The 144,179-nt window shown below is 42.0% G+C and overlaps 3 protein-coding genes across 5 annotated transcripts; all 3 read right to left on the bottom strand.

Annotated features, from left to right (window-relative positions):
- Nucleotides 1–38,646: 38,646 nt before the first annotated feature.
- On the bottom strand, nucleotides 38,647–50,244 carry LOC128979110 (mitochondrial amidoxime reducing component 2-like). Its single transcript, XM_054397207.1, has 7 exons — nucleotides 49,982–50,244; nucleotides 49,570–49,743; nucleotides 45,024–45,186; nucleotides 42,307–42,447; nucleotides 41,745–41,806; nucleotides 41,532–41,603; nucleotides 38,647–40,707 (listed from the first exon to the last, which is right to left on the bottom strand). Exons 1-7 carry the CDS (start codon nucleotides 50,242–50,244, stop codon nucleotides 40,581–40,583), a joined length of 1,002 nt encoding a protein of 333 aa, XP_054253182.1. The 3' UTR covers nucleotides 38,647–40,580.
- A 14,061-nt stretch (nucleotides 50,245–64,305) lies between these two features.
- Nucleotides 64,306–67,679, bottom strand: C2H1orf115 (chromosome 2 C1orf115 homolog). Its single transcript, XM_054399113.1, has 2 exons — nucleotides 67,395–67,679; nucleotides 64,306–65,165 (listed from the first exon to the last, which is right to left on the bottom strand). Exons 1-2 carry the CDS (start codon nucleotides 67,677–67,679, stop codon nucleotides 65,046–65,048), a joined length of 405 nt encoding a protein of 134 aa, XP_054255088.1. The 3' UTR covers nucleotides 64,306–65,045.
- Nucleotides 67,680–72,727: 5,048 nt separating this feature from the next.
- MARK1 (microtubule affinity regulating kinase 1) lies at nucleotides 72,728–132,331 on the bottom strand. Of its 3 annotated transcripts, none has more exons than XM_054399250.1 (18): nucleotides 132,281–132,331; nucleotides 109,582–109,785; nucleotides 108,831–108,884; nucleotides 100,605–100,653; nucleotides 99,393–99,458; nucleotides 98,351–98,421; nucleotides 96,640–96,696; nucleotides 92,668–92,904; nucleotides 92,459–92,578; nucleotides 87,791–87,890; nucleotides 87,073–87,185; nucleotides 85,681–85,855; nucleotides 84,394–84,587; nucleotides 81,296–81,396; nucleotides 79,034–79,195; nucleotides 78,004–78,258; nucleotides 75,197–75,241; nucleotides 72,728–73,094 (listed from the first exon to the last, which is right to left on the bottom strand). In XM_054399250.1, exons 1-18 carry the CDS (start codon nucleotides 132,329–132,331, stop codon nucleotides 72,740–72,742), a joined length of 2,409 nt encoding a protein of 802 aa, XP_054255225.1. In that variant the 3' UTR covers nucleotides 72,728–72,739. The 3 variants fall into 3 exon arrangements, with proteins under 3 accessions (XP_054255225.1, XP_054255227.1, XP_054255226.1); XM_054399252.1 differs by having other exon boundaries at nucleotides 85,702–85,855; XM_054399251.1 differs by lacking the exon at nucleotides 132,281–132,331 and adding an exon at nucleotides 118,469–118,542 and having other exon boundaries at nucleotides 85,702–85,855; nucleotides 109,582–109,798.
- Nucleotides 132,332–144,179: the final 11,848 nt, after the last annotated feature.

The following is a 144,179-nucleotide window of genomic DNA, read 5'->3' as shown; positions in this document are numbered from 1 at the left end:
ATTTCCTTTCTATCATTCCATGTATTACTTAGTCAAATACGTGTGTCAGTAAGTAACAACTAATGTTACGTCATTTGCTGGGAGCCAGTGGAAGGTGCCTGAAAACAGGCAGGATCTGGGTTTCCATGTGATGGGACAGGATTTCAAGCCTCCCATGGGAGCATCTGCACTAGCATTTGAGGCTGGGTCAGGGTGTGCTTTTGGAAGGAATCACCCATTCCTGATGACTTGTGGGTTTGCAGCATGGAGAGGTCTCGGGACGCATAAGCAAGTATTCTTGATGGGAATTGAGCCCACAGGGCATGCTAAAATTACTCTGAAGCAAAATCCGTCTGAAATGTCTATATTGCGGTTATCTGTAAACTGCATGGGTTTCTCTGCATGTGAGCAGTCTTGGCAATTGTCTGTGGGTTAGGGCAGAATAGGTCTCACTGGACAGGTCTCTGTGTTAGAGCGGATCAAATCCTGCGGCTCCCAGCTTGAGAGACAACATAAGCCACTGAACAGGAGACTTCTCACACTTGAACGATTTGTACTGTGTCTTTCTCTCAACTGCTTGTCTGATGGAATACATTGTATCATGTGAAGCTGCTGGGTTTCGAGCAGAGACTGAAAAGTCTCCCAAATGTTGTGTAGCCCTGTAAGGACCTGAAAACACTAATTCGCCTTTGTCTCTGAGTGCCTGCTCAGATATCCAGGATGTGGGAGGATATTACACCTTTCCACCTCTGTGCTTGCAGATTAAGGAATGACTCCTCTCCTCTCCTCTCCTCTCCTCTCCTCTCCTCTCCTCTCCTCTCCTCTCCTCTCCTCTCCTCTCCTCTCCTCTCCTCTCCTCTCCTCTCCTCTCCTCTCCTCTCCTCTCCTCTCCTCTCCTCTCCTCTCCTCTCCTCTCCTCTCCTCTCCTCTCCTCTCCTCTCCTCTCCTCTCCTCTCCTCTCCTCTCCTCTCCTCTCCTCTCCTCTCCTCTCCTCTCCTCTCCTCTCCTCTCCTCTCCTCTCCTCTCCTCTCCTCTCCTCTCCTCTCCTCTCCTCCCCTCCCCCTCCCCCTCACCTTTTCCCTTTCCCTTTCCCTTTCCCTTTCCCTTTCCCTTTCCCTTTCCCTTTCCCCTTCTCACATATTTTCTTTTTATTTCTTCCCCCCTCTCTTTTTTCTCCTTTTTTTAATTTTCTTTGTTTATTCCTGAAAACCTGCATATACATACATTTTAACATGTAAACAATTGGAAAGAAGCATCTCTCCACAGCCCTGGGAAAGGAGTCTGCGTTAAGAGGATCAACAGGGTTGGGATGGTCTCCTCATTGGGGTTTCCTAAGGGTTAGAGCAGGCAGGTCCTGCTCACTGTGCTGGCTTTCCCAAAGCCCATTTTTAGGCATCTGATGCTGTGCCAGGAGACAGGCACTGAGAGCCCACAATGCTATTAGGGTTTAAGCTGCTCAAAGCTGAAGTACCAGTCTCCCACACTCACTCCATTCCTGTCTGCCTGTTCTTACCCCTAGGGATGTCAGACTGTAGAAAATTAGCTCTGCCAGTAAGAAAAGTATTTTTGCTCTCATCCTCCCCCAAACTAACTTTTTTGTGTGGCTAGCCAGGGTGAGAGAGCTGGGGTAAACATGCGTTTGTAGAGGGTGTGTGGCAGGACCACTGCAACTCTAGAATCAATCACAGAATCATTTTGGTTGGAAAAAATACTTTAAGATCATCAAATCCAGCCATTATCTGACTCTACCAAGTCTGGTGTTGAACCATGACCCTCAGCATCACATCTCTGCACCTTTTAAATGCCTCCAGGAACAGGGATTCAACCACTTCCCTTTCCTGGGGAGTCTATTCCAGTGTTTGAGAGCCCTTTCAGTGAAGTTTCTTCTAATATCCAACCTAACCTTCGTAAGTGCAACCCAAGAGCGTTTCCTTTCATTCTATCATTTGTTACTAAGGTAAAGAGACTGACCCTCTTCCAGTCTGCTCCAGCTTCTCATTAGGTCACCTGTTAACTTAAGTACTGCCTCTTGGAGTTGCCTCCTGCAGTCTAAAATAGTCTTCATGGAATCATAGAATCAACCAGGTTGGAAGAGACCTCCAAGATCATCCAGTCCAACCGATCATCCAGCCCTAAGCAATCAACTAGACCATGGCACTAAGTGCCTCATCCAGTTTTCTCTTGAACGTCTCCAGTGATGGTGACTCCACCACCTCCCTGGGCAGTCCATTCCAATGGGCAATCACCTTCTCTGTGAAGAACTTCCTCGTAATACCCAGCCTATACCTCCCCTGGCACAACTTGAGACTGTGTCCTCTTGTTCTGCTGCTGGTTGCCTGGGAGAAGAGACCAACCCCCACCTGGCTACAACCTCCCCTCAGGTAGTTGTAGACAGCAATGAGGTCACCCCTGAGCCTCCTCTTCTCCAGGCTAAACACCCCCAGCTCCTTCAGCCTCTCCTCATAGGTTTGTGTTCCAGGCCCCTCATCAGCTTTGTTGCCCTTCTCTGGGCACATTCCAGTACCTCAACATCTCTCTTGAATTGACGAGCCCAGAACTGGACACAGGACTCAAGGTGTGGCCTGACCAGTGCTGAGTACAGGGGAAGAATAACCTCCCTTGTCCTGCTGGCCACACTCTTCCTGATCCAGGCCAGGATGCCACTGGCTTTCCTGGCTGCCTGGGCACACTGCTGGCTCATGTTCAGGAAGGAAAGACCCTGAGTTTACTTTCATTCCCACCAGCATTGCTGATTTTATCAGTTACTCCACCTTCACACTGTGGTCAGACTATAATCTGCTGGCAGAGGGAGTTATCACAGGCTAACTGCAGACCACCAAAAGAGAAGTCTGCAGAGAGATGGTCAGTAATTAGCACCCCTCTGATTAGCTGATTAAAGGTGCAGCTGCCAGTGAGACAAGCTTTCGCATGCACACAGTAGATTTAGTTTGCAGAGTGCCTATAAACAGAAAAAATAAAAAAGGCACCACTGCATCAAATGAAGGCAATTTGACTTTCAGAGCAGAAGGATCATCCCTGGGTATTTCCTAAAACTGACAGGAGGGCATAATTAGCCCTGTTTTCAGCTGAGACCCAGAAGTGCAGCTCCTTAACTGAGGCAAGCTGCAGCTGCTGAGGACGGGCTGAGGATGTCTTAGTTTATTGCATATGTAGGTGCAGGTGGAAACCAAACAGAGGATTTTTTATTCCCATCACGTGCCATCACCCTTATGATTTTGTCAGAACAATTCCATCTGTTTCCACAAACCTAAGCTGATGCTTTAGGCTCGCTGCTCCTCCAACAGCAGTACATTAAAGGCATTGTTCAGAAAAGCCATTCGATACTGAAGAAGGAAATACTAATAACTGCCTAATAAAAGTTTTAGTAAGAAGTAGTTTCCTCCTTCTTGCCAGCAGCGGTCAGAAATGTGGGGAAGTTGGAAATAAGGCTATCAGAATGCAGTCACATAAAAGGCAAAATCAGCCCCTGAAGTAAGTCAAGTTTCTAGAAGAAAATTATTCTGTAAAACTCATCTGGATTTGAGAACAGTTATTGTTTTTCTTCCAACCCTCCTTTCATGTTCTAATTGGATTTAAATGTGGAAGGTACACGTCAGTTGAACTTTAAATCCAACTCTTTCCTTGCTATTAGCATATATAAAATCCCAGCAGAATAATGTCATCAGAGCCCTTAAAAAAATCCCATTTTAATTTTTTTTTTCCCCCAAGGGAGGTGCTTTCTGCTAGATGCCAAGTAGAAGTGCCAGCCAGGGAAGTTTCATGGTCCCATAAACAAGCACACCAGATTATACAGTGTGTACATTGCACCCTCCAGACCTGATTTCTTCACTGGAAACAAATCTGTCCTAAATAAAGTCCAGTCATGACTTCTCAGCTCCACAGGCAGCTCATGTGCCAGGCTCCACCAGGTCTTTCTGCTGTGAAAGTTTGGGGAGGTCATAGAATCTTCTTCTCTGCAGACTTTCAAAACTCACCTGGATGTGTTACTGTGCACCTGATCATTGAGAACCTGCATTAGCAGGTGGGATTGGACTGAATGATCTCCAGAGGTCCCTTCCAACATCTACCATGCTATGATTATGTGAAACACCTGGGAGGGTGGGAAGATGCCTTTGGACCTGAGCATAAACTCTCCCCCTCCCAGTTGTGGGTCTGGAATGCTGCTTGCAGCAACAGCCATTGGCAAATGGAGACAAAAACAGAGGCAGTGCAGTCAGTGAAGGAACACAGCACACGGGGAGTAATTTTCTACTGATACCTCTAACACATCATTTTATATCTTGATGGCTGGGATCTGGTTACCTTTATCTTAGCCAAAAGACCGTAGTGGTCAGAAAATATATTTTGCTTTTATTTGTCCTAGAAAACTTTATCATGAGATTTTTATTATCTGTCCCTCAACAGTGAGTTCCAAATGTTCATTCTCTCTCATGTCTGCCTTAACTGTCCCGTCCTTGTTTTTGTTTTTGTTTTTTTCCCCTAATTTTTCAGCTTCTCAAGGCATCCATTCATCCTGGAATTGTGAAGAGAAAAACAGGCAAGGCTGACCATTTTTTTCTTTCATTTGTCACCATGTCTGAGTCAAATGTTCACCCTTGTCCCCCAGATCTATAAACTCTTTTCCAAGCCAAGACATTCTCTTTTTTTTTTTTTTCCCAGCTAAGCGATCTGCTTCATTCTGAGGCCATGCTGAATGGTAACACAAATCTCAACGTGTTTCAAGTCTCAGCCTAACTTTGGAAGGAATGAAGACACCGGAGAGCGTTTCACAGTTGCAAACTCTCTCAAACACTAACGAAGTAGCACCCTCTAGTGCAAGCTGACAACAAAATCCTCAATAGTAACAACCCTCCTGGTCACGTTCAGCTGTGCTCCATCTCCAATGGAACTACTGGGGATGAGCTCAGCCACATGCCTTTTTCCCTTCTGCACTCCAATCCTTTCCCAGATTTCCTCCCTAGGACTCCCCTGGATGCTTTGGGCAACCAGCAGATGCTGGGCAATGCCTAGGTCACTGGCAGGCCGTTGTCCACAGGCAGGTGGCATGGACTCACCATTGTGCCAATTCTGCTTTCATTTCCAATGGATGCTGCTGCATGAGAGAGCGTGGAGGTAACATTAATTGCCAGCTATCTGCCTCAAGTCTCCTGTCATGAGATGTGTGAGAGGGATCCTTTGTGGTTTGAAAGGACCAGGCCTCCTTTTAAGGAGGACAAAAAAGAAGTTGGATGATGTAGGGAGTGGGTTGAGCCTAGGAAGCAGAGCTGGGTTGGGGACGTCCACATGGAGAAAGGTGCTGGTCTCTGGGAGAGCTTGGGACTGATTGGGTGTGAAAGTTAACGGCAGTGTGGTGGTGTATTACTTCTGGTGCACTTTTCTTTCATTATGAGTAATTTCCATAGGTTTCATCAGTTTTATTGCTGTTAGGGGGAAGGAGACCAAGAAAATGACACCATTTTGGCAGACCAGAGCAGAGGGTGACTTGTGAGGTGAGCAACATGGAGCAATGTCATTCCTGGATGACACCAACCACAACAAGGAGGCAAGTTAACCTTCTTGTATCCCACACAAAATCCCATCATTCACATCTAGGGATTTTATAAACACACAGAACTCCCCTCTCATGCTCTCAAAATAACGGCAAGTGAGTGTCTACTCAAGAATTTGTAAAAATAAAGTTAAAAAAAAAAAACCAACAACAAATATACCTGCTTAACCAGAGGCGGAAGTTTTGTCTAATGTTTCAAGGCTGAACCTTCCTTTCATTAAAAGCTAGAAAGGAGCTGCAGCACTGAAGCTGGGAAGACAAACAAATCCCTCAGTGTCAGACCACGATGATACTGATGTTCAGCATCCAGTGTGCACCCATCCAAATATGGGAGTGAGAGCTTTCCTTGGGCTTGGTAAATACCAAAGCCAGAGTCCTGGGGAAAGCAGGTGAGGCTAATGAGCAGCTGATGAGCTAGGGAGGGTTTCACCCCTTCTTCTCTTTAATGGACCAGGTGGCACATTGTTAGTCTGGACATGGCTTCATTGTTAAAGGGAAATGTAGGGAGTGATGCTGTTGCTCAAGACATGATAAATTATGGCCGGGGCTGTGATTTGGTTTTGGGTGCGTTATTGGGAAGTGTTATTGTGCCAGAGGAGGTTTAGATTGGATACTGGGAAAAAATTATTTACTGCAAGAGTGGTCAGGCATTGGAATAGGTTGCTCATGGAGATGGTGGAATCACCGTCTCTGGAGGTGTTCAAGAAATGTATGGACATGGCACTTCAGGACATTCAGTGGCCTTAGTTTGGTGGTTGGACTTGATGAAACAGGTTGCCCAGGGAGGTGGTAGAAGCCCCATCCCTGGAGGTTTTTAAGGCCAGGTTGGATGTGGCTCTGAGCAACCTGATCTAGTATGAGGTATCCCTGCGCATAGCAGGGGGGTTGGAACTGATGATCCTTGAGGTCCCTTCCAATCCTAACAATTCTATGATTCTATCTTAGAGGTCTTTTCCAACTGAAACAGTTCTATGGTTCTTAGGTCAAAGAAACCGAGTTCCACGGTGAGGCTGAACCATGCAGGCAGGAAGGTGGAGGTAGCCTGAAGCCATCTTGTTGCTCTCCAAATGTTAAGACTGGGCTGGGAAGGAAGCAGAGTTAGGTGGTGTGAGGCTGAACCTCTTCCCCCACCCAGTGCAGGCAGCTGCAGGGGGCCTGTGGGAAAGAGAGCAGCAGCACTTTACCCAATGGCCCAAAGCGATGCTCCGATTTTCTGGAGCAGCAGCCCTTCACCCCTATCTCCATCCTCTACCACCTCTTGGGACCTCTACAGCACAACTGGATACAGCCCTGCTGGGCTGAGCAGGGAATATCTTACCACAGACATGAAAACCCACAGCATTGGTGAGAAGAAATGGCTCTTTGCTTTCTCCATCTCCACACTGTATTTTACTATTCTCTTCAAATGAAGCAAACATCATTATTTCCCCTTAGGTGTTCCTGCAGTTCATTGAAAAATGGTTTTTTAATGCTAATGGGAATTCTGCTCCTCGTGTGATTTATATTAATAAGGCATGTGGAGTTCCTTAGTACATTCAGATCCAGATGGGAAACAGGATTTTTTTTTTTTTTTTTTTTTTTTGGTCCTTCCACACAGCATCTGATGAAGTGCTCCAAGCATACAATTTTAAAAGCTATTCTCCTCTGGCCTTACAGATGAAAAATAGTCCGTTGTGTCAACTCCTCAGATGCCTATTTTTACACCTTCTGTTTGTTCTTAGTTTGACGTTGTTAATCACGGTCCCACCACAGCCCCATTGTTCAGCTCTTCAAGAAGAATGTTGTTATATTGACTGTTTGTGCGTCAGCCCAGCTCTCTCTGGAGCTGCACTTGGATGAAATTAGATAATTTCCATTAGGAGAACAGGCATTATTAGTCCCCAATGCCAAATTGAAAAGAGAGCCAAGATTACTATTTCTGGCTGTGTTCACCTCAGGAAGGAACCTTCTCAGCTTTAATGGGATTTTGCTATTGTTGGTTGCCTTCTGTTTGACACTGAGCCAGCAGGGTTGAAAATTGTTTAGAAAGCTGCATGAAATATAATAGAGCCCAAGCCATTTGCTGCAGCACATTCCAGCGTGATGTTTATTTTGAAAAAAGAAAAAAAAAAAGGGGGGGGGGAAGAAGGAAAAAAATTATTGTCCTTGGCAGAAAAAAAATCATCCCACTAACTTGACTCTCAGAACATATGCTTCTCATTGCTGTTGTGCTTTCAAATCGTGCTGCCAGGACTGGTGCATTACATACAGAAGTGATAAATCCAATAACATTTGTAATGATCTTCGGGACTTGTAGAAGCAGATTACAGGCACAGGTGGTGACTTTATGACAAGAAAACAATGTGAGGGATGATACCAGGTGAGGCCCAAAGGAGAAAGCCAAGTCCCACATTTGTCAGTAAAATGTGTATCTTCATGCTCTGTGTCTCAGCTATGCCATCTGTAAAACGGGGTCAAGAATACACCTCTTCCACCTGATGAAATTAGGAGACATGCTTCCCAGACTTGTCTTTCATGGGTGCTGAGGATCCTCTGAGCCAGACACACTCACGGACCCAGGTACACAGCCCTGTCTGGCCCACCATCAGCCTTCCCCCAGGGGTGTCTGGGCTCTGCTGTCACTGTTATCATTTAGAGGGCAGCTCTTTTTTCTTCCATCTGTTGTGTCCCTCACCATCACCTCACCTAAATACCTCAGCTGCATCTCAGTGACACTAATCCTCCACAGCCAGTGTGAAAGTGTGGATGGTGGGCTGGACTCTTGCTTGGCCCCAGATTCCCCACAGATCTCTTTCTATTCCATGTAGTACTGTTTTGTTCTCTGAATGCCACCTTCAAATAATTATTAATGAAAGCTGAGTTGACTTTGGAGCAGAAGTTTCTGGTTCTGTGGCATTTCCAGTTTGTGAGGTATCTAAGGGTATTGAAATGTGGGGTGGGTTTTTTTGGATGAGATCAGAATCCAAAACCCATGTTCCCTCCAGGTTCCTTTGGAGCCATACCCACGTTTATCATACTTCACCCCCTGTCTACTCAAGCCAGTAAGAAGTTGAGCAAATAGAACAAAGTTACTCATCTTCAGAAAAATAAATAGAACAAGCCATCTTCAAAGCCTTCAGCCGAGGATCCACACAACAATGCCGGAGTTATCCCTGGGCAATAAACCAGAGCCCTCCTTTGTTTATATTAACTTAGTGTTTACTTCTGTTTTAACCAACAAACATTGATGGATTGCACAGCCTTGGCTTGAAACCATCCACCAAATAATTAAAAATACAATTAGACTAAAAGGAAAAAACCCACAGCAGATGCCAGTCGAGATGTTTCCTCCACACAAAGCTACCACCCGCCTGCATGGAGGTGTTCCTTCCCAGCCAAAGCAAACTAGTGATTGTCCCTCCAGCAAAACACTCACACCACTACCTAGAACTGGAGCATCATCTGGGAGTCTGTTCCTGCAGAAGGTTTTGTGGAACTGAGATGGTGGGTATGGTTCAAATCTGGCAGGTCCTGAGGGGGGATGACCCCTTACTGTGCTTGTTTATCTCCCAGATCAGCTATCCAGCAGCACTGGCATTTTTAGGAGAGGTCAAGTCTGAAGCTGACCCCAGGTTGTTCCTGCTCAGAGCACCCTTTGGCACCCACTTGAGGGAGAGGCTTTGGACAGGCTATGGGACAAGGCAGCACCCCTTCACCACAAGATTTGGCATCTGGGCTCCCCCAGTAGATTTCCTTGCTCTCTTTCCCACCCCAAGCCACAGGAAAGTGCTGTGCCACCAAGCAGATCACCCACTGTTTTCACAGCTCAGTAGGAAGCTAACTGGTCCCCGTGTGACCTGTCATGGACAGTCACCGTAGCAGCTGGTAGAGGCATGCATGTATCCCCACAGCCTATCCTAACTGCCATCCAAGGCAGTTGCAGGCATTGAGGCCCTTGGTAGTCAAACATGTCAGGGTGAGGTTTACAGGTCCCATGTGAAAGCGTCCAGATGATGCTCAGGTCACTGTTTTCTCCTCTCAGCAATCTCTGAAGCAGAGTCAATGAGTGAATGTGGCAGTTTAGGCTGGGTGCCCCCTGCCACTGCCGCATGAGATACACCTCTGGTGTCCTGGGTGCCCACCCACAGGGGAGGACACAGGAAACGGCGTATTTCTACCCATAAATCCTGAGCCCTATAAGGCCATCTGCAAAGTCATTCTCTTCCTCTTTCTTCCCTCTCTGCTCCCCTGGGAGATGTCCTCTCTTATCGGGTAATGCCGGGGGAGTATCCTCAAGGCCTCTTAGGCCTGTCTAGGCCTAATGCCAGGAGGAGAATGGAGGGGGGGGCAGTCTCAGACCTGGCCAGCCTGAGACTTGCCTAGCAGCGGGAGGGGGAAGAAAGAGCCCTGGGGGTTTGGGTTTACCCTCAGGTGGGAAGAAGGGAAGGATTGGGAAGCCTTTGGGAATTCTGTGAGGGGTTCTGTACGCTTTGGGATACTCTTTGCCACTATGCTTTGTAGTTTGTAGTTCTCTGTAGCTTCACCAATTGCTTTTCCATTTAAACTTTCCATCACTCTCCAATCCGTTTGTGTGAGTCTCATTCTTTTGTCCCTTTCGGGGCAAGAGAGGATCTGTCTGGCCCCAAACCAGCACAGTGAAACATTCAGAAACCATAGGTTAGACAGAAAACAATCCATATTTACAAGGCTGGGGGAACTCATCTGCACTGAGGATGCTTCTTTATATAGAGCATTTGTCTTCTCATTGACCTTTTTATTCTTTTCCTCTTCATGCTGTGAAATGTTGATTGTCTCCTGCTAAGGAAAGTTTGATAAGGATCTTGCTGAGAGTGGCTTTTAGGAAAACCCATTGCTCTGAAAAGGAACCAACCATTGTAGAGCTAGGACTTCAAAGCTGTAGCAGTATCTTGTTTTTTTGTACCAAATAAATAAATAAAATGAAGATGAACAATGTGTTTCCATTTAAGGGGGAGTGTGGGAAAATCCAGGTCTCATCAGACTGGGAAGCTAAGTGGTATATGCTGACTAAGAGACTGGAAATAGCCTGGCTGTCAGTTGAAGGAATTCAGGGTTGAATAATCATGTCAAGCAGTCAACGTCAGAGGAGAGCCATGGCCCCAAACCTGTTCATTTGAACCCATCAGGATTCACAGGAGAAAACACACGTTGGCTCCATGTCTCACTTGTGCTTTCAGGGTTAACTCAGGGCCAGGCCATCCCTGTTGCTGAGCACCATGATTGTACACCCACCCAGACACCCACCACGGAGCTACAGTTCTAGCATGGGAAGTCACACAGGTTGTATGTGTTGCCTTATGTTGCAGCTGCCAAAGCTGATGCCAGTCCTTGCAAAAGCTTTCTCCTTGGCTTCAGATAGCTCTGTGTGGGAGCTCACTGCCTTGCTGTTCAACTTAATTGTCCCCTTGGTGCTTTTGTTTGTATTTGAGACCAAAGTCCTGGATCACACAGGGATTGTAGGTCACCTATGTGACAGAAAAATGTCATGAAGGCATTTTCCACTCTTCACCTGGCATCATTCAACGTGCACCCAGCCTCAGTTGAAAGCTTCAGGTCTAAGAAAAATGCACATTGTGTCCAGAATGACTCATTGTCAGGGTGGTGGTGATGAGGGGACACTAATCCTTGACTGTCCTCTCTTCTCACACTTTCAGCTATAAGCAATGGGGACATATATCATGGCCCCATCCTGTGCTGCCCTCGGTTCAGTCCAGCCACCAGGGATGGTCCATGTGTCCTTTAATGTTTTCTTTTATGGATAATTAGCCTATTTGTATTCTTTTTTTCTTATTTGTTGAGCAAGCAGGAGAGATCCCATCCTTTGGTGCTGTGGGACTTGGTGCTGTTTTAATAACAACAAAATATCGAAAAGAAAAAAAAAACACGCCAAAAGATTGCAGTGTATCAGCATGTTTTAAAGGTTGGTGGGAAAAAAAAGACCTTCTAATCCCAGTGGTATCAGCAAGGAAAATGTCCACTGGATTCTAGTTCTTAAAAAAAAATCTGAGTCATGCAGAAAGTGCTCAGCCTGGGTAATGTGTGGTTACTGGAGAGCTGGGTGAGGGGGAAGGGAAACAAGCACCCAGCCCAAAGCCTTGTCATGGTGTTATGAAAATTAACATGCTGGTGAAGATGGGTTCTCTAAGGAGGAGGGTGCTGCTTGCCCAGGGGGAGAGGGAAGAAGAGTGGGAGGAGAGAGAAGGATGTTTCACCTCCATCTCATTCCGAACTTGGTAAATCCAGCCCTTCTTTTGCTGAAGAACTAGAAATCACACTGCACCTGGCAAGACAATTTTCCCCCTTGTCCACAAAGGCTGGAAAGTGGGTGTCTGTGCTGCAGGAATTTTTCTGAATAGGTGATGACAGTTACAATTTTATTTCTTTTTCCATCGTGTTATGGAGATTTGAGTCCTGCAATCTGTACCCACAAGAAAGCCGACTTTCCAAAGGCAGGGTCAGGCAGAGACTTTCCACAACTGCAGGGAGAGGCTGCTAAGTGCATGGATGTTCACATAAACACATCCATGTGTGAGCAAAGGGCAGGGCTGCACCAGAGAGCCCAGAGCATCACATAGACACTTTGATTGCAAGATACAGCCAGGTGATGAAAGGGGAGGAATGGATTCAGATATTTCACTCTTTTTTTTTTTTTTTTTTTTTTTTTTTTTTTTTTTTTTTTTTGCAGAAAGAAACTTCTATGAAGGTAGGGAATAACACAGGGGGAAACAGCAGGAAAGGATCTGTCTGCATTACTGGTTCAGCTGGATTCTAGTAGATTCCCATTGTAGACTGCATGCTGCTCTCTTGTAGTACTGATGTGGCAAGTTCTGTTCTCTCCCACCTGGGGCTGAAATGACATTAATGGCAGGACCAATCTCTCCTCTTGGAGATGCTCTGGAAAAGCCACATATTGCCTGGCTTCAGAGACCTGGGAAACATGAGTTGCAAGGAAAAGATGAGAGGTAACAGCCTTAAGCTGGAAGGGGGTAGATTTAGATTGGATATTAGGAAGTAGTTACAGTGGAGGTGAACAAGTTGTTTAGGGAAGTTGAGGATGGCTGCTCCCTGGAAGTGTTCAAAGACAGACTGGATGGGGCTTTGAGCAACCTGGTCTAGGGGGAGGTGTCCCTGCATATATCAGGGGGGTTGGAACCACATGATCTTTAAGGTCCTTTCCAACCCACTGCCAGACTCCCTGCCCTGAGCCCAGGGCAGCCCACCAGGTCCTTCCAGACTTTCCAGCCAGCGTTCATTTTTTTCCCAGGGCATGTTCCTATGATTTAGGCCCAATGTGGTGGTTTTAAGACCATGTCTTTAATTTTCCTCTCACAGAGTTCGAGCAGGAAGGTAAAAGGATGTAAATAAATCACAATTGGGTGTAAGAAAGGAAAATAATGACTATTCTAAACACCTCCATTGGAGAAATAGAAATGTTTAAGAGTCAGTACTCAAAACAAAGTCCGGGCAGTCTCTCTCAGTCTGTCTGTTCTGCAGTTCTCTTCTGCAGATAACACACTGGCATACTGACCTTGAAAAGCTAAGTCTAACAAATCTCTCTGCTTCTTGTCTTCCTTCCTTCTGCCAGGGAGGGTCTGGGGAAGGTGGGGGGAAAAGAAGCAGGGCCCCTCTGGGTCCAGGGGGCTTTGTTGTGTTTTTCTGTTGATTGTACATATTTGTAAATGTTGTGAATAGTGTATATTTGTACATATTCATTGCATTTCGTTATAGATTGTAGTTTTGCCCGTAAATACAGCTTCATTTGCTTCCAAACTGAGTTAGCCTGGTTATTGTTAATGTGGGAGGGGGATTCCAGCTCCCCACACCACAACTCCCAACCATATTGTTGCTTTTGGTTTGATGGTTAAATGAAAGTCCAGATTCCCCTTGCAGTTATATGGTTTAGGAGCTCATTCTTCAGGTTCAGGCTTCCTGCTGGTCTCTTAATCCACCCCCAGCTACAACTGGGCAGGGACTTCTCTTGCTTCTTCACCACTTTCCAGCTTTTCAGTAAAACTGGAATGTGCCCATGGTAAATGTTATTGAAAGAAAAACCTTTAATTTTTATCAACTATTCCCAAGGACAGGCATTTGTAATAAAAACGTATATTTTTATATATTTTATAATTAGTATTTCCTGGTGGTGGCGTCTTCAAACACCACTGTAACTTATTTACAAAATGTATTCACAGGTTCAGTTATTCAGTTGTGGGTTTTACACTGCACATATAAAGACAGGTAAACGATTCGAGCACAGATCTAACATTTCCAATACAACAATTCAAATTGGAAACATCACAAGTGATGTGATCTGTGGGTTTCCCACAAATAGGATTCCATGGCAGATTGTCCGGGGACTCAGGACTTTCTCCTCTGTCTGGTATCTTCCCAGGAGCTGTGGCTATGATTTGGGCTGTCCTTGGCTCGGAGAGGGCTAAGAGCCTCTCTCTTGTTGTGCCCAGTCCACAGTCTGGAGCTTGCCCTTGGCTCAGAGAGGGCTGGGGGTGGTCCCTCTCTTGTGTGCTCCCCGCTGGGCTGCAGCCTCTTCTGGGATTCAGTTCCCTGGGAGCTTTTCCCTTTCTGCCTTGGTCCAGGTGCAAGGTCTGAGCGAAGTTTTTGTTCTGCTAGGGCAGATTCTTCAGCTGCTACTCTGGCAGCACTTGGCTCTTGTTGCCATCTAGGTGAGAACAAGGCAAGCTGCCTGACTTCTTGGCTGGTTGAAATACTGTCCCAAGACAATGCCCTTTGGTAACACAGGACCCTGATAACTGGACCTATGGGATGGGGCATGTCCAAACATGGCCAGAAGCACACACAGTTCTCTGCTGTGTTACAAAGTTTATCACACATGGTACATGTTTATCTGGACCCCAGGAAGTGTCCAGGTTAGCACATTCACAGGTACTTAGCCCCTTGTCTGGGCTAGGGCATGTTTGGGGGTTTGAACCTTCAGGACAGCATTTTCTCAACAGCTCTGTGAAGAGGGTATGTGAGTGAGAAAGACATGGAGTTTCATCATTGTCCCTCAGCTAGGTCAGGTGGAAGGAAGAGGGCATTTTCCATGGCTTCAATTGAGGTCTCTTTTCCAACAGAAATTGGTGACAGTGACTGCTAGAGAAACAACATTAACTAAAGACAATGCAATGGGATCCACCATTAAAGGACTGGGTCCTCAAAATTTTTGAAACATCAGGCCATCAGAGTGTGACAAAATAAATAACCCAAAAAAAGGGAACCAGCCAGATGCACAGTCCCTTTACAAAGAAATGTATGGATGAGCTGTTGCATATCACCCGTATGCAGACCTAGAAAGGAGACCCCCAAGGTACAGCTCCAGCTCTACAACCCCTAAAATGAACATGACCATAATTTCACTTGGAACCAAACACACTGCAAATCCCCTCATGAGAACTACTTTATAGTCCTTCTGTCCATGATCTTCCCTCCACACTTAAATACACATTTAAAAAATAAATAGGGCATGGGTAATGTGAGGAACAGCTTGCTGCTTCTCCTTTTTTTCCCTCAAAAAAAAAAAAATCCATAAAACAGTCTTAAAGAGGCCCCCTGAAATGAGTTCTGTTCATTTATTTTTCTTGGAAACTTCCACTCTCTTTAACTCCTTTTAGACACATAAGAAGTGAATGATTAAGTTGAAACTATTATCTTTGCAAAGAACATCTCTGCTGGCTGCCAGCCAAATGGAGAGGAAAAGTGAAATGAAATAAACACGCTGGAGCTATTGTGTCCCCAGTCAGTCCCTGGGGTGAGGTGCTGGGAAGCCTGGTGAAGTTGAAAGGAGGTCCCTGGGTGGGGACTGCTAACAAGGCAGGGCACCCTTGGGAAGAATATTTTTCTGGCCAGAAATAAGAGGGTATGAATAACTTCACGTGAGACAAAGTCAGCCTTTGCATATAAACAGGTGCCACTCAGAGCTGGTGGCCACTTCTGCCAGTTGTGGTTGCCACCCTCTTGCCCCAGGCAAGCCATCCACCTCCTGTCCTCTCCCACTCCTCCAGAACACAAAAGTGAACCCTTTGGCAACAAAGGTCATGAAATAAATTCAGAGCACCCTACTCTGTAAGAGTATAATGTTCTCTACTCTTTTGAACATCACTGCACTGCTGCACAGCAGTCACAGGCTGTGGACAGGGAAAGTGACCTCACAGTGCCAAGCACCAAGCAGCATCAGGGTGAGCAGCAGCTGTGCTCTTTCCCTGGGAAATGAGACCCACCACAAGAGAAGGGTCTGGAGAATAAGGCTTAGGAGGAGCAGCTGATGGAACTGGGATTGTCTGGAGAAGAGGAGGCTGAAGGAAGACCTTGTCACACTCCCCACCTACCTAAAAGGAGGTTGTAGTGAGGTGAGTGTCAGTCTCTTCTCTCTACTATCAGGTGGTAGAACAAGAGGAAATGGCCTGAAATTGTGCCAGGGGAGGTGTAGATTGGATATCAGGGAAAATTTCTTTACCAAAAGAGAGGTATTGAAATAGGCTGCCCAGGGAGGTGGTGTTCAAAAAACGTGTGGACATGGCGCTTCAGGACGTGGTTTAATGGCCATGGTGGTCTTAGGTTGACAGCTGGACTCAATGACCTTAGAGGTCTTGTCCAACAGAAACAACTCCATGGTTCAAAGATGTGCACCCACCTGGCTCTGCTGACGGCTGATGGTGTGCAGCACCAGTGTCCATTTTCCAGCTAACACATGAGCTGTGGCCAAATGAGTTTTTGATGAATTTGTGCATAAAGAGATGAACATCCTCAGGGCATGATTCCTGGGGCACCAACAGTTGTGGTTACCGCTCTCCCGAGCCTCCAAAGCTGGCATGTAGCTTGAGGGCAGCACCAAGACACTGTTGTGTTGGTGTTGAGGAAGCTCAGGGACACATCCAGCTTTTGGTGCAGGAAGACACAAGCTCTGGGCCTGCAGCTGCCTGAAGGGACTGTTTACAGTCCTGGGGTGACCCACCAACACCAGACCACTAGGGGAAGGGGCTGTGCCAAGGCAACAGTAGTCAGCCAGACTGCCAGCCTCAACACAGGCAAAGAGGGAGAGCAAATGTGACAACTGACTAGGCTTATCCTTACAAAACACCCAGGCAAGTGAGCACCTAGAAAGGTTGCAAACACTTACTCTGTTATAGCTGCATCTGACTGAGCAGAAGTTACATGATGTCCTGAAAATGTGGGGCTATAAAAGACCTACATAGCTTACTCCAGCTTTATTTTCAGACTTTGGACCATAGAATTAACTTTTCTTGAAGAGATACAAAATACTGACTGATTTATGACTCTGAAGGAATTACAAGCAACACTTGAGTATCATGCTCAGGACAGAGGCAACCTAGGTCAGCAGACTGAGGGGTGGGATTCATGCAGGCATTCATGTAGGGATTCACGTAGGGATTCACACAGGGATTCATGCAGGGATTCATGCAGGACACAGTTGTTGAAGCTACTCTGAAAATTCATGTTACTTGCTTATTTAATTTGAAAAAGTGACTTGTAAGGTATTGCAAATTGTCCTCAGACCTGAGTGAGTCGAGAAAAAGCTTGAAATGACCACCATAGATGCTGGAAGTGTTTAAGACCAGACTGCATGAGGCTTTGAGCAACCTGGCCTAGTGGGAGCTGCCCCTGCCCATGGCAGGGGGTTGGAACTAGAAGGGAACTGTTGAAGCAGGTCCAGAGGAGGGACATGAATATGATCAGAGGGCTGGAGGCCCTCCTCTATGGGCACAAGCTATGAGAGGTGGGGCTGTTCAGCCTGGAGAAGAGAAGGCTCTGGGGACACTTGATAGAAGCCTTCCAGTACTAGGCCTACAAGGAAGCCTTTTTACAAGGGCTTGTAGTGATAGGACAAGGGGAATGAATTGAAGCTTGAGGAGGGTAGATTTAGGCTGAATACTAGAAAAAAATTCTTCACAGTGAGGGGTGGTGAGGCACTGGAAGAGGTTTCCCAAGGAGGTCATGGATGCCTGCTCCCTGGAGGTGTTCAGGGCTGGGTTGGATGAGGTCTTGAGCAACCTGGTCTAGTGGAAGGTGTCCCTGTCCATGGAGAAAGGGTTGGAAGGAGACAATCTTTAAGGTTCCTTCCTTAACCCAAACCATTCTATGAGTCTTTGGAGTCTCTTCCATCTCAACCCATTCTATGATTCTGTGTCTCATGTGCCATTTGACTGTTGCTCTGGAATCACTTCGCTGGATTACTTTACAAAAAGAAAAGGAAAAAAAAAAAGAAAAGAAAAGGGGCCAGAAGTAACATTTACGTCACAAGTCACATCTGCTCCTGTAATTATTTTCCTGTCATCTGTTTTCAGTGGAGAAGGAAACTCAACAGAAGTAGTGTCCAACAATGGATTACAATTCAGCTCCTTGAGATCTCCAGTTTTTCTGAAGGGGGAAAAGCGGTGGCACACAGCTGATCCTCAGTGTGTTGCCGTGAGGACAACAGAAAAATCAAATGCTTGGCTTTGGCAGCCTGTTTACACATCACTCACCAGGAAAGGAAAGCTTAGAAAACCTCCCCCATGAACTTCCTACCTACGTACATGGCCCCACGTGGCACAACAATGCCAAAGTCACCTGCCAGGCTGAGCTGCTGCAGGAGAGGAAACCTCAAGCGAACCCAACGGTGCCGGCTCATTGAGGCTCAACCTTCAAGCCACACATAATCAAAAGACAAACAGTCCAGCAGCAATAGCAGCGATACCACATGTGTGCAGAACAATAGCAAGGCAGCCAGGACAAGCTGCTGAAGTGTGGGGTCACTTAGAAAATTGCAGAAAACCTAGCAGGCTACAGAAAAAGAGAGAATCCAGATTCGGTGTAGGGCGAATCATTTCCAAAGAAAACACACAACGTGCACAATTTCTCTGCTAGAGGAGAAAAGGTGGCCTTTCTGCAGGAGTGAAAATGGAGGGTGAGGCCAAGATCCTTTGTACAAAATGCCTCAGCTTGGCTCAGCTAATAGATCACTTCCTTTGCCTTCTCCAGAGTTGGAGGAACAAGGGGCAGCATCTGTTTGCTGCCTCACAAGAGCCAGAATTTTCTTTGTTTGGATTTGAGGCCATGATAGGTAAAGCTTGAAGCACCTCAGTGCTAAGGCACAGAAAATCCTTACAACATTCCTGCAGCTGTGTATCCTGGTGATAGTATCATCCTTCCATCCTGGATGCCCTCCTCGTTCTGCAGGAGCATGTTTGGACACCAGGTGCTCTGCAGAGATGTCCTGAGCAGGGCTGAGCTCACACTGGGATTGCTCAGCCCCTTGCCTCACTGCTGCCACAGCAGTGATACAGCTCTGCACGCATGACAAAGGTTTCTTTTTCTTCCTTGCACAGTGGGCACCACCCAAGTTTTATGTTTTTAATATTCTTTGATGGTATTTGTCCCAGTAGTGGTGGGCACTCACAGCCCTTGCTGGCTCAGCCTGCCAGGACAACACTTTGGCTGCATCTCTGCATCAGCTGTTGGCAGATAGCAGAGGTGACTTTCCCAAGCAGATGGAAAAATAATCTGCCAGGAATACTGGGTCCAGACATTCAGTGTACCTTTTAGCACCAAGTCTATGGGGACTGGTTTCTGTGCTATACTTGTCAAGCTTAGAGCACCAGCCCCATTTCATCCATCTTCATTTTCTTCCTTTTCTTAATAGAAAACCTCAAAATTATTCCAAAGCTATTGTTTTAGCAGACATCCTATAAATCAAGATGCTGTGAGGGGAGGACGCTGCTGTTCCCTGAGCCAAACACATTCCCCTATTTCCTGTCCAAGGATGGTGACCATCAGGACAAGCATTACGTTTCAGCTTTGCTTCGGCCTGAAGTCAGCAGCTGGTGAGACCATCTCCATCTGGAGTCATTTTATAGCACTAGAACAGTTCTCTTCCAGCAGCAGCCACTGCTTGCTAATATAAAAATACTTGGGAGAAAAGGCAATACATTTTATTAGGTTGGTAGGAGAGGGGTAAAAAAAAGCTCTATTCAAGACTTCCATTAACTTTTATGAATATCTCCAAAGAGATTTATTTTTATAACAACATTGAAGCAAAGGAATAAACCCCAAGTTTCTTGACACTTGCAACTACAATTTCTCATCAGAGGCAAGTCTACAGTATCTGTGGCCAAGCCATGCTCACATGAAGAGCACCTCTGAAAGCCAGAACCTGGCTGTGAGAGGAAGGGTGGTCTCATGGCTGGTGCTCTGGGAACCTGTGCTCATATCCTGATTCTGTTGCAGGCTCCCTGTATGACCCTCTCCACATCAGTGATTTGCCCCAGCAATGTTCAGATCTGCTCCTGGAGTCCCATGAAGGGTAATCCATCCCACTTCAGATTCTGGCCTGTGAAAAATCAGCTTAATATTTCTACCCAATTGATACCATCCTCTCCTGACTTTTTAAAGTCTCAGCACTCACACTGCCCATCCAAATGTCAGTCCTTTTTAAAACCAGCTCCTATCTCCTGCAGCAAGGAGCAACTCAGCCTGGGCACAAGTGATATAGAAATACTCCCTCTGATCTGTTTTGAATTTGCCACCTTCTAATTTCACTGAAAGCCTCTTTGTTCCAGTGTTACATGACACAATCCCACCGATCTATTTTCTATAGACTATTTATTATTTCCCTTCCCCTCTTAAAACCTAAAGCAACACTACAGAAGGGGGGAAAAAGGGGGGAAAAAAAGCTCCCCAGGAAATTGTTCTAATAAAAAAAATATATATACTTCATGGTATGGCCTTGCTGCTTTCTACAGCTGTTGCAAACAAAAGTGGTGCAGCATTGAGCTATCAGGACTGAGGCACGACTCATGAGAAGCTCATGCATGATCCAGGCAGCCCAGAGGTGCTGGCACCTGGAGGGCAGGCAGCAGGGTGCTGAGAAATGGATGCACTGGCCAAGGCTGTGTGCATGAGCACCAGCTGCATCCCCAGCACTGAGATGGGAATTTATTTGTTTGGGTTTGAGGCTGTGATAGGTAAACCCTGAGGCATTTCAGTGTTGCCATTGCCAGAGGGGAGAAGGTCCCTCCGCTGCTCAAGCACGTTCAGATGCTTGCTGGCTGTGCACTCACCATCCCAGTAGGAACTATCACAAAAATATCCCTCTGATGACTAAAAGCCCCTCAGATGGAAGCACTTTCTTAATGAGATTTCCAACACCATCTGGGAAGCAGCTGGCCAGCCAGGGTGTTTGCAAGGCTGTTGTGGTACTGTCCTGTGCACCTCTGGGGATGTGCTCTACACTGCAGCCACTGCAAGATGTGAAACAGAAGATCCCCTGGCGCTCTCTCCACAGGCAGCTCCATCCCACACCGTTTATGTTTTCAGGTGCATTTTTAAAGCATGCCTGATTCCTCTGTTGATATGCTGCCCAGTGACAGTGCAGCTCCTCCTGGAATTGCCTCGGAAGCCTGCAGACGCTGGGTGAGTTGGTCCAGCACGCACAGGAGCGCTAGGATCAGACTCAATATTGGTGCAAGCAGGGTGACATTCCTGGTTCCTGCTGGGCTCAGTACCTGCTCAGCCTTAGCAGCAGACACTTGTCCCTGGTAACCCAGTCCATCAGCCACCTTGTGGACAACAACATGGCCATGAAAAACCAAAATGCTTGAAGTAAGAATACCCCTTTCAGCAGTAAGTCAAGGTGCAGCGCTGACATTTTTTTAATAGCCCTGAGACAAATGGCTTCTCACCTCTAGTTTCAGGCTGGCAGCAGACTCCAAGTTTGGACAACACACTGATTTATACCGGGATCTTTGTGTTCTTCCCCGCCACAAAAGCCCAGTTGCCTTTCATCCTTGGCCTTCCTTTATACAAGTGGAACAATAAAAGCTCAAATGCAGCTTCTGCAGCCATTTCATAAGTGATCCCTTTCCAGCAATTCAAGCAGCTGCATCCTCCCATCATCCAGAAGAGGCTCTCAAATAAATGAGCAGGAAGAAGACCTTGTACCACAGGGGCTTGGCATCCCTTGAGAAGCAGTCCAGGCTTTCTTGGAGCAGCAACTTCCACAGCCCTTGGAAACAGAATCACAGAATTACCAGGGTTGGAAGGGACTTCAAGGATCATCTAGTTCCAAGTGCCCTGTCATAGGCAGGGACACTTTCCACTAGATCAGGTTGGCCAGAGCCACATCCAGCACGGCCTTAAAAATTCCAGGTCTATGGTTGTGTACTGCTGGTGCAATGCAAACATCACAGCCCTTCTGCCTGTTTCACTCAGCAGAAGCAGAATCACAGAATGGTGAGGGTTGGAAAGGACTTCTGGAGATCATCTAGTCCAATCCATCTGATAAACAAGGTTCACCTAGAACAGGCTGTACAGGACACATCCAGGTGGGTTTCAAATACCTTCAGAGAAGGAGACTCTATAAGCCCTCTGGGAAGCCTGTTCCAGCCTGCTCTAGCAAAGGAAAGAAGTTTTTTCCCTTTCTCAAAGGAAAGAAGTTTTTCCTTATTTTCAGATGGAACTTCCTGTGCTCCATTTGGTGCCTCTCTCTAGTAGTTCCTTGTCTCTTCTGAGCTGGGCAGCTCAGAGCTGGACACAATATTCCAGATGTGGCCTTACCAGGGCAGAGCAGAAGGGGAGGAGAACTTTGTTTAACCTGTTGGCCACACTCTTAATGCACCTCAGGATACCACAGGTCTTCTTGGCCATTGCGGGCTCATGGTGAACTTGTTAGGCACCAGGGCTCCCAGGTCCTTCTCTGCAGAGTTGCTTTTCAGCAGGTCATCCCCTAACCTATACTGGTGCATGGGGTTACTCTTCCCTAAGTGCAGGACCCTATACTTGTTTTTGTTGAACTTCATTAGGTTCTTCTCTGCCCAATTCTCTGTCCTGTCCAGGTCTAGCTGAATGGCAGCACCGCCTTCTGGCATACCAACCACTCCTCCTAGCAAAGAATGAGGAGCAGGGCTGGTTCTTCAGGGCTCAATCCAGACACCTCAGCTCACCCTCCCCTCCCTAGGGTCCAGCCTTGGCCCTTCATCCAGATTGACACGGTTTATACTTTCCAAAGGTCCTAAGCAAGCTTGAAGGGCTCAGAGCAAAGCAAGCAGTGAACATGCATGGTGCAAACAGACTGTTCAGGTACTTGTAAGATAGAAGAAAAAAAACTCTCCAACAGTTTCAGAACATTGTCCCTTAAAATGGAGACAAAGCTCCCTTCCCTGGGACGGCAGGCACATTTCTTTTCTGGGGAAAGAGGATCTGCCTCCTTGCTCTGCTTCCAGCAGCCGAGGTCCCAGAGGGCAGGACGTGCTGCACAAGAGAACAGCGCACGTTCTGCTCAGCACAGCATGCTGGGGCTGTCCTTTCACTGCAGCATGGAAAACAACTCAAGGCAGTTCCATTTTAATCTCAGGAAGATTCACATTTAAGGCAGGACAATTTTTTCAACCGGTTGTTCCATGTCTCTGCAGTTCCTGCTCCCAGGGCAAAGGAGAAGATCTGTGTACCGAAAGCAACTTGTCCAACTCCAGAGGAATATCAGAGGTCAGGTGGAATGAATCAGTCTCTCATGTCTCTCCAACCAAGTGGGGGTTTACTTGGGGCTGGGGGTAACCGCCCACCCCCAGGGCAGGGCAGGGCAGGGCAGGGCAGGAGGCTCAGCCTGCAGCACGGCTCCAAGCAGCTCTGCTGTATCCGACTGCCCTCTACCCGGCAGCGTGGGATGTACAGCGTCTGCCTCGCTGTGCGAGTCAGACCAAGCCCACCCCTTGCAAAGCAAAGCTGCCGGTTATCAAAACCAAGAAATACCTCCAGCCCCTAGGGCATACCCTCTTTAGTTTCTCAAGACTCGTGCCACAATGCCCCGAGTAAGGAAAATGTGCCATTGCAGATGTTTATAACATCTGATTTAATGCTAGGCAGCTTCTCCCAGCCATAAACCAGAACAAATACTCCCAAGATTTATTACATCCTTCCCTCCAGGGTCTTAAGCAATTGTGCTTGATTAATTCAACAGCTAAACAGCACCAAGCAGAACCATGATAATTTTGCATCCAGAATTCCACAGATGCATACTGTTTTCCACAAGGATTTAGATCTAAAACCAGAAAGATGAGTCTCTAAATATGCTCTTATTCATTTGCATGGGATAACAACACACACTGGATGTTTTCTCCTTGCAGACAGATGCTAAGTTTCTCCTTGATCCCTGACACTGAACTCCTCATCACTTTTTGTAGCAGTAAATACCTGTTTCTCAGCTTACACTTTGGATATAAAAAGTGTTCTCAAGCTTGCCTTCCTGCAGTGTCATTTTAAGTGAGAAAAATATTTATACAGTACCATTGTTCACAGGTTGTTAACTGGTTGCCAAGGGAATTAGTGGATTCCACTACACTGGGCAGTTGAAGACTCAGCTTGAGAGGGTGCTGGGGCCATCTCTCTTAAACTACACTGTTGCCTAGAAAGGTTGGACCAGATGATCCTTGAGATCCCTTCCAACCTGGCATTCTCTGACTCTGGTGCATTTTTCCTGTAAATGTGTCTTTGTTGAGCTCAACATCTGCTGCAAGCAGAGCAAAGAAACTTCCCTTTGCCCCAACCACATGCACGAACACTTAGACCTGCCTCAAGTTTGCTTCTTTGCAAATCCATGAGAGAAGTTTGAAAGTTCCTTGTTTCCTTTCTCTGCATTAATTCTTTACAGCAAAGTCCATGAGGCAATTCCTCCCCAGAGAGGCACCTGAAAAACAGACCAAGAGTTTCTGACACATTTCCTCAGGATCTCTCAGAGCAGGTCTGTCCACATGACAAGAGCCCTTCAAATGCTAGCTAGAAAACGTAAATAGGAGCAGGATGAAAGCAGGTAGCCTTTCTGCTTCATAGCTTCTTCTAGTGTCTCATTCTGATTCTGCTCCCTGAGAGACCTGTGTGCCCAAGGAAGGGTTCAACCTGAGGAAGAAAGCCAACTTGCCTTATGCACATAGCTAATGCAGAACCAGAAAGGAGCACTTGTGGACAATGTGTTGGCTTTGAAGCGCTAGAGCAACTGAGAAGAGCGAGCCTACTTCACATCATCACTGCAGTGAGCAGGGGGTGCTGAACAGGGTGTACTTTGGTTAACTATTACAGCACAGAATTTATTGCAAATTAAACTGTTTACTGCACAAGGCGATTTGCAAGCACTCTCGTGCTCACCAGGCTTTTTATTGTCGATTTTTCAAGTATTAAAAAACCATCAAAGCAATATTAATTGAACGCTCCCTGTGCCCTCCCATACCCTCAAAGGCATTTACACATCTTGGAGAAGAACGACCTAGATTGTTTGCATCTGATGGGTCATTACTGTTCTGCAGCACCCCCTGGTAAACGCCTGTTAGCAGTGCTTTGACAATAATGGATTTGAAGCTACACAAAAACCCGAGGAGTGTATAGACTAGGACTTCAATCGATTTGAAATATGGTCGTAGCATTTGTCTTGGCTGCATTACCAAGGTCTGTTTTACCAATACATTTATATTTATGATGACTAAGGGCAGATTATAGTTGTTAAAATTTGTCCTCCTGACATGAAAACACTACTTTGTCATTAATACATTTTGTAGCATAAACTATGATGTCAGGTCAATGTAAAGGGTAAAAACTTTCCTAAAGTATGCACACATCTTCTTTTTTTCTTTTTTTTTTTTTTTTTTTTTTTAAAGCTATTGAGCCTAATGGAATAACAAAGGTCATAATAACAAACCATTACAGCTTTGGTCTTGGCAACTTTGTCTGCAGAAGAATCCTCCAAGAAACAATCATCATTTCTCCAATGTTATGGCATTAGGACGACAGGAATGGTTCACAAATGAGTCATGTGAGCCCAGAAACGCAGTAGCTATGTGAAAGCTGAGCAATCAATTATTCATTTGTTTACCCAGAGCTTTCTCAGCTGACATTAACCAGAACTTCTTAAAAAGAATAACTTTACAGCTGTCCTTGGCTGTCCCAGGAGGCTGTGCTCAGAGGCTGAAAAGATTGCTTAATTTCTCTGTCAGTAATCTGGTATTTTTATTGAAATAAACAACAACATATGGACTAATCAACTGGACTCAACCTGAGAGCTGGCAGGTGTCAATATAGCAGATCCCCACGGCTGGGGTGATGGTAAGATGGGAGACTGGGGAAGGGAAAAGAACATTCAAGCAACCAAAACCCAGCTCTTGCCCAAAAAGCAGGACACAAAATCCTAACTAATCTTTCCATTACATAGTGTATTGAGGATACACACAGACACACACATACACACACACATATTTTTGGTTACATTAATACACATAATTAATCTGCTCTGATGAAATGACTTTTTTCTCATTTTGCAGTGATTGTTTACCCTAGACCCTAACAAAGTTGCTACACTAAAATCTTTTTCAACTGCAAATGAGTAAGGTTTAAAGAGGTTTAAATATCACACCTTCAGCTCTCTTTTGATTGATGTTCTTTTTGCCTTTTTTGGTTTGAAAGTCCCACCCAAACCAGGGAAAATTGCCACACAAAAGGAATTGAGAAAATCTGCACATAAACACAGTGCAATCAATTGCAAAGCAAGCACATAAAAAGAGCTGATCTGATCTGAGCAAAAAGTTTTTCTTCTAAACAGTTTCCCTCTACATGCTAAAGCTGATGAGGAACACTAAAGCTTAGGATAAACGCAGGCAGCAGAAAGATGTTTACATATGAGACTCCACCAAATTACATCTGAACTCCATGAATACTTCTAGGTGAAACAACAGTTGAGGAAAACTTGAAATAGGGAAATCATTCATGGTGATGTTCCCATTATGTTCAGGCTAGATTCTCAAGAGTCATAGAATCATAGGATCATAGAATGGTTTGGGTTGGAAGGGACCTCCAAAGGTCATCTAGTCCAACCCCCTCTGCAGTCAGCAGGGACATCCTCAACTAGATCAGGCTGCCTAAAGCCCTGTCGAGCCTCACCCTGAGTACCTCCAGGGATGGGGACTAACCACCTCCATGGGCAACCTGTTCCAGTGTTCCACCACTCTCGTAGTAAAGAACCTGTTCCTAACATCCAATCTAAATCTGCTCTTCTCCAGTTTGAAACCATCACCTCTCATCACCACAGGTCTTTGTAAACAGTCTCTCTCTATACTTCTTGTAGGCCTCCTTCAGGTACTGGAAGGTCACTATTAGGTCTCCCTGGAGCCTTCTTTTCTCCAGGCTGAATAAACCCAGCTCCTTCAGCTCATTTTCCATCTGTGATATCAAAAAAAAAGAAAAAAAAAAGATTATGGAGTTGGAGATTTTGGTTTTCCAGAACTGCTAGCAAATCAAACCCCCTACCTTAATCTTTTTATATTTATCCTTATCAATTGCCCTCAGTTTAATTTTGTGTTCCTTTTCAGACTAAATTAAAAAAAAAAAAAAAAGTATGCATACTTCAGGAAACATTTCACCCTTTACACTGACCTGCATCTACTTATAGAAATAAGGGCAGTAAAAACTACTTGTAAGAGCATACCTTACAGTTGGATTTGATGACCTTAAAGGTCTTTTCCTGTCTAAATGATCCTATGATTTTTTTAAAAAGCCTGTTCTTTCTCCATGGTTTGTAATAAGAATTCAGATTCTGGCAAGAATCATGATCAGAGGGCTGGAGCACCTCCTCTATGGGCACAAGCTGTGGGGCTGTTCAGCCTGGAGAAGAGAAGGCTCTGGGGAGACCTTATAGTAGCCTTGCAGTACCTGAAGGGGGTCTACAGGAAAGCCAGAAAGGGACTTTTTACAAGGGCTTGTAGTGATAAGACAATGGGGAAGGGATTGAAGTTTGAGGAGGGCAGATTAAGACTGGATATTAGGAAGAAATTCTTCACAGTGAGGGTGGTGAGACACTGGAACAGGTTGCCCAGAGAGGTCATGGATGCCCCCTCCCTGGAGGTGTTCAAGGGCAGGTTGGATGAGGCTCTGAGCAACCTATTCTAGTGGAAGGTGTCCCTGCCCATGGAGAGAGAGTTGGAACTAGATGATCTTTAAGATCCCTTCCAACCCAAACCATTCTATGAATCTATGAAGAAGTATCCAAGAGGATTTGACAGGTGGTGGGGCACTGCTGTGAAATTCACTTGAAAAAAAAAAAAAAAGAGAAAAAAGAAAAAAAGAATCTCAGCTTCCTATGCTTTTTTAGCACTTCTAAAGAGTCTTTACCTACCCATCCTACACATCTTTCTTGAACCCACTGTCTCTCCTCTACTGTTTATAAAAACGACTGAATAACCCCAGCAAACCCCAGCATTTACTGGAAGAGCAGCTGGGACTGCTGGACTGCCTTGTTAGCCAGGGAAAGGCTTGGAGGGAACCCAGGAATCCTACTTTTACTTCTTCCCCTGATTACACTTAATGATAGTGACACTTCAGACTGTTTATTACTAAGCACAGCTCCATCCTCCTACTTTATGAGAAAAGCAACTATTAATCCACCCATGTCAGAGATAAAATACAGGAGGCTCTGAAAGGCTGTGCAGGGTCACTTTAGGCAGAGCTAGGAACGGAATCCCTGTCTAAACAAAAGTCTCATCCATTTCACTTCACTACTCTCCTCTAAATGATTATGCCAACCTTGTGAGCTATAGGCTGCCTGTAGGTAAAATCCCACCTGTCTACTTTCACTAACAGGCAGATGGGGAGATAACCATTAACAAACCAAAAAGTAAACAGGAGTATTGGCTTTTCTGCATTAGCCACTGCAAAGAGGAAATTCAGCTACAGCTAAAACCCAGATGGATAAAATATGCATCACCTCCCTTTCAATACATTTATCTCTTTTACTATGGGCTACTTATCCTGATATTTACCCATATAATAGAAAAGTCTGTGCAGAGGTTGCTTTTGATAGCAATCTAAAGGTAATGACCTCTTCCTTCAAGTGTGTGACTGACACCTCAGAATCACGGTTTTGGTTTTGTTGTGGTGGATTTTTTTTGTTGTTGGGTTGGTTTATGTTTTTTTGGCTGTTGGTTGGTTGATTTTGTTTAATTTGGCTTGTTTGGGTTTTTTGACTGTTGTTTTTGTTTGGTTGGTTCGGTTTTGGGGGGTTATTGTTTGTTTTATTGAGGGAGGGGCAGTAATTGTGGTGCATACATTAGTTTAGGGATGGAGGTGTACCAAACACATATGACATGAAGTCCAGGAGCTGATCAAAATGAAAACACATATCAGAATTCTTGTATACCTAAACTCCATTCATAATCAAAACAAAAAAAACAAACAAAAAAGCCCCTAAACACCAAAAAAAAAAAAACAAAACCCAAACCAACTCGCCCCTCAGAAAGAAGAAAAAACAACAAACCCACAAAAACCTACAGCCCCACTAAAATCTGACTTAAACAACCATTTTTGTATATCATTTTGAGCCCTTGTGCCTGAAATGCAATGTAAATACACACATTTATTTGAAACACTGCTCCTCTGTACAAGGTCTGATCTGCTTACTCAGATCAAAGAATGAAGCAATCATAAGCAAAAAGGGAGAGCTATCACTCACAAAAGGTTAAAGTTTCACAAGGTGACCTATCCTCAAAAGTTTCCACCTTTTGGGTGTCTGAGTTACAGACTTATCTTTATGCAGCTAGCTGGAAAATTGATCCCCTAATTTAACTTTCAGTGGTAATAATGACTGGACAATATTATTTCTATATAATTCTAAAAAGTTACAGAATCACAGAATGGTATGGGGTTGGAAGGAACATCTGGAGATCATGAAGTCCAGCCTCCCTGGCAAAGCAGGTTCACCTAGAGAAGGAAGTTAATGGAAACAAATGCAGCTACACTAATGCAGTTACAGTAGCAGGAAGGTAAAATTGCTGCCTTCACTTCCTTTGCCCAAAACCACTAACTGGGAGTAATGTAATTGAAACCCTCATCTTCTGGTTTCTTTCATATTCCCATGCCCATTTCTGTCACAGATGATTAAACCTCCCCTAGTACTCTGACTGGTCTTTTCCAGCAGTCCAGTTTGAGAAAGGCTTGACTCCATGTGGAATATGAACAATACAGTGGTGGAAAGTTGCTGTTCCAACATATTCTTCATTTGGAAACCAGCACTGACACCTGCTCCAACTACTCCACTGCGTGCTGGGTCCTGACTCTGGGAGATGCTGAATCTGTAGCCTCAGCAAGAAGCCTAACTTTGACTTTCCTTCTTAGAAGAGTTTCCAGCCATTTTTTTGATAAAATAGCTGTAGCAGAATGAATAGATTCTAAATTACTCACAAAACCTTGCCTTCTTAAATATTCTGCTGCTAAATCATGCTGCCTCTCCGTTCCTTTCTCATTCACACAATCACACTCACAGACAGAGCCACCTTTGCTTCTCTAGGGTTCTACAAACAGGCAGTGACAGGCAGTGACAGGCAGGCTGCAGGACAGCACATCTCCTCGTGGCACTTACACAGAGGTGCAGTAAGGTCCAGCTCACTGCTGGTCAGGTCCTACCTGAGGATCTGCTCAGCACCACTGTGGGGGCTGCACAGTCCCCGGCACTGTGGCACTTCTGTCACCTTAGCACTGGCTGGAGTATCTTGCCTTAAGGAAAAAAAAAATCATCTTGTTGAAGTCATTGTGAGCCTGAGAAGGGCTTATCCACTACAAGGTACACAGCTCATGGATGTTACTGGGAAAGAGAACAAGGAAACAACGATGTCAGCACCAGCGAGCAAAGATGAAGCAAAGCCACAAGGATGGATTAGCATAGGGAGAGCAGAGAGGTGATGAGAAAAGCAGATGAATTGCAATACAGATAATGATGCTCAGGACTAAGTGACTTGCCACAGCCATTTTACAGCATTCTTTCTGCTTGAGAATAATTTTTCAGGGGATTGTCCGAGTTACAATCACACTGAAAAGAAAGAAAACCCACCTCATCTAATCTGTGTTCTACTTACATTGGTCTGTTAGGAGAAGTACAATAAACAAGAACTGCCTTCATTGTCATATTCCTTCTGGTTCATTGCCCTGCCAACCAGATGAAATACATGGTCTAAGACATAATTCATATTCAGTTCAGGACTGTTGTTCCATTAGAAGGAGTAAGTTCATGCTGTAAAGAAAAACTGAAGATTGAATATCAATATATCACCTGGTGACATGAGGGGAAAGAATAAAGTCTGGTATGTCATAAGATCTATATATGGATAATATTTTTCTAGAGGTCTATTGATGCAAAGCCCAAATCAGAAGGGAATATGGTAGTTACTTTAGAAATATGGGCTCAGAAAAAAACATTTTCAGATAGATGAAGGAGAAAATGTATTCACTTGCTCAGTTTGTAAGTGAAAGCTTGGATTCTTCCTACCCAACTCCATGTATGAGATTGTCTTTGCTTTCTTCATAGTCAGGGGAAAGACAGAGGCATCTCTTAAGAGTGGTTTGCCCCTTGTAGCTCCAGATTCTTCTGCTGAAACTTGAAGCTACATGTCAAGTTTTCTGGAAGACATCTCCACACTGAAATGCATCTCCAAGCAGCTGATACTTTAATAAAGACCCTCACTGGAAGTGAAAGCAGGACCCTCACTGGAAGTTTGTTAAGACAACTCAGAGAAGGACCATTTTAGTTGTGCCCAAGTACCAGCAAAAGTTAAACTCCCCATCAGAAAAGCAGAAACATTTTTCCTAAAGCAAAGTTTTTAGCTGGTGCTTTTCCTCCCCAAGCAACAAAAGAGGGCAAAATATATTTCAGTATAATGTGTTTGCAATGCCTGGTTGTAGATCTGCAAAGCTTTGCTTCCTCTCTCAGTTTATCGTTAGAAACGACTTACTTGGTGCCAAAAGAGCTGAGTGGATTTACAAGGAGCAGAGAAATGTATCTGTAAGGCTAGAGGTTGCCTAGGACAGGTGGCCTCTTTTACCAGTTTTATCATACCTTTTTTCCTAGGGTTCAATGAGGGAATTGAAATGCTCTAAAAATATGGGAAGCACATAAAATCTTGAACTGTTGAAGGCCAGGTCCTCTGTACATTAAAAACAACAACAAATCTTCCTCTGATAGACAGGGCAGGCAATGCAACAGTAAAACAGTGGTGTGTTTATGGACACACCATGAGCAGCACATGGCAGAGGGAGATCTTTCCCAGGATCCCAGCTGAAAGAGATGAATTTCCAGTAATGCCAAACCCCCTAAAGAGTAAGAGGAGCTCCCTGACACATCCAGACAAGGGTGATTTGAGCTCCAGTAACCACAGTAGAGTCCTGACAGGTGAGCAACAGCAACTCTATTCAAATGTGGTTTTAGAGTGTATTTATCCTTTATCAGTGATTTAAGATCTTAACTTTTTTATTTATTTAAAAAGCAGCAGCACTGTCAAACAGCTGACAGTAAGAGTAAAATGCAGCTTTAGTTCTTGAACATCTGGAAAAGGATAGAGGTAGGAAAACAGTTTGCTGACAACTATAGAGTTAGCACAGATTTAGGACCCAGTGTTGCCAAATGCAAAGCCTCTCCAGGCAAGAGTGAAGGATCCTCAGCTGGATCTGTCCTCTGGGATGCACCGAAGGACAGCAGTCCCTAAAATTAATGATTCTCCTTCCTGGAAACCTACACTTTGTTATATTTAGGAGAGCTTAAAGTTCATGTGCAGTCTTAGGACAGGCTAGAGAGTTCACGCTGAATTCTTTCATCTGGGAGAAGTTTATGAGTTTTGTACTATGCTCAAAAATGGGCAGAGTTCAGTTTATTTTCATTGAAGTCCTTTACAGACACAGCTCTCACCCACACAAACATCCTAGTGAGTAGGTACACAGCAGCAGATCACAAAGGAACTTCCTGGATGTGAACTTCAGCTGGAACAGGTCTCGTAGCAAAAGTTCTACAGTTCCAGTGCTGCGTTTTTGCATATAAATAACACAGTAACAAAACCAGAGACACTCCTGTGTGGAAAGTTCATCAGGCTAAAGAGCTCACATGAAAGAACAGGGCTGCGAAGAAAAAGCAACACAAATTCCTGTAGTAGTGTTCTGCGAAAACACAAACCAAAAAGACAAAGATCATCTGTAGCACACTGAGATCTCAAGTCAAATCCTACTCACCTTATTTAGATGAAATAATTCTTCAGGACTCACTCTTGGAGATGCTGGATGGCTTCTTGGGGTTTGCAAATCCTTAACAGTTTAAAGAAGATAACTAAAAATCCCAGTGACAAAGGCTGTGTGTACTCGAACAAAGAGCTACTGAAGTGTGAAGCATGCCAGGAACCACAAAAAGAACACAAATGAGGAATGAGTCACTCTAAAAGCAATTTCCAGTGGGAACTGAGGGTGAAAATGTACCATATTGTGCTGTGAGCTTTGACAAGTATAAATGAAAACTGAAGTGAAACCACACAGGTTTGTTTGTAGCCTCACTGGATTAACAAGGCTAATTCGGCTTTTCATTGTGCCCACAGATTACATTACTAGGTTGGGGTTTTTAGTTTGTTTTTTCTCAGAAGGTGCAAGGAAGTTTCAATACACCCTAAATGATTTTTAATCTGTCTATTCTTCATAGAGAGTTTGCAATCCAAAGTTATTTATTCCACCACAGACAAGAACTAGCATTTGTTTTTAGTGACTTAAAATGACAGAACTGTAAGTGTCCAGAGAACGGCAATGAAGCTGGTGAAGGGTCTGAAGGAGCAGCTAAGGGAACTGAGGTCATTTAGTCTGGAGAAAAGGAGGCTGAGATCTCATTGCCCTCTACAACTCCCTGAAAGGAGGCTGGAGTGAGGCGGGGATTTGTCCCTTCTCCCTAGTATCAGGTGCTAGAATGAGCAGAAATGGTCTGAAATTGTGCCAGGGAGGTTTAGGTTGGATATTAGGAAAAATTCCTTTGCTGAAAGAGAGGTCAGGCATTGGAACATGCTGCCCAGGTATCATGGTAGGGCCAAACGAGCCCCAGCACAAACCCAGACAGACCCTGATGTGTCTAGACATGGTCTCCCTCTCCTTCCTTCTTCCTGCAGAAAGTTGGGGTAACACAGGAAAAGGAACAAAGGGGACAGGACCTTGTGTGTCTGGTAAACAACTCTCCTTCTGGGGTAAGAGCACAGGTACTGGCCACTGCTCCTTCCAGACCAGGCTTGTGTTTCTGCGTTTTATGGCCACAGCCTGGCAGAACCCCTTTTCATTGGGTAACTGTGTGCTGGCTTCAGTTGCCCTATTGGCACAATTGAATCTCGGACAAGATATATATACAGGCTGACTTCTAGTCACCTTGCCTTTCTTGAACCTGCTTTGCCTTGCTTGAAGGGGCCTCAAGTTGCCCTGCCTCAATGTTGCCTGGTCCAGAGCCTGGCATAAAAGCCACCAGCCTACTCACTGCAAGCTAGAGAAGCCATGAACCTTGGAGCCAGAGCCAAGCCTCGCTTCCCCTTTCAACTAGAATTTTGGCATGCCTCAGTTTACCCAGGACAAAGCAAGAGCCCATCGCAGTAATAGCGTCGTACAGCCCCGCCACCCTGCTGATGCCAGACCAGCCCCGAAACCACATGGCATTTCCTGCCAGCAACCAGCTGCGCCTGGCTGTCATGGTAGGGCCATGACATGGCCCAGTACAAACCCAGACAGGCCTTAAGATGTCTAGACAGGGTCCCTTTCTCTCCTCTCCTTCCTGCAGGAAAACAGGACAATGCAGGAAAAAGAACAAAAGGGGACAGGACTCCTACATGTCTGGTAAACAAGATATTTATCTGGGGTGAGAGCATGTAAGCTGACCACTGCTCCCCCAGATATAAGGTTCTTGCTTCTGCCTTTTATGTTTATAGCCCGGCAGAACGCCTTTCCACTGGGCAGCTACACGTTAGCTTCAGTGCCCCATTGGACCAATCGATCTCTGGTAAGATGTATATATACAAGTGACTTGGTAGTCACCCTTGCCTTGCTCAATCCCGCTCAAGCCTTGCCTTGCTTCAAGCCTACTTGGACCCGACTCATAGAAGCTGCCTCGAGTTGCCCTGCCCTGCCTCGAGTGCCTGGTCCAGAGCCTGGGATAAAGCCCCAAGCCATACACATGCAAGCCGGAGAAGCCACAAGCCTAGAAGCTGAAGTCACCTAGTCTGCTTCCCCTTGCCAACAGAATCGTGCCATACCTCAGTTTACCCAGAAACCAAGCAAGCACCCATCACAAAGAAAGTCTTTAACTGCCTGCCATCCGCTGAAGCCAGACCAGCCTGGGACCACGCGGTAAACTCTGCTTGCCAGCAATCTGCCGTGCCGTGCCGTGCCGTATGAGAGCGCCCCAAAGCTAACACAGCAGCAGCAGCATCAGCATCCCCCCATGTGCGTAAAACTAGCTGTGAGTAATCAATTCATTGTCCTTTGGGTTTAAAGGTTCTTATCGAGTCTCACCCCGCTGTAACTGAGCACTACCTGCTCTCGGGGACCTTCTCTTTTCCAAGTTATTGTTTCCTAGTTTGCATAATTGTTTATATTTGCCCTAAAACTGCATATTCCCATTGTAAATATATATATACCAACCATACAACAATCCTTTTGGTGAGTTTTGGCATATTTCATTAATAAAGGGTTACTATTTTTATTAATACCCATTTGCCATATCGTTTATTATTGTTGTGAGGGTAATCAATAAATAATATTCCCCCCTCGACCACAACACTGGTGCACCAGAGCACCCCAAAAGCCTCAACAGCTAATACACAGCAGCAGCATTCCCCACTTGGGTGGAATCAGCTGTGAGTAATTAATTCATTGGCTCTTTGGCTAATTGGTTCTTGTTGAGTCCCCCCACTGCCAGGGAGGTGGCAGACTTAATATCCCCAGAGGTGTTAAAGAAATGTGTGGACATGGCACTTCAGGACATGGCTTAATGGCCATGGAGTGTTGCATTGGTGGTTGGACTCAATGGTCTTAAAGGTCTTTTCCAACCAAAACAGTTCTATGCTTCTGTAAGTGGCTGAACCCATAGGCTACAATGCTTTAAGCATCTTTCCAGGTCCTGTTCAGTGTGCTATAACTGTGCAGACTTTTTTCCTTACATCTCCCAAAGACCAGTTTTATTTGGGAGAGCACATCAGCCCAGGTTTTTTGCAAGAATGCTAAAGTTGACAGGGCTTTTTAGGAAAGTTCATTTTTAAGTAGACAGCTCCACAATGTTTACATGTATTAAGCAAAGGACTGTTTTATCAGCAATACAGCTTTTCCACTGCATAGAGCTGAGCTGTTGGGAATCTTTTATTATATATATGAAAAAACAAACAAAACCAAGCCCACCCACCAAACAAACAAAAAATACCCCCATGCTCATGCAAATAAAGAATTGATGATTTTCTGCTGTCCTCTGAAAAACTAAATATATATATATAAAAGCTTTGATGGCAGTGAATGATATAATCAAGCAAAGGTTTGTTGTGGAAATAAGATACCATGGGAAAAGGGAGGTAGTAAGCTAGCTCCTTTTAGTTCAGCCTCATGGCACTCTGAAGGAATTCTGCTATACTCAAAGCATCCAAAGAAGCCCCAGCTGAGACCTGCCCCACACATCTTGCCTGCAGCTTTTGTAGCATTCGGGACTTAGAAGCTCTCAGCCAGGGCTATGGAATCTGAGGCTCCAGAGTATTTGCAGCAGCAGCGGTAGGCTTGCTTTGGAAGCACAGTGCCACAGACCCACTGCTAGCAGTGGTGCCATCCACATTTGTCATTCTTCTACAGTTGCTCAGTGCAGCAGAATAAAGAAAGGGAAGCACGCTAACTTCAGCAGCTTTCTCTTTGCTGCACTGCTTGCCTTTCCTTGGCCCAGCTTAAAGGAATTGATGAACTTTGCTCTTGTTGGCAATCCCAAGTACCTACGCAGCTTACCTGTTCATGATACACAATGCTGCCTCCAGCACTGCCACCACTGCTTCACAAGATGGACTCCACAAGGCTGAGCTGGATCCAGAAGATAAACTGAGACATCTCCTTAGCAGCACCACAGAAGCCCTAGCAAGCTACTCAAGTTCTATCTGCTCTCAGTATTCTCCAAGAGGCTGTTAAGTCACAGTGACTTTCTGGAGCACAGCTGCTCTCAGAGAGGTCCTCCCAGAGGGCACAGCCAGTACTGCCACCCTGTTTAGCAGATTAACAATCACGCAGTGAGATCCCAGCTGATTACTTACATAGATGTTTTGGTCACACAGCACCATCACTTGCCCAGCTGGAGGGCAGCTACACATGCGGTTGCATAGAATTAGGGTTCAGCACAGACCTTCTGATCCATCACAGTGCTCAAGAGATTTCACTGTTGTCAACTGGTTGTGGAAGGATTCTTGTGCCCTTGCATTTCAGAAGTAAACTCAGCTCACAACCACTTCGAGGGCTGAACAGATACCTGATCCTTTTAGAACGCCATAAAAAGTATTTTTACAGTTAAGTTTAGCTTCATGGGCCTACATGGCTGCCTGATGACATTCCAGGATTAATTACCTAGCAATCCTCACACCTTTAATTAGGATGTTTGTGACATTTCTGAACACAGGAATATAAGCTGGAAGTGAGTTAGTGCTGCTGAAGGCCACACAGCCTGGGATGCAGCGAACTATAAATGGGGCATCTTTAGCTCTATTATACAGAGACATGAAGGAAATGAAAGTTCACATAACCTGCTACTTGAGCTGACAGGAAAGAAGTTGATATTTCTTCATATACCTTACATGAACTCAGAGAAGAGCATCAATACTGACCACCAAACCATACAGCTGTAAGTAGAACATTTCTGCTTTGAGGAGGTCACTACCTCAGTCAAGAGGTACTCTTGATCTCTTCTATGATCTTCTCAGTCCAACTATCACTGCAGCTTTTTATCTTTCACTAAAAATCTGAAGTTTTGGAAGCATAATGGGAAGTGTCTTGTGGCCCACAGTATGTGGGGACAGATTAAGCAGGTCTATAGCTTTAATGTCTATACTTGGTTTTCTGCAGTTAGAGAAGACTGCACTCTGTGATCCAGCTGGTTTCTTTCAGTCCTACGCTTCTACAAGTAACATTTTGATGAAATAAAGAGATTTAGCCATCACCTTGTACTTACACAAAAGGCAACATAAGCAGGTCTGCCAAAAATAACTGTGTCTGATTCAGCACATATAACCACACCTGCTGAAGAATCATCATTCTTCAGAATCTCTGGAAACCTCAAGTAACAGCAAACACAGCTGCTTCTTGGAGTTCAACAGCAAAGCAATAGAGGTCAGCATATCAGTGAAGCATGATAATCGTTTCACTGTGCTTACCATCAGCCTGAAGAAAAGAAGGCTCTGGGGAGACCTTACAGCAGACTTCCAGTACTTGAAGGGGGCCTACAAGAAAGACAGGGAGGGACTTTTTACAAAGGCTTGGTGTGATAGGATGAGCAGGAATGGATTCAAGCTAGAAAAGAATAGATTTAGACTGGATATGAGGAATAAATTCTTTCCAGTGAGGAAAGACACTGAGAACACTGGAGTATTCCAGTGAGACACTGGAACTAGTTGCCCAGGGAATTTGTGGGTGCTCCCTCCCTGGAGGTGTTCAAGGCCAGGCTGGATAAGACCTTGAGCAATCTGCTCTAGTGGAAGGTGCCCCTGGGGTGGGGCAATCCAAACAAGAGTTTGGATTCAACAGAAGTTTATATTTTTGTTTTCTTCAAGTTAAAAAAAAACCCACAATACACAATTTAAAAACCAATGGTTTATGGTTGGAATTGTTTAAGTCAATTTCCTAAATGGATTTAACAAAATCAAATACATTTCCTACAGTTACAGCAGTTCAGCACTTACGTGAAGACATTCAGATTGTCATGTTCCTAAGCTATGCTCTCCACTTCCCCTCATGGTCCTTTTTCATCGTGTAACTGATTTAAGTGTCATCTGTGAGATGTGTTGTGCTCAGACACACACCTGGTTTTGAATTCTAGTCAAATTCTTCTAAGGGGATTTTACAGGGATGTATCAGGGGTTTAGATCCATGGCATTTTCTTCACAGGAATGCAGATGCAGTTTCTCACTGGAAATACAGCTCCATTTCCAAATTAGCCCAACTGATGCTAGCCTAACAAGGAGCAACAAGACCTATACTACACGATCTATACTACATGATCTGTGTTACATGAATCTTAACATGGTGCTAAAACAACAGTGAAAAAACGTATGGCTAGAGGCAAAAATTCAGCTTTATTTCCTTCCACTCCTTTGACTTAATGAGGAGGCACACACTTAACTAATTGTTCTGGCAGCCCAGCAGATTGTCTTTGCTTAATAATGCCATTAGGAATTCTACAAAGTTTCAGCTTCTAATACTAAAGATCTTCAGCATACGCTTTTTGAAAGTGAATCTCAGGATTCTTTTCCTTTTCAGAAGATGCTTTTTCCCTGGCTTCCTCTACCTAGTTGCTGCTTCAGGCTTAACAATACACAAATACACAACATGCAGTCCAAACTGGGCACTTGTTTGTCACAGAAAAACTTAAGACTGACAGAGCACTCTGTTAACCAAAGGCTATATGGAGCACCTCTTAGTTCTCCATTTACAGGAAACTGCCTTCCCCATATACCTGCTTCAGGCTTACCACTTACATCCATCTGGACTTGCTCAAAGGCACAATGGATCTTCATTTTACAGGTCTGAGTTGCAAACATGCAGCAAAATTCCCCGTTTCGTATTCAGAACAGACAAGAATCCAAGCACCAAATTGAGTCATGATTTGTCCTTCTTCGCACTTGATTAGATTCTTCTTTATTGGTTAGTTCAGCAGTCTTTCTAGGTCTAAAAATCCATAACAAAGCAACAGGCAGCCAAGCATTTGAAAGATGGCTGGCTTTTGTCTTGGAGTCTACTTTTTCCTTAAAAAAAAAAATCCTATCACATCTAAAGAAAAAGTACTACTGCCATAAGCCAGCTAGTTTCCTCCCCTATCTGTTTATGCAGTATAAAATATAGCAGAAAATATAATTACCAGCTTCCTACAATTAGCTCACATTTTGGTTAGAATAGGGGGCAGGGGTGGGGGCAACCAGAGATCTAAATGGATAATCAGTAAGGATGCTAACACAGTCCAAAACTGCAGCTTCCCAAACATCTGCTTAGGAGCCTGAATTCCTATAACGAGAGATTCACTGAGCCAGAGAGGAACCATGTATGAACCCAGAGCCCTACAACATTGGCCTGGACATGAGTTTGAATGGGACAGGCTGGGAAACAGATCCACTCCCAACAGCTTTTCTTCCCCTCCAGAGTGCATAAGGTCTCTGAGACAGTGAACAACTCATTTTTTTTTTATGTGAACTGGAAGCTCTACTGACAGGGTAGCAAATGCATTACTACTCTGTAGCCTCAGTGTTATAGTATGTCACATAGGAGAAGAAATTGATGGCTCAAACTCTATCAAGCAGGGATCATAAACTAAACAAACAGTCTTATACACTGTTAGTCAGTGATTCCCACCTCTAGGCTAGAGCAGCATTTAGTCACCTAACAATCCCACTCCTTCTGGTATTGCTCCAATCTCAATGGCAATCTTCAGGAAAACACCTGCAGGGTAAGAAACACTGCAAAAAATACATCTCTAGATAGAGTAAGATAGTTACCACCAAAGAAAGGTAGAGTCTAAGACAGAGCCTTGCCATCTGCACTCCATGTTCACTTGTAAAGGCATCTCATTGACCAATGTATTTACTTTATACCTGGCATGACTGTTTCTGTGGTTCTTTATAGGCACTGAATTTAGCTAAAACATGATGTAAAGGCCTTGTACATAATTTTGGATTCTAACAGCAGGCTAGACATGAAATTTTAGGAGGTGTGATACTCAGTTGTGCGGTGAAGCCTGTTTGGGACTACAGGTTCTTCTGTCACAGCCTCCAAAAAATCTGAAGACATGGTTGCTATGTTCATGCTAGTAGATGACATGATCTGAAATAACCCCAAAGACCCCACTGCACCTTACAAAGGAACATGGCACAAAAAATACTGCAAGGAATTTGAAAAAGTTATGCTGGTGACAACGTTCACATGAAAACGATTTGCGCATCAAAGTGAGAAAGCAATCTTCTTATCCAAGTTTCTCTCATTACTGGACCATCTTGTACACAGGGTCTCCAACTCGAATTGTTCCAGTTTTGTCCACAGCAAAGTATCTTCCAAAGAGAGGGCTGGATTTGTATAGGTGTCGCTCTGATGGATCACATAAGCGGTAACTGCAGAGAGAGAGAGAGAGAGCACTTCTTCAGAATCAGTGGTAGCAAATTCTAAACATCAAAGTATCAACGAGGAGAAAGAGGACATATGAATTGTGATGCCCTGTTTTAGTCACCATACTAGAGTAAGAAAAATTAAAATATTATAATTAAGAGAAAACAACAGCTCAAATGGAGATAAAAGGCTTGACTGGGGAAGGACTGTTTAGAAGGGCAAGTTAGGACAAGGGACAATGGTTTTAAACTGGAGCAGGGTAGCTTTAGGTTGGACATAAGGAGGAAGTTCTTTACAGTAAGAGTGGTGGAATACTCTTAACAGGTTGCCAGGGATGCCCTATCCCTGGACACATTCAAGATCAGACTTTGTGTGGCCCTGGGCAGCCTGATCTAGTTGGAAGTGTCCCTGCTAACAGCAGTGGGTTAGACAAGATGACCATCGAGGGTCCCTTCCAACCTGATGCATTCTGTGAATTGTACTCACACATCCATGTATAATACACATACAAAAGAGTTTACAAAAAGTAAAGCCAAAGTTGCAAAGTTAGACCTTTAAATACCTGTTACCCTAGGCATTCACCCTAGCAGAGATGAAAGAGATAGGGAATGCAAAATTTGCAAGAAAGAAGAGAGAACTTTCTGAATTTTCTTTGCCACATAGAATTGCAGAAAGTAGAATGGAAGCCAATGCACACAGATCTTTACACTGCATTATTATATCCCACACATCCTTCAAATCACTTTTAAAACATCAGTCTAACATCTGTTGAGATCCAGCCTAAGCCCACTCCCAGAGCCTAAGCAGCCCTGGTTACTTTTTTTACAACCTTTTCAATGTTTCCAGAGGCTCCTTCCTGTCGATGACTCCAGTGTCTGGGTTAACAGTTGTTAAAATACACCTGCAATGACAGACAGCCCCACATCAATCATAGCTTCTTATCATAAATTATTATGTATGTATATAAAATAATCACAGAATCAAAGAATTCTTATCACAAATCATTATAGATGTACATAAAATAATGGTCTCAAATGTTTACCTGGCACAGCACACTGTCCCTCTCAACTCCACATTGCCAATAAAAATCTCCTCCCAGGTGTCCTGAGGGAAGATAAGATATGTACACATTATAAACATCCACATGCAACCATCTGTCCAGGAGTGGCAGAATCTCCTTCCTAGAAGCAGCAGCACCACTCCAGATCATCATCTTTACTTGAACCCTCAAAGTAAGTGCAGTTATATTATGGTACTACTTTAATGAAACCTGAGGTGGGGGGGAGGAAATTAAACTCCCAATATTTTTTTTTTAAATGGCAAAATTCTTAAAAAGGCAAAATTTTTTTAAAGAGGCAAAATTTTTAAAAGTTAAAAATAAAAGTATAAAAATAAAAATTTTAAAATAAAAAAAAAATTTAAAAGATAACATTTAAAAAATAACAAATAAAAAATAAAAAAACAATGGAACAATTTTTTTAAAACCAGAACAGAACCACAGAACAGCAGCTTTCCTCACCCTCATAGGCACCATCACACAAGGAAACTGAGTTAAAAGAAATGTATTTGAGCCTTCAAAAATATACTTAAGACAGGTACTTTACCTCCTCAAAAGCACTGCAATCTGTCACAAGAATGTTTGGCCTGAAGTTCTCTATCTTAACTTTCTTCTCCAGCCTGGTATTTAAATCTTCCAGTGAAGCTTCTGAGATGATCAAGACTGGGCTACAGTCTGGATAGGCAACCTATACAAACACAAACAAATCCTAGGGCTGCTGTAAGAGCACAGGAGGAAAGTTACTGACTGGCAAAAAGACAGATGTGTTGGAACCAGTGGCCACATATGGGCCTGACCGTTGGGGCTGCTGCATTCCCGTTTTAACTTTCCTGGGAGCAGGTTAACAACTAGCATGGCCTTTCCTATTCCAGCAACCATGACAGGTCTGATTTGCTCAAAATGTACAAATAGAATCATAGAATCAAGAAGGCTGGAAGAGACCTCAAAGATCATCGAGTCCAACCTGTCACCCTACACCTCATGACTATCTAAACCATGGGACCAAGTGCCACGTCCAATCCCCTCTTGAACACCTCCAGGGATGGTGACTCCACCACCTCCCTGGGCAGCACATTCCAATGGCCAACCACTCTCTCTGTGAAGAACTTTCTCCTCACCTCCAGCCTAAACCTCCCCTGGCGCAGCTTGAGACTGTTACAGAATAAAACCCCAATTCTGTAAGCTATCACAACTTCTTACACAGTAATACTGCATGCATGTCTCAGTCATTTATTCTAGGTGTTACAGACTGAGGTAAGTATATCAATAGAACATGTTATGGCAAGTTCTGAAAGGTGCTTAAAATGTTTATGGACTTGCTGAACTCATCTGGTCAACTACAATCAACTGTTTTGTTTTTTTTCTATATAATGGATCTATCTTATCACAACACCAGGGGGAGTTTCAGATACAGAATAGCAGTACTAAATTGCAGTTGTCCATTTGTCAGTCTAAGTCTGCTTGGAAGTGGGAAGGCAAAACTTTAGCAAACAAAGCCAATGACCAATATTAAGAGAAAACTCCAACGTATGCTACTTCCACAGCATTAAAAAAAAAATTAATTCTGGCAAGACCTTTACTGTAATAGCCCTCCTCCTGTCTTTCTCGAATCGTACAATTGTTAGGGTTGGAAGGGACCTCAAGGATCATCTAGTTCCAACCCCCTGCCATGGGAAGTGACACCTCACAATAGATCAGGTTACTCAGAGCCACATCCAGCATGGCCTTAAAAACCTCCAGTGATGGGGCTTCCACCACCTCCCTGGGCAACATGCTCCAGCGTCTCACCACCCTCATGGTGAAGAATTTCTTCCTAACACCCAATCTGAATCTACCCATTTCTATTTTTGTTCCATTCCCCCTAGTCCTAGCATTACCTGACACCCTAATAGGTCTCTCACCACATGAATATATATTGAAATAACCAAACAATTCTGCTCTCCTCTTGTGCTTGGATGCCTGAACGTCATCCCCCCTAACGTGACATCCCTTTTGCTGAAGCTTAGTCTTGTGTGTTGGTTTCATTGCCCTTACAGAGCAAATATGTATCTATAAAAGACCGCAGAATGATTTGGGTTGAAAGGGATCTTAAAGATCGTCTAGTTCCAAACCCCTGCCATGGGCAGGGACAGCTTCCACTAGATCAGATTGCTCAAGGCCTCATCCAGCCTGGCCTTGAACATCTCCATAGAGGGACTACTCCAGCCTGCTTACCATCTTCATGGCCCCCCTCTGGACCTGCTCCAGCAGTTCCACGTCCTTCTGGGGGTACCAGAACCAGACACAGGTGGCATCTCATGAGAGCAGAGGGGCAGAATCACCTCCCTCACCCTGCTGGTCACACCTGTTTTGATGCAATCCAGGACACGGTTGGCCTTCTGGGCTGCTAGCACACATTGCTGGTTCATGCTGAGCTTCTGTCAGCTGACCCCCCCATTCCTTCTCCTCAACACTGCTCTTCAGCCATGCCTAGCCTATATTTTTGCTTGGGATTGATCCCTAGTTGACTATACCTTCTTCTCTTTGGCCAACAGCACTCAAACCACTGAAGCCCTATAGACTACACATCACATCAGTAAGGCAAAGTACATTTGCACTTGCTTAAAAAGCTTGCACTCATCAGGTGCAGTTCAATCATCTTCACATGAGGGAGTTGTTCAGACAAAAAGAAGGCCCAGTGACATGAGGGCATCTGAGCATGGTATCTCTTTTCCCCACCTGCACTACCATCTCTTTAATGCCATACCTTCAAGCCTCTTCCCACAGAAAGAGAGAGAGATGGCATCTCTTCTTGGGATTTTAATTCCTAAGCAGGCATCTATAGAGCCCTAAGTTAAGCACTGTTCCTTTGAACAAAATATGAGGTAGTATCACTCACATCAGTACACTCCTAGACCTAACAAGGGATAGGGAGCCAAGGTTTTCTATGCAACTCAAATTACATCATCAAAACATCTTTAAAAAATGTAACCTTTTTCTACTCACTGAGGCACAAAAGGAATGCTACTCTGCAACATAACAGTTTTTCTTTGACTAGCAGTATCAGACTCTTTAGCTGTGAATGGGAGATAACTTAGAACAGATTTAAAGTAAAATTTAAGCATCATCATAGAAAAGGATGAGGGCTTAAGATTCATGCAGTGTAAGTACATGACTATACACCCTGCTGAACTGGGCTCAGCCATCAGTGATGTAATGGGCATGTTTTGCTGGGTGGAAAATGGTCAAGAGAAAGTACTTGTGAGAAAAAGAACATTCATTTACCTCATCTGTGGTTCGGAAAAGGTTTATCACGTCCTTTGACTTTCTTGGCAACATGGAGGGCTCAAAGTGCACCAGTCGATACGGCTCTGAATTCAGGAACGTGGTGATCCACTGAGCCACTTCATCTCCACAGTCCCTGCCTTGGATATCCAGTCCAAACACTCTGAAGGGTGACAAGACACATCAGCAAGTTAGCCAGAAAGCTGAAGGCTCAAGCAGGCTTACTATTCATAGGCAAATGGCTTGCTGTAGTAGTAGTAGTAGCAGCAAGATAGAGTAAACTGCCTTGACTATAATGAGGTGGCAGCTGGCTTCTGAATTTGACACAAGGACCTTTCCCAGCACACAGTCTTCTCATGGCCTTGTTTTTAAAGATAAGTAACATGGATACAGTTAGATAATATCAGCTGCTGAAAGAATGAGCCTTTAGGTGCCCAGACCTAACTGTCACATCAGTGACTAGTAACAAACCTACCTGTTTGCAATACTTTTCAAGCAAAAAAAAGTGTTTACTCTTGCATTTGCATGCGACAGCAACACCAAAAGATTTCTGCCCAGAAATCAAATGAAAAATTATTAATTTCAGAAAATGATAGTTTGAAAGGATGTGGTTGGTTACTGTAACTGACATTTAGAAATGTTATTAGAAATTGTAGATGACCTTGACTGTTAAAGAAACTCTCCTTCAGATTTAAGTGCTGTAAAAATTTAGCCAGAGCTGAGTGAACCTCTTAAGCTCAAACTCAGCATATAGGATAGCTCAGTATCTTTAAAGAGTTTAAATATTTACAATGGAAGCAAAGTCCATGGGGCATAAAGCCGCTGGCAGCAGAACACAAGTTTATGCAAGAAATACCTCCCTGGCATGAAAAGGTACACCTCAAAGTCAACCTTGCAATCAACTTCAAAGCTGATCATAAACTCTCTCCAAAGTAGTAGAATTTTGACCTAAATGCACTGCAGTTTCCTCTACCTCTGCAATCATCTCCTGGACAGCTTAAAGCATAGAAATGCCCAGGCAGCTCATCTAGCTTGAGCCCAGCTCCTAGGACCCCTCCTTTACTCATCATAGTGAGAGATGAATCAGTAGGTTGCTGGCAGAAACATCCCTGCTCTGTTTGCTGGGATCCCTTTAAGAATTCTGTGGCACAGGCAGGAATTAAATGCCATAGCCCAAGACAGCGTTCAACTACCTCTCTCTTCCCTTCATTCTCAGTCTCTGCATGCCTTCTGTCTGGCACGACAACAGAGGTGAGGTCTTACAGCCTCCAACATTGCTCTTTTCCACCCAGGAGGCAGGCCTACCCTGAGCACCCGGTGGTATAGGGATCCATGGGAAGAGATCACTCAATTTAGGTAACGCAATGGATACTGAGAAGGGCAGCAATGAAGAACATGAGGCTTCTTAACCAGAGGGCTATGCAAACCCTCTGATGTTTGCACAAATGGAAACTTTTGCCTGCACAATGGCTCCAGTCCTACACTCAGCTCCCCCACACACAAGTTGGTAAATATCCAGGTAAAGCCTGCAACTGGAGGCAGCAGTTTTAAAGATCAGCATCTGCACAGGCTTTTGCAACCAGATGCACCATTGTATTACCTCAGCTCCCAGCTCCCAGGCATGAGCCAACACCAATCTGAAGGCATCATGCTTTTCCCTGGGCAGAATACATACAAGTCTGTGCAGAGGGCCTTGCCAGCAAAGCACACAGTGCAGTAAGCTGCTTCCACTCACAAGATGGAAGAGGAAAATCTAGCAACAAAAGCCAAATCTTCACTTGCTTGAGCATGGTACTATTCCTAAACCACATTCTTACAAATGGCTGAATGGGTCAGAAAGAATCAGCCTTGAGCTGACAAATGGCCAATTGCTTAAGCACACCAGAGTCATACAAAACTTCACGATTCCTCCCGAGAAGGCAATGTTTTGACATGGCTATTGCTAATTTCATATCCTGTGATGCCACCTACACCACCAAATAACTTGGTAACTTTTAAAGTCCATTTACATGCATCTTAATTTTGATTATTTGCTTTCCCAAATTTTACCAACTTTAAAGCCAGAGGGTACCTGAAAGGAGGTTGTAGAGAGATGAGGGTTGGTCTCTTCTCCTTAGTATCAGGTGATAGAACAAGAGGAAATGGCCTGAAATTGTGCCAGGGGAGGGTTAGATTGGATATTAGGAATATTTATTTCCTGAAAGAGTGGTCAGGCTTTGGAATAGGTTACCCAGGGAAGTGGTGGAGTCACCACCCCTGGAGGTGTTCCAGAAATGTGTGGACATGGCACTGCGGGATATATTTTAATGGCCATGGTGATCTTAAGTTGACAGTTGGACTCAATGATCTTGGAGGTCTTTTCCAACCAAAATAACTCTATGATTAAGGTAAATAAATTAAAAAGAAAAAAAAAAAATCAAGAAGAAATCAAGATCTAAAACAGGAAAATCCAAGACAATATTTTATTACTGAAATGTATTTAGTCTATTTAAATATTTTTTAAATGGCACAACAAATTTTGGAAAAATATCTTGAAAACTGCATGGTTTTGTAGTGTATGTCACTGGCTAACAGACAGGCATCTGGATGGATTTTTAAAACGCTGACCTATTTCTCCATAAGAAATGCTATCATTTATAACTTGCACCTGCCTTATATAAACAGAGATACTGAGCTGGTCTGATCAAAGATTTTCAAAGCAACAGATTTATGCTGAAAGATAACAAACGCAGTTCCTTTACAACACTTAGTTTTAATCATAGCAGCTGGCACAGTAACCTTCTCTGCTATCTACTTACCAGTAACTTTGTAGGGGCTAACACTCTACAGTTACTAAACAGTTTTACATATTAGTCACCATTTTGGTAGAGAAGAGGTTTTTTGCTTCCCTCTGGAAATTTCCAGCATGAATTTCAATACATGAATAAAATAACTGGGCCTGCATTCATACCACAAACCCTTAGGCACACAGCTAAATCATAGAATGATTTGGGTTGGAAAGGACCTTAAAGATCATCTAGTTCTAACCAGCCTGGCATGGACAGGGACACCTTCCACTAGACTGGGTTGCTCTAGACCCTGTCCAACCTACCCTTGAACCCCTCCAGGGACAGGTCATCTACAACTTCCCTGGGTAACCTGTTCCAGTGTCTCACCACCCTCACTGTAAAGAATTTCTTCCCAATATCCATCCCAAATCAAACCTCTTTCAGCTCAAAGCCATTCCCCCTTATACTACTACTATAAGCCCTTGCAAAAAGGTCTCTCCCCACCTTTCTTGTAGGCTCCTTTCAGGTCCTGGAAGGCTGCTATAAGGTTTCCCCAGAGTCTTCTCCAGGCTGAACAGCCCAAACTCTCGCTGCCTGTCCCCACAAGGGTGGTGCTCCAGCCCTCTGATCATCTTTGCATCCCTCCTCTGGGCCCACTCTGACAGTTTCATGTCCTTCCTGTGCTGGGGACACCAGAACTGGATGCAGTACTCCATGTGGCGTCTCACAGGAGCAGAGTAGAGGGGAAGAATGGCCTCCCTTGTCCAGCTGGTCACACTTCTTTTGATGCAACCCAGCATACGGCTGGCCTCCTGCCTATGTTTGTAACCCATTCACCTGAAATCCCTTTAAGGCAGCCCTATAGTGAAAGGCCTCTCTCTGGGGTTGTCCATCTTTTCCCTGTGAACACAGAGCAAACTTCTGGCAACCAAGTTTTTAAGTTGGGCACCTCAGTTAAACACCTACGGAAGTGAGAGAATCTAAACTCTGACACCTCACTAATTCCAAATGGGCAGTGTGTATCCAAAAATGCCAATGCATATACTAGCAGTGACCAAGAAATACCAATATGCATGACTGAGGCTCTCAGATGCAATTGCTCATCCAAGCAAAAATAAAATTCCTAGAAGTAAACACAAATGTGTAAACATGACATTCTACGAAGGCTGAAGATCACAGTTCATAATGTATGACCTTTGAATACTGTGTCATCTTTTCCTGAGATTTGTTCTCACCAGTTAATAGATTGAATCCAGACCTTTTGCTATAACAATCAGTCCTGGTCTCCTGTAGGTTTGTATATAAACCATGGCAGAGAATTGCACAGAATCAAAAAATGGTTTGAGTTGGAAGAGACTTTTAAAGATAATGTAGTCCAACCTCTCTGCCATGAGTAAGGACATCTTCCACTGGTTCAGATTGTTCAAAACTCTGTCCAACCTGGCCTTGAACATTTAAAATTATGGAGCATCCATGACTTCTCTAGGCAACCAACTCCACTGTCTCACCCCCCTCATCATAAAGAAATTTACTTCTATGTCTGATCTAAACCTACTCACTTTCAGTTTAAAGCCACTGCACTGCTCCTTGTCCTGTTAGTACAGGCCCTCATCTGAGGCCTCTCTCCATGATGCTGATGGTGAGGCAGACCTCCTGAGGAAAGAAACAGAAACACTAAACTTTCACCCTCTAATTTCTGCATAACGAATCTTGAAAAGCAAAGCACATAAGTGAGAGCATTTGTAGAGAACGGAGGGAAAAATGCCCTCCTTGATTACCTGCAGTTCCGCACGGGGTTTTTCCTGGGGAGTTTTACCGGCACGTACAGCGGCTTCATATCCGGGGCCTCCAAGATCATGTCTCCATTTTCAGTGCTGATAGAAATGAGGACCAGCCGCGGCTCCTGGCGAGCTGTGACCATGTGCCCGTCTTCCTTTGTCACAAGCCAAAACCTGTAGTGCAGCAAGGGCCAGGCACACGTTGAAAAATGTTAAAGGCCAATGCCAGGCACAGGGCACTCCCGCATGGGGGATGCGGGGCATGGCAGTGCCAGCACAACAGACGCCTCTTCGAATGCGCCGAAAAAAAGCACCCACCAAATGTGGGGCCCGAATTGGGGCCTGGCAGCGGGGCCTGGCCCGGAGCGGTGCACCACGCCTGCCCGCACGGCACAGCCCGCCCCCGCCGTACCTGTCCCGCAGCTCCCCGCTCCGCAGCCCCATGGGCGTCACCTCCGCCTGCCGCACCGCCACCCCTCGGCACGACTTCACCGGGTACACGGAGAGACTCAGCACCGTCCCCACACGCTGCAAACGGCCGCGGCGCCTCCTCCGCCCGCCAGCCCACCGCCAGGCCCCCAGCAAGGCGCCCAGCGCCACCACCGCCGCCCCCCACAGCCAGAGCGGCCGCGCCGCCCGCAGCGACCAGGCCGCCGCGCCCTGCGCCCCGCTCATGGCGACTGGGATAGGGGCGGCTGCGGCGCGGCAGCAGAAGGGGCCGGAGTCGAGGCCTGGGGGCGGGCCCCGGACTGGCGGCCGCCCCCCTCCAGCCGCACCGCTCCTGGCGCCTAACGGGACCCGCAGGGGGCCCCTTGCGGAGGTGACTCGGGCACCTGCAATTGTCCTAGGTCGACGGCTGCGCGGGGCCGAGAGCGTTGGTGGAAGGGAGAGTGCACTCACAGCGTGGAAATAAAATATTAAGCACACACTGTCTGTACCCAGCTTGACAAAATAGAAGCAGCAGATACGGTTCTTCTAATATCTGAGCTTTTATTCAGAGCGATGTTGCTGAAAGGTATGGGCCTTGTAGAGATAGGAGGAGGTAAAACACCCTTCAGCTTTGCTATGGTGAGACCTCACCTAGAGTACGGCATCCAGTTCTGGAGCCCTCAGCACAAGAAGGACATGAACCTTGGTGTGGGTCTGGAGAAGGGCCACAAAAATGATCAGAGGGCTGAACCACCTCTTCTGTGAAGAAAAGCTGAGAGAGTGGAAGTTGTTGAGTATAGAAGGCTCTGGAGAGACCTTATAGCAGATTTGAAGGACAAGGGGACATAAAAGAAAGATGGGAACTTTTTAGCAGGACCTGTTAACACAGGACATGGGGTAATGGCTTTAAATTAAAAGAGGATAGATTTAAACTGATAGAAGATGTTTTTTTCACAGTGAGGGTGGTGAAACACTGGCACAGGTTGCTCAGATTGGTGGTAGATGCCCCAACATCCCTGGAAACATTCAAGGTCAGGTTGGTCAGGGGTCTGAGCAACCAGATCTAGTTAAAGATGTTCCTGTTCACTGCAGGTGGTTTGGACTAGATGACCTTTAAAGGCCCCTTCCAAACCAAACCATTCTATGAAATTCAGCCATTTGATTTGACTCAGCAGTTGCTCCCTGTTATTCTCATTTTACTGACTGATTTTGGGGTGAAGGGCTCTGATAACATTAGTTTGGGAAAGGGCAGGGATGAGGGCAGTCCCTTTTCCCTTTTCTTCACCACTTTGCTGTTTAAATCATGCCCTACTGCCCGCCATGGGGTTTGATACCTTTCCTTCTACACGTAGGCCACAACATTAAGGATAAGCAGGGCTTGTGTTTATTTTGACTTCACCCCTGGAACAAGCCCAGTTTGTTCTGCAGATTAACTATTGATCAGCAGAGCCTTGTGCTGTTGGACTGTGTGGGAGGCATGTGCAGGGATAGTCCATGACATCCTCACTTTCCACATCATTTGAGACCCTTTCTTATGCTACTTTATTGAGCAAATTGGGGGTAGGGGAAGAAGTTATGAGATAAGTTACCTGTCTTGCATCTGTGGCATGGGAATCTTCTGAAGGCTACTTCCTTTCTATCCTGCTCAGCCACACTGTCTGGCCTCAAGATCACAGGTCACTGAAAGCCCCCCAGGAGGATGCAGAGTTGTGCCAAACAGTGCAGATCTCCTCCTTCATTCACCGTTACAGCTCTCCCTTCCATCACCCTCTCATCCCCCTAGATGATCAGTCTGAAATGAAGCAGAACATGCACTTGAGATGGGACTGACACAGGGAAGACTCCAAAGGTATCTCTGGCAGGGCTGATCTCTTCACACTGTTGCTCCTGGGAGCTGCATGACAGCGAGCCTGAATCCACCACTCACTGTTCCACTGTAGTACAGGTAGACTGTGACCACTGACCACAGTAAGACACCCTGTCCTCCATGCCCCTATGACCCCCACATTGCACAACATAAATCATAGGGGCTAAACTTCTTGGTCTGGTTTGACCAAACCTCCACCACCACCTTAGATTTGCTAACCTACAGAGTCAGAAATAATTAATAATGATTGTTTTCTTGTCTGAGGAGCTGCCTGGCAGAAAAGGATCTGGTTGTGCTGGTCAACAGCTGGATGAACATGAGCCAGTGTCAGTCTGGTTGGCCAAGAAGGCCAACAGCATCCTGGCCTGTATCAGGAATAGCATGGCCAGCAGGAGAACAGAAGTGATCGTGCCCCTGTACTGATGAAGCCACACCTCAAATACTGTGTTTGGTTTTGGGCCCCTCACTACAGGAAAGACATTGAGTTGCTGGAGGATGTCCAGAGAAGGGCAATGATGCTGGTGAATGATTTGGAGAATGAATCTTATTAGGAGCAGCTGAGGGAACTGGGGTGGTTTAGTCTGGAGAAGAAGGGGCTGAGGAGAGACCTCATTGCTCTCTACAACTACCTGAAAGGAGGTTGAAGTGAGGTGAGGGTCAGTCTGTTCTCCCCAGCAACAAGCAACAGGATGAGAGGAAACAGCCTCAAGTTGTGCCAAGGCAGGCTGAAATTGCATATTGAGAAAAATGTCATTACTGAAAGAGTGGTCAAACCCTGGAATAGTCTTCCCAGGAAGGTGGTGGAGTTTCTGTCCCTAGGGGTGTTCAAAAAAACATGTAGAAGTGGCACTTCAGGACATGGTGTAGAGGACAATGGTGGGCTGCTAGTTGGGCTCGATGATCTCAGGGGTCTTTTCCAACCTTAATGATTCTATGATTATGATTCTATGATTCTATGATTCTGACTCTGCCATGGACACAAGATGAGAGCCAGCCCTGCTGAGCAGACTAAGAGCCCTTGCATGCCCTTTGATAACCATTAATCTTTTAATTTAACATAGACTCAATATTTTGTAATTTAATTGAATTCAGATGGAGATCTTTAATCTGAAGCTGCACCCAGAGGAGGAGATAAATGCTGTAAGAGGAACCAGGCATCCACTGTATCAGCAAATGTTCAACAAAGCTGCAGTGACTCTCTTATTAGTAAGCACTGGCTGATAAGCAGTGCTGACAAGCAAGTATCAAAACAAGTTAATCTAAGGGTTGAAGGGATTAAAACATTAAAATACAATCTGGCTTTAGAATCTTAACAATAAAAGCAATGCAACAAATGGAATAAATGGAAAAAGATTTTTATGCTGGACACTAGTTTTTAAAAGAGCATAGGCATGCCTGATGAAGGCAAGAATGAGTAACTATGTCCTGTGATTTCTCAGGCACTGGTAGTATTCTCCACTGTGCAAAGTGCAAAACTGAGAAAGCTTCTGCCCTCTGAACTTCAGTCTATGAGGCATCAAAATAACAAGATTTCAACTAAGAGAGAAAAAATATGGGTGGTTTACTCTTTGCTCCCTTCTTCTAGGTGCCAGAGAAAAATATGTCTGGAGTGTATAGATACTCCAGAGGGCTGGAGCACCTCTCCTACAAGGAGAGGCTGAGAGAGTTGAGGCTGTTCAGCCTGGAGAAGAGAAGGCTTCGGGGAGACCTTAGAGCTGCATTTCAATATCTGAAGGAGACCTAGAGAAGGGCTGGAGAAGGACTGTTTAGAAGGGCTTGTAGTGATAGGACATGGGGCAATGGTTTGAAAATGGAGAAGGGTAGCTTTAGGCTGGAGATAAGGAAGAAGATCTTTACAATGACAGTGATAAAATACTGGAACAGGTTGCTCAGGGATGAGGTGGAGGCCCCATGCTTGGAGGCATTCAAGGTCAAATGTGATGGGGCTCTGAGCAACCTGATCTAATTGGGGATGCCCTGGCTCACTGCATGGAGGTTGGACAAGATGACCTTTGAGGGTGCCTTCCAACCTGATGCATTCTGTGATTTACCAGCACAAGCATTTGGAGAAGTATGAACCTATATAGTGTTGTGAATAGAATCATAGAATCATAGAATCATAGAATCATAGAATCATAGAATCATAGAATCACAGAATGGCTTAGGTTGCAAGGGACCTTGGAGATCATCTACCTCAACCTCCCCACCATGGGCAGGGATGCCTCACAACTGGACTGAAGGCCACATCCATCCTGCCCTTGAACACCCCCAGGGAGGAGGCATCCACTGGCTCCCTGGGAAACCTATTCCAGACTCTCACCACCCTCATACTGAAGAACTTCTTCCTAAGATCCAGTCTAAACCTACTCTGCTGCAGCTTTAAACCATTCCCCCTTGTCCTATTGCTAGACACCCTTATGCAAAGTCCCTCTCCAGCCTTCCTGTAGGATCCCTTCAGGTGTAGAAAGGCAGCTGTAAGGTCCCCACAGAGTCTTCTCTTCCCTAGGCTGAACAGCCCCAGCTCCCTCAGCCTATCCTCATAGCAGAGGTGTTCCAGCTCTTGCCTACAGTTCCTTCCTAGTTACACATTATGGGCACCAAAATGATGTGCAAAACCAGATTCTTTCAGTTTGAAATATTTCTTAATTCAGAAATAATTCATCTCTGCTAAAAATTTCTAAATCCAAGAAGGACCTTAAACTTTCACTCCCTAAATCTACCAACCTGGTGCTTAAGGAGATTTTGTTCAGACTAGCCTCAAAAAGCAGCTGTTACGTTCAGCCCTGCCTCTCTTTAGAGACTGTGGCATGAAGGAGCTTAAAGAAGAGGAACAGAAGGCAGCATCATCTGCATAATCTCCTCTCTCCTGCTGTGATACCAGGAATGTAAAATTAGAAGTAGCTGCAGAGAGCGTGGCTGTGGCTTGGTGTTTCAGGTCTAAGACTGCATCATTTGAGAAAAGCTCTCCTGCATCCAGGCACCTCTCAAAAAGCCTCCAGTAAATAACTTGACCAGCAGGTTTGTTTAACTCTCCACCCCAGGCACGCCTGTGCTTACCTAGGAGCCACCACCTCCTTTTGCTGAGAAGGAAATGTTAATAGAGCCATTCAGACAAAATGAAGGGGCTGCTTTTGTTACTTTCCAAACACAGCTTCAGAATTTATATCTGCAGCCAGAGAGAACACAGTAAACCTGCACTTAAAAGCAGAAGGCCAAGAAAGCCAGTGATCTCCTGGGGTTAAGAAGAGTGTGACCAGCAGGTCAAGGGAGGTTCACCTCCTCTACTCCACCTATTGTGTCTGGTTCAAGAAACAGAGAACTACTGGAGAGAGTCCAACAGAGGGCCATAAAGATAATTAGGGAATTGGAGCATCTCTTACAAGGAAAGGCTGAGAGACCTGGGGCTGTTTAGCTGGAAAAGAGAAGACTGAGAGGGAATCTTATCAATGCATATAAATACCTAAATACTGGAGGCCAAGAGGATGGGGCTGGGCTCTTTTCAGTGGTGGCCAGTGAAAGGCAAGGGGGAAGAGGTACAAAGTAGAACCCAGGAGGTTTCACTTAAATGTAAGAAAAAACTTTGAGGGTGATGGAGTACTGGAACAGGCTGCCCAGAGAGGCTGTGGAATCTCCTTCTCTGGAGACTTTCTAAACCCACCTGGATGCGTTCCTGTGCAACCTGATCTAGGTGAATCTGCTTTAGCAAGGGAGTTGGACTAGATGATCTCTGGAGGTCCCTTCCAAGCCTTACCGTTCTATGATTCTGTGAAATAACCTTTTTTTCAATTGCTTATAACTTCATCAAACTTCAGGACAGTTGTGCTGAAATTTCTCCCCACCAGGTTCTTGCCGCAAGCTTCTTAGAGGATGTCTGATGGGATGAAGGCTTTGCAGTGTTAATCCTATACCAAACTGGGGCCAGGCTCCCTCAGTCGTGAAAGTGGGCAGTGCTGGTGTGTCTTGAAAAAGCACAGTATCAGCTAGAAACACCCACACAACAAATATTCAGGTGGAACAAGTTTTTAATTGCATATCTGCCTTCAGATGCAGAAGGCAACTGGAGAGAATTCTTCTTGAGCCAAACCTAGACTCTTTGGTAGCCCTGGCTTGATTAGAGGTCTAAGATGAATGACGAGAAAAGCATTGAAGAATTTTACTTGTTTCCCACACACAAACTTGTGAAAAGATGAGTGAAAAAGAGATGATGGGTCTTCAACATATGCACAGTGCTGCACTTTGGGAAGGCATACAATACTGCACTGAGGGAGGACATTTGGATTGAGATTACCAAAAAAGGCCCCAGTGACAAAGACGGCAGAATCACAGAATGTTAGGGGCTGGAAGGGACCTCGAGGGATCATCTAGTCCAACCCCCTGCCAGAGCAGGGTCACCTATACCAGACCACACAGGAACTCATCCAGGAAGGTCTTGAATATCTCCAGAGAGGGAGTCTCCACAAACCCCCTCAGCAGCCTGTTGCAGTGTTCTGTCACCCTCACAGTGAAATAATTCTTCCTCCTCTTTCCATGGAACTTCCTATGCCTCAGCTTCCACCCACTGCCCCTTGTGCTGTCATTGGGCATCACCAAGAAGAGCCTGGCTCCATCCTCTTGGCACTCACCCTTTAGGTATTTATAAACATGAATGAGGTTACCCCTCAGTCTCCTCTTCTCCAAGCTAAAGAGCCCCTGCTCCCTCAGTCTCTCCTCATAAGGAAGATGTTCCACTCCCTTAATCATTTTCATGGCTCTGCACTGGACTCTTTCAAGCAATTCCCTGAGGTCCTTCTTGAACTGAGGGGCCCAGAACTGGACACAATATTCCAGATGTGGCCTCACCAGGGCAGAGTGGAGAGGGAGGAGAACTTCTCTTGACCTACTGACTGCACCCCTTCTAATATAACCCAGGATACCATTGGCCTTCTTGGCCACAAGGGCACATTGCTGACTCCTGGGCAACCTTCCACCCACTAGGACCCCCAGGTCCTTTTCCCCTTCACTGCTATCCAGCAGGTCAGTCCCCAACCTCTACTGCTACATGGGGTTGTTCTTTCCCAGGTGCAAGACTCTACACTTGCCCTTGTTGAACTTCATTGAATTTCTCCCTAGAGAAATTTAGATGACAGGGTGCTAGGAGGGAGCTAAATCATCAAAATGATGATTTGAGCCTTCCCATTTGAAGAGGATGAAGGGGAAGACCTCATTTCTCTCTACAACTACCTGAAAGGAGGTTGTAGTGAGATGGGGGTCTGTCTCTTCACCCTAATATTAGATGATAGAACAAGAGGAAATGCCCTGAAATTGTGGCAGGGGAGGTTTAGGATGGACATTAGGAAAAATGTCTTTACTGAAAGAGTGGTCAGGCATTGGAACAGGCTGCCCAGGGAGGGTGGAGTCACCATCCCTGGAGGTGTTCAAGAAATGTGTGGACATAGCACTTCAGGACATGCTTATGGTAGGCTGACATTTGGACTGAATTATCTTAGAGGTCTTTTCCAACCAAAACAATTCTGTGATTCTATAAATGTAGGCTGATCGTATCTCAGTGAAGGAATAGGGTTAAATGCCCACACCAGGGACATGCTGGTTATTTTTCCAGTGATTCTCTGATAATTCAGCAAAAGGCAGTGATGAGGGGACAACATGGGCTGGGTATGCACTCATCCTGTGCTGATTTCAACAAGATATGATAGAATTATATTGCACCCACACACACACACATCCTTCTTCCAAAAATAGAGCAAACAATAAATTCAAAGATTCCTTCATGGAGAGGAGGGGAGGATAAAAGCATTGCTGTTTCCTCTTAAAAATCTTCAAGGAAATCAGAGTTCAGTGAGTCATGCACTAGAAATGAGTTCAGTGAAATTCATGTACAGGAGAAATCTCAGGCAAATAACTGGTCATGACAGAATTAAAATAGGGTCATTAATGATATATGTCTTTTAATGCAGCCAGAGAAATGACATAAAGTGATTGTGTGTGTGTGTGTGGCTTTTCCTACACAGAGAATAATAAACACACAAAAGCCAGGCAGGTTGTTAGGCTAATTTGTTCACCATCCAGTCAGATAGGAAGATGAATTAAAAATTATCTTTTTCCTCCAGTCAAATGCTAAACTTGAGTGTCTCTAAATCATAGAATCATATATTGGTAGGGGCTAGAAGGGTCCTCTGGAGATTGTAAAGTCCAACCCCCCTGCCAAAGCAGGGTCCCCTGGGGCAGGCCACAAATGAACTCATCCAAGTGGGTTTTGAAAAGTCTCCAAAGAAGGAGACTCCACAACCTCTCTAGGCAGCCTGCTCCAGGGCTCTGGCACCCTCACAGTAAAGAGCTTTCTCCTCATAATGAGGTGAAACTTCCTGTGTTCCAGCTTACACCAGCTGTTCCTTGTCCTATTAGTGGGCACCACTGAAAAGAGACTGGCTCCTTGTTCTTGACACCCATCCTTCAGATATTTGTAGACATTCATAAGAGCCCCTGTCAGCCTTCTCAAGACTAAACAGCCTCAGGTCTCTCATCTTTCTTCACAGGAGAGATGTTTGAGTCCCTTAACCATCCCTATAGCTCTCTGTTGGACTCTCTCCAGTCCTGTCTCTCTTGAATTGGGGAGCCCAAAATTGGATAGAGTATTCAAGTCTGGTCTCACCAGGGCAGAGCAGAGGGGAGGAGAACCTCCGTAGACCTGCTAGCCACACTTTTCTTGATGCACCCCAGGATACAATTGGCCCTCTTGGCCACAGGGGTGCATTGCTGTCCTGTGGATAACTTGCTGTCCACTAGGATTCCATGGAGCTGCTTTCCAGCAGGATGACGTCTAGTCTGTACTAGTGCCTGGTGTTTGTCTTCCCCAGATGCAGGAGTCTATGCTTGTCCTTACTGAACTTCATGAGGTTCCCCTTCACCCAGCTCTCCAACCTGTCCATATCTCACTGAATGGCAGCCCAGCCTTCTGGTGTGTCCTCCACCCCTCCCAATTTTATATCATCAGTGAACTTGCAGAGGGTACATTCAATCCCCTCATCCAAGTCATTGATGAACAAAACTGGACCCAGTACGGATCCCTGGGGAACACCATTGGCCATAGGCTTCCAGCTGGACTCTGTGCTGCTGATCACAACCCTCTGAATTCACCAGGACAATACAGAAATTGTTGTGCCAGGCAAATGTTCAGCCCAGTATCAATTGACATAAGCTAATGACATTACAAAGTCTCTTTATGTTTTGCATGATTCTCCAGGTCAATATTTTGTATCCATCAGGCAGCTTTAAGAGCCTGAATGGTCAGAGTAGAGCTGCCTGTCACCTAGTAGAACAGGGAAGGACCAAAGAAAAGGCTTTACTGGGGAGCACTACATCTATTCTGCAGCACAAGGACTAACAAACTCTTGCAGCTATGGTTTAACAGCCATCACAGAGAAGGATGGAATTCACCAAGGACAGGAAAGTCTCCACCCTAACTCAGGCACAGCTGAAAAAGCAATCTGATGCTAGACTAGTCTCCCAGGAAAGGAAGGAGCAAGGATTCCTTTATGGCCAGCAGAAAGAGAAATGCAGAAAGCATGAGGAAGCCAAGTGCCCACATCACACTGGAGCTGGGATCCAAGGCAACTCTTGAGGGAGGTCATTCCAGTCTGTGACTCCTGTTCTTCGTGCATTTGAAACGACACATCCTGTCTTAAGAAGTTGTGATCTCTGCAGTGGAGGATGAGATTCAGAAACAAGAAGCGACCGTGGCTCATCCCCTTCCCTCCAATGAAGCATCCTTAACGTTTTCAAGGCACTGCAAGGACCTCCAGGCAAAGTGTGAAGCGTTTTTAGCTGTGGAAGAAAAACAAACCACACAAGAACAATGTTCCTTTTTACGTTTGAAATACTTGACACAGGAGGCTGAGGGTTCAGCTGGGTAGAAAACGCTGCTATGCAGAGACACACATTCCACTCCTGGGCCTCAACATCCTGAAGATGGGGCCAGACAAAGCAGGAGGCCAGCCTAAGGCAGGGCAGGAAATCCCTGCAGGAGATGAGGCAGAGCAGCGAGGCAGTCTGACAAGGCTGGAAGTCTGTTTTTTTCCCAGGAGATGGCACTAAAGGACAATCGCGATCCAGCCGGCAGAGTGCAGTGGAATCTCTGCTGGGGCCTGAGCTGTTCCTCAGGCAGTTTGCACTGCACTGCCATCTTCACAAGCCCTTCCTTGTCAATCCCAACCTTTGCTCTTAGCGTCTGTGCTTTTAGCAAGAGTGATGGTATCAGTCTTTTACACCTCCATACAGTAGGTAACTAAAAGCTTTCTGCTTATCGTTGGCAGCATCCCACTCACAGCCCCAAAGACTCACCCAGACTGGGGAAGAGGAGGCTGAGAGGAACCCTTATGGTTCTCCACAACTACCTGAAAGGAGGTTGGAGTGAGGTGGGTGTTTGCCTCTCCTCCCTTGTATCAAGTGAAGAATGAGAGGAAATGAGCTCTACTTGTGCCAGGGGCAATTTTGACTGGATATTAGGAAACGTTTCTTTACTGAAAGAGTGGTCAGGCATTGGAACAGGCTGCCCAGGAAGGTGGTAGACTCACTGTCACTGGAGGTGTTTAAAAAAATGTAGACATGGCACTTCAGGACATGGTTTAGTGGGCATGGTGGTGTTGGTTTGACAGTTGGACTTGATGATCTCAGAGGTCTCTTCCAACCATGATTCTATAAGTCTGTTCTATGATTCTATGACCCTAGGAGATCTCTCCTACAGCCTCCTGCTCACAGCTGGGTCAACACCGAATTCACATTAGGTTACTCTCCACTTTGTGCAGTCATGTCTTGAGACCCTCCAGGAAGAGACACTCCCCAGCCTCCTGAAGTAACTTCTTTTCATACTTAATTATCATATTAATGGGGGGCTTTATCCCTTGTGTCTTGTTGGAAACTACCCAGCTTCAATTTGTGACCATACCTCTTCCTGCGCGGCTGCAGACCTCAGCCTGTCTCCATTTTGTTTGAAAAGCTGCTGTCAGCTCCCTCCTAAGTCTTCTCTCCTCCAGCTGAACAAGCCTACAGCCCTGAGCCTCTCCTTGCAGGTGACACAGGAAGGAGCATCTCTTGATCTCAGGCTAGACTTCACCTCAAAACGGGCCTGGCAGCCTGATATTGCTTCCCACAAGGAGAAAGAATTGTATTCCTTTACTTTCTTTATGTTTAATTATCTCCATTAATCTACAAGCTCTTTAGGGTCTCTATTGCTCCTTGAAGAAAAAGAATTTCCAAAGCACACTCTGTACAGGTAGCTGTGGCAACTTGGTACACATTTTAGGACTATTTTTGTCTCAGAAGAGATCAGTGCCTAGCTAACAAGGGACTCAGGATACAGACAAGGAGACAACTGGTTTTACAGCACCCCAACACCAAACCTTTCCCCTTTCCAGTCTTACAGACAGGCAGAGAACAGTAAGGTCATTCACCCCTGAAGTGAACCTTGGCCTGGGATTGGCAAAGCCCTGGAAGTGCCAAAGATCTGTGGTGTGGTACAGCTCTCTGCAGTTAACAAAACTTCAAAACCAGGCTGTGCAAGTGTGCTTCCTTGCTGCTGATGTTACAGGACAAAGGACAATAGCTGTGAGTCCTCCACCATTTCCTCAGAGCCTACGGTAAGCCAGAGAAGTAATTAAATGCTTTGGCAAAACCAGCAGAAATGAGCTTTATTCTTCTCTGTGACTCACTGAGCAGGCCCTGTGAGTAGTTAGGTGTTTGATTTAAAAGTGACATGCCAGGCTGTCAGGCCAGTGGAGTTCTTTACAGAGGGAAACTGAGACGAGTCGACTACTTGCCACTCTTGCATGTACTCAGCTTTCTGAACTCCTGTACCCTGCTGTATGTTTTCAAACAGTGAAAGGTAGGAAGAAATCTGCAGCGAACCAGGTAGCACAGCAGCATGCCACTGAAAACAAAAAGCTGTGAGGTGAAGTGATGGCTAGAGGTGCCAAGCAAGTGCCTGAAAGGAAGAACACAATTCATCCAGCTCAAACATCAGATCAAATCTTCCCTGTGTACCTGCTGTCCCATAATATCCACCACATCCCACCTTTGTCTGTGAGAGGGTCAAACATCTGTTTGGTTCCTCAAAGGAACCAGGAGATAAGCTGCAGGCAATGTTTTAAGAGCCTGCTTGCACCTGTAGGTAGAAAGCTCTTCCCGCTCAGGTGACTTCTCCAAGACCAGCCTCACCAAGAGCACATAAAGCCTGTGCAGAAGCCCAGAAATAGTGCTGGACTGGCCTCCTTGTTTGGCACACTGTCAGGCTGCCTCAGAGAACCCAGCCTCCTGTCACCAAGGTCCTTCTCTCCTCCAAGTCCCTTGCACACTTCCAGCACAACAGCTCTGCTTCTGATGGAGGTTGCCATTTCATGGTCAGCTGAGCAGGATGACCTGCCACCAGATAGGGATTTAGGGAATATTTCCTCATCTCTTACATCACCCAGGTGTCTTTGAGCACTGCAAGATCTGCCCTGTCCCACCTATTTGCATCAGCTAAACCAGGCCTAGCAGAGCAGGGCTGCTGCCATGACTGACAGAAGCCACAGCCCTCTGTGTTCACCCTGCTGAAAAATGAACCTCACCTCTGAGACTAAGATTTTCTAGAAACTGCTGTATGAGCAGGGCTGGTGAAGAGAGTAGCAACCCCTCAGGCCGAGGCTTAGCCTCACAAATGCTCTCTACCAGGAGAGTGAATTACTGCTCAAGGAGAACTGATAAGCAGCATTAATTGGTAGGCTCAGTGAGAACCATCAGCTGATTCCTAGGAAGGAAAATCATCTGGCATGACTCACCGGCTGTTTTATAGCAACAGCATAGATTCCTTGCTCACTTTTTCTTGCTTGCTCTCCTCTTTCTTTCTTTGTTGTTGGTCTATTTCAGATAAACCATTTAGCAGAAGCTGGCTTGCCAATACACATCAAGCTTTTCTCAGGCTTACACAGAAACATGCTTTACATGTCATACAGGTTCTGTGTAGATGGCAACCAGGTTACTCCCTTGAAGTTGCACCAGATGAGCAGAGACCATAGGTCAGGAGGCAGCAGTCAGTGGTAACCATTGTGCTAAATAGTTCACAAACTAAAGTTCATGTTTGCTTTCTGCACTGAATGAGTTGGACCCTGGGTGTTGCCATGATGGAGCAGGGGACAAGTGGACAAACACAGGAATACTTATTTCACCCTGAAAAACAGAGACACAATTTCCCTCCTGCATTCCTTTCGTCACTAAAACAAGCAATCAAACAAGCTCTGATGATTCACACTGTGAATTGTAAAATATAACAAAATTTGAAGTTAATCCCCAAACAAACAGGCTGGTGTAACATGTGGATGTAAGGACAGCCCTGTTCTTAACGCAGAAGGGCAGATCAGAAGGGCAGGTCTGTCCCCACAAGAAAGCTCTACAGAAACAACTAAAGACATGAAGTCAATGAGCAAAATCCTTTTGTTGCTATTTCCACCCTAATATGTGTATCTTTAGAGCCTCTGCAGCCTCATCTCCACACCTTGCTTTTCCTGAGCATTTCCACATAGTCTGGGATACAACTTCTAGCAGTGTGCAGAGGCCATAGGCACAACATGGGGAAGTTTACACTGCAGCTTCCCCTTGCTGCTTGGGCCACTGCTGAGAAACTCCTCCTTTGGGTGCTTACTTATGTATATACGTAAAACACACAACACAGATCACTTTACTTTTATTTACAGTCCAGTTAGAAAAGAGTATTTTAAAAAAATTCCACCTTTGTTTCACTTGCTGCATGTAAAAGAAATACAGTGTGGTTTGCCAAGACACTCAAAGACTTTCATTCAAGAAAGGCAAAGAAATGAGCAGAATTTTTGTTCCCCCCTGCACCCCAGGTAAGTCTTAACTACTTGATTACAGAAACACTATCAAAACTAGAAAGATCTATAATACAGAGAAAGTGCTAGCAGGGAAATAATTTACAGCTGCCACAAAAGACTGATAGAAAAAAAAACCCAAAATAACCAACCCAAACACACCCAAACCCCACAGAATTTTGAAGACCCATAAAGCCACTTGTTCCTTTGTGATCAAACCAGATTTATATCCCTGGAGGTGTGACACATTAGCTGCTCCATCTGCACCACTCTGCCGAGCCACTTGATGTTGACATCCTCTAGCTATAAATTCCACATAAGATGGAGCTGGTAGGTTATTTGGCCCCAGTCTCACACAGATCAGTTTTACATTCTTATACTAAAAGCTGTATGAAAGTTTTGGGTTGGTTTGGTTTTTGGTTTTGGTGTTTTTTTGGTTTTGTGTTTTTTTTTTTTTTTTCCATTTTTCTTCCTGGTGAACACCACAGATCTGGGTGTTGTTATGCTCCAAGCTTCCAGAATCAGATATGTCAGATATAAACTCTGTTCTCAGTAAACAAAAAATATCTGCAGGTTTCACAGCAGCAGAGGAAATGTTTTAAAATACTAATCACAGTAAACCTTTAATGCCCCAAAATAAGAAGTAAAATACATCTCATTTTCCTTGTGGATTTTTACATCAGTCTTATGACTTAAAGACTCATCATGTCCAGTATTTGAAAGGAACAGTTGTGATGCAGCAAATTTCTCTGTCTCAGACTGCAGTCCATTTATATCCAAGTATATTTTTAATTGTATTCATAACCCTAACTCTCTCTGGGGAAAACCAAAAACAAACACAAGCAACAAAAAACCTCAGAAAACCAAAGACTACCTTTTCCTGATCCCATGTTATCTGTTTCCTCCACTGCTTTGACAATTCCTCTCAGTAGCCAGACTCAAATCTCCACCTCCACAGCCGCCCCTGCCATCCTCTATTTTCCTTCACTTCTCACTCCTTCACTTACTTGCTTTTCCATCTATCTTTGGCTCCCTTCCACACATATCTCAAAGCTCTAGAAAACCAGCTCATGTCTGAGGATGAACTTCAGGTCAATTAGTCGAAGATTATTTCCTCGTCTTTACATTTCTTTAACCTGCTCTGATTTTATAAAGCACCAGAAGCTTAGAGAGGAGCACCCAGTCCTGCAGAATAGGCTGGCGCAGGAGCTCGGGGCTGGGACTAGTTGTCCAAGAGGTTTCTCAGATGTGAGTCTCATATTTAATCTTAAGAAAGCAGCAATGGCCTCAGGTCCTCCCCGGGTGGGCCACATGGAGCTGCTCTAGCGGACGAAGGATGCCACATGAGCAGCCACACCAAAGGGAGCGGAATAGGCTGTCGCTAATCCTTGCAGGCCGACCACCAAGTAGCGACATCCCTTCTGCAGAGCTTTGCCGACGTTCTGCAGAGAGACACAGGAGAGGTGATAGGCAATGCCACACAAAATCAGTCCAACAGCTAGGGTCACCAACTCAGAAAATGGAACTTTTCCCACAGCTGATGAGGGATTGAGCATGGAACACCATTTTGCCATCTATTTTTGTACAGAAATACACACCCACAGAGTATAGTTAAACGGAACGGATGCAGCCTCCACAGGAAGCCAGGCTTTCACATGGGCTTCTATTCAAGAATAAAATTAGTTTAAATTTGCACCTAGTTTGTAGCACAGAATGCGTTTCTCACCCAGAAATGTTCTAAGTATGTTGGTAACTCTTAAAAGCATATAAGCTGTTAAAACTGCTGCCGAACAAGAAGGCAGTAAATCACTGAGAATACTCTCACAGAAATTTCATTGCTTTTGGTGAAAACAAGATTTTTTTAAAATCAAAATAAGAATGTTTTGACCCACTTTCGTGTCTGTACGAGAGTTCATCTGTGTACCTTGTTAGAGATTACAGATTATTTAAACCAAAAACCTTAATCTCATTTCAGTTTTGCTCTTGATAGTTTTTGCTCATGTGGCTGGTCAGGACTGGGGAATTAATCCAGAGTGGTCAGTTTATAGAATATAGACCTGACTGTTGTTACACTTTAGGGTTGCATGTGACTAGATGAAAATTTTCTCTTGTAATATGGAAAACACTGAAACTAGAGGATATACTTTTAAATTGGTGAAATCTAGCCAACATCTCTTATATTTCTAGGATTTCTTAAAGCTGGAATAAATTCGTACTGGCACGTGAAAACCTTCAGCTGTGACGGTGACATTACATAGCTGAATTTTGCTGTATTTATTCCTATGGAAATTTACTTGAAGGGAGTTAAGATGGCAAAATAAAAAGGCAACTCGAGACTGTGGATGGAGCCTGAGAACAGAGGAGGAGATGCAGGGCCTCCCCTTCCCACATCTGCCCCTGTCCTACTGTATTACAAGTTTTTCCCTCCCTCCTGCACTGTCTGGGACTTACCTACCCAGACCTCACCAACACTTTCACAAATTGCTCTTCACTGCCAAAACCAAAGTGGCAAACCTTCCTTGTAGGGATGTCGTCTGAGTGATACAAAAGGGAGCAGGCAGCATCCAAGAACTGGCCTGTGCTCCAAAGGCTGCTACGAGCAGCCTTATACCAACAGCGCACACAGCAGTGGCATCACCAGCAGCATTATGAACTATTTGAAATTTACAGTGTTAGAAATCTGAAGTATCAAATCCATCAGGAAAGAGAGAAATGTACGGTCCACCTGTTTATGAAATGGTAATATCTGTGAGGCCGGGCTGTTTTTCATAAATTTTGTGACTCTCATAATTATGTAAATTTGCCAAGCTGACCAGCATAGCAAGCTTATCTTTATCAAAATTGTAATTTTTAAAAAGAATGTAGCAGAAAGTCTCATCTCCTAGTGACATCTGTAATCTCTCAGGTGGAAAAAGATTCCTGATACCAGACTGGTTTTTCCTGCTAACACAGAAACTAATTTTTTGTTACAAATATCCAAGATACATATAAGCTGGATTTAACTGCTATGAAAAACAGAAAAATAATCGAATTCTTCCACACAGCACTTTTGTAAGCAAAGGCACCCGCCCCTCAGGGGGAGAAAAAAACCCCAAAACACCGGACTGCAGGACTTGGGAATAACCACAAAGGAATGTGAAAGAACAGTTTTGATCCAAAACAGTTGTTATGCAATGTTGTGGGTTTTTCCTTTAACTCCTAACAGTGATTTTTCAGGGGACACCTATAAGGTAAATTGCCAAATTCAGGTCCTGGAAGTATGTTATAGCCCTTAAGTAAAAGGAGAAAACAAAAAGCTAATTAACTGGAAGTTTTAAGGAATGGTGTCAAAACAATGACGCCGAGGGAAACGCAGAACAAAGAAAGGCCAAGTACCCGTCACATGGATCAGCTTAGTGTCATTTTCACTCCGAACCGGCAGATTTTCTACTCTTTGATCCAGGCGAGGGTCAGTGTCGTGCCTTCCCCAGCAGGACCGGCTCCTTCCCGGTAAGACCAAGGCAAGCCAGTGGGCTGACCCCATCCTCGTAGCTAAGCGCTGGCGCCTAATATGCCTGCAGCACAAGGGGCACTTCCCAGAGCCCCTCTGAAAAGCCGGTGTCGAGCCCCCGCTGCCAGCAGAGTCCTGCTGCCCGCCCGCGGCCGGCCCCGGAGCACTCTCCCCGCCTCACCTTGCCGTACTTCTTCAGCCGCTTCCCGTAGGGTCGCTTGCCGGCGGACCGCGGCGGGCGCAGCGGCTCGTAGGATTCGGGCAGGACGGCGAAGCGCACTTTCCTGGAACCAGTGCCCTCCTCCTCCTTCTTTTCTAGCGCCTCCGGTCGCGGGTTCCCTGCGCTGTCCCCAGCCACCGCCTCCTCCTCTTCCTCGCCGGGCAGAATGGAGACCTGGTCGTCGCCGGGCCCGCGGCGGGAGTACCTGCCCCTCACCTTGGCGCCCAGCCGCGCACCCACCGTCATGGTGCGGCCGGACGGTAACCCGTCTGCACGGACCTGCGGGCGCTCCTTGCCCTGCACTGTCGCTATTGCGCCACAGGTGTGGCCGGAGGCGGCCGCTGCCCCCTCCCCGGGGCGGGACGGCTGCGGGAAGAGGAGCTCGGGCCCGGGCCGCTCTGTGGACCGTGACGCGGAAACCGGCCTTGGGCAGCCGGGCGAGAGCTGACCCCGGCCCCGCGGATAAACCGCCTCTCGCCTTAAACCGCTCTTCGCCTTGCTGGAGAAGTGGGGGGCGGCTGAGGGAGGCGCAGGACTCGCCCCTTGAAGCGGAGGAGAGAGGAAGCCTTGCACGGCGCCCGGGCTGTTTCGACCTCCACACGCTGACCACGGGTGAAGCCTTGTGATAGCTCTGTCCCTGGCAGTGGCTGTGGGGGAATCACACTCTTCTCGCGCGCTCTCTCTCTCTTTTTTTTTCCCTTCGCAGTGTGAAAAGCCAAATTCCTTCTGCTAGCGATGGCCCTGCTACGACCTGGGCTGAACAGCATCTCTAGTGTACAGGGCTCAGTTCCACTACTTCTGTTCAAGAGGAAAGTACCGAGATCTCCATTTAGAGGCAGTTTCCCAACGGCTTTTGGCCAGGTGTTTGAGTGGGGATTGACAACCAGGAGTCTGTGCAGCCCGGTGGACTGCAGTAGAACAGTAGTGCTACTCAAATGGTGTTCATGCAGCTGGGGTAGTTCAAGAAAAGCAAAAATGGATAGGGAGGATCAATGTCATTTATTAAACCAGTTGGTGTATCTTCTCTCCAGTAACTAGTGATAGCACAAGAAGTGGCCTCAAGGTGTGCCAGGGAAAGTTTAGATTGGATTTTTTAAGAGAAGTTTCTTCACTGAAAGAGCGGTTGAGCATTGGAACAGGCTGCCCAGGGAGGTGGTGGAGGTTTTCGAAAGACGTGTAAACATGGTACTTAGGGCCACGGTTTAGTGGGCATGGTGGGGGTGGGTTGGCAGTTGGAATTCAAGGTCTTTTCACAGGATCACAGAATGGTAGGGGTTGGAAGGGACCTCTGGAGATTCTCTAGTCCAACTCCCCCACTAAAGCAGATTCACCTAGATAAGGTTGCACAAGCATGCATCCAGGTGAGTTTTTAAAGTCTTCAGAGGAAATAATACCACCTCTCTGGGTTGGTATATCCTCAACAATGCAGAGAGAGTGGAACAGAGCAGCATGTAGGTCCTGCCCCAAGTACCTATTTCAACAGTAATCACATGAAAGGGAGCCTGTAACAGATAGGGATGGGAGTTTCCATCCTCTGATACATTGCTGTGGATTTTAATGTGCTACTTTCATAGACAGTTTGAAGAATGAAGTAATTGCTTCATGCTGAGTGAGAAGCATCATCAATAAATAAATCTGTTAGCAGCTGCTGAATATATGATCTTTCATCTTGTTAAGCTCAAGCAACCTTGGAAATGTTGGGGTTTTTTTTTGTGTGTGTGTGTTTTTTTTTAAAGTATTATTTTTCTGGGGCCTTGTGAAAAGTGCCAACATGTAGGTTTTCTGTTTATAGATGTTACTGAACATATCCTTTGCCCCTAAATGGGATGTGTGAAAACAGTGGAAGATAACCTGTCTTCTCAGAAGGAGCAGGCTTTTCCACACAGACTGGGTTTGCAAATCCCAAATTTGTTTCATTTCCCAGAGTTCAGCTCTGGAAACCTCGAGTATACATCTCTCAGCTGAGATTTACTGTCTCAGTTTGCATGGTGGCAGGGCAACCAAAATGCATTCTGAGATAAAGTGGTCCAACTTAGGTGTTAACACTGTGCATGAAAAGTCTCGTATCTTAACAGCTCATAGAATTTTAGCATTATCCTAACTATATATGGCATTATTGATACCACTTGGTTCTCAAGCATTCTCAAGCTGCAATGAACGTTGATATTCCTTTCCCTGACCTATGTATGTTTTCATCATTTGAACTGGACTGCATGTCTGGAAGTCTCTGTGTACCTTAACCAAAGCAAAAAAATCCAACCCAAACCAGCAGAGCCATGCAGTAGTCTCTTAACTGCTCACCCCACACCCACAAATCCTCTAGAAATGCTGCCAAGAAATGATAGTTGAATCCATAAGCCCTCTGAAGATCTGAGACATCCCCATTCCTTCCTGGAGCTGCAGAACATGACGCAGCATTCAACTTGTCTTTCAGATTGCTCAAGTTAAAGCTGTGCTGATAAAATGTTGCACTGATCCCTTCCCACAGGAAAACCAAAACTGCATTTCAGATCCGAATGTTCTTATTCTGCTCACACCCATGGAGTAGTTTTTACAAGTGACAGGTACAGAACAAGGCAGCTGCTGAGGGACTCAAACCCCAGGCACTGGGGATTCAGCATGTAATACCTCGCTGATCTCTGCTTGCCCATAAAAACAGCAGTTATGGAAAATCTCTTTCTTGTATCTTCCCCTCTTAGTCCTCCCAGAAAGAGGAGATTTGGAAAGCCCAACAGAGGCTTTCATGTGCACCTCCACCTTTTGCACTTGGGTTGTGCCCTTGCTGAAGCACTTAGTGATGTATTTATTCTGGAGAGTCTAAGGTGGGTCACAGCTCATCTTCCAACAAGACAAAAGGAGGAAGGAGGTCAGCAGGACATGGGAATTAGGGCAATGACACACTGCTGGTAGGTACTAGAAATAATACCATTTGCAAACTGTTCATAGACAGAAACATAGGCAGGCTGTGGTGCTATGTTTCATGGGCTAGCGGAACTAAAATTTGTAACCCAGTACCTGTGTTTTGTACAATGTTAACACATCTCTGGTTAGGTGAAGGGCAGCAACAGTCCAGGGCAGGAGTATCTGTATAAAAACTGACCTGCAAAGCGGGAAGCTTCCTAAGCACTTAATCTACCATCTCACAGCATGACCTATATTTTTTTTTCCCTGAACCTTCTAAAAAGGCAAAGGTTTTCTATTTTATGATTTAAGTTCATGCATGATCTTGGATCAACATCATAGTTATGTTCCAATGGTGTATTTTCAAGGATATCTGAATGTTCATGAACATTTACAGGTAAAGTGAGCCCTGTCCCAAGGCTGATTTTGGGTGAAATCCTGGAAAAGCTCCTGGCCACCCCTTTCTAAGAAGTGCTAAACCACTGATACTTTCTGGGCAGTGCAGGACCAGGGAACCAAGGCAGTGCTAATCCTGATTCACACAAAGGTGAAGTCTGTAACACCTCGAGACTATTTTGCTACCTGCAGTAATTATTGCATTTTTATAAAGGGCAAACAACAAGGATTTTAGTATGAGAACTGTTCAAGTAAGTTTTAATAGAGTGCACCAGTGAATCAAGATGACTTGCATCAGATTTTGTTTCAATGAACATCAGATAAAAAAAGAAAAGGGGCTACAAGTTCTTTCTTTCCAAACACCACCCTTTTTCTAAGGCAACAATACACGTCCATTTCCCAACATAACTGTTACATAGGAAAGCTACATCACAGTACAGTATGTAAAGTCCATCTCAGTCAAGAAGCCATTAGAGAATGGCACATTTACTACACTTACAGCCTTCTAACTTAGGGTTACAGAGTTTACCACAGCTTTTTTTTTTAATTTTTATTTTTTTAAAGTGACAATTTCTTAATGAACTTTCTATTCTTCACAAGAGTGTGCAGATGGGGCCCATATGTTGATATTACAGTAATTACGACATTAAATAACATTGCACGACCAACCTCTATGGTTAATTCAGTACAAAATAACAAGTATTAAAATGTACCAGTACTAGTGGTTTTACATAGTTTATAATCATTAATTATGAAGGAAAAAAAATGTGGGATTCTTTTTTTGTTTTTCTTTTCTTTTCTTTAGGCAAGTGCCTAATTACAAAGCTGCACATTACAGGCATAATGATGTGGAATAAATACAAGAAATCTGGTAAAATATTAAACACAAACAGGTTACATGGGAACAAACTGTACAAGCACAAAAGCATAAATCAACAATTTATCATTATAAACAAGGTATGTTTAGCTGTAAAATATTATGTGGAATTGCATGTACTCTTTTGGGGGCACATGTTCCAAAAGCCAAGCTAATTCCTGAGGTGGTATTATTAACTTATACAATTGGTCAACACTTCAGATTATCTTGTGCTATTTAAACAGTCCCAATATTAATATATTTCCATAAAATGGAATTTATAGTACTCTGAAGGCAGCAAACAAGTGATATTTTACACCATGATATTCAAATGAATTAATTAGCGGTTCTCCACGTCGGTGCTACATTTGTTAATGGGCCACGGGAGTAAGCACTGTAATTTGCAGACAGAACATCACTTACGCCTGGTTTCTGTTCCCCAACAGCTCTGAGCTGGCCCAAGGCAGAACAAAAAGTTTTCAAACTGTAAGTGCCAACACTGTAAACATGTCTATGGTTTGGTTGGTTGTTTTTTTTTTTTTTGTTTGTTTTTCTCCAACTAAACACTGTCCAATAACAAGAGCCAAAGATAAGCAGGAACAGTCTCGTGTGAAACAAAAGCCGATTATTCATCAACTTCTGGTTCAAATCATGAACAATCTTTAAATAACTAAAATGGTCATGCTACAGTTGTGAAAACTATTTTTGTGCATTGACTCAGGACACAAGTTTTTTAAAAAACGCATGACAGAGGTAAGACTTATAAAACCCACCAAAAATGTAAATGATAGGGAAGAACTTTTCCAACTCAAAGCATCAAACATACATTTCTGTGCAGAAATCTAGACAACTATACAAGATCTGAATTTAAGCAGTCATCTTTTTATTATACAACTCTATGAACATAAAATGAACAGAATGCTCTATATACTTACCTGTACATGTGAACATAACTTCTTTAGCTACAGTTATTTAATATAGGTCATACTGGATTTAACTTTACAATTCTGAATAACTATGTATAACCTTATTGCAATAAGGGCAATCTCTACATGGGGAGTTTCACAGGCCAATCACGTTAGGCGTTACCAGTACATTCAAAAGTGTAGATCATGTATGAATCTTCCCTGATCCCCAAGAAATTAGGTTCTCTTTACAGCTTAAGCTCGTTTGCTATCTTGGAGGCAATGTTCTTAAACGCGATAGAAGTCCCAGATATTCTCTTGAAGCGAACCCCGTTGAGCGACAACCGTGGCAGTTTGCAGACTTCCATCTCCCACTGGACAAGGCTATCTTGTCGTGCATCACCGTGAACACAGAAGAGCAAAAACCTCTCTTTTTGTTCATAATCACAGTTATTAGCATCTAACACTTTGCGAATCTCTCTCATCATATCGTTTGGGTCCATAGAACTAGTGGTCTTCATACTCCACGTGAACCGCAAAGAGCGTGGCTTTGAATCTTTGCTATCCTCCTTCTCTCTGTCCTTTGGCTCCCCAGAAGTGCTCCTGGAAGAAGTGACAGACAGAACAGTCAAAAAATAAAAGCAGTATAGCCAAGAGACAGAGGAGAAATACAGTTTTTGAGCAGGGGTTTCTAAACTGCGTTTGGCACACCACTAGTCACATGCAAGCTTATTCAAAGAGTTTGACAGAGCTGGCACAGTTGCACACCATCTCCTGCACAGCACTGGGAGCTGTTACCAGCATTGGTGCAGCTCCCAGTAGTGGTGCACAAGCAAAGCCAGTCTGGAAACCCCTGCTCTAAAACATTCTGATGACAACATGTGCAATGATAACTGCAGCAGACACATGTCTCCATACTGCTCCAAAGAAAGTGGAATCTATGTAAAAGCATGACTGAAGTTCTGCTGAATTCATGATCTGGAGCATGCCATACACCAACAAAACTGAAGTTGAGTGACAGTCCTGAAGCATAAATCATACTGTAAAAGCAGCGGAAGAAGAAACCCTACCCTGCAATTTACAAATCTTCAGTTAATTTCCTCCTCTCTTTCCCACCTTTCCCCCATTTTGCATTTATTTCGTATTTTTGACCTCTCTCTGTGTAAAAAGACCTTATATAGTGATGTGCTTTATTTTAATGTAAGTAGAATTTTGTGCTGTAATTTGGTTGCAAACAGCTTGTTTGTCAACCTGTTGAGTACACAGACAGCAGCTTTTTCACACAAGGAACAATGACATGTAGACAGAAAGTATTTTAGTTGATACAATGACTTAGAATTTTACAAATTTCCAGTGTTTTTACTCTAATGCTTCCTTACTGAATAGATTACTTTTTCCACTGTAGAAAGCATTTTCAGAAACAGCACTAATTATTTTAAAGTAATTCCACAGCCAGCTATTTCTGTTCTTGTCCCAGGTGCTGAAGATGCCTGATGCCTTCCCCATCTGTCACTGGGGAAAGGTGCTGTTCTTATTTTGATGGTCTATAAACTCTTGCTGTGCAGAGAGGAGTCAAAACAAGAATTTCTACTTTAAGTCTTATTGTGATCCCCAGAGAGCCACATCAACAGTAAGGGATAGAGCATGGCAGGGATAAGATCTCAAATGACTTTTAGCCCAAAACAGACACTGTAGGATGACAGAAAGTAGAAGCAGCTAGAGAATGAAAGCAAGGGCTGAAAGCAACTTCACACTTAATTGCATTTAAACATTTGATTAATCTCTTTTCCCTATCCACACTAAGAATTTGACAGGTAATAGATTCTTAATTGAAAAGGGCTAGTGTGGACAAAATGTATTGTGAATTATACAATGTATCCTGTCAAAAATGTGTGATGTGTTTTTGTTTTGTTCATTTGTTTTTAAATAAAGGGTTTCTGTTTTGAAAGCTAAGTCAATACTTTCTGTAAGTGACCAGTTTAGAATGCAAACTACAATGCCTGTTCATTAGAGAGCATAAAAAGAAAAAGTTATGCACTGTGCTAAGCACACCAAAAATGCAGAACCAAATGCTGAAACATGGCAAAAGAGCAGATATACTGGAAAATGAGCATATGAAAGAATGCTTTACTACTAACAAAGCACCTATATCTTTATGTACTGCTGTTGCCATACAAATTCAATATTTAGCAGTCACCACCCTTTTTGCCTGAATGTCGCTTATTTTGTTGCTCAGAGCAAAGTGACATTCATTTCTTGGGGATTATAAGGTGTTTACTTTTGGCAAACAGCAGCTTTAGTAACAGACACAGTATGTAACTACAGTAAAACTTTAATAGATCCATATATATACACACAGACACATATATACATTTTCTACTGAAACCAAAAGTAAACACCATTAAATATTTATAAGCCAGATCATGATTTTAAGTGCCTAAATGATTGGTTAGCTCCTATAGGGGGGCTTTATTATTCAAAGGAATAAGCTTAAATAAAGTTTTATATTAAATACTTCGCAAGAAAGGAAAAATGAGGGATAAAGGACCTCACCAAAACCCCCTCCCCCACAAAGAAAAAAACATTTTTGAAATGCAGGTTACTTAAGCACTGTTCTGTTTTACATCCTGGTTAACATCTTTAAGAAATCATTTAACCCTTGATGCGAAAGACCTAGGAGCGAAGTATTAATAGTGGCTCCTCACCTTGAGGTGTCAGTTCTGCCACTGGCTTCGCCTTCACTTGGATCCCTCAAAACAAAGTTAAGGTTGAGATTCAATGATAAAGGTGAAAAATAAAAGTTAAGAAAACCTACATCTAGAGCAATATTATAAAGCTACTGAACAGAAAAAAAAAAAGTAAAATCAGTATAATAATGTCAAGCCTAATACTGTATTTTTTCCATAGGTGCAATTTTAGTTTCCCTTCATGATAACTTCTTTAGGGTCTGACACGTAATTATTTACTGCTGTTGCCTTTGTTGTTGGTGGTTGGTTTTGTTTTAATTGATGATAAAATTAACACATCGTTCTCAACCTACTGCAGACAGAGCAATGGTCACACGTAATTCCAGCATGCACAGAGGAGCAGTCTGATCCAGCTGGGCTCCCCTCTGCTCTCTTCTGGGCCAGGCCGTTAGACCTCCGTCTTGAAAGCACTTAGGTACATGCCTGTACTTATGCACACTCAAGTAATTAAAAGCAAGACATGCCTAAGAGTTTGCAAGGCCAACTGTTTGGAGCCCAGTTCAGAAAGGTTACTTTGACATCTGCTTGACTTGAAGCAAAATCAGCTGTTACACTGACTTTGGTAAAATTACCAATGAACTTGAGTTAAATATATCTTTTATATTTTGTTGAATTAAGAGCTGTAGTTTACCAAGTAACTGCTTCGTATTATACCTTTTCTGTCTGAAGCAACTTGAAAGATATCCATAGATTGTATGAGCCACCTAGGTATGTTCCTAGTGCTGATGTACAAACATTTTAACGCTAAATTTCAATTAGCTGATTAATAACTTCAAAACACAAATACTTTAGTAGCTACCATTGGACAAGTATCATCTGACATAAACCATTGATACTTCAACACCCTACTCATTAAGCATTATCATTGTGTATTTACTTCATATACTTACCAGAAAAAGCATTTACCTTTGGAAAAAAAAAAAAGGCAAAGAAAAAAAGTCTTTCATGACACCTTCCAAAGTATGCTTTAAACCATTACTTCCTGAAGAGCACAGAAGTTAAAGGCATGCAGTTAATGTAACCCAGCTAAAATAACAACCCCCTCCTCCACCCATGTAATCTCAGCCAATCCGAAATTTAAAACAAAAAGAAACAAAAACAAACACAAAACCAAGACAAAACATCAATAACTACCCCCAGCAACAAAACCCCAAAAAGGCCTTCACTAGAAGAAAATGTATTTTTAGCAGAATAAAACATAATAGAGAGTTGTACAAAAATGCTGATTAGTAAAGATCATTTTAGAAGACATTAACTTACAATGTTAATTCTGAATGCACAGTTCATAAACTTATTTTGCTACCGTAGTTTAACACAATGAGAATACTAATTCTTTGACTCTTCAAAAAAAAATTAAAGATACCATTCCTTGCGAATAACAATGAGCTACAACGCAAAAACCCCAAACCAACAAAAAACCAACCAACCAAAATAAATAAAACCAACAAGGAAACAAACCACCACTGAACAAACCAGTCTGTGCTCTTGAAATTGGTTAGTTACCTAACACAATACACCTTTCTTCCCCTTTTGGAAGTCTATACTGACACCACAGTTGATTAACTTCACTGGAACCTTTTCTCCTTTTAAAATACAGAGAACAAACTGTTTCCTCCAACTATGTAAGTGCTGGAGATACCAAATGGAGGATCATCTTCAGGTTTCTGAAAAAAGAAAATCATCCACATACTTGATTTTTTTTTTTTTAGGCCATCAGAGTGTGTGCCTCTTATAAACTCACCAGGTTAAATCCATTTTAGGAAGAGCATCACTACATTTCTAACTTTTTGTTTTCCTTTGTAGTATCACCTTTCATAATTCAATGTTTTTACTTCCTTCCAACTATTAGCTTAATCTGGTCTTGAATTTTATTTTTAACATAAAAATTACAGAATTCAGTACAGAACAGCATGATTCTGCAAAGGAAATAGGGGTTTTCAAGACTTAATTCTGCTGTAATTCAGATAATAACGCGATATGGACACATCCATAAGTGGGCTTTAAGAATTATAGGTAAAGCACTGTCAGAAAGAGGCAAACTGAAAATTAAGTCCCCTTTCAGAAAAGCCTTTGTGACTGCTAAGTCAACAGTCACTTGATATTAAGCAGTGGATTTCAAAATCTTTCCCAGCACCTCTCCTCACCGGACTGTTAGCATCATCACAGGAATGAATGCAGGTCCAGGATGCGTAGGTTTTCTTCTTTCAGAACCCCGAACTTACATTTGAAGAAGTTGGTAACATGATGCGGAGGCTGCATGATGCTGGAATATTAGCACTTCCAGACATCTAGACTCCTGCTCACTTCGAAGCTTCTCATTTATTCACAGATTTTAGAATTCCCTGAGACAATTTGTTAATATCTGTTCTCTCTATGCACAGCAATAAAATTAAAAATATAACCCTTGCAGCGAACTGCATGCAGCTAAAGAAGTGAAATGTTGTTAACATTAAACAATGACTCACTTTTAAGTCACTTTAATTTGGTTTTAACTTAACTGTTACATCTTTGTATTCGAGCTGTAAAGCATGAGCAAAAAAAACCCCTTTAAGTAGCATTCTCTTGCACCTTTAAGATAAAGAAGCAGAATAGCTAGTCAAATATATGGTTAGAACATACACATAAGTAAAACAAGGCAGGTTCTGCGAGGAACACACAAACCAAGCAGCGTTCTAACTACATTTACTTCAGACTTAAACTGGAAATTCTCAGTGATGGCCCTAGTTATGGCTGCTTTTTTTTCTCTTAAAACTCGAGGTACTAACCTGCGAACAAACTTGGAAGTTATCTTGCTTATTATACCAGTTGATGTCCCTCTTCTAGCGTGTGCAAAAGCACCGGTTTCGTGTGATGGTGAGGCGGGCGGTCCATTGTAAGTGGCATTACGCCGCTCCCTTAGCTGCTCACCATGGAAAGTGCTTCGACTTGAACTCCCCCGAGGAAAGCGGGTTCGGTCTGGAGTGGTAGTGCTAATACTATGAGCAGATGGGGAAGCAGCAGGCACTCTTTGAGTTGCACTGCTGGGAAAACAGAAGCATAAATAAAGAGAAAGCCTATGCTAGAAACGCTCCTACAACAACAACAATTTTTTTAAAGATAGGGAAAAATAGCCAACAAAACCCTGCTCTTGATTTTTTTAAAGCCTGAACCTGCTACTGATTTGCTTTTATGATTTGTATTGAGAAATGATCAAGATACTTTCACTGTTAAAAAAAAAAATCAAATTATCTTCAGTAAAAAGTAAGTATACACAGACAACAGGAAAAAGGTACAAAAGCCTTCTTTCAGAAGAATACATTCATCAAAAGCTTTAACACACCAGCACCCCTAAAAACTTATCAGATATTTCTTAAGTAATCATCTGGCACAAATAAATATATAAAGCTACCTAGGGTTAAGTGTAAGAGCAGCTATACTATGGCGCTTTAAACAGAAATGACTCCATCAATCTACAAAACTAGGAGGCTAACATTTCAGTATTTCACTTGACTTTATGTTAGTCTGTGTTGTACAGTCCTGCCTACTTAAGCAACGTTTTTAGCTGCTCAAGTTTTCCAAAAGTTTCCAGACGGAGGCAGTCAAGCAACTTCTTCAACTGTATATAAACATGTGTGATGAACAAAATCAGGCTGAAATCATCTGCAACACCCACACTACTTGAGCAAACCACTGCTTTGAAATAGAATGTGACATAACAGTTTTGAACAGATTACAAACGTATTGAAGTATTCTGTGAACTGACCAGCAGCATTTCTCAAGTGCACAGCATCAAGGAAATAATAACCAAGATATTACCTTGGTCGGTAAGCTTCAGTGCCATCTTTGATGGTTGGCAGTGTAACTTTTATAGGATGACCAGAGGCAGACATGGACTTTTGATGTCGAGGCCGTGTTGACACAGCAGAAGCTACTGCAGAGCCTGCAGAAGATGTGCTACTTGCAGACATTTCTGTTAGGCTTTACCATGGCAGCAAGGTAGGAGGGACAAATGAAAAGGGAAAAGAAAGGTTAGTGTCAAACTCCATACAAAATTAGGGAAATAACAACTATTTTATTTTTTTTTTAAAGCACAGCAAATGCTGTTTAAGTAACCAGAAGACTAAGTGGCCAGGCTGCCTGTCAGCTAAAGAATACAGAATGATGAGAAAATTATGTTCACCATTATATGTGAAATCAGGCCTTTCATTCCTCCCAAGATTAAAGCTTTATACACACCAAGAAAGACTACAAAGAATACATGGTAATTATAAAAAATGCTGAAAAAGAAATTTGCAAAAGACTTAAACAGGTGGGATAAATACATTGGACTCTTTTGTTAAGGGAATACACTTATTTTCACTTAAACCATCAGGATCTCATGCCACATTATCTCTTGAAAGTGACTGCATCTTCTCCTTTGGACTATACCAGCCACTGCTAGATTGAGCCAACGCTCTCCAAATACAGCTTCTTCTACAGGTACTTTTATTTCTCCTTTCTCTAAGTGGCAAAGAAGAGGTGAAAGTAGCAGCAAAACCATTGTGTTATTAATTTTTAAAACAGAAGTCAAATGACTTAAGCCAGAGTACAGCTTTGCCTCTAAAAACGTAAAATGAAATTGCATTAATAATGTACTAGAAACAGCAGTCCCAAAGCAGTAAAGGGTTTGGATAATAACAATAATAAAGAATCCAATGATTCAAGATGTTCAGCTACACCACTCTGTAGGAAAGGCAAATAACACAACTTATAAGAAAATTGCTCTCTGTCATTTTTCAGAATATACTCAAAGATCTGAGCATACTCACTGCACTCATGAAAGGAACAGGGATTTAGAGTTGCCTGCTTTTTGAATACTGTAGGTAAAATTAAATATAAACTGTAAAAATAGAAACTTGGAAATAAAATCTTTCTGTTATAAAGGGGTTGGTATTAAATCTATTGAAAGAAAAACTTTTATCAATCTTTGAGATTCAGAAAAAATATTTTACTAAGTATTTTGACACTAAATCTAGAAAACAACAACAAAAAAGGGTAAAAAAAGGTCTATAAAACATACCTTATTTTCTTTCTTTCTAAAAAAAAATTATTGTTACAAACTTGGTTAAAGTACTTTAAACTATAGACAGAATTTGAAAAGATGCTTTTAAAAAAAAAAAAACTAAAAATTTGATATTAAATACTGAATTTTTTTTTGTTGTTTTTTTTTTTGCTTTTTAACATTAACTCCTTAAAGCACTTTAAACAGCTGTACTTGACATGCTCCATAGTTTATCATTTTACTAAGATCAACAGCCCTATACATTTCCTATTCTGAAAATTAAATGCATCATTAAAAAAAGAAAAAAAAAAATCAAGCACTAAGACAGAAAACAAAACCAAACTGGTGTTATTTCATGTTAGGGATTTTTTTTTTTGTTCATTTAATCTTAACCATTTTATTTAAATAGCTTGAGAGTAAGATGTATTGCATTAAATTAAATCCAGGTTTTATCATTTTCCATTATCACCAATGTTTTATTTTTCGTCCAGGAATAGGGGCTTACTAACACCAAGCATGACAAAGAATGTATTTTTGAAAAACAGTAGTTGTGGCACTGTTAAATACAATAGCATTTAACAAAACACACTAAAAACTGTGTGCAATTTTCATCCCACATACACAAATTGGGTATCATCGCTACTAATATATTATTTAAGTCAAAAGATATCAAAAAGGATCAACAAGTCTTAATAATTTCAGTTTTGAGTGATTGCCAGGACAAGGGAAAAAGGCTACAGTGTTAGGGCCATCCATCTGAAGTTCTGCACAGAAAAGCTGCCTACTTAGTTGTCAGCATAGTCACTTCACTCAGTGTTGGAAGGCAACCCTTGGTAATAAATATGCTTCTGCAAAAAGAGGCAAAGGCAGGTTATAAATTTCAGCCCAAACACAGAAACTGTGGTGGAAGACAAGACAAAAACATGCAGACTTTATGTTCTCCAACCACGCTTCACAGTGGTATCGATTAACTGCATAATCTGCTGTTTCTATGCTCAGTTCTTGCACCCAAATGAATAAGCAAAGTGGAAGAATACCTGTTGTCCTTCCCATTCTGTATTGCAGAATAGCGATCTGAAGAACGTTCACAAACATAAGTGTTCCTCCTTGTCATTCCACTGCCAGAAAATACATTATTCTAGAAGAAAATTAGACTACAATTAAAATTAAATACTTTTTTCTACTGTGTGTATTATGGTATACAAAAATGTAAGTGTGGAAAGTAAACCAAACGAAGTTTAAACCGTTTATGTATGTTCTTAATATATCGAATAAGTCTTCAAATTACTAAATATGACATGCATTAGTCAAAAGATTAATATGTGAGTCTTCAAATGTACCAGGTTAATCTTTCCACACAAATAATTTATACCACAGCTGCTTTTTTTCTAATAGCTCATAGACCATCTCCTTACTGTAGCACTGAAAGCACGCTAAAAGAAAACAGAATCCCAGAATGCCAGGTTGGAAGGAACCCCAAGGATCATGTGGTCTGACCTTTCTAGGCAATAGTGTAGTTGAAATGAGATGGCCCAGCACCCTGTCAAGCTGAGTCTTAAACTGTCCATTGTAGTGGAATCCACTACTTCCCTTGGGAGATGATTCCCATCTCTAATGGTTCTCAGGATGAAAAATTTCTTCTGGATTCCAACTGGAATCTCCCCAGGAGTCTTTTCCACATGACTCCTTGTAAAAAGGGGGTATCTGCTGTCATGGTAGCCACCATTTATGTACTGGTACATAGTCATTAGGTTTTCTTTCAGCCTTTTCCTCTCAAGGCCAAAAAAATCCAGCTCTCTCAACCTTTCCTCATATGGCAGGGCTTCAAGTCTTCCAATAAAAACTGAGAAATTTGATTTTGTGATACTTTCTTTATTAAATATTGTTATCCAATTTCTATGCACTGTCTTAAATTGTCTCTTAGATCAAAAGACAAATTGGAATCTCAGTTTGGAATCCATCTATCTGGTTGGTTGAATGGCTTCCCTGTGCAGATTAAGTTGACAACTAGAGATCCAGCCTTATAGTTTGTTGCCTCCTGTTGAAAGAGTTCTTCAGAGAAAAAAAATGGAAATATTACCAATCTGCATCAGTCAACACAAATAATGATGCAGATACCACAGCAAATAGTTCTTGTAGCACTAAATACTGATTGGACTTTCTATGACTAATTTCAGTTTGCACACACCTCATAAAGTACCTACAAACTTCTCCCACCATGCATGGACTAGCTGCTGAAGAGTTGCTTTCAGTACATGATGTATAATTCTTAGTTTTTAATGCAGCATATATTGAATTTGGGATGAGAGAGAGGTTTGCAAAGTGCTGACGTTACATAGTGCTGCACGCTGGCGAAAGATTTCAAAGCCAATAAACTTGGGTACTGTAGGACATGATGAAGTCTACAAGATTTACTGTGTCTCCCTCATCTACTGGTTTTTGGCATTAGTATCACCCCACAGAGACTACTGAATAAACTATTTCAAAGCCCAATTCAAAAGCAACATTACTGCACTGTTTTTGAAACTGAATTCTCCTAAGTTACACTGAAGGTGACAAATGTGTCATGTGACAAATGTGCTGGGGAAAGCAATCCTGCTTTCCCCATCATTGTTACCCTCAAAATTAACAACAGTGTTATAAATATTCTCCATATTAAATTAGCTTTGTTCATTTCAAAGCGTTGGAGTTTTAACAAACAAATTCACTTTTTTCAGACATCACTATTCCTTAACTGTGCCCATTACAAAGCCATTCACAAAGTCCTCAAAATAGCAACAGAGCTAAAACCATAAATACTGAAGCTGCCATTAGCAAATAAACAATTTTTTCATTCTTCACAGCAAAGATACTCCACTGTAATTAGTTCTCACAATGCAAATGCATGCCTTGGACATATCAGCTTGTGACATACATGATTGTAAATCAGCTTTGGGGCACTGAAGTTTTAGAAAAGCTCAGGTATGAAATCTCATTTTTGAAGACTCAAAAGTTCCTGCATGAAATCCACATGGCCACAACTTCAAAGACTCTTTATGGGGGGTAAAAAGCTATTTAAAAACAGGAGGAAAAAAATGTCTGAAGTATCTGCAGATGTATTGCAGACAGTCTGCAGAACATTAATAGTTAAATGAACCTCAGCCTATTTTAAGAGAATTCTAGCAGAAATGTGCAACATTGCCCCATGAAAGCTGCACATAGAATCCCAAAGGGCACTGAGAATTCCTCCTGCCCACCTACTGTACTAAAAGATGGTCAGAATTTTTGTATTGAATACAAAGGGGTCTCTTAAACAGTAAAAAAAGTATACTTGAATCTTAAAATTACAATTCCTGTATTTCTTTGTTGTTGTTTGTTGACGCTCCTCCCACGAGCTGTTGCTCTTAAGTAGCTTTTCAAACGTTCTGCAACATTTTTTCATTGTGTATCCTAAACACTGATACTATTGCACATGAATTCCCGCAAGGCAACATAGATGCTTTCACATTATTAAAGACAGATTCTCCTACCTGAAAAAACACATCTGAGGCAGTAATATGGTAAAAATTTACAGAACTACAAATGACATCACAACAGCAGAACTAGAAAACTACTAAATTCTTAACACAAGAATCAGGTTGTAATTTGTAACACCAACAGGCACGCACACTAGGGAACGAGTGGGTTGTTTCCCCCCACCTCACCCCATTTCTAAGTCCAAGTAAAGTGATTTCAGAAAGCTAAATGGATAAATTTACAGAGGAAAAAAATTCAGGAGAGATCCAGATGAAACCTCCAATTCAGGAAGTCTCTTGACTCCCTTGTAGATACACAAGCATTAGAAACCAGTAGAAGAGCACTTCACATGGGCTTTCCTTAAATATCCACCATTTGTCTTCAGAGATCGTCAGTTTGCCCAAGTGCAGACATTCTCCTGCTTACTGTTATGTTAGTGTTATTAAAAGTAAAGTTGAGGGGGGAAGGAAAAGATTTATTTTGAAAGCATTCACTGTAACCCACTTCTGTCTGCCAGTAAAAGTTACCACAAACAGACTTAGTGGCTTTTTTAGTAACCTTTATGTCTATAGTAACCTTATGCTGCAGATTTTAAATCAGAGAAAAATAAATATAACAAGCCAAAAGCACACAGACTCACACTGGTAACTGCACTTGATTTCTTCCTTTCTGGACCCACAAGTGGACTTGCAGCCATCTCCCCTTTGGACCCCACTGTAGTGCTGCTAAGTTTGCGTGAGACATCCTTGTCCCAGTCTTCTTTCTGTTCGCTTTCCACGCTGTTTGCCTGAGCCCTTTTCGTGTATGACACAGCAGGAGGAATTGAGGGACCAACTGCCAAATAAAAACAGTATTAATAAATACCTAAAAATAATCACCGTGTTTTTCTTGGCCAAAATAGACTAAATATAGTTCCCCGAGACCAAAAAAAGCATTTGAACAACTAAGACTGCAAACTCAGCACACATACCAACCTAGTATATTGAGCTTTGACAGCCTACATTCTTTTTAACCCACTTTATTTTCATTACCAATTTGCAGTTCAGAATTAGTCCCCATTTGGGATCAATAAATAAAACACAGAAAAGTATTTTAATTCTCATTTTAAACCCATGAAATTCGTGCAGTATCATGAAAAAAAAGGAATTAGCACATACTTTTCAAATCATTTTTATTTTAGTACTTTTTGCCACATAACTTTTCCTCTAAAGACTATTGAAAGATCCTTGGCCCCCTGAAAAACCCTAGAACTACTTTGCTTATACTTGGAAAAGGTACAATTCTTTCTCCCTCATCATTCTTTAAAATACCTTTGGGCAAATCCTTCGTCAGTAGAAGTTTACAATCCCTTGAAATAAAAACTCATCAACTGATATTGGTTGGAAGGATCATGCAGTCCAACCTTTCTAGGTAGTAGTGTAGTTGAAATGAGATGGCCCAGCACCCTGTCAAGCTGAGCCTTAAAACAGTACAATGTAGGAGAATCCACTGCTTCCCTTGGCAGAATATTCCAATGTCTTTCATTTAATGTGTTCAACAGGCACTCCTTTTTGATGTAACCACTTTCACTCCAAAACATTCCCTGAAAACCTGATAAAACTGCTGTGTCTCTTGGAAACAAACAATTTGGCCCCAAGTCCAGACATACTAACAAACATGATGTCTTCCTGCCTTTGAGTTTATCCAGAACAGTATTTTGTTATTTATTCCTGCACAGGAAACATTACCAAGTTATTAGTGAGTCAACTAAGTCGAAAAAAATTGAATCTGCAAATTACATTGACCCAGATTTACCACAGAAGCCTTCATACAAATAAAAGCATCACAGTGGAGCATGACGAGATACACAACAAACGCACAGAGTGGTGGACCTCCTAGGTTCACAAAACACTGCACATTTAGACTTAAATTGTGTATGTTACTTTACTTGTTGGAACATCATCCCCACCATGATCACTGAACCGCCGTTGTTTCTGATTCGTTGAGATACTCCGTTGGACCTTCAGGTGAGCGGGAGACTGCACGGAACTGTTGTTGAGGTCACTGCTAGGACGAGACCTTTGACCCAAGTTGCTGCTGGACAAGGACTCACCTCCTTCAAACTATAAAGAAACCACATTTTTTTCAAAGCATAAACCAAAATTCAACAGTGCTGGTACATTTATGGCATAATAAAGCCAAGAGTTCCAATCAAAGGCATTTTTTGTCTAATTTAAAATTGCATTCAGAGATGAATTTTCTTCAAGATTAATCACTTCATCTGTGTTTAATGTGCTTTAAAAACATACAGGTTAAGCTAAGAAGTTAATGAAGGCTCAAAATAAAATTAGAACATTTACAGTGACAAAACTCCTGCTATTTTAAAACCGAAGACAAAGAATGGCTTTCCCTGCCTTTATTTTAAGCTTAAAAAGCATTTACAGCTTCAGCACAATTTCAGAATGCATCAGGTTGAGTCAGAAGGGCTAAAAAAACAAGTACTTTGGATTCAAGGATTCTTTATGGCCTTCAACACATATCAGCAACTGGTTTGTTCATATCTAAGAAGTAAAAAGTGGAAAAGGCAAAATATCCTTTTCCAAGCAGTTTGACTCAACATTATTTTAGACAGATTCCCTCCATGCTCTGCCATCACAAGGGAATTCTGGTTCAGAGATGTTGTGGGAAAATGCACTCAAGGATGCACATATCAGATCTACACTATCTTGGAAATGAAGGAAGGTCAATGAAGCAGCAAGAAAAATACTCCTTCAAGAAGAAATTGAAGGGTCAGCTTGATTTCTTGAAAATCTCTGTGGTCCCTAAAGATCTACAGATGCCTCTAGTTACAAACAGCCAAAACATTTTTCTACCACAAATTTATTAATGAATACAATGCAATTATTTATTAAATCATAAAATATGAGTGAGAAAGGATGAGCACATTTCTAAGAAATAACAGATGTCACATCTTGGTAGTAAAAAGAATAATTGCTCTAGTCAAATTAACTCAGATTTTAACTGTAAACACATAACAAGAAGAAGCCTCAGCACTGAGAAGTTATGCCACTTCAGATTAACAGCTAGGTTTTTTAAAAAGCAATTTGACATATTTACAAGCAAATATGAAGATAATATAGTCAATCTACTTCTGTATATGAGAACTCAAAAGATACCCAAGATGATATTATGACAAGGGAAAGACGTTATTAAGTTATCAATCACAGGGGTTTATTTTTCCCCCAAAAGATGTTGAAAACTACTTCATAAAAACATCAAAATATTCAACCCAGCCAGATATAAAAGTCAAAGCAGAAGACAAAAATTAGCTAGCACTTACTTCAGGTGGTTTTCTACCTAGAAGCAGATAAGTAGCCATGACTTCATCGTACTTTTGGTTTACTAAGGATTCATGGATTTCTTCTCTTGAAAAGCCCATTGTGACCATGATGTCTACAAGTAAGAAGAGTGAGATACATAAGTAGAGTAAATTGGTTTACTGGCAGCTTAATAATGGAAATAAAAAAACAATCCTTATAATTTAACAGGTAACTGGGATTCAACTCAATTGCTGTCATCATTGCTGTGAAAAATCTCAAAGGTCCTCTCTTTCATTGTTTTGTTCTGGAAAACTCTCAACTAGGTCATTCAACATAATTCAAAATTAAATGTTATTCCATCAAACACTTAAATCACTGACAAGTAGAAATTACAAAAAGCTACAGGACAAACAGTATCTTTCTCTGACCTTGGTGGTAAAAATGGTAAAAAATGGTAAAACCCATTACCCTCAGAACAAAATCTGTTTCCTTCTGCCTGTTGAATTCTGTAAACTTACTGTCTTTTGCTGTGCCTGTAGATTCATGCCAGGTCAGTGAAATCACAACAGGAGTTAGAAGAAGAGTATTGTGATGGAATTTCTCTTTTAAATAATATAAAAATTTAGAAACATTTCAGTTGTACAATGAGATTGCATCTCCAAAAAAAGAGTTTTGTTTGATGTACAACATAAAATTGCCTATCCATATCAGATGCAATGTCCTTGTAAAAAGTCTTACCTATTCTCTTGGTGTCATTAAAATCTGGTTCAGGCTCAGTGTATGGCTTTAGTTCTTCTTCTTCATGGCCAACGTTCATCCACCGATCCTTCATAATTTGCTAAGGAAAGAAATGAGCTTTAGGTCAAGATGTCACCTGATAAAATCCATGCTAGCTGGTCTGGGCCAAAATAATCTAAGTTAATAATCTGAATGATGCTCTTTTCTTCACACATTCCCCATCTCAGTGTCTTCTTTTATATTTTACATCCTTTTGTTTCCATTAGCTCATTCCCCCCTATTATTTGCATTCTGTATCACAATCCTCCTGCTCAAAATATCATAAGAAGTACTGAGAGAAAAATCTGTCATTTTGTACCCTTCATTTCCATCATCTCTTCATCCCAGCTTGTTGAGTAACTGACATTCATTCATGCCCTAATCTTAAAATCCTTAGATGTTACTAATCTACTACAATAAATACTACCACCTCTACTATGATAAAGAACTCCAAATAATAATAACAAAGGAAGCTTAGAAACTACAGAGGACTTCAGTAGTGTGCTGATGCTTCCTACAGTAATTCATTTCTAGACTGTGATGCCAACTGGTCATCTTTTCCTATGAATCTTCTCACTGCACTTGACCTAAATATGTTCACGGTTTGGCTGGAGGGAGAAATGCCTCTTAACTCTCTCTATGCCATGCAGATATTTGCTTAAAAATTCTCTCATGCATTCTTTGGAAAATTCCCTTCTGCTGTGGCCCAGATCTTTTATATGCCTGCAAGCTGAAGTCCTTTAATCACCACCACCATGATTTCCCTTTAAGGATATATTAATCTTTTTAAACAGCTAAAAACATTTCCCCTCCTACAGCAACAGGCACATATGACTCTTTAGGGACAGAGCTAATATTGCTCACTAGATTGATAGAAGAGTGAAACAAGTGCCAGCAAATTGTTTCCCACAGGCCCCAAATATGCCTTACAAACACCAAATTAAATTATTTCTCACAAAGAACAAACAACTCAATTTTCCATTGATAAAACCAAATTCTTTGTATGTTGTGCTGCTGCTGCCAAATGACAGTCCCAAATAGCTGTATCCTTACAAGCACAATACAGAAATTTTTATTTGCCCCAGTTAATGTTTTGCTGACAATAAGACTTAAAATATTTTTTTTTTAAGTTTTGCCAGAGTGGGGGGTTTTGTTTTGGTTTGGTTTTTTTTAGCTTTTGAGGGGCATAAGGGGGAAGGGATTGTAAACATGTATTACTGTAGTGAATCTCTGGCACACAGAGCACAAGTCTACTTGACAACAAAGTTTGGTTATGTATTTGTCACCTTGCAGTAACCTAAGACTTCCCCCTTTTTACTATGCAGTAAAAAAAAATACCATTTCTTAAGATACTGTTAATTACATCTGAAGTTTAAGCACAATGAGGTTTTTGGATGACAGGAATCACACTGCTCAGATCCTACCTCCCTTTCTGGATCCCTCTTGAATTAAATAGGCAAACCCAACAATTCTCACTTAGTTTTTCATGTCTCTTCAGTAGGTGTATGCATAGTGCCATGTAACTTTCCATCTGCTAAATATCTTAACTTTTGCTAGTTTGTCTTTTAAATACATGATCTTGCAGGCATACTGAGTTATTGTAACAACCCTTAACACAGGCTCTTACAATCAAGCATTCTGAAGTGACACAAATGATCCAATTCCAAGATGAATACTACATCCAAGTTCAGCTGAGCTTCCAGTCAGCTGATTGAAGAGCAGCAAACTTTGTCAGGGTATTTAAAGATCAACCCAAACTGACTTTCAACGAGGTAGATATTATTGATGAGGTTTCCCTCAATTTTCAGGAAAATTAATTAACACCTGGCCTGGCTCAAGACCTGCCTGTCCCAGAATTACTTGCTTCACCACTCTTTGTAAACTTACATCTGCTCTGTGGGAATTTCAGTGTTGCTCTACAAATTACTGAAGACAAGCGGGGGAGGAGGAATTTGTTGAAATCTCCACAGTTAATAGAGATGCATGGACTTTCTGACAATCTTTCTTCCTACAAAGATTCACTGTTCTACTACATTTTCTTGCTTCTAAAATGCTTCCTCTCTGCTGCAATGATGAAAAAGTCTAGAAGAACCATTCTAATAAAGATTTGCCTCTTCCTCACCAGAGGGAAAGTGCTAAGCCTAACCTATATGGTGCTGACCCTGTGTCAGGCTCAGCTTTGATGCTAATGACATTGACAAACATCCTTAAAAACATGCATGGGAAGTGAGCAGATGTATGGCTGGGACTAGGAAGGTAATTAAAAGCCAGTGCACAAATGAAAATCCTCCCTACCTAAGATGGCATTCTTTCCACTTTAAGAAACTTCTAATAAATACACTTTTATTCTAAATATATATTTTTAGAAGTGCTCAGATGGAATAAACAGTAATTTCTGTTCAAACCACATACCACAGCTTTCTAATTCAAACAAGCAAACATGTGACTTCAGAGAGATTCGTTTGAAAAAGCCTGTGATATCTCTCCCCCTCAGCTCAGCATATTGATCAATGCCTGTTACCATCACTATTTGGGTATTGCCTCAGGATGCCCCTTCACACAATATTCACTCCCTCTCTTCCATACAGTCAGACAACTACACACTGATCTGGCAAGGCTGCTATCCAACACCTCTCTGCAGGGACAGGATGGAATTTTAGAACAACTGGGTAACATCACAACATCCAAAATAAAAATGGGGGAAAGAAAAAAAAAAAATCACTCTGAAGAGAAACTGCTGAAAATACAGAGGAAAGTGCAGTAATAGGAAAATCTGTTTTCCCCAAACTTAAACATGGCACAGGCTAAAAAAAGCAATCTCTCACCATCTGCAAGTGACTATCCTCTTATCATTAAGTCCTCTAGACATAAATACAAGATAATTAATATCAGTGAAGCATCCTTCACTATTCTCTTCAGTACAGACTTCGTTCAAGTTAAAATTATTTATAACATGTCACAAATCCAGCATTAGTTTGAACTAAGCTGCACGCAGAGAGAGCTGAGTAAATGCATGCTTCCTTGCACAGGTAGCATCCATTCCAGGAAGCCTAAGTCATGCCACTACAAATAAAAAGCTGCTTAAATGGGATTTATTCTGTGGAACACCATCCACTGCTGCACAAGCATGCCTAGAAAGATGAAACAAAAGTCACTGGTGATTAACTCATGCAAATACTATTTTTGAACCATTCTATTTATTTTCTGCTCTACTTTCATCTCTATGGTAAGTAGAAGTTATTTTAAAAAAATCTCAGTTAAAGAATTCACAAAATAGAACGGAGCAGCACTTAGAGAGAGCTCTACACAAAGTACTTGTTAAGTATCAGCTCCAGAGTTATCCAGCAATCTTGAACAAAACCACCTCTTAAAAAACACTGAACCTTTGAAACACCCTGTAAATTATGCACAGATATTCTATGAATCCCATGAAAAGAAAACCTAATTTGCTAACAAAAAATGCAAAAAGCAAAGCTTAGTAGAAATCAGCAAGACAAATTTCAGCTGAGGGACATAGCAGGTATTAGCATATGTTAGTTTTCCAGCTATTCAGAAACAAAGCTACCGAAAAGGGAGAAAAGACTAAACAGAAAAAACTAGCAATTATTAGCTTGTCATACAAAGAGTTCTTTGTTTTTATCTGTATTGTGGCATTAAAACAAAAATCCCACAGAGTTGTATATCTGTTATTCTTCTATTAATAGTTTCAGAAGTCATGCTGGAAATGGTAAGTCAAAAATGATTATGGTACTGCCTGCTGCTGGTTTCAGTTTTCTGAATAATTCTAAGCAGAAGGTATTTACAATCTTGTCTGCTAGTATTTTGAACTAGCTCTGTTATCTGACTGCAGCAAGTGGGAGCAGTTTGCACTTTGAAATGTTCTTAAAAGACAGTCTTTAAGTCAGCTGCAATTAAGGTTAGACTCATTCATTAACACTTCTTATTTTTAACCTGCGTTGCTTCTCAGACATTTTCTCTTTTTACTATTTTTTTGTTTGTTTTAAATCAAGACTTTTGGACTCTTAAATCAGAAAGAGCATATCACAGAATGCCAGGTTGGAAGATACTCCAATGATCATGTGGTTAAACCTTTCTAGGTGATAGTGTAATTTAAATGAGATGGCCCAGCACCCTGTCAACTGAGTCCTCATCAACCTACACAGGGGAATCCACTACTTCCCCTGGGAGATGATTCCAATCTCTTAACTCTTCTCATGGGGAAAAACTTTCTCTGGATTTCAATTGGAATCTCCCCCAGGAGTAACTTGTACCTGTTACCCCTTGTCTTTTCCACGTGATTCCTTGTAAAAAAGGAGTCTCCACTGTGGTTGCCACTCTTTATGTACTGGCACATGGTAATAAAGTTTCCCCTAAGTCTTCTCTTCTTAAGGAACAAACCCAGTTCTCTCAGCCTTTCCTCATATGGCAGGGCTTCCAGTCCTCTGATCATTCTTGTGGCCATTCTTTGGACACTTTCCATCCTGTCCACATCTTTTTTTGTACAGTGGGGACCAAAACTGCACACAGCATCAATTGCTAAAAGTAAAGAAGTCTTAAGCAATGTTTATACTTTATTCTTTCTTACTCTGAAGCCCTCCCATTTTTTTTCCCCAAAAAGAAATTACTTACTTCCAAGCTGCCTCGCTTTATTGGATTCAGTACTAGTAGCTTCTTAAGTAGATTTTCACAGTCTGTGGACATATAGAATGGAATGCGGTACTTCCCCCTCAGTACTCGCTCCCTCAGTTCCTTTAAAATGAAGTTTCCATAGGTGAGCCTACTAATGACATCGGAGTTCTCAAGAGAGTAAAAGCCAAGCTTTCATTCTGTAACTGTACCTTTAAATTCTGACCATCGAAGGGCAACGATCCGCTTACTAATGTGTACAAAATCACCCCAAGGCTCCACACGTCCACCTCAGGACCATCGTATTTCTTTCCTTGGAAAAGCTCCGGAGCAGCGTAAGGCGGGCTTCCACAAAACGTGTCCAGTTTATTACCAACTGTAAATTCATTACTAAACCCAAAGTCTGCAATTTTAATGTTCATGTCTGCATCAAGTAGAAGATTTTCTGCCTAAGAGAAAGACAAAAGAGGAAAAGGACCGTTTATGTATCAAAGTAAGATCAATAAATGAGTATATTATTATCAATGCGTTAACGTATATTAGTGTACCAATAAATGCAAAAATATTTCTAAATGGTTTGCTACCTGTATCTTTCTTGCAGAACAAAAGAAACTAATCCCCCTGAATACATTACAAAGACTGAAAATTGACTATATTTACTCAGGAAACCGTAACTGTTAAAAACAGCTAAACAGACCTGAAAGACAGTGAGTGAATCAACTATGAAGATTTTCTTTTCTGGAAGAAATAAGTGAGCTTCAGACTGAAGTATCTAAACATCTCAGAACAGCAGTTTCAGCTTTTCACAGGTTCATGCCAACTTCTGATGCTAAGGAGCACAAATCTAACCCCAGACATCATCTACTGTTTTGGTGAGGTAAACGTTAGAAGGGATTTAAGACTTGAAAACAAGATCTCTTCAGATTACAAGATGAAACACTTGAAGTTATGTGCTGCTGTACCAAAAATTTCTCTTCATTATTTGCATTTGCTTTTGCAATAACAGCATTGAGGAGTTGAACACTCAAGTATTACACTGTGTATGAAAAAAAAAATGCATGTATTATGCATCTAAAAAAATTAATACCTGTGTGCCAATTATCACGTGGAGGCACTGCATCACATACGCAGAGATGCAAGTATTCAAGAAACTGGATTCAAGTCAGGTTAGAGTGAGGTTTGAGAAATACAAACACATTATTGGGGAAAAAATAGTGTGTTTATCAAAATGCAAGGATGCTGTGCAAGAAGTGCAGCACAACTGGGCAGTATTTACTCATATAAATGGGTCCAGCTCCTGATGTCCATATCAGCCAACACAGGAGCAGCACAGAGCAGTGCAGGAATCCTTTTTCATGAGGAAGACAGACATTAGGCATAACAGAGGATTCACTCAATTGCCAAACACAGACAACTCCCATTGAACGCTGCTCTCAAAATTGAGCCCAGGAGGGGAAAAAAAAAAAAAAAGTCTACCTTCAGGATTAGAGAATCAGCAATCCAATTTGCTATTTGCTTTGATTAAAAGGGTAAATGTTATTTTGTTCAGGTTTGCTTGCTGATTTAATTTTATTTTTAATAATGTCATTTTCATTCAATGAACACAACAAGAGACAATTAACTCAGTATATCAAGCCAGTAGCTACACAACAGAATTTAGCCTTTATCTGGAGTAAAACACAGCCCAGTTTTACAAAATAACTATCCTGGAAAATATTTTGTTTTCCCAATTTACAGCCTGTAATCTCAGCTGGTTTCAGCTGATGTGCCTTCAGACAGACTCACAGAGATATCTTCCAGATTTGATAGCCTTCTACATTACACTGCACAAAGACTTCATTTTTCTTGTGGTGAAAACATTACAGCCAGTGCAGCTGCTCTGCGATTACAATAGCCTTCCTAGTTCAACAGTACTCTGCTACCCAAGTAGCCTGTGTTTTTAGGTTCCATACTCCAAACAAAAACACCAGAAAACCTCTTTAATATGCTGAATAGAAAAACATGCTCACTGATTACCTGTTCAGAGCAAAAAAGACACTGAAAAGGTAAGATAAGTTTTGTACATCACAGGATGAGCAAAGTTGGAATTGGTTATTGTCCTTTCTACACTAGCTGTTTATAATCACAAAATACTAAAAAGGAGACAGTTAACTACCCACAGGCCTTGCACTCCCTCCCCTGCTTCCAGAATAGCCAAACAAACTTGCATTTTCTTATATGTGTTCCTAGTTTAGTCTGAAGTAACTAACATTTGATGGAGTTTACTCTTTCTGCTATTGGAAGTCAAAAAGGCTTATTAAAAAAAAAAAAATCTCTGAAGTGGTGCTGGACCTCTGCCTTGCAATGCCAACAATGTCAAGTGGTCAGTGCATTAACACCATGGAGAAAGTCAACAGAAGCAGATGTGAATGCAGACACAGCTTTAAAATTGCTTCTTCCTTCTCTGCAGCTCCACAAGAATTTTTAAGTGAGGCAGAGATGACACAATGTTTGGAAAGAAGAGATGAAGTTAGAACACCTCTTCAAAGCCACATGTTTAGGCCCTTTCTTTGGGGAACATATTTTCCATTGGCTAGGCTGACCAATTCTCAATTACACTTCACACTGAACTTCTCAAATGAGTCTAGCATAACTCTATCCAAGAGAATGGAGAGAGAGGAAAGCAAACAAGGAAAATATTTTGGAGCCTGCCTGCCTGTCTTTCATGTAGGAATGAGATCAGCAGCAGAGTACTTCTGGCAAATGGGATCCCACGTGAGTGCTACAAAGCAGTTTTGGATAGTCCTGTGAGTAAAGCAGTGAGCTGTGAGTGCTATGAAACTAAGAAGTGGATGAGGGGTGGAGGCTCTAACAGGCTCTGGGAGAAAGAGCAAGGTGAAGGATGCTAAATAACTACATGAACTGATGCAGCAAGACTCAGTAATACAGCTGGGCTGAGCCAGCCAGCAGCAGATAAGCGTGACGAGATGGCTGGCTCCCTGCTCCCAGCCAAGTACAGGGCTGAGATAATCAGTGAAAGCAGCTTGTCCAGCCAAGCCAATACGTCCCTTGGTGTGGCCTTCTGGAAAGCCTGACCACAGAGAATGCAGTAAGCTCCAGGGAGCTTGACAAAACATTCACAGGCTCCAAATCAACACACAAGACAAGGAGAATTTTTTTTTTTTTTTTAAATCAAGATTTCAATGAGATCCAGCCATTCCTTCCTTGCATTCTGAATTGTGCATGCTGGCCAGGCATCTCCATCATCAGATGACAATGGTCCAGGGGCAGGCAGGACTCACCAAAAAAGGATGTATCATCCAGCACCATATGCAAACAAAGAAGCTGGCAGATCAACAGATATTAGGGAACAGATTTGTAAGGAAGAGGTTGGACCACACTACAGTATATTTGAAGGAATTTAAGACAAAATAAAACTGTGAAAAAAAACCCTACAGGAATTATTCATTCCCAGCTTCTCACAAGTGTTTAGATGCATTAGCCAAAAAGAACATACACCAGTGTTTTCTTCATAAATATACAAAGATATCAAAGCAAGAACACAAACCACCTTTTAAGCAGATGAAGAGTTTGAGTCTAACTCCCATGGTATCTAAAACTGGCATGATGACTGACCTGCAATTGCTGAACTCTTAACATGTATGTTTATACAGACAGATTGCTAAAAAGCATCCAAAAATGGAAGTGCAACTAATTTCTGTTTACCTTTGATTTATTTCTCTGCCTGAATTAAACACTAGAGGATAAACCACAAGTTCAAGTGGATTAAACCCCTAAAATATTTCTTATGAACCACTTACAAAAAGACTGTCTTATGTAACTTGCAATACATATTTTAACTGCAAATGTTTTAATGAAGCGGTGCTGACTGGTACCATTGAGCTTCTGCAGATTCAATGTGTAGCTATTTGCATGTCAGCAGGTATAATTCTTTGGAGAGCTTGTCTTTTGCTTAAAGCCAAAGCTGAAATGGAAGTAACATATGTTCTATTCTTGTCTCTCCTCTGTTCCAACAGGCAAGCTGCATTATTTTTGTGCCTCAGAAAACTGAGAGTAAAATATAAGTGATAGTTCCCTCATTCACACGTTTGAAGCCTTCAGAAATAGTGGCAAGGACCAGAATATAGAATGAAATTACATCTATACTGTCAACCAGCAAAATGAAAAGTAAGTTAACAGCCTACCTTGAGATCACGATGAACTATGCATTTCTGATGACAGTACTGCACAGCAGATACAATCTGAAACACCAATATGATCAGTAAGATGTTTTATTTCAATCTCAGTATAGTTTTTCAGATATCATTTAATAATTTAGACATGATTCACTAGAACAAAGAAATTAATAAAGCTTTCATTTTTTAAAATACTCATTTAAGTTTCCTTTAAGCTCAAATGCTAAAAATCCCCTAAGAGAAGCTCATTTTCTTATAAAAAAAAAAAGGGGAAAGTTTAATACATCTCAAGGTAACAGAAGAAACATCTATTTTAAGTGCAATAACTATCCAGGAAATCATTCCACCCCTAACCAAACAGCTGGATGTGTAGCTCAGATTTTATCTTCTGAAATAATTACAGCAACTGAAATTTCATTCAAACTTTCATATACATCTTTCACATATGTCTAAGAAACAACACCTATAAAACAGCAGGTTCAAAGCAGATTTTTTACATATTCATTATACACCTTACATTCTGAAAAACACCAAACTTTATCTAATTAAAGGCTTTCACAAAGTAATCACTAAAAACAGAGTAAGAAAAAGATTATACTTTCTCATTTTGATAAGAATGTAAAAACCTGTTACAGAATAACCTTCATACAGAACAGTTCATCGATTGACACCCCTAGGTCTTGAGGAGGATGACTTGGGGGTGTTGGTTGACAAAAAACTCAACAGGAGTCATCAATGTGCACTTGCAGCCCAGAAGGCCAGCTGGGTCCTGGGCTACATCAAAGTAAGTACAACCAGGAGGACAAGGGAGGTGATTCATCCCCTCTAATCTGCTTTCATGAGACCCCACCTGGAATACTGCATCCATTTCTAGTGCCCCCAGCATAAGAGGGACATTGAACTGCTGGAGTGGGTCCAGAGGAGGGTCACAAAGATCATCAGAGTGCTGGAGCAGCTCCTTTATGGGGACAGGCTGAGAGAGTTGGGGGTTTTCAGCACGGAGAAGAGAAGGCTCCAGGGAGACCTTATAGCAGCCTTCCAGTACCTCAAGGGTACAAGAAAGCTGGGGAGGGACTTTTTACAAGGGCTTGTAGTGATAGGATGAAAGGGAATAGATGGAAGCTTGAGGAGAACAGATTTAGATATTAGGAATATATCAGATTAGGATATTAGGAAGTGAGGGTGGTGAGGCACTGAAACAGGCTGCCCAAGGAGGTTGTGTATGCCCCCTCCCTGGAGGTGTTCAAGGCCAGGTTGGATGGGGCTTTGAAAAATCTGGTCTAGTGAAATGTGTCTGTGACCACGGCAGAGGGGCTGGAACTAGATGACCTTTAAGGTCCCTTCCAACCTAAAACATTCCATGAATCTATGACACAGCAATACATCTCTCATCATGTCAACATCTCTCAGTAGAGCATGTTAAATTCTAAAATGGTCAAAAAAAGATTAAAACATCAAGTGAGTCACAATTAAAAAAAAAAGTGTCTCTTGGGAACATCCACTAAAAAAGGTACGTAAAACAGTCTTACTATTTTTAGATAGGACGTAGGAAGTAGGTATTTTTCTCTTTGGGAATTTTTTTCCACCCCATCTTCAATAAACATTACCACAACAATGAATTTATTTTTAAGTATAAAGAAATTACACTCACACTTAAGTCTATCTGAAAACACCATAAATAGAAACACACACCAAAAAAAAGTGAATATTAATTCCATACCTGCCTGAATTTTGCACGAGCTTCTTTTTCTTTCATTCTTCCATGTGCAACTAGGTAGTCAAACACTTCTCCTGACCATGACAAAGACAAGAGCCATCAGTCCTATTGACCATTTTTGACTGCCATGAACAATTGGATCATGCTTGAAAACATTCCCACCCCCACCTTCTTAAAGGGAAAGAAAACAGAAGCAGCCAGGAAAAACTCCTTTTTATTGCTTGCATTGGATTTCATTTTGGAGACATATAACAGTCAAGAAATACAAAAATTGAATCCTTTATACTATAGATTCAATTTTAAAAATCAATCTACTTTAAAAACACTGAAACAACAACAGAATTTACTTCAATCATGAAATACATTCACAGTGGGAAACAAGCAAATTCTTATGTACCACACTGTTTCACACATCTCTAGCAGCTTCACTTTACCTGCGTTACTTCTGTTTTTACCTTCTCGTTCTCTGTCCAATAAAGCTGCTCAAACACCTTTCAGATCTTCCTCTCTGCACTGCCTAACCAGCAAGTTGGTCACTATCCCCTTGCTGGATTCCCTTCCCCCATACCAACATGTCTCATTCAGATGCTAAGCAGATTCTCAAGTAGGCACTTATTAGCCCTCTCACTCTTTATGATATTCTTTTGGTTCCCTTCCCTGAGTTCCTTATTCCCATCCCCTGGACCTGCCTCTCCAAGTGCTTTGGCACACATTTTCAAGATAACATTTAGGCACTGGTGGTTGCCTAAATATAGCAGATAAATACTGAGTCAAGTCCTTGACAGAATCAGCACCAGATGATCTCCTGATATTCCAGCAGACACCTCAGAACAGGAACTATCCTGAAGCACAAACCCAATAGGTTACTTCACAGAACATGATGCAAGCAAGAAAGTCCGCCCTAGGACATCTGCTAGGACTGTTGTGAAGGCCAGATTGGAATAATCCTTTAACCATAAAATCCTTAAATCTTTCCTAGGCATGCAACCACAATGGTTTTCTGTATTTCAGTTTACCCTTAAAGCAGAATTAAGAATTCACTTACCCCCACTGGCATATTCCATTACCAAATACAAGGTCTTTTCAGTTTCAATAACTTCAAATAATTTTACTGCAAGAAAAAAAATGAATGAGAGAGAGAGAGAGAGAGAGAGATTGCAGCAGGGAGAAAAAACACAGCACAAACGAAAATCATACTCATAAAATGAGTATAATTTATGGCCAGTGATAACACCAAACCATATGAAAACTTTGTATCCCTTAGCTTAGCATTCTTTTGCGGGGGAAAAAAAGCAAAATTAATTTCTAAATCACGTTTGATAATAAAGCACATTAATCCACAATTTTCTCAGCGGCTTATGCACACTCTACAAACGGGTCCATGCAGAAATTAGTGTTTAATTTGACAGAGACTTCTTTAATATCATACAAACCTTCTCTGTTTTGCTAGCAAACTGCTCCCAGTTAGAAATCTGAGATTCTGACCAACTAAAAGCTGAGTGGGTACCAAAAACGTTCTCTGAAAGACTTCCCTCAGATTGTAACAGTAACCAGTCATTTAAAAAACACACACACCCCACCACCAGCACCCCTCAAGAAAGCAAATAAACAGCAGAAGCTAAGAGTGCTTGAAAAGCAACAAATGATTCAAAGGATGGGAAGGGAGTGCCTAGCATGTAATAACTTGTCCACCTCATCCATACCTTGTATGCAACAAGCCCTCTGGCCGATTCAGGACCATTAACTGTCTCTGGAACAAGACTGTCCAGCCCTCCTCAGCCAGAAGAATTGTCATCACAAAGTAGGACCCTGAAGCTGTGGGGCAGGTGAAAGAACTAAAGCAGAAAGGGAAAATTACATACTTTGTAATTCTAATTTTCTGTAAAGATCAGTCAGCAGGAGGCTTTCCTAGACTGAACTAATGGACTTTGGCTACTTCCACAAAAGTCATTTGTGATTTTTGCCCTCAAGAGTAATTTCAAAGGAAGAAGGCCCTCAGACTGGAGCATTCAGCATCGACTTTGTGTGAAAGCTTTCCTGGACTGAGCAGTTTATCCCCTTAGAGCAAAATTTTTGACTCACTAAAGGAGGTGAGACAATGAAGCATTTCCTGAATGCTGTCTTACTATTAAAAAAAAAAAAAAAGTTTAATGATCAAAAGCATAGCAGTACAGTATACTCAAATAAAGCCAAAGAGAGTAAAATGTAAACAGTATAATAAAAATACAAAAAGTTTGCGGATATGCAGGGCTCCTACCAATATTGGGATGATTCAGTATCTTCATTATTCGTACTTCTCGAAACAACTGTCAAGGAAGGAAGACAATTTTCTTAGAGTGTGTTTATTAGGGAAAAGTTACACAAGGTCTGCAACTTTAAATAAGCCACAAAAAACAACATTAGCAAAAAAACCAGATAAATATAGTATAGTACACTTCAGAAATTATCTCATACATTATATAAAAATAACCATTACCAGCAACATATCGCCAGAGTGATTTTTGAGCTTGCTACAAACAGACACAGCTTAGTTTTATAGCCCCTTCTGTGATCAAAATCACAGCAGATTATTCACGCAAGATTTTGTTATCTCTTTGCTCTGATTTCTCTGGTGACTGGCAAGAAAAGTTGAACACACAGACATTACAATGAAATTAGATACCAGGAATTCTGATGCACCCCAGCCCTGCTGCTTAACAGAGGTGAAGAAGCAGGCAAGACCAGTTTTCTGTCATCTACCAAATTTTGCACTGGGTCACAAACAGCAATGTCTCTGCCAAGGCCTAAAGGTTTATGATTGATGAAGTCTGCTTTATGATCCTGAGTCACACAATTTAAAACAACTGGACAAACTTACAGTCCTAAGTGTATATACTTTAAAAAAAAACTCCACACCTAAAAAGTAAACCCATCATTGTCTTAACCAGAAACAAGGTCTTTGCTCTTCAATTTCCAGCATTCACAGGTTTATTGATGAAGAGGTGAAGTAAGACTAACCTAGGGGCTCAAAGGGAAGATGGCTAACAAAAGGAATCCAAAATGACTACACAGTTCTGTTACTCTGTAATGGGGGCTATTGATACTGGTAAGCTTGCATTGGTTTATTTCAAGTGAGAAGCTTATCTGAATCATCAAATTCATTTACTCTGCTGCACGCTCTTCATTCCTGCCTTGGGCTGAAGTAGGATGCTGAAATGAAGAAAAGCTCACTTGACTTCAGCATCATGGTTAGACATTTCAGAAACACCTTAGCACACAGCCCTCCTGACAGAGAAACTTGCCCCAGTGCAATTGTGCTTTGTGGCTCTTTTGCCTGTCTTATGTCTCAGAGGACATCTCTCTCATTTTCAAAATTAGTCTCATTTGCTCAGATGCTACCTTTGTAAAAGGACACAATGATACAAAATCCAGAGATCGAACAACTCCTCAAAGAGCGACACTTCAGTTTCCATTTTATGATGGCTGAGGCTACAAGTTAAGACAAAATTATTCTGCTTAAACACTGACTTTTTTTTACTCCATTTGTGCAACTTAGTCATAATATTTCTAAAATTCTGCATTTATTACGCAAGTTAAGCTCACAGAGCGACACCCTGTTGAAATCAAATTTTGATCAAGTAATTTTATTGCAATTCTACATTTACATTATTTAAGTATTTCAAGAGTCACTATCTACTTGCTCTTCGATTGCCATTAAAACCATTTCAGAAGGAAGTGAAGACTATAATAACATTTCTCTCTCTGAGAAAATATGAACAGTATGATGCAGTTTGCTTGGGCTCAAAACATAACACGTGGGTATGTAACACTACACACTACAATTAACTTTAGCAAATAGTCTTGTTTCCTCACAGAGTCAGATATTCCCATGGAAAAAACATCATACCAGGCTATTCTTTGTGCATTTTTTGTTTTTCTAAGTAACTGAATTTGTTGCACAAGAAAAACTCTCTCAGCTAACACAATATTAGTTTCAGAAGAGCTTCTAGGCAGTAAGTGGAAAACTGCAACTCCTGCCAGGAGATTGACAAGATATTTCATAACTTAACAGTATTAATGCTGGTATAAAAGTTACAGCAATGAATGCATGCCTTCATAAGCAGGATATGTTCTATAAATGAGTGATTTGAAATCTGTAAAAAAGATCATTAAGAAACACAATTTAACATGAAATATGCAGTGCACAGTAATTGCAAGAAAAAAGATTTGCATTATTCAATATTCTCACAGGATCTAGAAGTTTACTAACTAAGATTCAATCTGATTTCAGTGACATGAAAATTCTGTTCCACATAATATGTAAATTATTTTGGTCCATAAAGGAAAAAGCGTATTAGGAAATGGACAAGAAGTCGATTTTCATCAAGAGAAAACATTACTGATGCAGATTGTTATATGAAACATTTACTTGCTCTCACTCTGAATAGAATGCATCATCAAGACCTAAAGTAGGGCTTAGTTTTATTCCATATAAACAATTGTTTTGTTTGCAACATTATCTATTATATATCCTGTCAAATAGACATTTTTTTGAAAACTGAAATCTTCTCATATAAAAGAAGGTACAGAATCATGGTAGCCACCATAAGCATATCAAGAGGAAGCAGTTACTCTCGACCTTTTGAAAGAAAGCAGTTATTTTAAGGCAATTTGTAAAGAACTCAAAGTCACAAGGTGAATCTGGGTATTTTCTGCCTAGTTATTGGCTCTTAGGTGGGCTTCTAGTTTGGGGATTTTGACTCAAATGTACTTCAAATGTTGTCCGAAATGTGTTTGCATGCTTATAGCAAGAACTGGACAAGGCTGAAGCAGCCAAAGTTCTCTTTGGTCATGCTCCTCCACATAAAGCACGTCAGGCATAAGCTGCACTGGCTGTTTTACTCTACAGATGGCTTGCTCTCAGCAAAGATTAAAAAACCAAAGTGGCTGTAGTTCCTATAAAACCCCTCTCCCAACCACGTACCCACTACTGAAAGTGCAGCACGCATGGTTGCCCTCTCTATAGGGAGATCCACATTCCTCTGAGAGTTTGTTTTGTAGTTGTTACTGGCTTCTGACAAGTTTCCAGCAGTTGTTTACCTGGAAACTGAGATTTTCAAAACATTTTCTGAAGTAGCTCAGGTTTAGGCATCTCCCAAATCAGGCAAATGTAACTTGCATATGCTGTAATACTGCTACATTACTAAGTCAAGCAGCTTTAGCAAAGCTAAAGCGTGACAGATACCTTCCACCCCAGCAAGAAAGAAATGGTTTGGAAGGCTGAAAGAACTGAAATAATGGAAAAGTGGTGTGTGAAGTCCACAGCCACATTACACCTTGTGTAGTTCTTGACCATACGGTCCAAGAGATGTATAAGGGTCTCTCAAACGCAGAGTGGGGAGAAAAAGCAGAGAACCTGATTTCAATACCGATGTTCAAAAACAGCAGAGGGGAAGTGGGATGAAAATTGGGCAAACAAATTGTTCTCCAGAGTCCTGGTGTATATTCAGGATATTAATTTTACTGGACCAAGTAAATACACATTTATACAAATTAAGAAAACACCTTTGGTCACTCCTTCAATTCTGTCTTACAAGAGAGAAACAATCTAGAAAACCTCTGAACAACTGATAACATTTGAATCAAAGCATTAAAAATATTCTAGTACTTGAGCACATTATTTTACATTGCAACTCTGCATTCCATGGAGTGTTGCTTTGGGATAAATCTCCACAGCACTACCAATTTCCCCTGAAGAAGCATGCTGCTCATTGATACTATGGCCACTACACCCCCTCAGCAACACCCAGGATATCTCTGTATGCAAAGGATGAGATATATTAAAGCAATTACACCATAGATATTTTCTATAAAACCAAGTTTGTTAATTTCATAGAAGTCTGGACAGAACAGTGAGATTAGTTCCTCTTTCACAAGGTGAACTGCAGGGTTATATGATGATCTGTTCTACTGATCAGAAATAGTGCTTTCAGAACTCATGCACACCTCAGTGCTCCCTGACTTCTCTCCTACAACCCTACCCCACATTTCTATCACGGAATCACAGGATGGTAGGGGTTGGAAAGGACCTCTGAAAATCATTAAGTCCAACCCCCCTGCCAGAGCAAGATTCAGCTAGGTCAGGTCACACGGGAACATGTCCAGGCAGGCCTTGAAGGTCTCCAGAAACTGTGATTCCACCACCTCACTGGGAGCCTGCACCAGTGCTCTGCCACCCTCAAAGTAAAGAAGTTCCTTCTCATGTTTAGATGGAACTTCCTGTGTTCAAGTTTATGCCCATTGCCTCTTGTCCTGTCACTGGGGACTACTGAGAAGAGACTGGCCCCATCTCCCTGACACCCACCCCTTAGGTATCTGTAAGCATTAATAAGATCACCCCTCATCCTCCTCCTTTCCAAGCTAAACACCCTCAGCTCTCTCAACCTTTCCTCATATGATAGATGTTCCAGTCCCCTCATCATCTTCGTGGCCCAGTGCTGGACTCCCTCCAGTAGTTCTTTGTCCTTCTTGAACTGGGGTGCCCAGAACTGGACACAGTACTCCAGGTGAGGCCCCATCAGGGCAGAGTAGAGGGGGATGAGAATCTCCCTCAACTTACAGGCCACACTCCCTCTTAATGCATCCCAGGATGCCATTAGCCTTCTTGGTTTTGAAATGACCTCTCTTTGTTTTTAACAAAGTGCTATCATTCAAATAAAGTCCTTGAACAAGCACCTCCTTGTTGCCTCAACAGCTTCACTTACAGTAGAGGACAGTCAGCAGCATACTCAATTCATAGAACTTGTACCTATGGAAAAGGCACAAAGCTGGAATATTCGATTCCTGCTTTTCAAGTTTCATTTTCAGGGCACAGGCTTGCAGAAAGTTCAAAGATCTTCTGTCATACCATTGCTAAGACTTCTACTTGCTGTCAGGTTGACATCAAATGTTTAAGACTTACTATTTTAAGTTGCTACAACCAAAGCAAAAATCTTCAATTAACCAAGGCTTTTTCTTACTTTGAAAGATGTGCTTGAATGGTTCTCTAGTTTCTGAACCATTATTGAGAAAGGATGTTACAAGGAAAACATTTTTCAATAGGTATCATGTTGAAATTGTTCTGAATCTTCTACTACTTCATTTCTGTTCTGCTTTTCTTAATAGAAAGAACCTAAGTTTCAGCCTTTAGATGTATTTAAAGAATGAAAAGAGGCTCACTAACCCCTGAAGAGGGAAAACCTGAAATGCCACTTGCTAATGAAACCAACTAAGAAAAAAAAAGTGCCTTCTGCTCCATTAGCATTTTACAGAACAGCAATAGAATTGCTACTTCAGAAACATCCCTAGGGAAGCCAGTGCAAAGAGGCATTTTCAATGTAGCAGACACGCAGAAAGTAAACCAGCTATTAGTTATAAACTATAATTCAAATACTTAGGTTTGAGAGCAATTGACAATCGTGACAGTGGAAAAAGCTGTCAGTACAATGTTACCATTCAAGACAGCAACTTTACTGAAAAGCTATCTCTGTCTTCTAAACAGGTGCTCACTGAGTAGGATGGGAACCACAGACTGAACAAATTGGTAATAACATAAAAGGCACTGTCTATTTAAAGCTGTAGAAGTCTTGAAATAAGACTCAGAACATAACTTCAGACTATTACATTCCATGCACAAGGATGCAAAAATAAAAATTTATGAGGTCGGCTTACTTGTGTCATCTCCTAACATTTGACAGTTTGAGTTAAAACAATTATATCTGTAAACTACCCTCTCCATATTGTATGGCATAAATGACATTAGAGGGTGGCTAAAAGCAAACTCAACATTTTTCTTTGCTTTCGTATCAGTGAATAACTACAGACCCAGCTTGTACAACACTTTCATCTGCTAAAGTACGTGCTCAAATGTTTCTGTTTACAAAACAGAAGTGCACAAGAAGCTATGATGCCTCAACTCATGTTACTTAATTAGATCAGTAGTAAGCACTATGGCAAAAACTACTTGCACTTGGTATCATTTATGTATAATGAATGGAAAAGGAATTGTTTTGTGAATGACCCCATGACTAAAATCAACAGATATTTGTCTTGTTTGATCAACAATATTCTGTGGTGATTGAAGGCCTAAAAGTTTTGCTCACCGACATGCAAATTACCAGCTTTGAAGTTCTAGAGACTGTCCTCTCAACTACTAATTTAGATGGGTGCAAACTCAGGAGTGGCAGTTTTGTGGCAGTAACATTCATTACAAACACTCATTAGAAAAGTGTCTGTTCCTATTAAAAAAATATTGCTATCACTGCTTCCATTTCCAGCACTACCTCCTGAAGAAAAAAAAAAAAAAAAAATCAACTCTTTTGCAGTCCTATGTGCAGTATAACCCTGATAGAAAAATCCACAAGACAGTGATACTACACACTACACAATGATACTACACACAACATGATCACAAAATCAGTTCAGTGCAGAAAGAAAAAAGATGAGCGATTTCATGGAACAGGGAAAAAAAAAAAAATACTGTTTTATTTACAATACACAAATGGCCTTGCAAAATACTAACAGAAGCAGTCGTTCTGAGTGTGTTGATGAACCATTCTCTCACTTTTATTTACTAAAAAAAACCCCTAGAGTTGCTTGAGTGACTCTGCAAAAAAAAAAAAGTGCTAAAGCCGACTTAAAAGCCAGGGAACACAGTTTTACTAAAATTTGTCAGGAAATTTTAGGAAGCTTTAGATATTTAGAGCTTCAAAACAAAGATTATTTTTTCTGAAAATTACTATCAAGATGTTACAAACGAAAACTTTACTCCAACAAATTATCACGCTTTCCAGTTCAGATGTATGGAATAAATATTTCTAGAATTTATTGAAGAAGAAGATAACTGTGGTTAAATTACTGAATTTAATTTCTGTTCTTAGTTCTGCTCTCAGCTGCTTCCAATTATACCTAAAAATGGGTTCTCTTATGATCAGCTTTGCATTCAAAAAAACAAGTAACAGCAGCAGTGCACTGTTCACAGCATCACAGTATTTCAGAGGTTGGAAGGGACCTCAGGAGACCATCAGGTCCAACCCCTCTGCCAGAGCAGGATCACTTAGGGTAGTCCACACAGGAATGCATCCAGGTGGGTTTGAAAGTCTTCAGAGAAGGAGACTTCACAACCCTCCTGGGGAGCCTGTTCCAGTGCTCTGTCACCCTCACTGTGAAGAAGTTTCTCCTCAAGTTGAGGTGAAATCTTCTGTGTTCAAGTTTGAACCCATTGTTCCTTGTCTTATCACTGTGAACCACTGAAAAGAGCCTGGCCCCTCCACACTTGACACCCATCCCTCAGATATTTACAGGCAGATCCCCTCTCAGTCTTCTCTGTTAGATGAGTATTGTGTACTAGCACAGCATGAAGAAAAATTTTTTCACTGTGAGGGTGACAGAACCCTGGAACAGGCTGCCCAGGGGGGTTGTGGAGTCTCTTCTCTGGAGATACTCAAAACCTGCCTGGATGTGGACCTGTGTGACTCCAGGTGATCCTGCTCTGGCAGGGAAGTTGGACTAGATGATCTCTCGAGGTCCCTTCCAACCCAAAAACTCTGTGATGGCATCTTTTGCAAGATATAAAAGTTTTGTTTATACTTCAATGATTTAGTAAACAACTGTTTTGGGGGGTTTGTTGATGTTGTTGAAGAATCCATACTCAAAAACAGCACAGAAGTATAGCAGTGAGCCCTAGCCCCTTTCTCATTCTACAGCTACAAACAGCAGCACTCTAGTATTTGTAAACAAATAACCCAAATGTTTATAACGAGCAACCTCCACTAGGACAATACAGCATTTCTGTGCTTCAGCCAAAACCAAACACACACATAGTTAAATAGGAAAAAAAAACCCAAACCAAACAAAACAACCCAGGGTTTTGTTAAAACACTTAATCACCATGGTTATGAAGGACTTCTGAATTTCTGTCTACAGACACAAACATGTTCTGATTACCTTCAGTCAGTAAATTCTATACACAAAAAGTAGTAGCCAAAGGTTCCTTGAACAAAGATTTTTTTAAAGCTGACAGAATATAAAAACAAAAGGTACACCCTCTACATTAAAGGCATAAAAATTGGCACTCTTACAAGTCCACAAAAAAACACTACCATACTAAATAAAAGTCCAAGAAAAATCCTATATTTTATAGAATTATGTCTTGATTTAGTATGTAGACAAAGCACATGTGTACCTAATTAGATACAAATTTTATTGTTAGTAAAGAGCAAATCTAGAGGAGAAAGAAAGAGTAAAGAAGCAATGCCTAGATAAGAAACCACACAGAGTAACTGCCCTCAAACAAACTGCATGTGCACATTATAACAAGGACAGGAAGATATCACTGTCTCCTAAGGTCGCACATATATAATGTTATTTGTTTAGCAAGATAAAGGGACCGAATACTTTTGTCAACTAAATAAAAGATCACAGATCAACTGTTCATAGAATTCCAGATGTTATGATGTATTCTTACCTTTTGCAGACTAGTAGGATTTAGCTGGGTTTTATCTATGATTTTCACAGCAACCTTGAAAAAAAGAGAAAAAAAGGAAAATAACTACCAACCATGGATTATTTAAGAAAAAAAAGCTTAAGCAAAACCATATCTCATTTCTGTAAGCAAAAGCACAGATGTGCCTATAAGACAGGCACATATGTCTGCTTTCATGCATTTCATTAAGCATAATTTCCCTCACCTATTAGGATCTACCAGCAGGAGCTCAGAACTTTTGCCACCAGATGGTACAACTAAGGAATGAGTTTTACAGTTCTGTCAGTTCTGCAAAACTAGGCTCTCCAAACAAGATCTATTCATCAATAGATTTCAATATAGATAGGTTGATTGATCCTTAATATCAATACAAATAAAATCTATCTATTAATAGATTTCTCTTTAGTTTTAGAAATGCTTGGGGATGAACAGACCCCCTCCCAGCCTCCAAACACCCTTTGATGTGCAACACCCTTTTCGATCTCTTCAGCAAGAGCTAAATTTTTTTCTAAAGGGGTGAACAGTTAGAGGGAGTAAACTCTAACACCTCAGGTAACTTTTCCCATATCCTCAAACAGTCTCTTTGGATCTTCCCTTTATGATGACAAAAATTGATTTTTTTTTTCTATTCAGAAGAAAAAAGGTAAAAGAATAACAGAAATACTTGTTAGAAAGGCAGCCATAGAGAATGTAAAATACCCTGTCAGCCTTTTCTTTTTTCTGAAAGGCTTACCTCTCTTCCAGTAAGCACATGCCTTGCCAGTTTCACTTTGGCAAAATTTCCTTTTCCTATTGTTTTCAGTAAGCGGTAATTGCCAATGTGAGGATGCTCTTCATTGGTAGATGTAATGGAATTCCTACATCGGGGGATGTTTTGTCTGCTACTCGACTTGATAGGCTGGACGTGTGGTTCAGTGTATCCATCCACTGAGGTATGCTGGAAGGCAGACAACAGAATTTAGCTACTTGGATTTTAGACAGTTACTGAAGAACGGACTAAAAGCATAAAAAGGTGTAGAAGGGAATAATTTATTCACTTTCACAATACAGCTGAGAATGCTGGATGGTAACCTAAGTAGAACATGCTGTCTCTGGGCAGAGTTTGATGTATGTCTCAAGGAAAGACTGTAGAAAGATTTTATTAGCTCCAAGAGCAAAACTGGAGACACCTAGGCTGTAATCAATAAACTATTACAGACTTTTTTTAAAACATGAAACTATGCCAAACTACACACTGTGTTGTAAATAAACTTGTCTTATCATAACCAAATTTAGTCTATTAAAAACACACAGTAGAAAAAATATTTGTACTTCGGCATATTTGGAAACAATGTTTCACTCCTTTTTTTTCTTAATTTTCTCTACTTAAATACTATCATGAAAAAAATATTTTGAGTAAGCTTTGTTCCCAAAAGCTGCTTGCATCTTTTTATAAAGCCACAGTAGCTTTCATTCAAGTAACTAGCAAGCTACATCATTATTTAAAAATAACAATCTATTCTTAAAAAGAAAAGAAAACTCCATGGTATCTCATAAATACGTTTTAAATATCAAGAAGTCGGAAGAACTTCAGGATGTTATTTTTAATACATGCCAACACATCATCCCACATTAAATGTTAGTCACTGAAATCTGCAGCGCTTCTGTACTCCTAAACTTCCAAGTATATAAGGGGCAAGATACAGATGGGGCTTGGAAATGTTCCAAGAAGAAATCAAAGTAACGGAAGATGTCAAAGGGGTGTTAAGTGTTTCAGTATTTCAAATGCTTTCTAAACACTGGTGGCAGATGGGCACAAATGTTTAACAGGTAAAATTTAGCCTCTCATCTTTTAAGTTACAGATTTCAAGGCAGGCAAATACTATAGGGAGAAACAGTGTCTTCTCAGGCTGTTTTTTAGATTTTGGAATAGGCATGCTTATTCACAACTCAGTTCCTGCTAAGCATAAAGCACCAACAAAACTCAAAAGACACCTTAACAATTTCCCATTGTTCACTGCTTCAATCAAGAAGTGACCATCTTGATACCTTTATATGGAGCGTTAACTGAGCTTGTTTCTTTACACACCAAAGGCTTCTAGATCTTTGACCTTAAGCTGAAAGCAGGATCAGAAGGCAGTGGAAGGTTTCACTCTTTTTCCACAATACCCAATCTAATCTTAGTCTACACTGCTCCCAGGTACCTCTCATTCCTTATGCAAATAGTTATTTTCTTATAGAAAAGGGAATTTAAAACAGTGCTTCCAATTTCAATGTGCATTTTATTACAGACCAAAGTCAATTCCCTCATGTAAACACCCAGGCTTACAGATAGTCCCACTGAGCCAATCACAGTTATTCCAGGACATAAGCACTAACAGAATTGGGAAAACTAGCAAACAGCTGCAACACAACCAGGAAAAACAAAAAGCATGCCACAACCAGAATGTTCTTCCCAAATGTAGCACAACTCTGCTTACATCACCTCCAGCGTTATTAATTATTCACTATGGCCAGGAGAACTGTCCTAAATATAATTTTATGTTTGTTTGTCTTCTCATTACCTGAGTCTCTCTGCAAAACAGTACTTTACCCCTGCTGCTAAATCATTTCCCAAATTATTACAGAACTAAGCAAGCTAGGCATGTTTAGATTCTGTGTATTAGACACATTTATTCAACCATGAAATAACATGCTAGCAATAGTATTTATCCTTTAGAAGCACGTAATTAAAGTACTTTCTGTGGACTTGGAAAGAATCATAAGGAGAGCTCCAGGCAAAGGGGCCTTGAAACATTTCCTCAACACTGGACAGCAGCACTACATATGATAAATCAGAGCCCAAACAAAAGTCTTGCTTAAGAAAACACTCTGCAAGATCAGTATTTTTTTGGTGCTGATAATGAATATCACAGACCCACCTAGAACCCCATCCAGGGCTACAGTACTCTACAAGCAAGTTTTAAGTCTTTAAGCCCATTTATGTATACAATTAGATCTTCACTATTTGAAATGTAATGCCTACCAAGAGCATCACCAACTCTACTATCAATTGCCAGTTTCATATGCTTCATAGGATGAGTCTACTTCCAGTAGGTACTTGAAGGGATCTTTCAGATAAGCAGATAGATAAGAAAGCAAAAACAACATCACAGGCAGAGTGAAAGATGGCTTCACAAAATTGATCAATCCAGGGCAGATTTAATGGGGAAAACATTTATTTAATCCTAACAACAGAAGCAAATCTGAAGGGAAAAATAAAAAAAAAACCAAACAAAACACAAAACACAAAATAAGTAATGAGGTTCATGGTCATGAGAATTCTCAATTTCAGTCTTTTTTGTGACATAAAAACTAAGCCCCTTTGGATAGCTTCTTAATTATTCCATTATCTTCAGAGTCAACCATTCTCCCCAGCTAAGCCCAAGGATGACAGAAAACATGCATAAAGGTCAAAGTTACCCAATTTGTGAGCTATGTATATATACGTACACACAATTTCTGAATTTAAACAGCAGTGAATGAAATTCAAATTATTCTTTATGAGTCTTGCAACAGGCCTCTCTTTTGCACATACACAGCTTACTATTATTGGAAAGTACAGAGGAATTTAAACTACAAACTCATCAACTAGACATCAGAAGTCAAGGAAATCAAAACATAACAAGGTTAATATGGTGAAAAATAAAATTAAACTAATCTAATCAAACAACAACATCTCCAAACAATGCTAAAGTTGAATTCCACAGAAGCATCCACACTGTCTAGAAAGACAAGCCACACAGCTTTAAGATGCTTCTGGTCCATTACAATACACTCATTTATTATGCATCAGCTACTATGTGACTATTGAAAAATGACATTTCAAAACAATCTCTAAATTCTCAGAAATTTTTCAGGATGCTGGAAGCAAGTGGGCTGTAAAAATCACCACCCTCCTTGAAGCTCACTGCCATCTAAAACCAAGTCCAGCTAACAACTTGCATTTCCTATGCAGGATTTTAATTAGTGATTCTGGTATTGCTCTAGATACCTTCATAACATATCTTTATCTATATATTAATGTAGTGGGAAACACTACATTACTACTACATATAAACATGAACCCTTGTATTTTCAGTTTGTCAGTGTGAAATATCTAATGAAATAAAAAAAAAAAAAAAGACGTTTTCTAAAATAAAATGCAAAAAACAACCCACAAAAACCCCATACAACCCCAAATCCACCACCTTTCCAGAAATCTCAAAAAAATCATTCTAGCATTCAATTTTAGATTGTGACTGGAGAGAGCTCAATTGTTAGTCCTACCTGGGTTTACTTCTGACATGTTCCGTTAAAGTTATCGCAGAAAATCAAGGGCACTAAAATCACAAGAGAGTTAACCTGACCCATTGCTTCCCCAAGACTCAAAGCTATCATTTTTCTTGTTTACCCAAGGCAGCTTTGCAAGAGCAAGATGACCCGATGCCCAGACACATTATCCTTGAGAAAGCACAGAGGAACTAACCCCACCAAGGAGATACAAAATGCCTGCTCCATCACTTCACTTACTCAGCATCCTTTAGCCACTTAGATAGTCACTGGAGGAGTATTCCCATGGATTATAGACTGTAATTAAATTTACGTCATCACATCCATTAACTGCTCTTACAGTCTTAAAAGTCCCCAAACCCATTCCAGTCACCAAGGTCTTTCTCAAACAACACTGAGGGCCTCTGTAGCCCTCCCGAGTAATGGGGTAACTGCCTGCAAATACACCTGACAATTAAACAAACATCTTAGTCCTGAATTTTCCCCATCTTGAATTACCACAAGGCAAATTCCTTGGTACAGTCAGCCCATGGAAGCAAAATATGCACCACATCATCATGCTTCTTTCTCTCAAAGATTATCTGCTGTTCTGAACTTAAGCTTCTTGTAGCCAATTTTCATATTCATAATTTCAAACATTATTAAGCATGTGTCATACACATGAACATTTGTAACAGCTGTCATTATTTTGCAAGGTAATCAAATTGGCTAGCCCAGACAGAAGGAGTCTAAAGGGTTTAGAAGTTCATCTTCTAAACAGCTCTGATCTTCAATAGCTTTGATCCACAACACAGAGGAAGGAAAGGGGAGAAAGATGAGAAGTAACGTCCTGGATGTCCAGCTGTTTTCATGTTTTAACTACTTGCTACCCATAACTATTCTTTCAGGACCTAGGATCTTCTAGCGAACCACCTCAAGCAAGTCTGTCTGTTTTGTTGAAATAAGGATCAAACTAAACCAGAAAAGTATTTTTTTCTTTTTGTTTGAAAAATCTTGGCGGCCCTCAATGGAGAAACCAACAGAAATGTTCAGATCCCTCTGCAGATGTGCAGATTCCTCTGCATCCATATCAAGGGCACCCAGAAGCCCAGCTTTACAGGTGTGAAGCATGGTGCACCTCTGAACTGCACAAGATGACAGTGCCTGATCCATTAGCTAGTGTCAGAAAAAAGGGGATTCAGTCCTCCTCCAGGCAAACATCACAAGAGCACAATACCACAGCTTGCTCTCATCACATGTACCCATCATATCATAGTCCAATTACTCAATCTCAATCAAAACAAAAAAGTGTTTTGGAAAGTGCAATTAAAAAGACTGAATGTATGCACGCATGACTCTTTTCCTAACTTCCTATCAGCAGTTAAATGCATACTAGATTGAGAATGCATGATAGAAACTTTGTTAAAAAGCAACCTAAAACCCAAAGCAACCCAACTTACTCCATTGAAACAGGATAATATGCAGCACCCAGCCAGAAAAAAAACAACCAAACAACAAAACCAAGAAACCAACGCATACAGAGTGAAGGGAAAAGTATATACAGATTTTAATCAGATACCAAGGTCAATTTATGGTAGAGACAGGAAAGAATCAGTCAAAATGGTGACATTTGTCTTGTAACTTGTACCCATACCCCGGGGCTGCTCACACAGGATTTCCAGAAGTGCACAAATAATCAAACACATGCAATGTGCATCTTTCTATTTGTATCAGATTTACATAATACATAAGAATTCCAGGCATGAACTTTTGAAAGAGCTTGAAGCTATCAGCAGTAAGAAACAATGATTTTGAATAAAACTGGTCTCAGTCAAGCATATGGGAGCATTTAATTAGCTGATGTTGTAACTCTGAAAAGCATTTTATATAAAACCTTTTTTAAAAATATCCAAACTAGTTCAATTTATAGTAACAGATGAGCTACTAAAAGCAACTTTCCCTTACTCTTTTTTTTAATCTCCTTCTCCTTCTAATATTAAAAAAAAAATTAAAATCTTGACTTCAAAGCTAAAAGTAAAACATTTCTATTGCAAGGCAAAATAAAATCCTTTAATGTCAATACACAATAAAGAGTCCTTTCTAAAAGCATACATATATATGCTGGTGATAAGGCTCAGCATAAGTTTGCCTAAGCACATCTTACCCTGTACTTGTAACTATGGAATCAAAGCCCATTAGAAGTTTTGTTGGGTTTTCTTGTTTTGTTTGGGGTTTTTCAAGTGTTCAGCATAACTTTGTGAGACATATCAGAAATACATTTGTCAATTTTGAGACAAAATTGTTTTTCTAATCACAAACTACACAGGATGCAATGTTTAGAGCTCCATACTTGAGGCAATCTAGGATAGAAAACAGAGCCCATAAGCTACCAAGTGCAGCTAACACACGTTTCAAAACTTCATAGACAAGGTTCTTTATAATCCTTGTAATTATCATATGGTGATACTAGTCTGTCATAAATCCTGTCCATGTTAGAGTAAGCTTGCCTTCAATTTTTGTTTTTATTTTTTTAACACAGCAGTAATGCCATATGGAAGGGAGGAGTTCATTATCACATGAAATCACTGACAATTTAAAGGATAAAAAAAAAAAATTAAAAAAAAGTACTGGTCCTGCCCAGAGCAGTCAGGCAAAACATTTCAGAAAAACAAATACCTTCATAGCATTAAAGCAGGTCTTGTAACCTGAACTCTGCTAACATGCTTCCTCCTCTCCCTGGGTCCAAAGCTCTCAGGCCAGCCAGGCATGCAGGTGCAGAAGAACAGGACCTTCCTGCCTTTGTTCCATTTCACTCAGAATTGGCACAGTTATTTCAACCTGGCACTTTCCTTCCTGACTCATCCCAAACACACAAACAAGATTTTCCAGGGCTAATTCAGGACAGTCAGCCCATATCATCTCCATTGCTATAACAAAACTAAACCCTCCCTGTAGCCCCAGTGAAAACATCTGCTAAAAGCTGATGCAGTAAACCACAGGCAGAACTGAGGGCAGCAACGAAAACCAAAACGAGTTTTCCTAAAATCCTCTTTTTGTTTGTAATTTGGTACAGTACTGGAAGCTACAGGCATTCCTACCATACAGTTCTGCTTTCCTATCTTGTCAAAATAGAACAGTTAACATCCTTCACCCATGAAACCTAACACAAACACTTATGGGAAGCGGAAGGCTGTTCCTGCTGCAGGCTCCTGGACCCATTTAAGCATTACCCTTCCAAAAAGAGAGAGAGTTCTTTCAAAGGTTCTTGTCAGCCATTGCTTTTTCCTCAGGAGGTGATCAGTTTAACCTTACTAGTCTCTTTTGACTTACTGCACAAATCTTCAAACCTGCTAGCACAGAGCTCTCAGTGAGCATTCCCAGCTCACCCAAGACATCCTGCAGCACCCAGAGACACAGGCAGCTACGGGGCTCTGCTGCTGAATGCCAGGGCACTCAAAAACCCTCAGTAAGACAAAAAGAAAACCAAATGCTAATGTTGATCGTTAACTAAACCAACCAAACAAGAACAGGAACACACCCAGAAAGCGAAACTTCTGGCAAAGGAAACTGGCAAGAGCTTTTATTGCACTTATAAACGATGCAGCCAGGTCATTTTTCAGCTGCCCTGATGAAAGGCTGGAGAAGAGAGACATGAAACAACTTACAGTTCAAGATCATATCAGCACACAGAGCTTCTCAAATGTTTGCCGCAGTGCAAGAAGTGAAAAATGCTTTCACATCAAACTTCAAAACTGAGGGGAAAGGACTGTTACTACAGTCTGGAGACAACAATCTGGAAACCTGAGGCTTGACTCCAGAGGAGGGGAACATCAGCAAGAGGCAAGGTTTTACTCACAAAAGAGCAACTAGATTATACAGCTAAGTGTCTCTGACACTCAAGAACAAACAATCATTCTTCTGGGGCAGCTGAGGTTTTTTCTACAGAAGAAAAGCATACAGGCAGCTAATTGGGACCAGGCTCTGAAGCTTAACTTTTTCTCTCTATGAAAGTTTATCAAATAGGGCATTTTTTCCCTTGCCCTCTACAAACCTAAAACAACTCTGGAAGAGTCCACATGTGGTGTGACGGCTGCTGAAGCTGACTCAACACCGCTCACAAGTCCACAACCATTTACAATCACACTACCACTGCAGGAGGAGGACAGAGAACCAACCCAGGCAGCAAAGTCAGACAAAACTTGGCAACTTCTCTGCCAGAGGAACCTCCAGCTCCCTAAGCACATGTATCCCCAAGACAGTTTTCCAAGCACCAGTGCCCAAGGAGAAAGGGAAACACCCAGCACCCAAAAGACAGGGACACATCAGCTACATGTTAAACACTTGGGGAACTTCATTGTCAGGACAGAACAATGTGGAAAAGAAAACTGATCACTCCACTTTTCTTGATAATCTAGAGACAAATTGACACCAGTAGTGAAACTTTAGCTAGGAGATACTTACTCCCATTCTACAGGGTAAAAAAACAGAAGGATTGGGGAGAAAAACAAACCACAACAAACAAAACCCGAACAAACAAAAGAACACCTGCCTCCAACCAAAAGAAATCCCACAAACAAACAAACAGATTTGCTTATTTGTGTTGTTTGTTTGCACTGAGTGTGTGAGACAGAAGAGCACACAATCACATAATGTGAGCTTAAGAAGCTATGCTTTAGGGGTGACATGCATAGATAAAGCAGCCTTAACAGTTCTGCTACATAAAAGAATATTAAGTTACTCCTACAGCAAGCTGGACAGCATTTTTTGAAGTCTATACATCCCCATTACTGGATTCATCCAATGGATCCAACTGATGAATCCATCAAGACAGATCAACATCTCATTTTAAAGACTATTTTACCTTACTGTCTGAGTAACTTTCTGAAGTAAAGCCTGCTTCTAAAAAGTGATGAGGTGATCAATTAAAATATCCAACTGGATAGCAATACATACTAATTAATGTACTCATGTCCTAGAAAAGAAATTGTATGGTAGTACAGGGCTCTGCAATGTCTGAGGATCTTGTCAAGCTGTGTTTCAAATTAAATTTCCCAATGTTCAGATGGATTTTTCAATATTCTTTTGACATACACCTTTTAGGGATCTTGGAAGTCTGAAGGGTACAGAGACTTATCTTAATATTTTTCCTTCAGACAATCAAATACATACAACATAAATGTACCTAGAAGTAGTTAGGCAAACAGCTATTTCTGAGAATTAGAAGAGTGGGGAAAGAAACACCCACACAGACCTACAGCAGATTAATAGGGCCTCTCTCATGTCCTTACACAGGAGCTGCAGCCTTCAAGGGAGGGGAAAGGAAGGGAATGCTTCCTGAACTGAAGAGCACTTCATGGCCTCTTGCACTACAGCATACCAGCTTAGCTTCTTTAACTTCAAGGACTGATAATATTTTCTGGTCCATCTCTCTGCAGCAAGGCCTTCTGATGTCATTAACAAGTCTTGCCTCAAAGCACTGGAGTGCAGAGTGCCTACTGGACCCTATCTGCCAAGATGTAGTTTTAATATTGAAGCCAGGATATAAAAATCAGACTCATAACTCTGCAGTCTTTTTTTTTTTTTCCCATAAGCACTGACACCAAGGTTGACTTTGAACAGCAACACATATTTTGGCACAGGAAAACCAGCCACCATTCTAAGAAGAGGAAGCATCTTAGACAGCATAGGACACATATACTAATGAGCCTGGATTCAAGCAGCATTTGGTTACAATGATTTTGTCTATCAAGAACAGTAAAGTTGTAAGGACACCACTCAACTTATTTGGTTTTATATACAGAGCAGGATAATGCAAAGCTGGTAGAGCAGGACATTGTGAACTCAAAGAAAAAAAAGAAAACAGAAGTGAAATGAAGATGGTGGTCTGGTGAGTGATCTTTGCCCTGTTTTTCATGAGTGTTAATTAACAGGTCAAATAAAATGTCATCAGTTGAGTTGTAGTAACTATTTACCTTTATGTGGATAATGTGATACCACATTTCAACTTAGCAAATATATTCCCAACCTTGCACAGAACTGTCCTTAACTTTAAGCTGTCCAAACACCACACACCCCTTGGACCAGCTCATATCTTACAATCAAAGAGCACACACTACACAGAGCTCAGACTACAATTTCCTCAGAGCCCCTTGCTTCTAAACTTATGCAAACATCTATTTTAACCTTTGTGCTTGAATTATTTATAATCACAAACTACCGTAATTTACCACTTTAGAAATATATGCAACTAGGAAGCTAAACGGAAAACAGAAAACAAAACAAAAAAAACCCCAACCCAAACACTCCCCAAAGATTTAGCACAGTATATAATACAGCTAGAAAAAAAACCCTATTTTTTCATATGCTTTAAACTGGCAGACACAGAAGACAGTGAATACTGACAAGCACACTTACACTTTAGTATCTGTCAATGTAGTGAATTCAAACCATAAGCAGAAATTATGTGAGTATAGCTGAGATGCAAAAGCCAAGCACAAGAAAAAGAACGAACATAACAAATTATATAGCACCTGTTATGTAAGCCAGCACAGGAAATGAAAGAAAAAAACCTCACAGGATGGAAAGAAAATATTAAACCAAATAAATGCTGCATTTACCCAGTCCATTAAAATCATAGACTCATAGAATGGTTAGGGTAGGAAGGAACCTTAAAGATCATCTAGTTCCAACCCCCTGCCATGGGCAGGGACACTTTCCTCTAGAACAGATTACTCAAGGCCTTGTCCAACCTAGCCTTGAACACCAACCTCCCTGGGCAACCTGTTCCACTGTCTCACCACCCTCACTGTAAAGAATTTCTTCCTAACACCCAGTCTAAAATAAAATGATAAGAAAATGAGAAGGAAATAATATATACACACACACATATATATATAGATAAGGAATAATGTGTACACACACACACATATATAGATATATATATAATACAACTCAAAGAATTTACTGTTAAAGGGCTGAACACATTATCAAATGAACTGTGTCATTAAACCAAGCAGCCAATCCAACAGTTAAGAATAAGAATTACAAACTTATGACTTTCTCTCTTGAGACCTTGACATTTACTGGGGATGGAATCCCCCACACTGGCTTTGGACAGTACCCCAGTCTGCAAGCAAAGTCAGGCATTTCCAGACTTCTTGATCTAGATAGTGAAGTAAAGCAAATAACCAGTAGCATGATTTCCAGACCATCATTATCAGTGGCCATTCCTTGTTCTGTCCTGAGCTGGACGTCAAAACAGTTTGGATAACACTAGTGCAACATGTCTGACAATCTGGAAATCCTCAGCTGAAGTGGCTTCCCTAATCAGATGCTGTCTCATATTAACCCAAGAAATAATGTGATGTGGCCTTAAGGAAGGGAAAGTAAGGAAATCAAAGTCATGGAAACCTAAGGACAATATCAGCAGGTGACAGGAACTATCAATCTCACTACCAGCAGCTGGGAATCCACTCTCAAAACCTTAGAGTCTTCCTCACACAGATTTCAAATGGTCATCTCAGAATTATTCCACATCTTGGGATGGGTCAGACAGTAACGTTATGTTCTCTCTTCCACTATCAGCCTGCCAAGGGTCTCTCTCCCACTAAGCCCCAAGATGCCCTTTGCTTCTTCAGAGAAGAGGAAAGCCACAGCACTGTAGATGAGATGATCATTTATTAGCTATCCCCTTATGCAATGTTGCAATCCCAGAATTACAACAGGTTGGCTGGAAACTCTGCAGGGTTTGTCCTTAATTTACCAAACTAACTAGAACTCTTCCAATCCCAGGGGATGAGAGCTATTGTGTTAAGTCTCTTTCGTGTTTCACCAAGCAGCTAACAAAGAATCTATTCATTTCCTGCTGCCTTCCTACCACCCAACAGCTGACCTGAAATCACGCACAGCTTTCTACTCTTCCCCAAAAATTATCTGACATAAACTTAACTCCAATACATGATAACTGTACTGCCTGCCAATAGACTTGACAGTCTTCCAGCTTGCTGCTTTCCTTATTGTTTGTCACCCACTGAGCTAGCCTTAGAAATATCTTCAATTAAGTCAAGACAATTTAGGAAAATGGCTTCTCCATCAACAATATTTCACTTTATCATAATTTCAGTCTAATAGTCAAGTGCTACATTTAATTCAGCTTCTTCAGGTTAGTAATTACCACGTGAAGGGAATGAAAACAAACAGATGGATAGAGGAGCCCAGTTTACCTCTTCTATGCTACTCCAGAAGGCTTGACACCACTTTGAAAAAAATGTACTTAAAAATATTACAGACCACCAGGAAAGTGATTTCATGACTGATGACAAAATACCTTGTACAAACTATTAAATCAGAAAGTTTTACAAAAGGTCACCCACACAAAATAACAATAATAAGTATTTTATCTTGCAGTATTTAGAAAACAAACTTGGATTTTAATACTTCTGTAATCCCTGGATTAGCAAGAATAACATTTTTTAAATGTACTTTTACTAATCAATCTACTTTTATTTTATCAGTCTACTTTGCTTTGAACAGGTTGAGGGATTAGATTTCCCTTAGCCTACCTATGAACACTGCTGTAGGCATACATTCTCAAATAATAATTATGTCTTCTATTGACTAATTCCAGCATCTATATTAGATCAACTCTCATTGTTCATACCAAAGTTTTTGTGCGTAAGATTTCTCTGGACTATGCAGTAGATGGAGCAAGAGTTTCACTGTGAAATGCTTTCATAAATTTTCTTTGTTCACGTGCATCTTGAGTCCATCAATGGCAAACAGAATTCCCAAAACCAGCCTGCCTTGTTCACTTAATATCAAATTAAGAAAAGCACATTTGAAAAGCTATTATATATAGGTGTGCCTGGTAAAGAGTACTGAAAGATGGTATTATTAATATTTTCTGTGTACCTCCCATTGCATTGACTTATTACAACTGTTATTCCTTCCAGAGTCTGATCTTAAGGAGAAAATACTATTTTAGTCCTTCACCAAGTAATGATGTTTTATTTTTTTTAAAACCATTGGTAAACAGTCCTTACTGTAATAATTGCAGAGGGAAGAAAATCTGATTATAATTGGAAAAAAAATTATTAAATAAACCCTCAAAAGCTTTAAAAGAATTCTATTACCTTCAATCAATAGTATTATCTAGAATAGAGATACGAGTAAATACATTACATAGGTAATCCATTTGTGGAAAACAACCATATCCTCTGTAAGAATTCAGTGTAGCACTTAACAGGCTAAGTAATTTCCAGGGCAAAAAGCAAGACTCTTCTTCAAGCGTGAGATTCTCTGAATTTTTGAGCTATGCCTCTGCTTATTTTAAGTCATGACAGAAGCATCTAAGAATTAGAAAGATAACTTCTATACAACTGAACCCAAGCATGCACTCTCAAAAGGAATTTCAGATATTTACTGTTTAAGCACAAGTAATTTATGCTGCTGCTACACATACTGCAATACACCCTACACTTTCCTAACTCCACAATTCCTGCACACTAAATTCCCCACTTATTAAACTCCTAGTGAGTTCGAAGAAAACCCATGAAGAGCATTCTAAAATTGTTCTTTCTAAGCAATTGTTACAATGCTTTGGCTACTCGTTGGTGTTATCTGAGAGAAGAAACCACAGTAACTTCAGAGGGGGAGGAGAAATGCAGAGTGAGGAAAATGCAGTCTAATTAATGAGTAAAGCTGTAACAATCCTTTTTGCTAGTAGTTTCAACAAGACCCCCTAAAACAACTCCCTGAAACCCACCCACAGCAAAGCATTTCTTCACTCCCTTTAGCTTTACAATTCAGATCATTCACATACTAAAATGATCCTTGGGACTCATACAAAAGGATATTACTTGAAGGATAAACAGGAGCTACAACTACATAGCTTTACTAAAGCTTTGTATTGGTTTTGTTTATGTCATTAAATGAGCAAAACTGGAAATGATCCCAGAAAGAGTGAGAACCATAAGGAAGCTGGCAACGAGTATGCAGGCTCAAGCACAAAAGCAAAATGTGAGGGAAAACAAGATAGAGAGGAAGAATGTGATAAAATAGGAAATTACAGGTATTAAATGGCCAACAACAATGCAGGCAAATGGAATCTCAGAATGATTAATATTGGGAAGCATGGAAGGATAAAGCTGCTGTGATGGCAGGTTACAGACTATCACCAGGTTCAAAAATTAAGTTGGTCAAATACATGAGGGGACTAAATAAGAACATCAGTTTATGTGATAATCACTTAAGATTACTGCACAGATAATGGGATATTAAAGTTTGCAATCTTAATACATTAAGTTTACAAACATTAAGTTTACATTAAGTTTTCCCTTTTGAAAAAAGGGGGCTGCTTGGAGACAAGGACACTATTTTTCTGTTACTTTCTTCTAAATATTGAGTTAAGATGGAAAAGATACCATGAGTGGGGAAAGGAAGAAAGCTTCCCACAGAGCTGAAAATAGTGCCCCAGCACAGTGGCTAAGGCTGTGCCTCCCCTTACAAGAAGACGTGTGTTTTACAGCTCATGAGTAAGGCTTGGGTTCTCCTACAGAAGCACAGCAGAGGCACTACAGGTTTAACCACAAGGTCAGCCTTGGGCAGGTGCCCTTACAGCAAGCCCTGAGAGAATCTAATCTATCCAAATCTAATCTATTTTCTCCAACCACATCTGTCTAATGAAGGATATCACTTCTTTCTAACAACCTTGCCTAATCTTGGCTTTGCTCGAGATTTTAGAAGTTATCATGCGCTATTACTTTATAATACAAAACCAATTAGACATTGTCACCAGTAATATTATCATTATCTGCTCTTGCAAAAGACTGCCGTGGGCTATCCAGTAACTCTCTATGTTCAGCTATGCAAACACCGATGTATTACACAAGTGCTTTCATCAGAGGTGAAGCACAGTTTTGTATTACTATTGAAGCTATCTGTATCACAGCTATTTATGTTTAAAATGCGGCTCTGCAGCACAATTGGACAAAGCTCCTTATGGTCAATCAATCTAAATACATTCTAAATTTAGGTATCATTCTCTGGTTTGGCTAACATCTTTATACTTTTGTGAATTGAACAGGCCACATATTTAAACACAAACCAGGATTACTATTCTACCTAGTGTCATCGTACCACTAGGGTCATGGTTAATAAGGCAGACACTGATCTGAAGTCACAAAAGTGTTTCAATCTCTCCTCAGTATAACTCAACCATGTTTATCAAACCTTATCTGAGAAATCATTAGGATTACAAACACACATATCAGGGTATTTTATTCACTGGGGATTCAAAATGAGTGAACAACTGAATAATTAAAAAAATGTTTAATAGGGGTTTTTTTTGTGTGGTTGGTTGGTTTCTTTCCCCTCAAGTGCTTCTCTAGATTTGGTATACAGCTTGGAAATTAAAACAATGAAACTGGCTGAAGCAGACTGTAACCAAGAGTCCTCTTTCTGTTACATGATCAAGCTTTTGAAGAATGCAAGCAATTTTTCTTTTTCTTTTTTTTCCCCCCCAAACACATAGTATTACTGTATTATGAATGTAGGTTTCTATAACATGCCCTACATTTTTATAAAATGTTGCAAACTTGAAACAGTTTGCACACAAAGGGCCAACAGTCACTGGTGCTGAGCACTTGAATCTTGAACAGCTCAGCAGGAGTCTTTACAAAAGTCATCTTGATCATCATAAGCCATGCTTACCAAAGAAGTGGAGTGCAGACCACTTCTCATTGACACCCACAACTTACAGCTAAGGTGTTTATCCTGATTGTTAGACAATTACTTTTCACTGGATAAACACATAACAAACAGAAATTGAACACACACAAATAAGGCATTCATCACCACAGGAAAAAAAAAAAAAAACACCACCCAACTTTTCCCAGTGATTTCAGTGATGCAAAGTGACTGGCCATCAGCTGTCCTGGAAGGATGGAGAATTTTAGATTCTGCAGTGATGCATAGAAACCCTATGCTTTTGGGCTTTACATAAACACACTTTATTGATCAATCATTACAGCCTAAGCTGTGGCACTGCTCCATGAGCATGTTCGGTTCACTGCTTTAAAGGTTAATTGTAGCCTAGCTGACTAACTGTGCAGACGCCTTACTACGACTGTGAACATATGTTGTTCAGTGTAAGTTGGTGTTTTCTCTGAAAGCATACATAAAGAAATCCCTGACAAAATGCTCATTTACACACAACCCCCCCAAACAAAAACAACACACCACCAAAAAACAACCAATCCGACCTTTTTTTCAACTGCCATCACAGTGCAAAAAGAAGCAGGATTATAGTAAGCACAGAGAGTGCTTTCCAATGCTTCTGCCTTAAACCATTTTAGCTATTTTACCATGATAATTATAGAATGGTTGAATGTTTGGTCACTACTTAAAAGAAAGAAAAAAAAGAAGATAAAAAAGAAAAAAAAAGAGATGAAACAAGCACAGAGAAACTTGCCTTAAGAGCAAGGACCCTCTTATTCTTTTGGAATTTTTAATCTTAGATTCACTAGGATGCCCATCAAAACTGTCTAAGTTGCATCACCACTTATCACATACAGTTATCAAGTCTTAAACTGACCATGAGATATCAGTAATGCTTTGGGTTTACTATTTTACTCAGTTATTCATAGGGAAAAAAAAAAAAAAAAGAAAAATTTCATCCTGATGAAATACAACCATCCCCACACACACACACCCCCCCAAAAAAAAAAGAAAAAAACCTGTTGAATTAGAATTAAAAAGAGAAAAATGTTAAGGATTAAGCAGGCTTAGTAGCTGATGTAGAGAAAGTTTATTATTAAAACTCAGATTTAGTTTCATTGTACTCATTATGCTGAATATTATAAATGTTTTGATGGAAATTTCCTGTTTCAACAGCTCTTTTCAGAAATATTTAACTGTGGAGAACATTTCTTCTTAATTTATCAATATCTAGAGGGGAATAAACACTAGAGAACGAAGAGTCCGAAAAAAACTGTAAGGGAACAAAAAAGTATGTGATTCTGAAGTTACAGAAAGATTAAAAAAAAAACAAACACAACAAACATACAACAACAAAATGCAAGCATTGTGTTTCCAACAACAACAACAAAAAAATGAATAGATTGTGTCATGACCACAACACAAATAAGTAAAGTTTGAAGCATGTCACTGTCTGCAGCAACTTACAAGTAGTGTATTGAACCTGAAAGGGAAGACAGAGCATACAAAGAGGGTTGAAGCTACTAGCAGAGAGTAGCTCCAGAAACAGAAATGAGAAAATGCTTTCTCTTTAATATCATGGCATATCAAAATCTTTGCTCAAACTCTTCAAGTTACTAGTAGGCAAACTTTTAAGGAATCTGTCTTTGATTTCTAGCACCACATTAATAATAAAATCTTTTCTCCTTTTTGCAGGATAGCTTCTCAATGAATCTGCTCTACTGGAAAAGAGTATTTAAAGTTCTCTTTCAAGCATCAGTAAGGTATTAAAGTTAGGTCCACAGTAAATTCTGAGACCAAGAAAAAAGACCCTGCAAGTGCAGATACAAATCACTGATTGAGAACATAATTTTACAGAAATCACTATATCTGCACTTCAAACAAAAATGAGATTACTATTTTTTCTGTGTTTACACTACTGACATCAATTAGAAGCTAGCAGGAGCTCTCTCTGCTGAACAGTAGTAATTGTGATGGTAGAAGTTTGCCACATTTATAATAGAAACATTAATTGCCAAATACAACTGAGTGCCATGGAGAAAAAAACAACATCTTGCCTTTCCTGATGATTAAAACATTTTAAGTGCAGAGTTAGAAAACGAAAAAAGCTGTATTAAAATAAACAGTAAGTCCACGTGATTAAAGAAATATGATGGTAGTGACCCTGCTGATAACAAGGCTTCATGGAACATAATTTCCTTGTTCTAGTTGAGCAGTTAACTCCACTGACCATGTGAGCAGTTTTCAGAATGCAAATCACAGTCTGAATTTACGTTTGCCTATGAACTTCGAAAACGCCATGAAGTATGAAATGAAACAAGTACTATGATCAAACTGCATTAACTCTTTCTGAACTTTAATAATATATGCTCTTGTATGATGCCCAGAAAAAACACTGAAGTATGAAGCTAGATTTTTCACTTGTTTGTTATAAAATATTTCTCTTTACAGAGGGAAAATGAAACAAAACATTTGTATCATCTGTTCTATAGCTCAATGATTCACATGAAAGGTTAACTTCAAAACGGATAGCATACTTCCTAACAAAATGAACCTTGCTCTCTGCACATAATGCTCTAGCTAAAGATGTGTTTTTCTCCACAACATCAGAGCTTGCTCAGGATCTGAACCAAAATAATGAAAGTTTGCACAGCGAAAATAAATCTTCAAAACAGGATTATTCAGGATTCAAGCAAACATACAACCTCATGGTGTATTTACAGTCAATGAAAATAATCTTACAAGGAAAAAACAGAGGCATTCTCCACTTTGCTAAAGCCCATCTCCTGCGGATAAGAAAGATACAGCTGTACTCTTGAACCCATAAGGCTCAGAAACTAGGCCATTCTTCTCCTTAAGGCACTGAACTAAAGAATTCTTGTCAGATACTTTCTCCCACGCCCCCTCTGTCCAAATCAAAACCATGTGTTCTTAAAGCACAAAAGCAAATCCAAAAGAAACACAATTCAAAACAACAACAAAAACACAAACAAAACACACCAGAAAGAAATTAAACATGAATTAATTATTATTACCCCAACTCAACCACTCCATTCCATCCTCTTTATCTCTTGCCATGTACAACTTTTTCTTTTAATTTAAAATGCAGCTATCAAGTGGCCTCTCCTATCAAAGTTATCCTTAACCACACCCACTTCAGCTGGCATCTGAGACATCATCCTTCCCTCAGTAGTCTGCAAATGGGTGTGCATGTGTCAAAATTATTTGTATGATAATGAAGAAAATCACATGATTGTAGGTCACTCTATTACCCCTCCTTAAAACTCCCTCTGCTATGACATCTCTTAATCATTCTCATATAGCACTGACTAGGTAAGACAAACTACATTCCTTCTTGACTCTGGGCAGTGCTATCATCCATCACTCCTGCCTTGTTTTTTTCCTTCTTCTGCTGTAAACATGCAAGACCTCTGCAGCAGAATTAGCCAACTTTTATCTGTCTGAGAAATAGAAGGCAAAATAGTACCTTAAAACATGTGATTCTGTGAAAACTTAGCTATATGGGTGACTCCACAACACAAATAAGTAGTAATACCTTCATGAATAATACTGATACCTTCAAAAGATTAAATTACATGTACCATAAAAAGACTGAGACCCTTATGTCAGAAAAAGAAATTCTCACTTTTATTAATTTTACTAAAGCATGCACTATAGTAGCCCACTTCTGAATCCCAGTCTTTTACAGAGTTCCAAAAAAACATTTAAGAGTATACATCACTGATAGTGCCAACTCAATGAAAACAAAAGAGCTAGTCTAGCTCAAAGCATTTGAACCACATCCCACCCCTCCTCCAGCCTCTGGAGAGAGGGGAAGTTCAGTGTACCCAACTAACCCTAACTGCAAGTGTTTCATGGCACTGAAACATCACATACAACAGCCTACCTAAAAATCTATCAAGGGGAAGCTGTAAATAGTTACATGTACAAAAATCAAAACACAGGAAAAAAATTCATTTTGAATACTATTCTCACTCCTCATTAGAAAAATGAAATCTGGTAATAGGCATGAAAATAATCTTTATTGTATTGCCTCCACCCATGAATTTTCACAGGTTTCCCAATAAATCATTTAATAGGAAAAAGTGTTTGACAATCATGTTCTATTTCTTTTCCTTAAACATAGGTTTCATGAAAGAGAAATAACACTTCCAATGCAAAATATTTAAGGACATATGCTACAGAAGTTAAACATAGTACTGAAAGAAATAAACAGCAAAAAGGAAAAGAAAAAAATAAAAGGGTGTGAATGTCTGAAAGGCAGACCTATCAGTTACACACATAGCGACCATTTCACAAGTACTGTTTCCCTCCACCTGTTGTTTGTCCGTTGTTGACAATCCCTGTACCTTTCACTCCAGTTTTCGGCTAGACCTTATCAAGTGATCTGTTCCATCTTGGTATATGCGATCCTGCTCTGGCAGGGGAGCTGGACTACATGATCTTTTAAGGTCCCCTCCAGCCCCTCACATTCTGTGATTCTCCATGATTCTGTGATCTTATCCATTCTAGACTATTTTCAAAGGGTGCTGTGGGATAGCATTATAGAAATGTGCACTTTTTCCACCCATCCTATCAGAAACTCCAATCATTCCTCAAAGAATGCATATTCTTATGATAGGTGCTATGTCAAATTATTACAGTTTGTTTGTTTGTGTTTTTTTTACATATGACAGAAAATGCTTGCCTACTCAGAAAAGCATACATTGACATTTTATATATTTTCTATTTTAAAGAGTACTCGAAGCAGCTGCCAGGAGACAGGGGATGGCAGTGCAGGGTAGATCCCCATGATTTCATGCAACAGCCTCATACCACGTGCAAAGCACAGCTGGACAAGGACGAAGGTTTGTACTCAGAACCATCAATCAGCTCTCTTTGGGATACAGAGCTACACTCTGTGTCCCTCGAGAGTCACACAATGGAGCAACTTTCCTGAGATGGCCATGTGAATGAGATGGAAGAAAAGAGTGCTCTCCTGAAGATCACCATTAGCTGCAGAACTGGTTGCACCTACTGCAAAGATGGTCAAAACCACTTACACTGCTCCATAGCTCTTTACTCTTTCCAATAACTTCTACTTTTAGTTGCAAGTTCTTACCACTTCAGCTACCCAGAGCTTACCAGCTAAACTTTGTGCATCAAGACCCATCAGCATAAATGCTTTCCCAGTCCATTAGTGTTTATTAGCAGGAGGAAGCACATTAAAGGTAAATTAAGTCTTGCTTCACCCTGGCAAAGTCCATTTTAAATCAAGGAATCCTGCCGTTTAGGAGGTCAACAACAGCCCACCTCCTCCGCTATCCCACATTTGCCACTTGAACACGTCTTATGTACGTGAGACCATGGGTGGCAAAGAGGGCTTCCCAAGGCTCCCTGATGGACAGAAGCAACAACCTCCTTTAGATCACTGCTCCAAAACCCAGCAGACACCATTCTAATGGCAACACTGGAATTACTGTGTGCAGATTTGGAAACTTACTACTGCACTGCTCTTTACTGTTTATCTGGCCAGGGAATTATATTCATTAGTATCAGGTTACAGACTTATACCAAGATTTCAGGAGCAAATGTGCAATTTAGAGTACTCTAATATCCCATATAAACCTATTTTTTTTAGAGATCCAATAGAGCATTCAGAAGTAGCACAGTATTTTCTAAAAGAGCTACTAACACTTTCATTGAAGATTTCATCTTATAGAAGTTGACGATGTTTGAGAATATTTCCGTTTGCCTTGCGCAAATGTATTTTGCAAGTCTTATGTACTTTATTACTGGATAGATGCATAATTATTTCTTATCCCTTCCTGTCTTCTCTCTCTCATCTACATTCCTATATATATATGTTTGAAATGGAGACTCCTGAGTAACAGGTATCACTCAAACCTGGACTTTGTCTTTTAATTAAATCTAAATTTTCATTTTCATCTCAAGAACTTGCTTTCATTCTGACTCTAATACAGGACTCATCAGTCTATGAAGAACAGTAATGACAAATCAAATGTGTCTATCTGCTTCAAGCTTTAACAAGCAACCAGGCTAATATTGCCATGTCAATTTAACTTTTACTGAGTGACTGATACTAATAGCTGATTATAATATCTAGGGGTTTACTTCTTTATTATCTCATTTCTGTCACCTTTGTCTTCCAAATCCCCTTGTCATTATCCACTTTTCATTTCACAGAATTCAGTAATCTACTCCATAGACACTGCTGCTTTGGCCTGTACAGTAACAAACATTATGAGTTCCTACTGTTGGCCAGAACCTCAAAAGATTGATGCAATGACGAAGAATCTTCTTCAACCCATTTCAACCCACCATGCCATCTTCCTTCGTTTCTCACTGATCGCTCTCCACCCAAGCAGAAGCTACATGCAATTGCATGTATTAAATTTCACAAAACTCCCCTTTCCCCTCCTGCAGCTTCTGCTACCTTCCCAAAGTCAACTAACCGCATCTAGCACAGAAAGTTCACACCTCTCGAACTACCGCCTATTTAAATAACCCCCATCAATGGACAGGACCAGGCATGGTCTAGGATTTTACAATTGCTCAGAGATAACATCTGTTGTAACCAAGACCGGTTACTTTCTACGAGAAGACCACCACAACAGAGAACACTGTGCCTCTACTCCATCAAGTCCGGGCGGAGCAGAGGAAGAGCGCAAACATATTAAAACAGAGCACAAAGGAAGATACAAACAATCTACTCGGGAGGTAGCAAGGACACGACGACAGCCTCTCTTAGACACAAAACAAAGCAAAACAGAGGAAGGAATACAGTAATGGCAATGCAGGGCACCATCTTCGAGGTGCAGACCTAACAAAGAACAAGTACGGCTGAATCCCAGAAGGCGAGACAGGGCCAGGCAGTTAGAAACCCACAAGTGGGTGCCCCCACCCAGGCACAGGGGTGCCCGGCGCGGGGCACACGTGAAGGCAGGGCGGTCCGGCCTGCAACCTGCGGGGGCTGGAGGCCTCTCCCCGGCAGGGGCCCGAAGCCAACTGCCTGTGTGCGCCGACAGGCGCTGGCTCCAGCCAAGTACATATAAGGGCAGCCCGGCCTAGCAACGCATGGAAGAGGTTGCCCAGTCGCCGTACGGAGCAGCAGCCGCCCGCCGAGCCCGCGGGAGGCCCAGAGCTGCGGGCAGGCTGGGAGTACGTGAAACCTAGCGCGCCGGACCCGCCCCAGCAGCGCCGCATGAAGGAGCCTGAGGCGTGGGCAGACGGTGGTACAAGCCTGGTGCTGGGGAGCTCCCGGCCCGCCGAGCGAGGGGTTTGCCGCGGCCCGCCCACCCCTCGGGCACCTGGCCTGGGCGGCAGGACAGACCGGGCCGCAGCCAGGTGCCAGGAAGAGGCGGCTGCGGAGGGGACGGCGGACAGGGGAAGGGGCACGGCGGAGGGAGTCCCGGTATGGCACTCACGTTCTCCGTGTCCCGCTCGTTGACGGTGGGCAGCGGCGTCCGAGTGGACATCTTGTGGGCCGCGGCAGCGCCGCGCCCGGCGCTCTGAGGATAAGGCCGCCCGCTCTCCTAGGCCGCGGCGGAGGCCGCCGGCTGCCCCCGCCGGCAGCCGGGCGCACACGGCGGGACGCAGGCCTCCTGCCGCGCTGCCGGCCCCGCTAGGAGCCCGGCGCCATGGCCTCGCCAGGCCAATCCTCCGCCTGCCGTACTCCCGCCCGCTTCGCCGCCGCTGGTCTCCGCGCAGCCCGACCGCCGGCTCCTCCTCCTCCCTCCTGCCCGCTCAGGTGAGCGGTCGGCAGCGCAGGGGAACCACGGGCGCCTCCTCAGCATCCGGCGGCGGCGGCGACACCGACTCCTCCTCCTGCCGCCGCTGCCCCGCGCTCCCTTCCTCGTCCCTGCCCTGCCCTCCCCTCCTCCTCCCCCTCCCCGCCCCGCCGCGCTGGGCCCTGCCCCAACGGCCAGGCTTCACCGCCCCACGCCGCAGGAAGAGCCGGGCGGTGCGGGAGGGTGCAGGGCACGCAGGTTGGAGAGCAGCCTCTGCTGGGGACACCGTCCCTTCAGCCGCGGCACCCGCAGCGAGTGGCGCCGCGGCGGGCCTAGTCGGGGTGTGGGCCGTACAGGAGGTCGCGTTGGGCCCGGGCCCGAGGTGAAGTGGATCGGGCCAGGTGTGCTGCTTCGTGAGGGAAGACGAGGGGAGAGTGCGTCCCGGTGTGTCTTGATCAGTGTCCGCCAACGGGACCGGGCGCATCCTTCAACCTGCCGGGATGGGAGTTCCCTCGAGAAAGCCAGCGGGGCCCGAAGGGGCAGTTGCCTGGAAACTCCCCAGCCCTCTGCATGAGGGACGCGGGACGGGACCCATGAGGGTGCTGGGGCCCTCTGCAGCTTGTCGGGTGGGTTGCCACAGGAGCTCGCCCGTTCCCAGGAATCGACCTTCGAAAGGGCAGTGGGGCAGCCCTGCCGGCTTCCCTCACGGCTCCGAGTCCTCAAGTCATAGACTCTGTGGAGACTCGTAAACTCCTCTGTCAGCATCTGCGTAAATCACGCCGTATATTTGTGCGCCTCAGCGAGCCAGCCTCCTTTACCCACTTGAAGCTGAAATCGCATCAAGATTCCGGGAGATGAGTCTATCCGCTCGTGTCCGACCAGCACACAGTCCTCAAACACTTAACCAATGACCTCACGTACTTAAAATTAGAACCACGCACACGTTTCTGACTTTGAGAAGTTACTAGTGTTTACATGACAGCAACTCTTGCCATAAAACCAGCCAAACCCTTCACCTAATTCTAAAAATAGTTTGAAGAAAAAAAAAAAACCAACCTCTCCTGCACCAAAACCTGGAGAAAAATAATGTACCTGAATTTCCATTGTGATAGTTCAACAAATTTTTGTAGCTTGGACTGTAAACATCTTCATGAATACTGTAAACATCTTCATGAATACTGTAAACACAATCTTTGTCCTCAAAAACTGTAATTTAAAGGTCGGACTAGATGATTCTTGAGGTCCCTTCCAATGTGGCATTTTAGGATTATGAAAAATACTTTGGAAGGCACTTGATGGGTTGTATGTCTATCTCCATACGCATATATATATGCCACATATATATGCCACACTAAACAGAGTATATTTAGTTCTAGTTTTAGTTCTGGTGTGATGCCAGAGGTGCCTCCAGCTTCTTAGCACTGGTCAGCTAACAGTGGAGCTTTCCATATGAGAAAACAGCTCTTTTTGTGTAGCTGATGCAAGCACAGGCAGAGAACATCCCCATGTTGTACAAGCAGTGTGCCAGAACTACTCTTTGCACATTCAGCATCATGTTGCTCTGGTTATGCAGGATTTGTTTGGAATGATAGAGGTTCCCAGGTAAAAGCCTCCCCTAAACCTCCTGAATCCTTGCAAGGGCTTCTGTTAGCTCCAAGCTCTCACCTCAGATAGCTGGCACTACTGACTGCAAGGGAATTTTTTTGTTTTTTTCCTGGGAAGAAAATAATCCAAGATTGGGTTTACTTGGGGTAAACAGACATGGTCTAGTCAGCATGCCAAAACAAGTTTGTTGACAAACTGGATATTAACCCAGTTTGGTTGCTTAGCTCATCAAAATGTGTTCACTTTTATCCCAAATAAGAACAAGGCTTGTGTGTAGGGCTCTCTGTGGGGCCTGACTCTGCAACCCTTACTTGGTCAAAACTGCCAGTGATGCAAGCCCCTCGTGGTATGGATTTGTGTACAGGCTTGTGGTTGGAGAAGAAAGGAGTGTAAATTCAAATGTCTTCTAAATGTGTTTAATGACACCACTGACTAAGGGAAAGCTTAGAAAGACTTCCTGCCTTAATATTTGAATACATTTTGGTCAGTAGTTCATAGGAGAATGCTGGTTCATCAAAAATTAGACGTGTAATCATGTAATAATTCTTGTTATCTGAAGATCTGCTTTGCAGTTGTTTTGGTCATGGTTCTATCTGTTATCATGTTCTTTCACGTTAATAAGGTCACTCACTCATTTATAGCTCAGTTTAATTTTCTTTAGTTATTACTACAGGCTTCTTGTCTACCTTAAATAAGAAAATGCAGGGACAACAACTAAGGAGCTGCATCAAGGAGAAGGTGACCACGAAGATGGTCTCGTCATCCCCCAGCTGCCTCTCCAAAGAGACAAAACAGAAGATGAGTAATGATCTGAGTCCAAAAATGGCCTGGAAGATGGCTGCTCCAAACTGTCTGAAACCTGTGCTAAATTATGTAGAAAGTTATTGCTGTGGCATTAAGTCCTGCTTAGTGCCCACCATTAATCACAGAGCAGGGCTTGGATGGTGGCAGCAATGGAGGGGTACAAACAGCAAACAGTGAGAGGAAGGCTGTCATTTTGGAAAGGAGGAGCCAGTGGGAGTATTTCACTTGGGATACATGTTTTGAGGGGATGGAAGAAGTTTTGGCTCCTCACATCAGAAGTGTAAAGGGCAGACTTATTGCCTGGTTAGTTGTGATCTTTTACCTTGAGTTCTGAGAAACCTGCACAGGCCCTGCTCAGGTACCCAGTTCTTTTGTTCCTGGCTGATTGTTTAGACAAAGAGAAGAGGATGCAGAGCACAAGGCTTAAGCTCTTACACCATTATTATTCTGAAATGTGTTAATTTTCTGCATTTGGGCCAGAGATAGCATGTTTATTTATGACTAGACAACTTTGTTTAGTGAGGAAGTTAAGGTGTCAGTCAGTTCTGTAAGCACTTGGCCCTCCCAAAGGGAGCTCTGGCAGTGAGTCAGCTGCAGCTTCCCAGCATACAAGTGGAATGAACTCGTTGCTTTGTGCCTTGTAGAAGCCAAGCCTATGTGCCTTCTCTTCCTCCACAAAACCAGCTGGCTGGTGCTTAAGCCCACTTTTCTGTTTGTTTGCAGGAATGTGCTGGATGGGAGCATCTCATTCCAGCCTGTGCCGTGGCCAGCTTCCTGGTTCCAGTGCTCCCTCCGGACCCATCTGTAGAAGATCTGTTTAGTGACTAGCTTGAAGTTCAGTACTGCGAAGGTGGATGTTCCACCACTGTAACAGTAACTGAATCCCATCTACAACTAGTAGCATTTTCAGATGCTAACTGTAATGAAACCATTTCCTATCATTTTCAAATCTAATTCTCAACAGCAAAAGGGTGAAAGGTTCAGACATAACACAAGAACACATGACCACTGAGATGTGAATAGAACTGAGCAAAATCTTGGTCTTTACTGCCTTTCATTGCACCAGGACATCTACTATATTATAGAAAACAAAACGAAAGATGTGGTAAAAAGTAAGAGTATTATGCCTCCAGCTGCGTGTATGAAGGCTACAGTAGTATTAGAGGCCTCCTGAGGCCATTGCAAACTACAGATATGGGGATCTGTGGATTGTTTACTTTATGAGGGACACAGTACAAAATTATGTGTGTTCTGAATATATGTAGACTTTGCAAATATATTATTAGTTACAGTCAAGATTCTGATTTTGCCATAAGAATCTCTAGGAATTACGGTCTCCATGAAAAATTAAATAACATAGTTTGCCCCAAATGAGCCTCTAGACAAATGAGCATTTTAAAATGTTTTAATTTTTTTTTATTTTTAATTTTTAACAGGAACACATACTTCTTGTGAATTCCTTTACTATGTATATGCAAACCAGGTTTAAATACATTTAAAAAGCAAGAAATTGGCCAGCTATACTGAATTTTGACCCTAAACATAGTTAAATTTGTGTCTTCACATTTACGGGATAACTGAAGAATTTTATAGTTTTGATGCCATTAGGAGGAGCTGCCATTAGAATGCCCATGTAAAAACTTCATATGAAAATAGTAAATAAAAGCAGCATTTCTCACTGATCACTCTGGAGGAGTATAATAAAATCATAGTACAACTCTGTAGTTACCAAGCTTTCTTGTATATCCCAAAGACCTCTAAAATGGTACCAGCAAATATTTTGCAGCAGTAAAGCCACTTCTAAAATATGTGAGTTATCAATGGTCTGAAGAAGCTAGTACAGACATTTACTCTGTCTCTGGGCATGCCTGAAGAAACAGAAAGGTGTTATAAATTGGTCCTATACTGCTAAAGACCTCTGTACTGGATCTTCATAATTATTGCTAAAAATAACTAGTTTCAATTGTTTCCTTCAGCTTTGATATCTCATCTCTCTTCTGACGCCCCCAGTCTCTACAGCCACAGCCAATTTCTTCCCACATCTGAAGAGTTTCAAAAAGGAAACTAGCAAGCCACTGTAGTGCTGAGGTAGAACCACAAAGAAACCTGGGGCAATGGCAACTGCATGAATTTCAGCTCTTGTTTTCATTTGCTACAGTCTGGTTTTTTGACTGTTGTGGCTTTCAGTAGTGGTTTCAAACTTGCTTTATAAAAATTTCATTTTCTTTCCTTTTTGTAGCTTGAGTTAAGATTAAGTATATTGACAGAGGAGGTAAGGCTTGAATCATTTTCATGCATCAGCACTGGCAGTATCTTTTCTGATACTTTTTTTTTTTTTCCTGGAAATACTAACATCCTTGGAAAAGAATAGTAACAATGAAAGCATAGTGTAGCATGTTGGAAGTATCTGTAACGTAAAGCAGTATCTAGGTATCCTTTTTATCCAAAAATATTTTTCATGAAAGCATGTCAAAGAGTAAAATAGCTATTTAAAGCAGGCACTTATATGATTCCTATCACAGCTCTATCTGAGCTATGACATGAGACATAACACCCCACTGCATCAGACCTGTGAAGCTGCAAAGTCTCCCAAGCTGCTGCTCAGCTAGGGGGTGGAAGGACTAAATAGTCTGTCCAGGAACAGAGGGGAATACATGGACAAAGGAGACAGCTGACTATAAGTAGTCCCTTGGGACCCTCTGGGTACAGATGTAAAACCAGCTTTAGATAACCCCAGGAGATGGGGCAGGATGGCCGAAAGCCTGCAACAAGATGCCTGGTGATCTGCCATTGATCTTCAGAGGGCCATCAGAGACCAGAAGTGGGGGAAGAGTTGGGAAAGGCAATTAACCTAAGTAGTCACAGATGTTCTCACTCTACATCTGCCCTCTGCAGACTTCAGTGGTGTGGTTTCTGTGGAAACAGAAACTCTGTGCTAAATGGAGCTGCTATCCCTGGCAGGATTTAATTTTTTCAACTATGTATTCTACAGCAGTGCAACAAGAGCTTGTTGATGCAGAAAGGTGCAAAGCTACCCTGTGACAACATCACATATTTCAATCCAAACTAAACCAGCTTTTGATCCAGAAATGATTTCAGGTTTTGATATCAGTTAATCCAGTAAATGATTCTGCACTGGGGAAGTCTCTAGCTATTGAAAAGACCCTACATAATCCTCTGTGAGTCCAGTGTCAGTTCCAGTAGTCTTCCCTGCACTTTAAGGTGACCAACAAAAGAAAGATTTGAGGTTAACTGCTGGCTGCAAGATTTAAGCACGTGTGAGTATTTTTTACTAATGTTGGACAACTTTTATTTCATGTTTTTATAATGCCTTATAATACCTTAATTTGCTAAAATGGCTGTACTGGATTAATTTTTTTACTGAGTCATTCTAGCAGTTTAGAAGCTTAAAATGGCTTGGGTTGTTAGGTCTTTTTTTTTTTCCCCTTTTATTTCATCTCTCCCCAACCCCCCAAACAAAGCAGTCTCCCTGTTTTGCTTTCTGCTGACTGCAATGAACTGGCAGAATAGCCTTAAAGATAATTGACAAAATGACAGGATAGGATAAAACGCTGGGAGAGAAGAACTGACACAGGCATTCCTGGACTTTTTATCAGTTAAACCACAATGCCCTGTTCAAATAAACACATTATTCCCACAAGAGAAAGTAAATTTTATCCCTCCCAGAATTTGTATTCAGAACAATCTCTTCCTGCTCTAAGTCTTACAGACCATGCCTACAGAGGACTCAAGACTAATCTGAAATCTCTTCAGCCTTTGAGGTTATCAGGAGCAAAGACAGGCAATCTGGACTTCTTGTAACAGCTTCTGAACCAGAGCTGGCAATATCCTTGGCCACATAGCTTCAGCAATAGATTTAAAAGAGGATGGATTCTAGAGTTCTCCTTTGAAGTGTCCTAAGAGGGTGTAAACCAACCAGATGAGGCAATCTGCTGCCTGTCTTCACTTTGCACTGACCAAATGACTGCCGGAACCAACACCTCAAAGTCAAGCACAGAGAGAGGAAAAAGGACCTTACTCTGAGTTACCTGTTTGCCCTGAGATGCAACAACTGACCATATGGGGCCACAGTCTGCCACCAGTACCATGGTCTTGCAAACCCACATCATCTTGCTTTCCCAGCCTGTGAAGAGAGGGTGCCTGGAAACAGATAGGAGAATACAGTAAACAAGGAAAGAAACATGCTGTTGGATTTTAATTTTTCATTTAGCCAGAGAAGTAAGATACAATGTCAACCTGATTTCCAAAGGAGCTAAAAATAAGCCAAAGGGTTTATTTTGGGATGTATCAAGCTATCCAATCACAGCTCAGCTTTACGACATGTAGGAATAGGATCCAAATTCTGATTTTTGGTTATATTACTGGAAGTTTTCCATTGGCTTCAAAGACAAGTAGTAGTTTCACCAAAGTAATGTGGTCAGAATTTGGCCAAGCATCTATTATTGTTCCTTGATGCAATGCACGTAGAATTTTTAGTGGCAAAAATAATTAGTGAAAAAAAAATGGAAACAACCTCTCAGCTTTTTCTGAGGTTTACATGATTTTAAGTGTTTTAAGAATTAATAGTGCTATATATATGCCAAGTGTTATTATGCATTATATAAATGTATAATATGAGGCATGCTGTTTTCATCTTTGCCCACAGTGCCATAATGATGTATCTGCAGTGGGATGAAATACAACACTATGTTTAATGAAGGTTATGCATTAAGTTTGTATTTATTGTTGTTAGGTGATACGCTGCTTCTGATATCTAGGTCACTGCTCAAATCAGTCAGGGGGTAATCATGTCCAGTCATTCCTATCTGAAACCTGGTAGGCTTCTGCTGCTAGAGGAAAAGTTGTTCCCCTCTGCACAGAAAGGGTGGTCAGGCATAGGAACAAGCTGCCCAAGGAAGTGGTGGAGTCACCACCCCTGGATGTGTTCAAGACATGTGTGAACATGGCACTTTGGGAAATGGTTTAATGGCCATGGTGGTCTTAGGTTGATGGTAGGACTCGATGATCTTAGAGGTCTTTTCCAACTGAAACAATTCTATGACCCTATGATAACTTAGTTTAGAGCTAGGGAAAATGGTCTATGATGATGTCAGCACCTACAGGGGTGGAAGAAAATGCAAGTCTTGATTCTGGGATAACCCATTCAAAACTCACCAAAGCAGTGTTGGTGATAGTGATGGAAAGTGAATTATGGATATATAACTAAAATACTGGAAAGTCCAGCACCTTATAGGAGCACTGGAAAGCTAACTACAGCATTTGAGAATAAGTTTAGTAAGCTAATGGCTTACTTAAGATGATAGTTCCTTTTTAATTTTTTTAGTTTTTATTTTTACATAGATCTGATATAGTTACAGAGAAGTATGGGACAAAATATCTTGGTTGACTACCTAAATGTTTCCCAGTATGGTTTGCAAATCCATCTTTGATAACACCAAAGTTTATTCCAAATGCAAAACTGAAAAATGTATATATACACACACACACATACATTTTTCAAGTTAGATTTGTGTCTCAAGCCTAAATTTTGTTACTGCTCCTGTATTGCCAGTATTTACTCCACAGAAGTACATTGAAAATTCACTGCATCAAATCTTCAGGCTTTCCGGTCAGTTTTTCTTGAGCTCTTACTAGAAACAGAATTCACAATAGTTCAAATTCTGATGGATAAAAAGCAGCTGAGCATGCACCCATCCCTCTAATTTCCATAGCAGTTGTTGCTGAGTAAGGACTGGATGTGCCTCCTGCTCCTGTGGCAGGACTGCTGACATGAATAAGTGGGAGGAAGATCAAGCTCTGGTGAGGACGGACTTCAGGAGCTGGTCCATTCTTCTTTCACACGGATGGGAGTGTCACAGTGTGCTTCCCTGCCTAATCAGTCTCAACACAGCCTTGCACAACTCAGTCTTAAGCTTTTAACCAGGGTGTAGGAGTTCAGAAAAAGAAAACCGAACCACCTCCCTTCCCCTAAGAAAAATGTAATTGCTGAGATTTGTTTTGATGTAGCATGTACAGTAAACTTGAATCACTGAAAGTGAACCACAGATTTGTGCAAGTATTTTTTTTCTTTCCCTAATTTTCATTCCTAGCTAGCTATTCATTTTACTTGCCTCCTAGAGAAAACACACTAGAGACTGGATCTGGCTCCCAGTGAGGCTCACAATGGAGCTGCAAAGACCATAATCCCCTGGGCTGCAAGACAGCTCCTCTCTGTTGACCCTGTTGGGGCTATCCCAGTATGTACCAGCAGACAATCTGGTCCTCATCATAGTTAATGCAGACAATCCTCTTTGTGACTCATCTTGTGGGCCAAAGAAAATGTAAATGCATAGTAATAATATCAAAATAGCACATGGTGATAGATTCTACTCTCATTGTAATTGTGTTACTAATTACAAGCGTTACTTGTCCTTTATAACACTCATTTGTTTTAACGCTAAGTGAGACCAGGAGCCTAGTGCATTTAAGGCTTCATACAAGAAAAAGCCTTGATGTTAGAACATGATCTGCACTAAAAGCCATGCATATCTGCAGCTTCAGCTTCAAGAGTATCATCCTTGCAAGCTTTATAGACCTCTGGTGAAGACAGCACATAAGTTTCAGAGTTATTCTTCCGTTAAGAATCTCAGAACATGGATCTTCGTTATTGTTACCATTATGTAGCATGCCAAGATGTGAAGGACAAATGGAAAAGCAGTCCAAACTTCTAATTATACAATAAATGGGCACAGCAAATAGCAGAATGAGAACAGAACACCAAGAAAGCCAAGAAAATGATTGACCAATTTAGCTATTTAACAACCACATACTGACTGTAGAGTTATTTATTGTGACCAGCAATAAGAAAAACATTAATGAATGGCTAGAGGAAGGTACTTATTTGGCCCCTTAATATAGATTCAAAACAATGTTACCAATGAATATGGGGATTTATTGGCAAGACAAAAAGGACTGGGCTGGATCAATCCTTGCTATCGATACAGACTAGGGGATGAGGTGGTAGAAAGCAGCCCTGCAGAAAAGGACTTGGGGGTATTGATGGATGAGAAGCTGGACATGAGCAGACAGTGTGCACTTGCAGCCCAGAAGGCCAGTCACATCCTGGGCTGCATCAAAAGATGTGTGGGCAGCAGATCCAGAGGTGATTCTGCCACTTTGCTCTGGTGAGACTTCACCTGGAGTACTGCATCCATGTCTGGAGCCCTCAATAAAGAAAGGACATGGACCTGATGGAGTGGATCCAGAGGAGGGCCACAAAAATGATCAGGGGGTTGGAGCACCTCTGCTACAAAGACAGGCTGAGGGAGCTGGGGGTGTTCACCCTGGAGAACAGAAGGCTCTGGGGAGACCTAATATCAACCTTCCAGTACCTGAAGGGGGCCTACAAGAAGGGTGGAGAGAAACTGTTTACAAAGGCCTGCAGTGATAGGATGAGGGGCAATGGCTTCAAACTAGAGAAGAGTAGATTTAGATTGGATGTTAGGAACAAGTTCTTTACCATGAGGGTAGTGGAACACTGGAACAGGTTGCCAGGGAGGTGGTTGGGGCCCCATCCCTGGAGATAGTGAGGCTCGACAGGGCGCTGGGCAGCCTGACCTAGTTGAGGATGCTCCTGCTGACTGCAGGGGATGTTGGACTAGATGACTTTTGGAGATTTCTTCCAACCCAGACCATTCTGGGATAATCCTATCTCCAACACTTATACAGACTCTTTTACCATGATACCTGTCTATGTTTAGCCTGTGTCTGGGGCTAAAATATAGCAGTTGCTCTGTCACTCAATGACTTTCCCAGCAAAGAAGGAGAAATGGGAAAGAGAAAATGCCCATTGGTTGAATGAAAATTAATTTAATGAAACAGCTAAACAAATACCAATATAAAGCGTATCAAGATATACTCAGCCCAGCAAATGTACAGTAGCCACAAAAAAATGGGAAAGCAGTCCTCAGGAGCAAAAAGAGAAAGAGCAATATCAGGAGGAGCCCAAGAAGAAGGACCCTCACATCCTCAGCAAACTTCCCCCTTTTTACTGAGTGTGGTGCTCATGGTATGGGATACATCTGATAGCCAACTCAGATCAGCTGCCCTGGCTGACACCAAACTGCTAATGGCCCACAGAATGTGGCAGGCCTGTGATTCTGACCCAGATAAATCCGGACAGTACCTGATCATCAGCAGAGTAATCTTCATATCCCATGCAACTGAGAAGCTTTAGAGCATGCTCACAGCAGCAAGCATCCTTGGGAGGGGGGCAGGCTGCCAGGGATGGTACACCTAGGATGGGTTGTCCTGGCCTGAGTGGCTGATCCCTTTCTCCTTCTGGAATAGCTGCTGGCACCATTACCTTGAAATAGCTTTCTTCTTCCTCCCCCTCTCTTCTTCTTCCCTTTGCCCTTCCCCTCCCCATCCCGTCCTTATCTTCATCTTTTGCTCTTCGTTCCCCTGCAGCAGGACTAAGCCATGATCTCAGCCTTCTTTCCCAGCAGTGTGGGAGATATATGAGAGAAGGCTGGAACCACTGCTTCTCTGTGGAAAGTACTGTTGCTTTTTCAGAGAGGGAAAGAAAGTAAACTCTTAAGCTTCCTACTCCCATCTGTGTTTTTTTACCAGTCCTCTCTTCAGATCTACTCAGTGCAAATACTAATTTCACATTTACCCATCTATCTTGGGATTCTTAGAAAATCTTATGCTCTTCATACTAATGGGAACAGAAGCACAGAAAGAATAAATGAAGCTATCCAAAAAGTCTACATTAGAGAGAGACTCAGAAAATGAATCTTCTCACATGCAGGCTATTACATTATCTACTGACACTTTCTTTTTGTGGAGCCATGCTTTCCACATATTAATCCAGGATTCTCTCTCTCCTTCATATCTAGGTAGCAAGAAAGTTTTGCAAATATTTGTGCTGCTGTTTATCCTGTTCAAAAGCTGCATGATTTGACCATCTTGAAACCTTCGTATGGGTTAGAGACTCATGCACGCAGGGATGACAAATCAGACCAAACTATAGGCAGCTGCTACTCTCAGTAAGTGTCCTGGTGCATAGTTCATGAGCAAGCCATTGGCTGCAATATGTTTGTGTTAGTCATTTATCAAATAATAATGAGCACCAAAGGCTGGGTCCTGTAAATGGACAAATGGGGCTGATTCCTGCACCTTGGTA

Source organism: Indicator indicator, chromosome 2, assembly GCF_027791375.1.
Source record: "Indicator indicator isolate 239-I01 chromosome 2, UM_Iind_1.1, whole genome shotgun sequence".
NCBI lineage: Eukaryota > Metazoa > Chordata > Aves > Piciformes > Indicatoridae > Indicator > Indicator indicator.
This window is presented reverse-complemented; position numbering and strand designations above follow the sequence as displayed.

Coding starts and splice junctions, on each gene's coding strand:
- LOC128979110 (XM_054397207.1), bottom strand. CDS start 50,244: ATGAGCGGGGCGCAGGGCGCGGCGGCCTGGTCGCTGCGGGCGGCGCGG. Junction 45,187..49,569: donor AACCCCGTGCGGAACTGCAG/GTAATCAAGGAG, acceptor GTCACCCTTCAG/AGTGTTTGGACTGGATATCC. Junction 41,604..41,744: donor GGGACAGTGTGCTGTGCCAG/GTAAACATTTGA, acceptor CTGTCATTGCAG/GTGTATTTTAACAACTGTTA.
- C2H1orf115 (XM_054399113.1), bottom strand. CDS start 67,679: ATGACGGTGGGTGCGCGGCTGGGCGCCAAGGTGAGGGGCAGGTACTCC. Junction 65,166..67,394: donor GGCTGAAGAAGTACGGCAAG/GTGAGGCGGGGA, acceptor GTCTCTCTGCAG/AACGTCGGCAAAGCTCTGCA.
- MARK1 (XM_054399251.1), bottom strand. CDS start 118,542: ATGGACCAGAAAATATTATCAGTCCTTGAAGTTAAAGAAGCTAAGCTG. Junction 98,422..99,392: donor AATGGAATATGCCAGTGGGG/GTAAGTGAATTC, acceptor TGTCATGGTCAG/GAGAAGTGTTTGACTACCTA. Junction 87,186..87,790: donor TAATGACACCAAGAGAATAG/GTAAGACTTTTT, acceptor TCTTACTTGTAG/ACATCATGGTCACAATGGGC.